The sequence below is a fragment of the Octopus sinensis genome, linkage group LG1 (assembly GCF_006345805.1).
Source record: "Octopus sinensis linkage group LG1, ASM634580v1, whole genome shotgun sequence".
Lineage (NCBI taxonomy): Eukaryota > Metazoa > Mollusca > Cephalopoda > Octopoda > Octopodidae > Octopus > Octopus sinensis.
In genome coordinates this window covers 72,836,088-72,980,266 of record NC_042997.1, presented here as the reverse complement: position 1 = coordinate 72,980,266, position 144,179 = coordinate 72,836,088, and the positions used below count along the sequence as shown (strand labels likewise).

The 144,179-nt window shown below is 37.9% G+C and overlaps 3 protein-coding genes and 1 long non-coding RNA gene across 9 annotated transcripts in view; 2 read left to right on the top strand and 2 right to left on the bottom strand.

Moving 5' to 3' along the window:
- Positions 1–29,391: 29,391 nt before the first annotated feature.
- On the bottom strand, positions 29,392–72,127 carry LOC115213149 (progesterone-induced-blocking factor 1-like). 2 transcript variants are annotated; one of them, XM_029782094.2, is made up of 4 exons: positions 71,525–72,127; positions 59,608–60,247; positions 47,388–47,392; positions 29,392–31,134 (listed from the first exon to the last, which is right to left on the bottom strand). In XM_029782094.2, exons 1-4 carry the CDS (start codon positions 71,882–71,884, stop codon positions 29,971–29,973), a joined length of 2,169 nt encoding a protein of 722 aa, XP_029637954.1. In that variant the 5' UTR covers positions 71,885–72,127; the 3' UTR covers positions 29,392–29,970. The 2 variants fall into 2 exon arrangements, with proteins under 2 accessions (XP_029637954.1, XP_029637946.1); XM_029782086.2 differs by lacking the exon at positions 47,388–47,392 and having other exon boundaries at positions 29,392–31,143; positions 59,612–60,247.
- On the top strand, positions 68,113–69,710 carry LOC118762899. Its single transcript, XR_004998649.1, has 3 exons — positions 68,113–68,123; positions 68,833–68,836; positions 69,545–69,710. It is a non-coding gene; the product is annotated as an uncharacterized LOC118762899 (long non-coding RNA).
- Positions 70,843–121,330, top strand: LOC115213138 (ribosome biogenesis protein bop1-B). Of its 2 annotated transcripts, none has more exons than XM_036501904.1 (20): positions 70,843–70,894; positions 72,374–72,477; positions 80,513–80,626; positions 83,485–83,865; positions 84,106–84,257; positions 85,813–85,930; positions 90,600–90,701; positions 91,741–91,860; positions 92,082–92,354; positions 94,343–94,426; positions 95,745–95,814; positions 98,551–98,683; positions 99,899–100,023; positions 100,373–100,455; positions 101,012–101,122; positions 101,946–102,020; positions 105,105–105,207; positions 107,663–107,747; positions 112,290–112,397; positions 121,088–121,241. In XM_036501904.1, exons 2-20 carry the CDS (start codon positions 72,412–72,414, stop codon positions 121,239–121,241), a joined length of 2,457 nt encoding a protein of 818 aa, XP_036357797.1. In that variant the 5' UTR covers positions 70,843–70,894; positions 72,374–72,411. The 2 variants fall into 2 exon arrangements, with proteins under 2 accessions (XP_036357797.1, XP_029637935.1); XM_029782075.2 differs by lacking the exon at positions 70,843–70,894 and adding an exon at positions 72,161–72,245 and having other exon boundaries at positions 121,088–121,330.
- A 19,951-nt stretch (positions 121,331–141,281) lies between these two features.
- Positions 141,282–144,179, bottom strand: part of LOC115213075 (differentially expressed in FDCP 8-like) — a 35,625-nt gene continuing 32,727 nt past the window's right edge. For all 4 annotated transcript variants that reach the window (XM_036509593.1, XM_036509599.1, XM_036509587.1 and 1 more), the window contains 3 exons: positions 143,690–143,860; positions 142,377–142,531; positions 141,282–141,355 (listed from right to left, as the gene is read on the bottom strand). In XM_036509593.1, the coding sequence (XP_036365486.1) occupies positions 141,289–141,355; positions 142,377–142,531; positions 143,690–143,860 (393 nt within the window). In that variant the 3' untranslated portion in view covers positions 141,282–141,288. The remainder of the gene's footprint in view (positions 141,356–142,376; positions 142,532–143,689; positions 143,861–144,179) is intronic.

Sequence of the window (144,179 nt, the reverse complement as noted above, 5' to 3'; positions counted from 1 at the left end):
TTCCAACCTGTTGTCTCTTGAGGTCTCTGGGTGAGACTTGGAGCCAACTTGTACAGACATAAAGCAAAAGTCAAATATAATAATAATAATAATAATAATAATAATATAATAATAATAATAATAATAATAAAAATAATAATAATAATAATAATAATAATAATAATAATAATAATAATAATAATTCTTTCTTAATTGGCCACCTGGGCAAAAAAAAATAGAGGACGATACGCAGACGAGGTACAGTGAGGGTAAACATATAAACAACCAACAAACACAACGATCAACAAAGAGATTAAATCAACAATAGGCTTCTCCAATAGGGGAGAGAGTTCCACCGTAAGGTGACCAAAGAGACCACACGCACTTTGGACCCCTTAACACCAACGGCTTTTTAGGAAGGCACCCTCCCTTCTCCCTTCCATCAGGCCTACAGGTGCACACTTAGAGCAAGCTCATTCACGTGGGTCATTCTTGCCACATTCACCCACCTTTCAACGAACTTACTGGGTGACAGTACTTCCCTCTTTAGCCTCAATTTCCTTTTCAGGTGGAACCTGAAAAAGTCAATCAGGCCTTGGCCAAAGGGGAAGATACCCGTTTTCAATCCTTTCAATCGCGTCCGCCACACAACCTCTTTTGCCATAGCCACCAGACAGAGAAAAATTATCCTCTCTTCACGGCCAAGTGAAGGAGGCGGGGCGATCTTCACAATGGACTCGGACGGTAGCTGGATCCGTCCTACACGTGACAATAACTGTTCGTCAAAGCTCCACAGGTCAGCAATGTGCGGACATTGTACAAGAACATGCCGAACAGTTTCATCGCTCCGCATGCATCTCGGACAAGCCCGACTGATTGCACACCTGTGCCTGTAGAGCTTATCTCGAACCGGCAGCGCCCCCACCTACCTCACCGGTAGCACTGCCAGGCCAGGTCTTTCTGGAAGTTAACCGGAAGAGACCAGCCACTTGATCACCCTCGACGCCCAGGATCTCTCCAGTACGTTATCGCTCTTGCCCTCCACTAATCCCCTGTAGAACTCCAAAGTAGAACTTCCACTGACTGTATTGGAGGCACTCTAAGTGCCAAATGCCCTGTCTTGGTCTGTGCCTGATCCAGGACCGTAGCTCCATTAAGAGCTGAGGAAAAGCGCGTTCAACAAGCGGCGACCACACCTGTTCACCGTTAAGGTATCACTGGAGAGTCGCAACCTCAGCACATGTCTGTGCAACCTTAGCCACGGCTTGCCCAGGTGCTGACAGAAAATGAACCGTCTGACAAGCGGTACCTGTTCCTTCCACAGGAAGCGGAAGAGCAAATGCACCATCTCGATTTCCGGGATGTCCGACACTATCACGGTGACGTCGTGCGTATACGCCGACACGAACCTTCCACATCCCAGTTCACATGGAATGCCCCTCGAAACCTCCAGCTTCCGCAGTAATGGCTCAAGTGCCAGTACGTAGAGAAGGGGTGAGAGTGGGCATCGTTGACGGACCGAACGTGCAATACTAAACGATTCCAAGAGGTGGCCATTTACTTTGACCACCGAACAGATGTTGCTGTACATTGCAGCGATCCAGCCTCTAATAATAATAATAATAATAATAATAATAATAATAATAATAATAATAATGATATTAACTGGTTGGAAGTGTTATCATCTACATTGTTTTGTCTTGGTATAAAAGATGGGCTACAGCAAATATTCTGTTCAATACCACAGATTTGCTTGTCAGTTGTTTGACCTTAACCAGTTGAGCATGTCCCTTAGTGGCTGACTATATGTGCAACTCTGTTCACGAGCAAGCCATGTGTTGAGAGGAATTCTTTGGGGTTTGAATAATTCACTTCTGGAAAATGGGTGTTTTGTTCATCATCCTTAAAACAAACCTTATTCTAGGACCTTCTGAGTGGGATGGTCAACTCAACCTGAAGAAAATTTTAAGTGCGCCCCACCTGCAAGGTGAAGCACTGTTTATCTTGATATGAGATCACCATGTCGCGCACATATGGTTGTGATGCATGTGCCTGGTGGACCCTTATTAGACGGGTAGTAATGTTGGTTATATTGAGCTTCGTATATTTGTATACCCAGTATCACTTTGATGCCATGCGCTGCTCTCTCACTGTATAGTAGTAGTAGTAGTAGTAGTAGTAGTAGTAGTAGTAGTAGTAGTAGTAGTAGTAGTAGTAGTAGTAAAAATAATAATAATAATAATAATAATTATTATTATATTATTATTATTATTATTATTATTATTATTATTATCATTATTATTATTATTATTTGCGACCAGGGTGAAGGAGCGTGACGGGACAGGGGACGGGACAATCATCTCTATGGACTCGGACGACAGACGGATCCGTCCCACACGTGACAGCAGCTGTTCGACATAACCTCATAGGTCAGCAATTACCGGACACTGAACAAGAGCATGCAGAACGGTTTATCTCGAACCGGTGGCGCCCTCACCCCTGCAGCGCTGTCAATCTAAAGGCATCTGGAAATTATCCATAATAGTCGCTGACGGAAAGACCTCCGGAATACACTAGTTAGTTCATTTTCGTCGACGCCCAGAGTCTTCCCTAGGATGTCGTCGCACTATCCCCGCCACTAACCCACTATAAATAATTAAAGTGGAACATCCACCGATCCTATTGCCCGACTGGTAGATGACAGTGAGCGCCTGACGACATTCTAAGTACCAGGTACCCAATCTTGGTCTATCCTTCACCCAGGACTGCAGTTCCGTCGAAAAGACGAGTTGTGGAAACGCGTGCCTCACAAATGGAGCCCACACACGTTCACCTAGAAATCGTTGCACGTGGCGCAATCTGAACGCATGTCTACGCATCAAAAGCCACGGCATGCCTAAGCCGCCACTCAGAGGGAGCTGACAGCAGATTGACCGCCTGACCATTAGAACGCGTCCCTTCCACAACATGAACAAGACGCGCTCCAACTTGATCAAGCAATAACTGGTGTAAGGCACGATGATCAGACGATAAATGATAACGGATGTAAGCATTCGTTGCCTCTGTCTCAGCTCATTTATGAGTAAGCCCATTTATGAGAAAGACTGGCCACCCTATTCGTCATCTCGTCTCAGTTCTTATCCACTTCAAGGTCGGGACAAAACCAGACCCCGAGCAGTTTAACTGGTCCGTCAGTCCAGCGTCCGACGACGCCGTCTGACAGCATCGACCTGCCTCTCCAGGTGCCCATTCGTAAGCTCACCGATATCTCGGTATTGATTTTAGCCCATGCAACTGACTAATATTCTTCAAGACTGGAGCCGACCATCTCCACTTCTGAGGTATCCGACACCATGACGGTGATGTCGTCCGTGTATGCAGACACTGCTCTTCCGAGTCCCAGTTTGAAAAAGATGCTCCTCAATTTTTCCAACTTCCACAGCAGTGGCTCGATAGCCAGCACATACAGAAGAGGTGACAGCGGATAGCCCTCACGGACCGAGCGTGCGACTCTAAACGGTTCCATTTACTTTGACCACCGAGCAGGTGCCGTTGAGCATTGCAGCTATGCAGCCACTGAAAACTAGTCCGAAACTGGCCACTTTACGGACGGCTTTCAGGTAGCGATGGTTGCCTCTATCGGATGCATTTTATTGATCCAAATTGATCAGGTCCCCACCGAAGGCAGCTTTAGTCCCAGCCCTCTCTATGATATATCGCATAAGGTGGAGATTGTCGTGGATAGACTTGTTAGAGACTGCGCACGTTAGTGCTTCCCCTACTTGATTACCAACGACAAGCGTCAACATTGGCTTCTCGTATTTCAGTGGCCGTTATCGGCTTTTTGCAGAACTCGCGTCCGCAGCCGAGAGCTGCGGCAGACCATCTAGGTACGAACTAAAGTCCGCTACCGTCGTTGACCCATCGCCCCCTCCAAACAGTTGCGCGAAGTATTGCTGAAAAGCTGCACACAACTGCTTAGAACCATGTAGCACGCGCCTCTCCCGATCCATTAAAGACCCGATCGTGGTTTTGTTGCCAAATCGCATCTCCACCGTTTGAGCCCATCGGACGGCTTCAGTTCCCTCATACTTTAGTACGCGGGTCTTAGCTCTGACAACGCAACTTTCGTGTTTCGCTTCAAAGAAATGCTCAAGAACCATTCTCGCTGCTAACACGTCAGTCATGATGCCTTTAGTAATCGCCTCTTCTAGTTTCAGGGCTATCCACCACCTGTTGTTAACGATTGCCCCCCATCAGCTGCCGCTTAACTAGTTCGCTAATCCGGTCCCTGTAGTCTTTGTGCGCCGAAAAGGACGTGTTCAACTTTCAGAACCAGGTCCCTGTATACGCGTCCTATCTAAATCGACCGTGTAGATCACGAATTTGTGGTCTATGTAGTCGACCACTTTGAATTGTGAACACCCAATACTATCCTTATCCGCTGACCTAACAAATACTCTATCTAGATACGATCTAGATGATCCATTGTGATTGCTCCATGTCCACACTGACACATCAGAGAAATCCAATCGATACTTGTCAGAAAACTGGAAGTTTCTGAGCAGGATTTCGAGACTTTTACACCTTTTTCTATGTACTAAACCCACACAGCCCTTCCGCGCGTCCAAAATACTGTTCCAGTCCCCCACTAGTACCAAAGAGCGAGACGTTCCCAGAAATGTTTCTAGACGTCTGAAGAAATCTCGCCTCCCAGTCCCTATCGCCGCATACATGGCCACCATTCTAAAGGTACTACCTTCACTGCCATTCACATCTAGGACCACCAACGTAGCGTCCGGGTCCAAGAAGATTGCCTTTATTTTGAGACCTAAGGATTTTCGGAATAACACTTCTACACCGCCACACGCTCCCGACAGACCACAAGATAATAATACCTCGTAGTTTTCGAAAATGTTTGCAAGAGCATGTCGTTTCCCGGCAATTCTCGTCTCACTAATTGCTGCCACATCTAAATTTAGGGACCTGATATCGTTGAGCAGGTGAGCCTGCTTCTAAGCCGAACCCAGGCCCCGAACATTTACGCAGCCAACTCTGAGTGTAGCCATTTAACTTAGAGAAAAGAAAATGGAATTACGTATCTTGATCTCCGGGGACGACTGTTGACACAGTCTTCTTTGTGGTTGAGGGGGTAATGGAGATGGATTTTTCTAGGAAATTTTTGGGGGGTACCTACTAAACTTTCCAGTGTACAGGGGGAATTTGTCTTTCAAACCAAAATACATATCTGTATCTGTTCGGATTAACATCCGATCCAGTGAGGTTTTCTTGAAGAATTCTGCAAAACCTTCGCCACTTGACTTTTTGTTATTAACCACTTTCTCAATCAATTCAATATGGCTCTTCTGAACAAGAATGAAGTCGATGAAGGAAGCACGCACCCGAGAGTGTGACTGCTGGTCATTTTATTTTTTAGGTATTTCATTTTGTTTTCGTGCTTTTTTGTGGTTGTGAATGTGTTTGTAAAAACGGGTTGTTTTGTGATGAAGATGTTGATGTTGGTGTTGATTTGTTTTGAATTGGTATTGTGGCAGATTTTGTTTTTTTTAATTGTTTTCCTAGACCCTTCAGTTTGATTCATATTCAGTCTTTCTCTTATCTCTGACAAAGGCCTTTTGGTGCGAAGTCAATGAGGACCTTGCTTTTGCGAGAGTTGAGTCGGAGGAAGGAGGCAGATGCGAGGTAATAGTTTTTCTCCACCTTGAGGAGTAGGTAGTAACGGTAGAGAGCTTCATGTTTTTTCTACCACGGGGCAAAATGCTTTGAGTTGGTTTGAATTCTCACACAAAACACTTGTTCTTTTTTTCCTTCTATAGAAACTGGCATCTGTTCGCAATCCCCGAAACAGAAAAAATCGGGAATGCGATTTAATTCTTCTGGAGAAACTAGTATCTGGAATTCCATAAGAATTTCAATCCTGTTGAGTTGTGGGGTGGACTTTACCTCCATAACTTCCCTATGCTCTTCCAGAATGGCAAAAACCCTCACCGGATCACAGTGACCCGGTACGTTCTTGACTCGAATTCCAGTCAACCTTTTATCCATGTAAAGGAGAATCATTACAAAAGCCTGGTACATGCAAGTTATAGTAGCCATTCTTCTGACTTTTTGCTCACTGCTGCATATAGCAGCAATCATCCCATATTGTTTACCTTTCTGTATGTGTAGCACACAGAGCCACGCATTTTCGAGGCACTTTTCGGGCTCTGCCGGAGTAGGAAATTTAAGTTTCCACTCCTTGTAAGAAACACATTTATAAACAATTGTTCGTCTTTCGGAGGGTTTTTTTCTCCAGGCACATAACACTTAGTTTCATAATGACACTCTTGTGCCTTATTTCTTAAGTCATCCACTGAAAACAATAGTCCAGTTGCCAACGGCTTTAGAAAAGGAAGTAGCTTTGTTGAGGATCATTGTGTTATTATTGATGCTGCTGCTGTTGCAGATGTTGTTGTTGTTGTTGTTAGTAGTGTCATTTTTATTGTCATTTTCGACACGATTATCACTGTTGGTGTTGTTTTCAACCTTGTTATTTATGTTACTTGTTTTCGATCTTGTTCATCTTATAACTGATGTGGTTGTTGTAGCTAGAGTTGCTGTTATTGTTGCTGTTTCTGCTGTTTGTGGTTGTGGTGGTGGTGGTGGTAGAGATGATGGAGGTGCTGCTGCTGCTGTACTCGTCGTCATTATCGTTGCTGCTGGTACTTTTGCACTTGTTACTGTCGCCATAGCAACAAGTTGAAATTATAATTCTCTTTGAGGAGAAAGTTATTTTACCTTCAGCTGTGTTTGCTTTCGGAGTTTCAACAGAACGTTGCTCTTGGTCGGAATCAACGGAAAACTACTCTTGGTCGATTATTATGATTTTTTCGTAACCCGACATTTTTTTAAATGGGAAAAATGAATAAAATCGTTTTCACAAAAATGCAAAAATGCAAAATGATTATTACGCCCCCAAAAATGGAGTACAATTACGCAAATTGTTACCAACACGACCAAGACAATGCAAGCAAAATACTTGTTAAATAAAATTTTGAATAAACGGGCTGCAACCAGCCGAAATACTTTATTAAACACTTACAAATTACGAGCTCCAACTTCAAAGGCTGACGGCCATAATAATAATAATAATAATAATTAATTCTTTTTATTGGCCACAAGGGCTGACGCACATGATTAGTAAACATAAAGGGACAAAACAGGACGAAAGGTTACAAAGGGTTTTGTTCGTTTGTGAAAAATCCGAGTAAAAACAGTTTAACAACGAAAGATTATAACAATGAAAATCTTCCAAAAGGAGGAGGCGTTACGAAAGGTTCTTGGTGGAAAAAACCCATAAAAGCGAACGGGAGAATTGGTCCATTTATACTGGCCATTCTCACACAATTCACCCACCTTTCAGAAAACTTGCCATCGGACAGCACTCTCCTCTCTAAACTCATCTTCCTTTTCAAGTGAAACTTGAAAAAGTTGATGAGGCCTTGACCAAAGAGGAAAGTGTCTGACTTTAGCCCTTTCAAACGGGTCCACCATACAACCTCTTTTGCCACAGCCACTAGGCACAGGAAAACGGCCTCACCCTCCTTGTTAAAGGAGGTCGGCGGGGCAATCTTCACTATGGATTCGGCTGATAGTCGGATCCGTCCTACACGTGACAGTAGCTGTTCGACATAAATCCATAGTTCAGCAATACTCGGGCACTGGACGAGTGCGTGCAGAACGGTTTCGTCGTCCTGGCAACACCTCAGCAGGCCCGGCTGACGGCACTTCCGTGCCGGTAGAGTTTATCCCGAACAGGCAGAGCCCCTCGGTAGCACTGCCAGGCAAGCATCCTCTGGAAATCGTCCATTGGCCCCAGCCCGAAAGTCCTTGCGAACAGACCGCTCAGTTCGTTATCGTCAACGCCTAGAGTTTCCCCGAGAACGTCATCGCATTTTTCCTCCACTAACCCTCTATAGAACGCTAGAGTGGAACTGAAACTGATCGCATTGCCCGCCTGGCGGAGGGCGGAGAGAGCTTGACGGCACTCGAGGTGCCAAGCGCCCTTTCTCAGTCTAAGTCTGATCCAGGTCTGCAGCACTGTCAAAGAGACGAGCTGCGGAAAATCGCGTCTGACAAAAGACGACCACACCTGTTCACCGTCTAGGAAACGCTTGAGATGTCGCAGCCTGAGCGTATGTCTGCGCATCAGTAACCACGGCATGCCAAGGCCTCCGTTCAGCGGTCGTTGACAGCAGATGGATCGCCTGACCAGTGGCATCTGACCCTTCCACAAAAAGTCGAAAAGCAGGCGTACCAGCTTGGCCAACCAGCGGTTGGGACAAGGGACGACGGTCAAGCGGTAATAGATGACGGATGCGATGTACGCATTCGCCACCTCCGCTCGACCTTTCAGGGACAGCTTCCTGTCGGCCCATTTCTGGGTGAGACGTGTCACCCTGCTCGTCACTTCTTCCCAGTTTTTATCCACCTGGAGGTCCGGACCGAACCAGACCCCGAGCAGTTTAACGGGTCCGTCTGTCCAGCGTCCTACGAAGCTGTTGGACGGCATGGGCTTGCCTCTCCAGGTGCCCAGTTGCAAGCCCACAGACTTTTCCGCGTTAATCTTTTCCCCTGTCACCGCTTCGTACTCGTTTAGTGTCTCGCCAATCAGGCCAATGTGCCTGTGGCTTGACACCATCATGGTGACGTCGTCGGCATAGGCAGACACGCTGTTTCCGCCTCCTAGATCGCGCAGGATACCCCTCAAAGCCTCCAACTTGCGCAGTAATGGCTCGAGAGTCAATATCTACAAGAGGGAGTAGAGAGGGCATCCTTGGCGGACCGAACGCGAGATGTCGAACGGTTCCTAAAGGTGACCGTTCACCCGTATCACCGAGCAGATGCTGCTGTATAAAGCAGCGATCCACTCGCGGAAGACTGGACCGAAGCCGGCTGCCTTGAGAACAGCTGCCAGGTACCGATGGTCGACCCTATCGAAGGCTTTACTCTGATCTAAGTTGATCAAAGCCCCACCCGCGCCAGCGTCGTTACCCACCCTCTCTATGATGTAGCATATGAGATGGAGGTTGTCGTGTATCGACCTGGTCGGCACGGCGCATGTCTGCGTCTTGCCGACCAACTTGTCCACGACAAGCGCCAATCTCTTGGCTAGCACCTTGGCCAAAATCTTCAACTCTGCATTGAGCAGAGTGATGGGCCGAAAATTCCCTATAACGTCCCCCTTGTTTGGGTCCTTTTTTAGCAAAGCCACCACCCGTCGACAGACAAAAGCAGGAATTCTTCCGTTTTGCTGCCAGTTGCAGTAGACGTTTGCCAACAGGCCCGCAAACAAGTCTGGCATTGAAGTGTAAAGCTCGTAGGGCAGACCATCCAAACCCGGCGATCTACCTCTCGTGCAACTCTTCATCACTTCCTCCACTTCCTAGGCAGATATCGGTCCTTCGCAGCACTCTGCCTCGTCGTTCTAGAGCCGCGGTAGGCCGTCCAGGTACACACTGAAGTCTGTACCGTTGGTGTCCGTTCCACCGTTCGTCCCAAATAGTTGAGCAAAGTGCCGCTGAAGCACCGTACACATCTGCTTCGGTTCGGTAAACTCGCGCCCGTTCTGGTCCACCAAAGACCGAATGGTTGCTTTGTTGCCTCGCTTCGCCTCCGTCACGCGGGCCCATCGAGCGGCTCTAGTCCCCTCCCCGCTTAGCGAACGTGCCTTAGCTCTGACAACGCAGCCTTCGTGTTTGGCGTCGAAGTGTTGGTCGAGGGCCAACCTTGCCGCCAACACGTCGGTCGCGATGCCAGTCTCAAGAGCCTCGTCTAGTTTCTTAACTAAATCCCGCTCTCTCTTCCTACGTTCAATAGCTAGAGTCTTACTATACCTAATTGACTCTACTCTAATTGCTCTCTTGAGGGCAAACCACCAGTTGTTGTTGATGATTGCCCCCGTGAGCGCCCGCTTAACTAGTAAACTAATCCGGTCTCTGTAAGCTTTGCACGCCGTTAACGACACGTTCAGCTTTCAGTAGCCGGGTCCCTGTCTATGTAGCCTATCTAAGTCGACCGTACAGATCACGAATTTGTGGTCCGTGTAGTCGACTAGGTGGAATTGTGGACACCCTATGCTGTCCTTATCCGCTGGCCTACAAAACACTCTATCTAAGTACAATCTAGACGACCCGATGCGATTGGTCCAAGTCCACATTGGCACATTCGGGTTGTCTAGTCGAAACCTGTCGAACAGCTGAAAGCGTCCGAGTAGGTTGGCGAGGCTCTTGCACCCTCCCCCTTTCCTATCAGACGCTCCCCTGCCCACCCGATCGAAACGTTCGTCTAAGACAGCGTTCCAATCCCCAACTAGCACTAGAGTGCGTGACGTTCCCAGGAAAACTTCCAGACGTTTGAAATAATCCGACTGCCCTGCTCCTGTCGGAGCGTAGGCAGCCAGCAGTCTGAAAGCACCGCCGTCACTACCGTCTACGTCGAGGACCACCAACTTACCTTCCGGATCCAGGAAGACTGTCCTTATTTTCAAGTCCAGGCCCTTCCGAAACAACACCGCAGTACCACCACCGCCCGCTCCCGGCCGACACGGAGATAGAAATATCTCGTATCCGTCGAAAAGGGCTGCGAGTTCCTGCGGGTCGGAGAGCCTGGTTTCACTGATGGCTGCTACATCCACATCATGAAACCTCAGGTCGTTTAACAGGTGACCCTGTTTCCAAGGTGACCCGAGGCCTCTCACATTCAAGCAACCGATTCTAAGTTTTGCCATGTTTCAAAGGTGGGGAAAAAAATAAAAGGAGAAAAAGGCTCTACTTACTGTTGTTGGTGGTGGGGTGGCTCCCTTGTGCTTTTGTACGGGTGCTTCCACGATATTTTTATATAGTTTCTTTGAGAAACTTTTCCCTAGCGATCCGACATCGTTAAGGAATATTTGTTTTATGTCACTGTATGTTGTTGCGTTGATTTTTATTGTGAGAATGTGTGCTGGTGGTGCATTGTGTGTTGGTATAACGAAATCTGTTATGTTTGTACTTGCTTTGTCTTTTAGGTATGCAACGAGTTTTTCATTTTTTGTGTCTATTGCTGTAATCGCGTCTGTTGGTGTTGGTGTGTGTGGCAGTGGCAGTAGTGGTGTCAAAAGTGTTGTTGTTGTGAGTGTGTGTTGTTGTTGTTCTTGATGTTGGGAAGCACTATTTGTTCGTGCTTCCCCTGTGTGTCCTTTTGTTTTTTTCCTCCTTTTCTTTTTTGGAGGCAGTGTGTGCCATTCCTCGTGAAGCCATTCCTGTGTGCCATTCCTCGTGGAGCATTTCATAACTCGTGAAATGGAGCTTGTCGTTGACAGATTTGTTTGGTATAGCGCATGTCTGCGCGTCACCGACCTGCTCATCGACGATAAGTGCCAACCTCTTGGCTGACATATTGACCAAAATCTTAGAATCTGCATTGAGCAAATTTATGGGCCTAAAATTGTTTATTTGGTCCCCATTTTTCGGGTCCTTTCTCAGCAGCACCACTACACCACGTTTCATAGCCCTGGGAATTCTCCCATCCTGTTACCAGTTGCAGTATACTTCCGCCAAGAGATCACCAAATAAGTCTGGCATATGAAGATAAAGCTCGAAGGGCAGACCATCCAGACCCGAAAACTTCAACTTTGTGTAGCTAGTCATCGCGTCCTGTGTTTCTTCGCTTGTTATCGGCATTTCACATGACTCCGTCTCCGTGGCCGAAAGACGTGGTATGCCGCCGAAGTAGGAGGTGAAATCCACCCTCGTCTCCAATGGCTGTCGGTCTTGTGTTTTCTTGCGAAAGCCAGCTTCCCATATTGCAGATCTTTTAGGACCTGCAGTCTGATATGCGGTGTATGCGTCCCATCCACCAGAAATGTTGTCGTTGTAGTAGGATGAAGTGACTGGGTGTCTGGGCACGAGCTTGAACTGCATTATTCTAAGTAGTAGCTTTCAGAAGGCCTTTAACTTCACTCTCGTTTGATATATTGGTTTCAAACAAATTGATACAACTTCAGGTATCAACATCAAAACTAAATATAAGTATAGAATTGTGATGATGCACATTTCCAACTTAATTAACTATACCATTTTGTTTTTTGCTTTTTTCTTTTTTCTTGTCCAAATATTTGTACACATTCAAATTTTGTTATTTGTCTTCTTTCATGAAATTCTCATCACTAGTATTTATTCCTTCGCGTCGGTTGGTAATAAATGAATAATCATAGGCTTGCTTCCTCAGTTGTAACGTAAGGCAAATTAATAATTATTGATTGCTTCACAGGCTGTGTGATACCATCTTGCTCAAAAGTAGTACTAGCTTGTAATTAGAATTTCGTTTATTTCCTCGGAAAAGAAGTAACAAATTGAACTTGTCGGATTCTGATGACTAAACTGCTTCGAACTCCCCAGACAGGGAGGACCTGCAAAGTCTATGGAAAAATCTTCTTGCAGACTAAACTACTGGAATTAAAATTATATTAAATAAATATGAAGCAGCGAACATGATATTGAATTTATAAGGCTCCCCTCAAACACCACCAGGACATCTCTAGCACCATACAGTTTATGTAAACTTGTAATTGATATATTGCCTAACTATGTTAATAATATTAAAGGGTTTTTATATATAAATATTTTCTGAAATGTCAGTACAAATTCCAGATGTCAGTATGTAGACAAAACTATAAATGCAATAAAGGCTAAAATAAAAAGTGTTAGTACAATATATATATAGATGGCAAATATACGTCACGATGTGTTACCGCTACTGTATATAACTCACTTTGATATTTATCATTGTTTGATTTCACTTTTTCAATATCAGCGACAGTGGACGCTGGAAAAAGTATAAGTATTTGTGAAGGAAATCTAATTCTCGCCGACAACTATGATTGTCACACGCTGACGAGAGGTCAATACCTCGAAACTCGAGTCCGTGTGTATCATAAGTTGAAGACGGGAAGGATGACTTCCCTTTGCAAATACTGACAGGACACAGAAAGTGTGTCTATGGGCAGCTGGAGGAGTGTGTCCTCCTGGGGCTAAAAACTACAGTAGCATCCACCCTTAGGGGTAGCCATATTGAGATGGCAAATATACGTCACGATATATATATATATATATAAAGGGTAAAGACCCCCTTCGGTCATGAATGACCATGGGATTGCATCTAGAAAGTTACCCTCCTAGACACAAGTCCGGGCAAGGTTGTTTATGGAAGACCAGCAGTCGCCCATGCATACCGGCCTCCCCTCTCCACGTCACCGATGTTGTCCAAGGGAAAGGCAAAGGGGCCGATACAGCTTGACACCAGTGACGTCGCAACTCATTTCTACAGCTGAGTGAACTGGAGCAACGTGAAATAAAGTGTCTTGCTCAAGAACACAACACGCAGCCCGGTCCGGGATTCGAGCTCACAACCTCACGACCGTAAGCTCGACGCTCTAACCACTGAGCCATGCGCCTTCATATATGTATATATATATATATATATATATATATACATACGTGTGTATGCGCGGGCTTATCTGTGTATGTGTAAGTATGAATATACAAGGCATCTCCTGCGATACGGTTACCTCAGGTTACGGGATTTCGTTCTTACAGAAACTCGTATTCCAGAGTTTGAAATTGTAAACAATTTAAAATTACAATTTCCTCTTAGCTGAATGGGTACTTGCGTTTTTGTTAAGATCAAAGTATTTTGTTAACGATTTGAACAACTTTCATCGTGTTACGCATATACATGCACACAAATCACAAATGTACACATGTATATATAATGTACATAATGTAAGTATATATATATATATATATATATATATATATATATATACTGTCTATAATATACATATATATATATATATTATATCTCTATATATATAGTATATAAAATCTGTTCTGTCTGTCTGTTTGTGCGCTTATAACTCGAGTGGTGTTTATCCGATCGCGCTGAAATTTTAAACATGGATACATGAGAGAGCGAGGCGTTCCATAATTTAAAAAAGATTTTCAAAATGATTAGTTTCAAAGTGAGAATCGCTATCTTTGTAATCTTTTTGTCCTGTTAGTTCCGCCATTAAAAGCAGCATGTTTGCTCGGACAACCGGCACATACCATTTCGCTAGCAACAAGGGGAGTACAGGATGACAGTCAGCCAAAACCGTCGCTATACTGTCTCTCTTATGATGTCCGATTCCACTTGAAGTGGTATATGTATTGTGTTAAGATTCGTTATCAATCAAGTATCCTTATTGAGAAGAAACAGTCAAAAGTAACCGCTACATACAATCACCAAACATCTCCACTACTTAACACCGTTCAAGTTTGGGGTTAATAATCTTAATCTTTAGTTAGAGTTTCTCATTCAAACTACATAATAGGCAGAATTGTGGGATTAAGACAGTAGGATATTTTGAGGGAGATTAGGCTGCGCTTTTTAGCAGGTCTAGCTACCATGTAGAGGTCTCCCTCATTGGTTCATACATACATATACACATAAAATCAAAATAAAATACTTAAAGCAATAGTCGTCAAATGCAAAAACCAAGGTCCATGCAGTGTCATGGGCCAAATAAATTTCCAACTTCTTGCCTAATGCGAGCCCGCAGCAATCTCTTAGACTATTTCATAAACTTAATTTCCATTCACATATTTGCATTTCAAAAATTTAACATCATAACCTTTTCAATAAATCAACTATCGCAAACATTTTATACGATTACGTCACATTTTCTATGTGTGTATGTATACCTTAAAATACCTCAATCAACACGACACACACCTTCGCTCACTCTATCTCTCTTTTTCTCTCTCACACACACACGCACACATACGCGCGCGCGCACACACACACATACATGGGTATCCATTTAATATAGACGTATATACATCTTTCATTTTCTTTCTCTGTCCTTTTCGCTTTCTCTTCTTTCAATTTCTGCTCTCTTCAAATAAATTTTTACAGAATGAGCGGGAGAAACACAGAAAAGACGTATAAAGCAAGGAGGATTGTAGAAAACCGAAGGCAAGAGTCTGAAGAGAGATGAGATTTTCTCAAGATCAACAAATGCATGTTGCAATACTTAATGCTGGATCATTAAATCAATGTTTTAAATTATTAGACAGAGGTCCAGTAGAATAGTTCTCAGAAACAGACTACGTACAAATTCATTCTTCACAACTCCTGAAGCTGGTTTTAGATATGATCCCTCCCATTCTTATAAAAATGATAACTGTCCAAATTGGTGTGCTAAACACAAATTGACGTTACTGTAGAGCTTTAAAATTTTCAAATGAAACAAATGGTGAGTGTTGCTCAGGCGGTCAGGTAACATTGCCAGCACAACCAGCTCCTTCTCAACCTCTTATGGATCTTCTAGAAGGCACATCCATCCAGTCAAGGGATTTTCTGAACAATATCAAACAATACAACTCAGCATTTCAAATGACATCGTTTGGTGCATCTAAGGAGATAAACATGAATTTACGACGACGTCAAAGTTCAAGGGCAAATCAATCACCTCATTGGCTCCCTATTACCCACAAATGAACAGCCACAGTTCCTCCAAATTTACTTTATGAGTGATGTAGGACAACAAACCCGAAGGAGTTGTTAAAATTTCAGATGATGGGTCGTGTTAGACACAGCGCCGACTGCTGCAAAAAAGAGTATATCCACTGACAGCTTTTCGGTGCGTTCAAAAATCCCCACATCCAATTTTCCATGACAGGTTAGGGCCTGAAATACTCCAAACGGACGAATAGCATGTTGCTTAGTTGAATTAGCCCAGCATTTACTCCACAAATGTTTTGTTGTCAATGCTGCACTTTCCCATATCACCTGTTTCAACATACTTGTAATATACTATATACAAACTATGCCATTTTAATCCCTAGCAACGCCGGGTTTCACGTTTATTCGTTCATTCCATTCTTCGTCCTTTCATTCCCCCTCTCACACATTTCTTTGCCTTCTCTTCTTACTCACTTTCAATTCACTGTTTCCCTGTCCTTTCCCGCTCCTCCTTAATTTTTCTGTCCCTCTGCTTCTACTTCTCTCTCTTCTCTTCCCACGTGACGGCCGGTCAACCTAGCCTGTTCTTTTTTTTTCTTGCTCTGACTGCCGTCCATGCAATATCGATATTCTTCCCTGTGTTTGTGAAAATTTTGTATCTCTGCCGTAAGGCTTCATTTCCACACACGCCAGCTTAATTCAATTCGTCCTTAGTCGAAAGACACTTGTTGTTATGCCCTGTTGTTAATTTATTGTATTTATTATTGTATTTATATTTGTGTAACTTTGTCCGTTTTTTCGTCCTTGTTTTTGTATACATTCGGTGCTTTCTTCCAAGGAATCTAATGCTCTTAGCTTAGTTTTTCCTTGGGGCTGGCCAGATTGGAGCAATCTCGAGTATAATCAGCCGAATTGCGAGGATAATCTGGTGCTTGACTGAGGAAAGAAAACTTTGAATGACTCGTCCTTGTTTTCTTTGTATCGTCTATCTGGATGTTTTGTTGTCCCTTTTTGTATCACCTAGCTGTCCGGATATTTTGCGTTCTTGTCCCATTTCGTATTTCATATATATATATATATAACGGGAAGCTTTATCAAAATAGACAAAAGACGAAGGCAGGTTTACGGAAATAAACAAAAGACGAAGGCAGGTGGAATACAAACAAACAATTGTATTAGTATGGCGCTCAGGAAATATAAATAAAACAAGTCTTTAACGTTTCGAGCCTACGCTCTTCAACAGAAAGACACACAGAGAAAAACACAGAAAGAAGGAGAGAAAAAAATATGTGTGCAGAAGCTAGCGAATCAACATGGCGATCTGATTTCGGCCAGAAGTCAAAGATCAAACATGAGACGCAAGAGCGAAATTAGGGGAGATAATAGGGTTAAATGACCTCGCTCCAACATAAGAGTGTGTGTGTGTGTATGAGAAGAGTGTGTGTGTATGTATGAGAGAGTATTAGTGCGTATGAGAGGTCTGGACGTGTGTATGTATATATGATGTGATGTGTAAAGTCGTATGGTGTAGGGTAGAGAGAGGAGATGAGGGAAGAGGGTGAGGGGGAGAGGGGAGAGGGGAGAGAAAGAAAGGGGAGAAGAGGGGAGAAGGAAAGGGGAGAAGAGGAGGGGGAAGGGGAAGGGGGAGAAGGAAGGAGAGGAGAAGAGGAGGGGGGAGAAGAGGAGGGGGGAGAAGAGGAGGGGGGAGAAGAGGAGGGGAGAAGAGGAGGGAGGATAGAGGGAGAGGGGGGGAGAGAGAAGGGGAGTGAGGGAGCAGAGAGAAAGAGGGAAGGGGAAGAGGGAAGAAGGAGGGAGGGAGAAAGAGGGAAGAAGGGAAGAGGAGTAGGGGTGGAAGGATGAAGGACTGAAGAGAAGTAGGGGTCGGGGGGAGGTTAGATGATGAGGGGGAGATGGGGGTTAGATGAGGAGGGGGGGGTAGTTGAGACCAAATGGCGAAGAGAGAAGATTAATTCCTGTTCACGGCGCAAACGGGAATCCGGATGGCCTCTGTGTAAGGACAAACCGAACACAGACAGATGTTGCAAGGAGTGACCGGTGGAGCGGAAATGGCATGAGACCGGTGTGTCGTTCGCAAGGCAGATGTCACGAAGGTGTTCCGCGAACCAGTCAGCCAAGCGGCGTCCCGTTTGTCCGATGTACAGGGAATGGCAGAGAGAGCAAGAGACGCAATAGATAATATTGCTGGAGGTGCAGGTGAAGGAGTTGATGATGCGATAGGGTCGATGATGGGTGCCAGTGAGGAGGGTGGTGTTGGAGAGGTAAGGGCAAGTGCGGCAACGTGGGCGGGAGCAGGGGAACGAGCCAGGTTGGGAGGTAGGGTCAGGGAAGGAGCTATGGACCAAAAGGTCTCGAAGGTTATGGGCTCGTTTGAAAGAGGGGAGGGGTCGGTTAGGGAAGAGGTGTGAAGTGGACGGGTCGGACTGGAGATGACGGAAAGCTCGAAGAATGGTGCGTTGGAGAGGTAGGGTCGTGGGGTGGTATATATATATATATATATGTGTGTGTGTGTGTGAATGTTGTATTATGTACGTGTGTGTGTGTGTTACAATCATCAACACGAAGACAACCACCAACACCAATAGTACGATAGTATGAAGTAGAGAAGCAAGTCCATTTCAAATATAAAAAAAAATATGTTGACCTAGTGCATCTATGAGGATTTACTTCAGACAAAACAGCCACATAAATACCATTTGCAAGAGCAATATTTCCACCACAACACCAACAATACCTGCACACCATCAATAGCATTTAAACCACCAATCCATGAACTTTTGAATCCAACTGGCTACAAGAGATATCAGCGTGTACATGAGTGTGTGCGTGTGCGTGCACATGCATTTCTTCGTAAGACGTACAAGGAGCGAACTGCCTATAAAATCTGGTGACCCTTTAACAAGCTGTAAGCATACAGTACTTCCTCTTCCTCTGTCCTTCAACTTTTCATCTCATTTTCATTATTGCATCAATAGGATACAACAATTTTCCGCTCTCACAGATTATCTTTCCTGGGCCAATTTTATTGTTACTACGTATTTGTTTTAGATAATTAGTCCCTGGTTTAGCTTTCAATTTAAAATGACTGGAGAGAAGTCATCAAGTAGACCTAGAAGTAGTAGTGTGAAAAGAAACCTTAAAGGGATTACACTGGGTATTAAACTAGATGTTTCTTAAAGACATAATGCGGAAGTAAAACTAAATTATGTTGACAAAACATTAAATCTTGAAATGTCTACAGTGAGAACAATACGTGACAACAGAAAATTATGTCTAGTGCTCAAGAAGCTACTCCGTTAAATGTTCAGACCTTGTTTTTCCATAGATCTATGATAAATGGAACAACTCTTGAGTGTATGAATCGAGGATCAGAATCGGCGTAATATGCCGATAAACATAATAATAATTCAACTAAGAATCATGATGATTTTCAGAAAAAGGAAGGTGAAATTTCTGATGTAAACACATTTTGGTTAGTAAAGGCTGGTTTGAAAGGTTTAAGAAGTGCATGATTTTGCACAACATAAAAATGATTGGTGAAACTGCGAGCGCTGATACAGAGGCCGATACAAATTATCCAGGGCACTTGAAGAAAATGACTGCTGAAGCGGGTAACTCACCAGTTTAAGTATACAATGTTGATGAGACTGCACTTTTCTGGAAGTGCATGTCAGCTAGAACTTTTATTTCTCTAGAAGAGAAATCAGCAGCAGAATTTAAAGCTTCCAAAACTCGCCTGACACTTCTTTGGGGAGGATATGCCACTGGTGATATGAAATTAAAGACCCTCTACGTGTATTACTCCAAAAATGTAAGGGCTTTAAAGGGTTACACAAAGTTTAATATTGACGTTCATATAAGGAGACGAATAACTAAGAGTCTTTTCAAAGTGTGGTTTGCAAGCGATTTCTGTCCTGCAGTTGAAAGATACAGTGCCTGACATATTTTCAATAAATCATTGCTTTATTTAAACAATGCCCCGAACCACTCAGCGGACTTAGATAACTTTTCTGATAATGTGAGAGTAGAATATATCCTCAAGAATACAATTTCTTTGCTCTAGGCAATGGATCCAGGTTCGACAGCTAACTTCATGGCATATCATATGAGAACTTTCGAACAACTAATGAAAGCAATTTTACACGGAAGATAACCTACAATTAGAGATTTCTGGAAGAAATTCAACATAATGGATGCTGTGGATTATATAGTTGAGCAACAAGATGAAATGAAGCCTTTAACTTTGAATAGTGCTTAGAAAAGTATGTGATCAGACTGTATCCATGATATTACAAGTTTTCCTCAAGCAGAAATTTTACATCAAATTTGGAAAGATATTGTGACACTTGCGAAAACTGTAGGATTTGAAAAAGTCACAAAGGATGACGTGACTGAGGTGCCAGTGTTCCAAAGAGAAAGTTTAGCTAACGATTAGCTGATGCTATTAGAAAAAGAACAAGCGAGAATACAGATAAGACAACAGAAGTTCCTCCTGCACCACTGAAATTGACAGCAGAAATTATTGCTAAAGGCTTGACCCTCATAGAGGAAGGTCTGCAGGTTTTGGACGATAATGATCCAAATCGTGAATGTAACTTACGAATTACAAGAGAAGTTTACAATGGGCTCAGATCCTATACCGAGCTGTACAAAGAGATAATGCGCCATAAACAAGAAACAACTTTGCTTAGTTCTTCACACTTCAAGCTGATGTTCATGTCAATGAATCCCACCAACACTCCTTCGCAGTGGTCAACATCTTTTGTGTTAAGAACGTACAATTACACAGTTACGATTCTTATTAATTCCCTAACGTATTCCTCTTGATATGTTTTATTGCTTTTATGTAGCTATATTGTACCGTGTATGTTTAGAAATAATTATTTTCATGCATGAAGGTTATCGCGTTGCTTCCTATCTGTTGTTTTCTTGTTCTTTCTTTTTTGTCTTTTTTTTTTAATGTTCGTAGGAACTCAATCCCAATTGATAATATGAAAACCAATGAGAAAACTAATTTCGTATCACAGACAGATTATCAGGAACGCATTATTTTCGGAAAACAACGGATTCCTGTATATATACATATATGTATAATATATATATATATATATATATTATACAACACACACACACACACACACATATATATATGTATAATATATAATATATATATATGCACACATACACACACACACACACATATATATATATATATATATATATATATATATATATATACGACGGGCTTCTTTCAGTTACCGTCTACCAAATCCACTCACAAGACTTTGGTTGGCCCGAGGCTTTAGTAGAAGACACTTGCCCAAGGTGTCACGTATAATATAATATATATATATTATATATATGTGTGTGTGTGTGTGTGTGTATTATATATATATATATATAAGAAATTAAAAAAGGAAAATACGCACACTTACATGGTTATAATATAATTTTTAATATATCGACCGATTTCGCAATCGCTATTCAGAATAAATACATATTCATATAAATTAAACATTATATCATGAATAGCGATTGCGAAACCGGTCAATATATTAAAAATTATATTATAACCATGTAAGCGTGTGTATTTTCCTTTTTTAATTTCTTATATACATTACAATCCAACACGTGGAGACAACCGAAATTCCTCTTTTCTGTTACTACTACTACTATATATATAATACAAATAAGAAAATGGAGAAACAAATTTAGCTTGTTCATCAACTTTCGGATATTATAATGCTGGATTATTTATTCATTTAACAAAATGAGAACATCAATAGCATACAAATATATTCTATAATTCAATACATATGAGATATAAGATAAGAATACAAATTATAAAAGTCATAATATAAATTAATGAAATCATTATAAACACTTCTGACAGCTGTTTCAGCCTATGGCTAAAAGTAGATAATTGTATTTTCATTACCTATAGTTGTCAACATGCTGAGGTTGTAGTCATATAAAAATAGAGTACTTATATTATTAACCAAAGGCCTCGTCAGAGGTTATACGGAACTTTAAAAATATCAATATTAACGCATTAAAATCGATACACGTATTATTTAATATATATAAAAAAATAAACAAATATCCAAATAGTCATATACATATATACACACATATACATACATAAGCAAAATGTATATACTGTTTACATGCGTAAACTACATAAATAAATACAATTAAACAATAGGTTCATGTAGATATACTATACGTCATATACATATATAAATACATTGTAACATATAAGCACGTCTATGCTTATGGACAGATAAATAAAAATTAATTATCAATGATAATAATAATATTATTATTATTATTCTATGTTTGACTTTTGCTTTACATTTGCACAAGCTGGCTCCAAGTCTCACCCAGAGACCTCAAGAGACAAGTTGGAAGTTCGTGTTGGTGTTATGCCTAGGGTGCCATATATTTGGTTTTGTACTTAGTGTTGTACTAGTGAATGCCTAAAAAGCCATACGAAAATTATGTTTGTTTTAAACCTTGAGATTACATAGAAAGTATTTTGCGTAGGATATGAGCAGTTTCCATGAGCACTATCTTTTGAATTTCTGCCATTTTGGGGTTTCCTGGTATTTGAGTTAGGTAGCAATCAGCCCCTTTTGCTATCATTCCCAGGGCACCTATGACAACAGGTATTGCTTTAGTCTTCAGGTTCCACATTTTGCTGATTTCTATTTCACGATCTTTATATTTGCTCAGTTTCTGGTAGGTCTTGACAGATATGTTTCTATCGATTGGGACAGTCATATCAATGAGGAAGCATGTTCTTTGTCTGAAGTCTTTTATTATGATGTCTGGTTTATTCGCGTCTATCTTTCTGACAGTTTGAATGGTGAAGTTCCAGAGGAGTGAGATGTGGTCATTTTCAAGCACTGGAGGTGGTTTGTGTTCCCACCAGATTTTATCATGGGGCAAGTCCAGGCTTTTGCAAATTACCCAGTGAATATATTGTGCAGCTCTATCATGCCTGTTGAGATACTCTGTAGGCGCTAAAAGACTGCACTTGAAGACAACATGATCAATGGTTTCATTTTGTTGTTGACATACGCGACATGTTGGGCTACTGCCATTCTTTAATATGTTGGCCTGGTAGTTCCTTGTAGGCAGGCATTGATCTTGAGCTGCTATGATAAACCCTTGTTTCAGATTTTAAGCCAGAGGCCATTAGCCATTGATGGGTCAGGGCTTAGTCAACATCTGCATTATTCGCTCTCTTTGGGTATTTGCCATTGAGAGGTATTTCTTACCATTTATCATTCAGAATATCTAAGGCAGCAGTTTTAGCACGGGTTTTCATGCGCTTAGCTTTTTCTGTGCTTGTTTCTTGTATGTCTAATTCCGAAATTTGTTGTATTCGGAATTCACTTAGATATTCCTTTGCTTGTTTTGTTACTGACTATGATGCTGTCTTGTTTTCATGTTTTGAGACAAGTTTTAACATCCAGTCCTGAGTTTTTCAGGTAGGTGTCTAGGCCAATTGTAACAACCTTCACTGTTATTGCCAGTTGTAAAAGTCCATGGCCTCCCTATTTTCGTGGCAGATAAAGTCGTTCTATATCTGCCTTAGGGTGGTGCATTCTATGCATTGTCAACAGTTTTCTTATTTTTCTGTCAAGATTACATATTTCAGTAATTGACCAGTTAACGATATTGAAACTGTAAGTCACGACTGGTATGGCTAAAGCATTGATCGCTTCGATCCTGTTTCTCGCATTCAGCTGTCTTGAGTATTGCTCTTACTCTGCGATAACATTCTCTCCCGATCCTTTCCTTCATCACTGAATGCTTTATTCCACCACCCTTCAATTACCCCTAGGTACTTATAGCTCTCCGCTGGGTCTAACTCTTTTATGATATTCTGCTGGTCGAGGTAAACGTTAGATGTTTCTGTCATTTTTTCTTTGATAAAGGTAGCTTTTGCACATTTATTGAGGCCAAATTGCAGTCTGATGTCATCGCTGAATTGTTTAACAATCGTTAGTAAGCCCTTGAGTTGTTGGTCATTTTTTGCAAAGAGCTTTAAGCCATCCATGTAAATGATATGATTTATATTTTCATCCAACATTTTATATCCGTACTGTGCATCAATGAGCAATTTTGAGAGAGGTATTACGGCTAAACAAAAGAGGAGTGGTGATAGTGAGTCGCCTTGGAAAATACCACATGAAATTTTTACATCACCAGCATTTAGAGATTCATCGTCACTGTTCAAAGTTAGTGTGGTTCTCCATGATCTCATACTTACAGACAAAAAGTTTCGCAGAGTAGGCGAAAACATGAAAACAAGAAAGCATCATAGTCAGTAACAAAACAGGCAAAGGAATATCGAAGTGAATTCCGAATACAACAAATTTCGGAATTAGACATACAAGAAACAAGCACAGAAAAAGCTAAGCGCATGAAAACCCGTGCTAAAACTGCTGCCTTAGATATTCTGAATGATAAATATTTCCAGGCTTTTCTTTATCCAGCTGTGTGGTAGGCTATCAAAAGCCTTTTTATAGTCTATTGGGAATATGCTGCTGTCTATTAAAAAACTATAGGTATATTCCGCCAGGACAGATGTTAGCGTTTTATACAGTTATTAAGCAGGTTATGGGTCTATAGTTTTTTGGTTCATTTGTTTCTTCACTTTTTGGGAGCAAGAATGTTAAACCATCAACTAGCCAAGCAGGCATCCTACTAGGGTGTTGCAAAACATCATTGTAAAGTTCTGTTAGCAGTTCATGGCTCTCTGGGAAGTCATTCAACCAGAAGTTAGGAATTTTATCCTTTCCTGGAGACTTCCATTTGCTTGACCTCCTGAGAGCAGATCTTACATCTTCTACCTTGACACCCTCCCACTTTTGCTCCTCTAAGGAGTACAAAACCGTAGCTATTCTATCAATCCACGTGGCCTTTTCGTTGTGTGATTTTTCTTCTGCCCAAATTTTATTCCAAAAACCTTGCACTTCTTTTGACTTTACAGTAACTGGTGTTTTCCCTATCTTCCTGTAAAAATTTTTGGGGTTATTTTTGAACATGTTGTCCTTGAAGGATCTAATACGCTTTTCATACCTCGCTATGCGGGCAGCTTTAGCAGATACCTTTTGCTTGATGGTTTCGATAATAGGGCTCCTCCAATGGATCCTGCTATCTACTACATATTACTAATATTTTATTTAAACAACCCAAGGGAAATAACCCATACCACCTGCAGTTTTTAGCAAAGCAATCAATATTTGATTCTCAGGATCAGCCAACCTAATTCTGCATTTCGCTACTAGGTTTTGAACTGCTAAACATTGTTATTGTACTTCCTTGATTTGAATCTTAAACCTTAAAGATTTCATTCATACATTTCTGTACATACATACTTTTTGGAATGCCCATTACCCTGATAATTCTGCATTTTTACAGTTACACTTTTTCCATGACAGTAGATAAATTTTCTATTCCACAATGTATTTATAGTGGCTTCATGTAGGCATAGCGTGGATTCAATCCTCGATTGCCAAATTTCACTTAACACTTCAACAGCACTTTTCTCACAGTAAAACAATAGTTTTTCTGTGAATGACAGCAATTATACATTTCCCAGATGCCTTTGCTAAGCAGAATAATGTCTTTGTCACGTGACCCTTCTAACCTCTTCTAGGCCACCAGGGGCTGGAATGAAGATAACAGACCTCCAACAAAATTATTTGTTCTCAACAATGTCTATCTTTCTGGCTGCTTTTCCATAGTTATAAAAACAAGAACTCCATAGGCTAAAGGTAGTTACTGAGAACAACTATCAGTGAGTGTGAATGTTATTAGTGCACTTTCTTCATTTCATTCTTAAACATTAAACACTCCATTCATATATTTATAAACATATATGCTACATTTATATATTACCTTTAATAAATTAGCCTTCATAAAGTTCACCTTTAAAATGCCATGACAAGTCAGAGTACTTTCTCGCCAACCTCCAACAATCTCTCCCTCCTCCAGCTGACAGTTTTTTGTACTATTTTGCGACAGAAAATACACCTTTTGTGGCAGTTCTAACAAAATTGCTTTCTTATATCAGAGAAATAAGGCATTTCAGTAGAACATCTTTACCTCCAGGAATTACTGGGTACACCAGCTAGTATATAAATATATAAACTACACTCTATTGATATAAAAAAGTTTCCCCAGAATTAAACATATACAAAGTATATTTATAACGCAAACACACAAACATATGCATATATATATATATATATATATATATACAATTCACCATACACTTAAATCACATACACACACAAACATTTTACCCAAACATGCCAGTAAACACTCCCAAACATTCACATACACACATGCATATATACAATTGACCCTTACACTGAAAATACAAGGAAGGCTTACCCAAGCAATTTTGGATGAATGGGTTTATATTTTGGTATCTTGTGTTGTTAAAGTATAGAAAGTATGGTTTTTTTAAACTTTAGGGAGACGACCTTCATGAAATGTCGCAGTATAGGATGTGGCCTCCTTGAGTGCAGGGCCCAACTAGGAGCAATCAGTCCAATTGGCTTAAGGCTGGCCCAGCCTACGAAAGAAATGATGGAAGAGCAAATTATGTGACACATTGCTGTTCTTAAGAAGACCTGCCCACCACAACAGAACTGAGATCCTAAAACCAAAATAACACATAAAAAGCACTGATCTGGTGCTAGTGCTATGGGAAAAGCAGATACTGGTGCAACATAAAAAAACACCTAGTACACTGTGGAGTAGTTGGCACTAAGAAGGGAATCCAGCCATAGAAACAGATTATGGAACCTGGTTCAGCCCTAGCTTTATCAGTCCTGGTCAAGCTGTCCAACCCATGCCAACATAGATGTTAAATAATGATGATGATGAATGCTAAAATTACCGTTTTGTTTCTTGCCGTCTTGTGAGAAGATCCATTATTCCTTCTTCAAAACTCTTCTAGGTGAATCATCTTCAAAGTTGGTCTGTCCATTAAATGAATTTTTAAGAGATCAAGACTGGTAAAAATCTGAATTTGCAAGGTATGGCAAATATGGAAGATGTGACAAACCTCATAACCTTCCTTCAAGAACTAGGAGTCATCACAAAACAAGCAGAATTCTGGGTGTTCATTATTTATTATGCTGGAATGTTTTACTGAATTCTATGACTGAAGATTAATTCTGAAATTGAGGGGTAAAACTCCATTATATCAAGCCGAGTGAACCTAGAATTATTTATTTTTTATAAAACTGAAGCATTTAATTACAACACAACTACTTTGCCATTGCATATTTGATCTTTAAATTCATGAAATCAAGAATGTGTTTATTATACTCTGTTCATTTTGTGAGGATTTAATCAGTCTGCATTTGTCTTTGTGAACATAGTTAGCATGGAAAAGTCGGTGTATGTTTGTATGTTTATATCTTTTATTACATATTGTTATATATTGATATAGTTACATTCAATCTAGAATAACATGTTATTCTAGATTGAACACTAATTCCTGCCGTAGATTGTAACTAAAATTCTATGAACATGTAGTGCAATACCTCATTTATTTAGCCATTTTGCTTAGTTTTTAAATGTACAGCAGTAGTGTTCGTTAACTTCCCTTTTTTTCATTGCATATGTTTAATTAACAGCTTTATATGAGTTGGGAATCACATACCAAACTTATTAGTCATACAGCATGGTTGTGAGTTTAATAAGTTTGCTCCTAGCCACACAGCTCTAAGTTTGATTCCATTGCACATTACCTTAAGCAAGAGTCTTCTACTATAGTTTTCAGCTGACAAATACCTTTTGAGTGCAGTTTCATATACAAGGTGTTTGTAGCATGATGATAGGTAATGATTTTTTGTCTTTTGGGTTTTTTTGGCAGCAATGGGTTATGATGTAAGTGTGGCTTTTGTTAATTTCATAGCAACAAGTGGATTTTCATTATCTTATATGAACTTACAGTATAGTTGCTTTAGTAATTTTAAATGTTTATAGATTTTAGGTGTATATGTTAGTTTAAATGCTATATATATATATTATATATATATATATATTATATATATATATATATATTATTCGATAAGTTTGTGTAGTTACAGTTGTTCCTATACAGCAGGGATGTTGTTGATAAAATGAATAATTTATTATTCATTGCATTAAGGCAGTGAGCTGGCAGAATCGTTAGCATGCCAGGCAAAATGCTTATTGGTATTTTGTCTATCTACCTTTCACCCCTTTTGGTGAATACTGGGGTTGATCTAATCAAGTGGTGCCTTCCCCAAAAATGTCGGGTCTTGTTCCTAGAGTAGAAAAAATTATTCAATCTCTTTGTAATTAGGGCATTTTATTGATGGTTTTTGTTTTAGGTAGTTTTTGCCAGGTCTATATTATTTTATATTGTATTTTTTATAGCTTTAATTTAATTCTAATTATATTTCAATCTATTTTACTTTTATTACAATAAATTCGGTTAATTTATTTTATAATATTGAGCACAAATATTTTACAGATATGGAGCTGTGTTTGTATTTTTCATTGTACATTGTTTGAGGACATTGGTTAAAGTATATACCATTCCACAAGTATATATTAGGTTTGTTTTGGGTGTGATTTCATGTTTATAGTATGATATAGATTTAAGTTTAAATGTTTTCATTTCTAGGTTTGCTGTTCCTTGGGTTGTCATGCTAGGCATCAGGATTGATGCATTTTTGCGAGTAAGTTCTTTGTTTTATAGATATTATTACATAACTATAAGTTAATATTTATTTATTTAATGTGGTGTTGTTTGCAGTGATAAGCAGGTGTTGGTGTAATGGACATACTACTCTAATGTTTTATTCCTGCAGTGTTTATGCTTTTAACATTGCTGACATCGCTGGATTGAGTGTCAAAATCATAGTGGTATCTATTTGTCAGTTGATGATGGGAATGTATATTTGATATGATTATTTGTGAATTTTTTAGGTCTTAAGTCCTCATTATTCTGAGTTGTCCTTCATTCTTGTAAAATTGAAAGTGCTTGTGGATTCACGGCTTAAGATGATTACAGATTCACTTTATAGATAATCCTTATAGGCTTTGATAATACCTTGATAATAGTGTCTAGTTTTGGAGGGTTCTGTGGCACACACCAACTCACACACATATGTTCTTAGTTGCTAACTCTTCTCTTTGCTCTCTCTCCAGCCAACTGGATCCCTACCTTTTTCAGGGAGATTCTTGGCTTGCTGCTTTTGAGAAAAGTAGTCCTATTTCTCACAGATCTAAAAACCTTATACACACATAGTGTGGGTGTGTACAGGCAAAGCTGTGTGAATATTGTGTTTTCTTCAAGACCACATGGCTTTGGGCTCTATCCCACTTTGTGGCACTTCAGTAAGAGGCCATTGTAATTTACACATGACACTGCTTAACCAAAGCAAAAACATGAGATGTCATGTTTACATTCTGTGTCAGCAGTGTCCTGGAGCTCTGTACTTGTGATGGGCAATGAGATACTAGAAAACAGATCAGGTGACAAGAAATTCATCCAGTTGTAAAATACTGTCTGAAAAATGTCTTTGTTGAATGCAGCCAGCATGGAAAAGTAGATGCATGAATGTTTGTTTGTGCGTAGGCACATGGTTATATCTTTTATTATATTTTGGTGAAGGATGTAAACAGTGGCCAAAAAGAAAGGGTTTCAATCAAAGTTGACTGAGTTACAGATGCTTACTTGTTGCACTCACCATCAGAAAAACTGACCCATTGGAAGTCTGTAACCAATAATGCTATTATGTGCTGTGACATAAAATAAATAAACCAAGGTGCAATTTGATCCTGGGTTGAACCATTTTACTTCTCTTGTTCCTCAAATCTGTGACATCTGACAGTAATCAATAAGCTGAAAGAAAGATAGGTTCTATCAAGCTAACTTTCAACCAAACACTTTTAAGATGACAAACTTTTAAATAGAGATCTATTTTCCTTTGTTGTTCCAAGGATTTTAGACAGCCATAATGAGTCACTTCAATTACATCAAAATTATAGCTTAGAAAATATGAACTTTACTAGGCTGATGTGCCTAGAAAGACTTCTTTCAGAGTACCCCTACCACCTCTTTTAATGCTACATTTTTTCCCGTGGGCTGAAAAAAGTAGTACGTTGTCTTAAATCTTAAATAATTGCAGTTATATGTAAATTTATATAAAATATACAAAAATATAAACATCAATAGATCTTACAGACTCTCAATATAGATATTTTAAGGATATAAATACTTCTCAACAAAACATTTTCTTAAACTGAAGTCACTAAGCAACACATTAAATGCAATAGATATTGATATCAAACTTAGAAAGAATATTATCCTCATCTGCTAGGGACGTAACAACACATGGTAGACTGATATTGCATAAGTCATGCCTGAGTGAATGAAATACCACTTTCTATCAAAGTATCAATTCCACTAGATTTACCAGAAGATATCTTCATCAGAACCTGCTTCATAAGAGAAATTTCAGCCTGGTGATGGAGCAAACGATCTAAATCTTGTGACAGTTGATTTTGTGTGGTTAAAAGTCGGTTTTGTTCAGTTTTCAGGATCTCATTCTGTTTCAATGCATTATCAAGCTCTCCTTTTTGTGTTTTTAACATATTGTCTCGATTTTTAAGAGTTTCAACAAGGTAGCTTTGTGGCTGCTGTGAAACATGAATTAGGTCTTTAGAAGATTTTAACTCTTCAGTTATTTGTTGAACACATTTCTTCTCAGCTTCAAGATCATGTTGAAGTGATGTATTGAGCCGTTCAAGATTTAGAACTCTTCGTGCCAAATCTATACTCTGTTTTAGTCGACGCTTTGCATTTGTTGGTACATTGGCACCATAGCCATAAGCAAAGAGAACCTTCTCAGCATTTTCTTGATCAGTTAACTCAGCAGCTTGCAAAACAACTTCATCCAACTCTTTTTCAAGCTTCTCATAAGAATCTAAACGAATATTCTTAGACACTAGTTCTGAATTCAGCTCAGTAATAGTCTTTTCTTTCATGTTTTCCATTGCATAGTACTCTTTCAATAAGACATCATACTTTGCTTCCATTTTTTCCAGGTCTAACTGACACTGTTTCAAATTTTTGCAAGTTTCTTCAAAGACCAAATTACCTCGTTCTGCTTCAAAACTTTTTAGTTTAACCTCACTTTGTAAATCTAACAATCTCCCATCACCAGAAGTCTGTAAGGCTCGGAATTCATTCATAAGCTGGTCATATTTATCTTGAATTTCTTGACATTTTAGTTCAAATTTGTCTTTCTCCATCACTGCAAAGTCACGGGCTTCACGTAAGTTTCGATTTTCTCGATCATACATTTCTTTAGTTGATGTTCGAAGTTTTTCAATTTCCATATTTGTCTTCAATTGAATTTTTGCTAATTCTTCCTTGAGACGAGTTTCATAGTCAGATTTGTAATGGTCGCGGGAAGAAATATATTTCTCATACAACTCCTCCCGAGATTTTTTAGCATCTTCTAACTGTAGGTTGGTCTCTTGAACTTTCTCTCCTATCAAAGTACATCGATTAGTCAGCTCACTCGCCTTAAAAATAATAGAAATAAACAATCCTGTAACAATAGTAATAATAATAACACATATCTACAGGCTTAAGTAAACAATTGTATAGTTTTGCTGCTAGTTACTGGCAGATATAAACAAATGTATATCATTCTTAAGATATGAAAACTTTAGACAAAGCTTAATTTAGGAACCATAACTACTGTCTACTCAGAGAGTACTAGAGGACAATACATCAATACTAAGTAGAATTTCACACAAAATTAAATGATTAATGATGGAAGAGTTACAATGCAGAGCAAAACTAAAATATACTCAGAAAAAATACACATATATTACATACTAAATACCAACAATCAAATTTCTTACAATTAAATTTCTGATAAGGTCTATACAGGTTCTGGTTATAAAACCTACAGAAATTACAGTTACACATACCAACAGCACATTACAAACTGAAGATGAGATGAGACTGAAATAGTTGAGAAATAGATTATTGTTTCAAATGAATTGCAAGAAACACACAAAACATGGAAAATCCTTAATAAAAATGTAACTGGGTGAAGAAAGAAGGCAATCCACTGTTTGACATTTCTATGGGGAACTACAATGTGGTTGAGATTGTTGACCTCATCAGGCTATTTATCTTGGATACCCTCAAGAAATGCACACACACACACAGGGACTATGTCCTGGAAATCTCAAGCTATATGAAAGGTCACATCAAGGAACTTGGGAAGGACCTAATTGCACACATTAGCAGAGGAATATCTAGGCTGTCAGTCGATAGGGAGATCTTCAACAAGACTGCCTTCACCCCCAACCCACCACTACAAAGATGCATTGGCGACAAGTGAATTTTCCAAGAAGTTAACATATATGGAGGACTTCCAACATCCACCCTGCACCTGAAGAGAACTAGAAAGAGAAAGATAATCTAGTTCAACACTCCATTAACCTAGAACTTAGCTAGGAGCTTCCTGTCATTGGTTAAAAAACACTTCCCTAGGGACTATAAGCACTATAAGCTTTTCAACCCCCATGTCCTGGTGAACTACTCCTGCTTAGACAACCTTACTTCTAACACTGCATGCTACAGTAGACACAAACATGCACCTGCACAATCTCCAACCCAATTTGTAATTTCCAATGCCCTACTGGCTGCTCTGTAGAAGGATCCTGCCTCTCAAGGGCCAGAATCTACAGAGCCACTCTCTCACCATGCAATAGCACCACAAGGCACAACATGGGCTGACTTCAAGGGAAGGTACATGCTGCATAGGTATTTGCTTAGATGCAGGGATAAACAGAATTCCACATCTTAGTCTCATTTCCTCTAGAGGCTTCATGACCTCAGGAATAAAACCTTCAACATCAAATGGACTATCATCAACAGGGCTCCACCTTAATCACTCAGTGCCTGCAATTGCCAGCTCTGTCTCTGCAAAAGACTGCATATTCTCCACCAACCTGCGATATCTATCAACAAAAAATATGAACTATCTTACTGCTGCCAACAAAGGTACACCCACCTGGTGAACTTCAAACCGCTGGCCACCAACAAACCAGATATACCACCTTAACATTGACTGCACCTACACACTGGCTGCCCCACAACCAAGGACAGAATTCCTAACTATCAATGCTTATGCAGAACACAGGCGGACTTTCCAAACTTATACATCGCCTGTAACACCATATACATGAGTGTGCACACACATGTCATTGTCTGTATGCTTTTCTTCTCTTTCTGCTCCCTAACACAACCAAACCTACCCCCACCTAACACCACCAAACTTCTATCCAATGATAAATTCCTTCCCAACCAACGTTATTACAACAACACTAGCATAAATTAGTCAAGCTCACACACAAAATGCCAAAAGCATGCATATATATGTACACACATGCACACACCAAATGATAACACACATGCACACATACATATTCTTTTACACAAACATGCACAGATTCATACATACTAACATTCGCCAACCATTTGTATGAACACACCTATATATGCATCTTAAACACGTATGTGCACATGCGTATACAGCAGGCACAAATGCACAGGTATTCACACACATACACACACAGTTGATACATACACAGCTGAAACATACGCCCACATATTTGTGCACATAAATACTCACACTTAGCTTATACATACCTATACCCATACATATAAATACTTGAGCAAACATTTACAAACATACCTATGAGCTGATGCCATAAACTCTCACCAACCTGCAAACTAGCATACCCCCACCAAACACACACACACATGCAAAGCAGATACACATGCATTAGCATCAGACATTCACATTTACATACTTATACATCAGGTATATACACAAACGCACACCCACCCTCACCTACAAGACCCTTCAAAGACAAGCCAGACAGTAAGGTACCACTAGCTTCCTGTTCAGTCATGCAGTCCAAGAAATTCTCCCTTTTAATGCATTTGGTGTCACTGGAATGTTGATCTCACTTCTAAATACACCATGTGAATTGACTTGACCAATGGCAGCCCACTTTCTGGTAGCCATCCTGAACTTCTTGTATCCTTCCATTTGGGAGATTGGGCCCAATGAGCTCGGTTTCTGAATGAAACTTCAAGTCACATGTAGTAAAATCAAACAGTTTTAAATAATAATTATAATATATATAAATACATACATACATGTGTGTGTATTTGTGTGTGTATATGTACAGAGTATGATAGGTAAATTGTTGCCATTTTATATTTTCAATTTTGTGCATGCGCATTGTTTATTTTTGTCGACAACACTGTATAGTAGGGTCAGTTAGTCACCGTCTGTGAGAAAAACAGCATCATGATGCAATTCACTCTGCTAGAAATATGGAAACAACATGTTCTGCTTGATATTTGGGTAACTGACCTCAGAAAGGTCAGTTATTTCTCTACAATTTTTTATAAATTCTTAAATATATCTCCTTCTGTGTATATATATATATATATATATACTACCAAACAAACATGATTTTTATTGAACTCTACTTTTTGGAGTCCCGTTCTGATTACTTTCTCGAATACTTTCTTGTAAACTGTTTTTAACATTTTCTTATTATTATCAAAGAATACATTTCTGTTTTTTTAAAACTTTTGTGATACCCAGTACTTAACAAAACGAAGCTCATACAAAGCTTTACATTTTACTTTTGATAATCTTTTTCTAAAAAAGGGAAACCGTTCAAGTGAATAAACATCTTTAAAATTGCATTTTCAAACCTTCTTTCATATATATTTCCACTTGTGTGGTACCTTACAACTTTACTGGGAGACAGCATAATAAAGAACATTGAAAAGAAGAATATTCATTTCTACTCTAGGTACAAGGCTTGAAATTTTGGGGGAGGGGGCCAGTCAATTAGATCGACACCAGTACGCAACTGGTGGTTAAGGATGAAAGGCATATTTACAGTCTTTTTATACATATGCAGAGTCAGTAGACAAGGCTTAGTAGCAATTAGCAATTTAGCAGTTCAAGGCGAAAGACAACAATGATGTTCACACATTCTTAGATGTGCATGTCTAGCAGGTCCAGCTGTTTACTAGAAAGTGAAGCCATGCAAAGCTAAGGAAGCACTGACTGCTGTGCTGAAGCAATGGAAACTACTAACTGCTATACAGAATAGAGAAAACTCAATGTATACTCAAGAACAAAGGAATATATTTCCTTTATCTCTCTTAACCTCTAAATGATCTGTCAGCTTCTGCTTAAACTAAGGAACTGAGATAAAGTTGACAGGTGACATCATAAATCTCTAACTGAGACAAAGGAAAAGATGTAAAATCTAGGTCACAGTTTTAATTCTTAACTATGAGTGCAGGAAATTATTCTTAACTATGAATTCAGGAAACCATCTCTTACATATAGCCACAGCCTTAGGGCTGAAACACATAAAAGAATACGCATACATACAAAAAATTATTTAGTAATACCTTGCTTCAAAATATCAGGTCATCCCATAAGTTCTGTCTGAATTTTGAATAAAGAAAACAATAGATCAAATGTTATATTTAATTGAAATTTAATCATCAATGTACTTTCCCTGATTATCTATGACTTCCTTCCATGTATTTACAAGCGTTTTAATCCCGTCAATGTAAAACTCTTTTGGTTTCAAAGTAAAAAACTCTGAAATGTCAGTTTCGACCTCCTCTTGGCTTGCAGAAGTTATGTCCCTCAAATGATTCTGTAAACGACGAAACAGATGGTAGTCTGAAGGAGCAAAACTGGGAGAATAAGGTGGATAAGGAATTTGTTCCCAACCAAGCTTTACGATCTTCTGTGATGTGATCATTGCAGTGTGGGGTCATGCATTGTCCTGACAAAACAACACTCCTTTTCGATTCACTAAAGTGGGTCATTTTTTCTTTAAAGCTTGGTTCAAATGCTCTAATTACTGACAGTAGACTTGAGCATTGATTGTTGCATTAAGTGGTAATAATTCAAAGTGAATTACTGCTTTGCAATCCCACCAGATAGAGAGAAGAACCTTTTTTCCATGAAGTACCCTTCTCAGTTGTGGTTGAGCTTTTTCCCTTTTACTAAAGGGATGACCTGATATTACTGTATCTTACTGAAAGAAGGAATTAGCATGCATTAGAAAGCAATAGTTTTTATCGATAGATAGAAAATAAAATGAATAAAGTCACTCAAAGAAAGCAACTGTTTGAAAATAAAACTTAAGAAAAGAAGAGACCAAAAGAACCTATTATCACTAGGACACCAGTTTCATGCAACGCAAGAATCATTTGGTGTCAATATGGGTTAAGAACTTGCACACAAACAATGTGGGGTATGAAGGAACAGCTCTTACCAAAGATTAAATGCTCAGCTCCAACTCCATAGAGGTTTGTTAAGAGCTTGAATGATAAGCATGTGCGAATGCATGATAGATGTAGAGATGGTAGGCACAGTAGATGTTAGGCAAGTGAATTGGTAGAGCTTATGAGTTTTGCTGCATAGTTGGAAGGAAAGCAATTGTAGGTTGAGCTGATTGGTGTAAAGAGCTATGGGAAGAGCGATATGTTGAGTGCAGATGAAATAGAGAAGAAAATGAAATTATTAAATGCACTGTTTGATGGCTGGGAGCTGAGAACAAATATTACAGATAGTGACATGTGAGTAGATGAGAAGAATTGATGAAAGAGAATTTAGTGGAGGAGGTAAGGAAGTCTGTGGAGTTAAAATAGAGAGAACCATGAAAAATAAGGTTGTGGTGAAATCAGTGATAAAAGTGATTATAGATAGAATATGTTTTGATGAAGATAAGAATGGAGAGACACAAAGAAGAAAAGATTGTGATGCATCTCACAGAAAAAGAGTTTAAGGTTTGGAATAGTAAAAGATTACAGAAATTGGTGTAATACAAGAAATCTTGTACCTTTATAATTTGGGTTTCATCTGCATAAGTTAACCTGTCCCACTGTTACAAAGTAACAGGCTAATTATTACATTTAAATAGCAGAAACAAATTATGTTAACTACCTGTTAACATCTAACAATGCAAAATAAGAAAAAAACAAACTTTAAATTATGTCACATTCACACGAGTGATTGTTATCTGAAACAAACATAAATGTGAAAAGAGGTTTTAATTTTATAAAACACATAATTACATTTCTGAGGATTAAATACAATTATCAACTAATGAAGTTGCTAGAGAGTGTAAGAATCTTTTTTTTTATTTGAAGAATATTCAATTCCAGACCCAGTTTGCTGAGACTTTCTCTCACTGGAGTAGGATTCTCTAGGGTTCACTATGTGATTATAAAACCAAAGATTTTCAGAGACAGAGGAATAGAAATTTGTGACATTCATGTCTTTCCTATAGTTGTTAGCATGGTAAATTAAATGAATTTGTTACATCTGAAATAAAAAGCACCTTGTACTCTGCAGCAATTGAGCTTATATTACAACTTACACAAACAAAAACTATGACAGCTGGTATATTTGATTTTGTATTATCATGCAGACTTGCAGCTAAGTGACAAAGTGTTCTGTCATCAGCATCGAGATGTTTTTGTAGCTGAATTTACCTTATTCTACACGATACCCTTTAAATAGTGCTACTCACTCATGTAAGGAGTAAGAGTATTATAGAATACACAGTTGTTAATTCATGGTGCTGTGCATAAAGAAGGCAAATGGAAATCATTCCAAGACTGCAGTCACCTTTGTTGATATTGTTATTGGATATTTTTCTAATAAATCTGAGGCTAGTGAGAAGAAGGGATTCTCAAATTGGAGACTTGGTTCAAATCTTTGCATTAAAGTAAACTCTACTAAAGGCATCCAAAGGCCAGATGGTAGTATTAAAATCAAAACAAGGTATCAAGTCTACAACACAATTAAGTCATGGATATAGGTTCCTGTTACAGGTTGAATGTGATGACTAATGCAAGACAGTCTATTGTGTATCAAATTCCTCATTCATCTAGTTTACCATGCTAACAACTATAGGAAAGACATGGTACAAATTTCTATTTCTCTCTCTCTGAAAATCTTACTCCTTACATGAGTGAGTAGCACTATTAATGGTATTATGTAGAATAAAATAAATTCAGCTACAAAAACATCTTGACACTGATGACAGAATACTTTGTCACTTGCTAGCTGCAAGTCTGCATAATAATACAAAATCAATTAAGTCAATGATTTCGAAAAATCAAATTAGATGGTCTGGCCACAATATTTGAATGGCAGATGACCACACATCCAAACAGTTGTTTTATAGCGAACTTGAAGAAGGGAAATGTGGTCATTGTAAGCCTTAAAAAAGGTTTAAGAACTGTATAAGGACTAACATGAAGACACTTGGAATGGATCCAAAGTCCATTAGAAACCCTTGCTTCAGACTGAGCTGGATGGCAAACAAAAGTGTGGAGTGGAGTGAAAGTTTTTGGAGAAACCGAGATGACCCATGTGAAACTCAAAAGAAATTTAAAGAAAAATGCTCCGATCAATGAGAAAATGAATCCCAACAACCTTTTGGTGTGTACAATTTGTGACAGGCCATGCCTTTCTTTTGCTGGGCTCAAATCTCATTTGCAGACCCAAAAAGTGAACTTCCACCAACTACTCTGCCTTTCTATCTGTGCACACCTGTCAATGCTATATATGCCATAAGGTCTGCAAATCTACAGAGGCCTCAAAAGACATTTTAAGATCCACAAAGATCAAAACTTAACTGTAGCTCTTGGTGGTCCAAATCGGATATGCAATTTATGTGAGTGTCTTTTCAAAACATTGTCTTGTTTAACAAAGACACATCAGACGCCATGATAGATCTAAGGTGTAAGTATAAGAGGTGGTCAGATTCTGCATTAGGAGTAGACAACCACTATATATATATATATATATATATATATAAACACGCACATCATCATCATCATCATTTAACATCCGTCTTTCATGCATGCATGCATGGGTAGGACAGTTGACAAGAACTGGCCAGGGAGAAGACTACCCCAGGCTACTGTGTCTGTTTTGCCAACGCTTTTACAGCTGGATGCCCTTCCTAACACCAACCACTCTGAGAGTGGACTCAGTGTTTATTATGCAGCACTAGCACAGGCAAGGTTAGTTCCGGCATGATTTTTACAGGTGGATGTCCTTCCAAATGCCAACTACTTTATTGTGTGGACTGAATGCTTTTTATGTGGCACAAGCACTGGCAGAGTTACCAAGTAACTTGCAAGACAGGGGCATTTGAGGAAGGAACTTGTGTCAGAGGATGAAAGGTTAGATTATGATAGAGAAAGAGGCAGAAACAGGTGTCTTGCTATAACGGTGGGGGCACTGGAGGTGATCTGATGTTAGGTGATGAAAGGCTAGAGAGTGACAGATAAATAGAGAGGCAAAAACAGGTGTCTTGTAATAGAAGAGGTACATGGTTACCCAGTGAAAGAGAGAGGGAGAGGAAGAAAGAGAGAAAGAGGGAGGTACAAAAAAGAGGACAGAAACAGGAGATATGTGGTTACCTAGTCAGAGGGAAAAGCAAGAGGAGAGAGAGAAAGAGTGATCAAGAATGATGGCAGAAAAAGGTGTGTTTCTACCCACGCCTTTTTTACAGATCATGCAGGGCCATCTACCCAAAGGGGTTTGTGATTTGACAGCCTCCCTACTTACTAAGACGTTGGTTTTTGCTAGGTTAACCCAAAGGCCCTTCAATTCTAGACCTTGCTTCCACACCCTAAACTTTGTCTCTAGTTCTGGCAGCAACTTGGTTATTAGAGCAAGGTCATCAGCATAGAGAAGCTCCCAGGAGCAGCTTGTCTTGAATTCCTCTGTTATTGCCTGGAGGGCTATAATGAATAAGAGGGGGCTGAGGCCTGATCCTTGGTAAACCCCTACTTCTACTCAGAAGTCTTCACTATACTCGCTGCCAACCTCACCCTACCAACAGGGCTTGTAAAGCTCTTACCAACCACTCGTCTATCCCCGGTTTCCACACTGACCACCAGATAAGGGATCAAGGGACCCTGTCAAAAGCTTTCTCCAAGTCAACAAAAGTTAAGTACAGAGGTTTATCTTTGGCTAGATATTTCTTCTGCAATTGCCTTACAAGAAATATAGCATCAGTGGTGCTTCTGCCTGGCACAAAACCAAACTGCATCTCATCTAGTCTAACTCTCTCTGTAACTTTCATCACTTGATCCAATAATTTGATACCCCAGTGGCTATATATACCTGTCTCCTAGCTTCCCTTTGGCTATCTGATACATTCTCCTGCTACCCCAACCCTTCCAGGCCTTCCAAGACAGTTTTTTTGCTCTAATGGCCTTGTCTATGGTATTGTTCCACCACCATATTACCCTAGGTCTGGAAGGGATTTTGCACCAGCCACAGATTCGGTCAGTGGCATTCAGCAAGCTGTCTTGCAGGAATTTCCAGCTGCCTTCTATGTCACTCCTCCTCCCTATCATCAAATTTCTCGGTAAGGATATCCCTAAATCTCTGACCATATGAAGGGTTCTTAAGCTTCCAAGTCCTTCTTTTCCAGATTGGTCTGCTTTTGGCCTCGAGTTTAAAGTCACTAATAACTAGTCTATGATGGCAGGTACTTCACTAGGGAGGGTATTAAATGCACAGTCTGCAATAAACTTCAGAAGAGCATGTTCTGAGATAGGTGAAAAACATATAAATAAACAAAAATGAAGGACAACCTGGTGGGGTTGCCAGTTTAGTCGCCGATGACCCGACCATATATATATATACATGCAACTTTTAACTTACAGCCTGAAATATTTTTGTTTGAAATCCTCCCATAGATTGTTTGAGTCAAGATTGATACTTTCTATAGCATTGTGGAATCTTTGCAAGTTGCTTGGTAATTTAAAGTTTGCAACATTTAGCCATTTGGGTACCTTAGGACTAGACTGTTGAGCTTTAGACATTATTGAATAATTTATTTTTCCATGCACTAGATGCTTGTCTCATGGCCCAAACACTAGAAACATCTTTCATATCATGCTTTCTGATCAAAATACAATCTATGAGATGCCAGATCTTGGGTGCATCCAGATGGTTTTATATTTATTTTTCTGCTTAAACAGAGTGTTGGTACCAACCAGATTATCTTCAGTACAAAATGTCAAAAGAGCTACTCCATTTTTATTACATTTTCCAATCCCATGTCAGCCTAAAACAGGCCATGAAATGTAGTCATTTCCAGCTCTTGTGTTGAAATCTCCTGATATGACCAGCTTGTCAGAAATTGGTACTTGCATCAATAACTGTGTTAGATTATCATAAAACTGCCCTACAGTTTCATCAGAATGAGACATTATTGGTGCATAAATACTAACAATGGTAAGACACCTACCTTTTGTAATTTATATGGTATGACATGGTTTGTTTAGATATACCACTTGGAAATTCTGCAATGGGGTATACTAATGAATTCTTGGGAGCAAACCCAACACCAGATTCTCTGCACTGACCCTCAGGTAGGTCTCTCCAGAAGATAGTATATCAATAAGTAGATTCATTTTTTTGACCCTCATCAGAGAGATGAGTTCAAGGGAATATTTTTTAAACTCACATGCAATAAGTGCAGTCAGTATGCATTTCTGGCCACTTGTTGAAATTATCAATTATCATCATATTCCAAGAGCAAAAATTCAGAGAACGTTTATTTCTACTTTTTCTTAAAGATTGTTCAACCACAGTGGCAGGATGATGACTGGGCCAGCCTATGATACACTGGGACACCTGCTGAGCCAGACCTGTTCCCCTGACATTTCCAAGCCTTTTTTGCCATTTACTGAATCTGTTAACATTTCAGAGTAAGTTACAAGCGCATTTTTAGGTTTCTGCGAACCAACCAATTTTACTAAGATTTGGTGTACAAGAAGTACTTATGCAGACGAATAATTTTCAGTGGGTGTAGCTTGCACTGCACTACCCCCACCTAGTGGCCCAAGAAGACTTTCACTGGTGTGACATGAAAATTGACAAAACCAGGAACTTCCAAGGCCTCAGGTTTTATTTTGGAGATTTCCTTCTCCTAGGTAGATTACCAACCAAGATTAAAGAGCTTCTACCTGCTCATGAGGTAAGCTATCCCATTCCAGATACCAAACCGACACCCAAACGGTCTATAAAGTGATCAAATATCATTCCTGTGTCCAATATCCGATCGTGGCCGTTTTCCATCCTCGTCTGGCACCTGTGCCAGTGGCACGTAAAAAGCACCCACTACACTCACGGAGTGGTTGGCGTTAGGAAGGGCATCCAGCCATAGAAACATTGCCAGATCAGACTGGGCCTGGTGCAGCCTTCTGGCTTCCCAGGCCCCAGTTGAACCATCCAACCCATGCTAGCATGGAAAGCGGATGCTAAATGATGATGACGATATGTATATGTAAATATAATATGTGACAATTATTCGGTAGCCAAGATAAAACTCTGAGTTTCGGATGCCGAGGTGGAAATCCACACCACCATCTCTTTAGTTTCCTTCTCCTAGGTAGATTACCAACCAAGATTAAAGAGCTTCTACCTGCTCATGAGGTAAGCTATCCCATTCCAGATACCAAACCGACACCCAAACGGTCTATAAAGTTTGGGAGAAGGAGCTTTGGTTATTGTTTAAAAATTGAATTGTGTCCCTATTTGGGGAAATTGACAATATTTTCACCGTTTACACGGAAGCATTTTTGTTAGAATGCCTTTGATAGAAGAAAGTCCAAAAATGAATTTCGCTGCAGCCGTCGGCAGGTGCAAACTCATTAAAATTAAAATGGAAGAAATAGAAACCTATTTCGGATTGATCACCGACAAAGACGGTGAATCTAAGATAACACCACCAAACGAAATAAAAAATTAAATAAAGAAAAGACTATTGTCTATAAAGTATACAATGTAGAGAAAAAAAAAAGATTTGAACACCTGAAGGAAGCACCATTGAAAAGTGTCTTGGTGTGACTATGAAAGATATCAAGTATCTAACCAGACGTGGTAAATTCGCCACAATAGAAGCAAGGTTTGAGTCAATGGAGCGTGCAAGGGAGTACTCAACTCGAACGTTGCATAGTGGAAATATTTTATATTTACCTTTATATCTGGGATGTAGGACGTCCCAGATAAAAATTTAAAATGTCACCCCAGAAGTAGAGATAGGCTGGATTGTAGCCACACTTCTATACAAGAGGGAGGACAAGATACAATTGATTGAAATTGCAAGAGACGGGCCTACAATTCCAGTCTGTTATATATTTTGAGTATTGTTATCACTAGCGATATCAAGATATAACTTTGTATTTTGTATTTTATGTGTAGATGTATATATATAGATGTACACATATATATACACATATATACATGCACCCGGCAACGATGGGTCATAATGCTAGTACATATATATATATACATATATATATAGACATATACATACATATATATATATATATATATATATATATATATATATATATATATATTACACAAACATATATATACACATATATACACATACATATATATACATATATATATATTCATACATATATATATACATATATATATACATACCTATATATATACATATATACATACATACATATATATACATACATACATATACATACATACATACATACTATTTTACTCCTTTACTTATTTCAGTCATGCTGGAGCACCGCCTTTAGTCGAGCAAATCGACCCCGGGACTTATTCTTTGTAAGCCCAGTACTTATTTTATCGGTCTCTTTTGCCGAACTGCTAAGTGACGGGGATGTAAACACACCAGCATCGGTTGTCAAGCAATGCTAGGGGGACAAACACAGACACACAAACACACATACATATATATATATATATATACATATATACAACAGGCTTCTTTCAGTTTCCGTCTACCAAATCCACTCACAAGGCATTGGTCGGCCCGGGGCTATAGCAGAAGACACTTGCCCAAGATGTCACGCAAGCTACTTACCACACAGCCACTCCTGCACCTATATATATATATATATATATATATTATATATATATATATGAAAAAACAAGTCAAAATAGAAAATGCTAATATAATTTTATAAAGAACATTTCAGTACCGGTTTCGCTCATTTTGAGACCTTTTCAACTGTAACGATTAAATAATTAAATTTAGAAAAATTAAAAGAAAGGTTTTTTTAAAGGAATATTTGTATAGTGTTCAAATATAAGTGGCATTCTGCCTTTCTCTGTCTCCCTTGTTTGCACTTGTGTGTTCCAGGCCGAAGAAGAAGGTTGATGAGGAGAGGGGGTGGAAAAATTTGGGAGTGCCTTGATGGTCATATTTTGAATGGTCAGTGATGGCTAGCAGTTGCAGTTCAATTCAGGAGAATATTTCTATTGAAAGGTTTGTTTATGGAATTTGCATAGGTGTTATACTAAAAAGCATTAGTGATAAAGTTAAGAGGTAGAAGGTGGAGCAGAAGAAGAAGAAGAAGAAGAAGAAGAAGAAGATGACGATGTTGATGATGATGATGAAGAAGAAGAAGAAGAAGAAGAAGAAGAAAGAGAAGGAGAAGAAGAAGATGATGATGACGACGATGATGATGATAATGATGATGATGAAGAAGTAGAGGAAGGAGAAGAAAAAAGTCAACTTTAGAATAACAGAAATACACACACAAATATTACATTCCAAAGAATCCATTACAAATCAGCCCCAATCACAGCTATAATCTATAACGTGCCAACTTCAAGTCATACAACACCTCACTACTTTCACCCATTCATATTCTCCCTTCTCTTTTTTCTTCTCCTTCCTCTACTTCTTCATCATCATCATCATCATTATCATCATCATCATTATCATCATCATCGTCGTCATCATCATCTTCTTCTTCTCCTTCTTCTTCCTCATCATCATCATCATCAACATCGTCATCTTCTTCTTCTTCTTCTGCTCCACCTTCTACCTCTTAACTTTATCACTATTGCTTTTTAGTATAACACCTATGCAAATTCCATAAACAAACCTTTCAATAGAAATATTCTCCTGAATTGAACTGCAACTGCTAGCCGTTACTGACCATTCAAAATATGACCATCAAGGCACTCCCAAATTTTTCCACCCCCTCTCCTCATCAACCTTCTTCTTCTACCCTACCAAGAATTCATAACGGCCTCGCCTCGCCTCGAACACACAAGTGCAAACAAGGGAGACAGAGAAAGGCAGAATGCCACTTATATTTGAACACTATACAAATATTCCTTTAAAAAAACCTTTCTTTTAATTTTTCTAAATTTAATTATTTAATTGTTACAGTTGAAAAGGTCTCAAAATGAGCAAACCCGGTACTGAAATGTTCTTTATAAAATTATATTAGCATTTTCTATTTTGACTTGTTTTTTCATATATATATATATATATATATATATATATATATATATATACGAGAAAGAAGCAACAAGAATGGATAGGTTTTTAGTACAATCGTTTCATACAAGGACAGGCTTTATTAAAAGTTGTAAAAATTACAGCATATAAACGTGTCCCGTACTCATCAGCTAAAATACATGTGAGTTCTCTAGACATCCTAGTGGTTGAGGCTATACTCATGAAGTAATGTAGATAATTAAGTAACATAAACAGATTTCCAAAGTTCATTAAAGTTCTTTAAAGATGATGTACAGTCTTATCACAGAATTTTAAAAAACTTTTTTAAAATTCTGTGATAAGACTGTACATCACCTTTAAAGAACTTTAATGAACTTTGGAAATCTGTTTATGTTACTTAATTATCTACATTACTTCATGAGTATAGCCTCAACCACTAGGATGTCTAGAGAACTCACATGTATTTTAGCTGATGAGTACGGGACACGTTTATATGCTGTAATTTTTACAACTTTTAATAAAGCCTGTCCTTGTATGAAACGATTGTACTAAAAACCTATCCATTCTTGTTGCTTCTTTCTCGCTTATAATCACCCCACATTACTGTATTGTTAAAACAGTATAGTTTTTTTTGGTGCATCTAAGTTAGGTACCACATTCAAGTAAATTCATTTAAATTAACTTGAATCTTTATTGCTTTATATATATATATATATATATAATATATATATATATATTATATATATAATAATATATATATAATATATATATATATACATATATATATATATATATATACTATATATATATATACATATATATAACATACATAATATATACATATATATATATATACATATATATACACATATATATATACATATATATATATATACATATATAATAGGTGGTCATTCAACCCTGTTATCACCCTATTATCTCCCCTTATTTCGCTCTCGCGTCTCATGTTTGATCTTTGACTTCTGGCCGAAATCAGATCGCCATGTTGATTTGTTAGTTACTGCACGCATTTTTTTTCTCTCCTTCTTTCTGTGTTTTTTTCTCTCTGTGTATCTTTCTGTTGAAGAGTGTAGGCTCGAAACGTTAAAGACTTGTTTTATTTATATTTCCTGAGCGCCATACTAATACAATTGTTTGTTTGTTTTCCACCTGCCTTCGTCTTTTGTCTATTTTCATAAAGCTTCCCGTTATATATATACATATATATATATATACATATATATATATATATACATATATATATATAATAACAAATATATATATACATATATATATATATATACATATATATATATATATACATATATATATATATATACATATAGATATATACATATATATATATACATATATATATATACATATATATAGATACATATATATATATATACATATATATATATACATATATATATATATATATAATATATATATATATGTATATATATATATATATATATATATATGTATATATATGTATATAATATGTGTATATATATATATATATATATTATATAATATATGTATATATATATGTATATATATATGTATATATATATATATATATATATATATATATATATATATATATATATATATATGTATATATATGTATGTATATATGTATGTATATATATATATATATATATACAAATATATATACATACATATATATATATATACACATACATACATATATGAAGGCTGCCTCTTCGTTATCGAGTATGGCCATTGCACGAAGCTTAACTGTTATTAGTGCTGTGATTAAATGTGACTTTTTAGCCCAGCTAAAGATCTACAATGTCTTGTACAGAATTGGCACCTAAAACCTTTACCAGCAATAGCCGGCTGTAGTTGTAACTGGCTTCATGTACTTTGCATGTTGTTTAAGTCCTCCTGCCGAATTACACTCTCTTCGACATGCCTGACAGATATGACTATTAAGGTGTGTAACACCACCACCAGTGGCCAGGTTGTCACTCATCTGTCTCGCTTTATGATTATGAAGATGACTCTTGAGTCCAGCTTTACTGAGGCAGGGTCTTGCACAGACACTGCATGTCAGCATCATAGGAAGACCCTTCCCATCTGGAAGTGTAACAGCGATGCCCTTCCTGACATTCCTCCTTACTTTCTCATGTGCAACTCGAGATTTCTCAAAGTGGCTGTCCCCTCGTGTACAATCCTTCTCTACCTGCTACGATCAATAGCTATGCCTTCCCATGTGTCAGGAGAGATGCAAGCATCTCTTAAGGAAGCCTTCAGCAAGTCCTTATACCTCTTTTTTGGTTTATGTGGAGGTCGTTCTCCTTTAGCTAACTCTTCATAAAAGAGTTGTTTTGGCATCCTTGAATCCTTCATACTGACCAGATGACCACTTCATCTGAGCCTTTGCTTTAACACAAGAGCTTCTATACTTTCACACCGAGAGCCTTCCAATATTTCAAGATCACTGATGCGGTCCTTCCACTTAATGCTATGGATCCGTCTGAGGCACATCTGATGGAAACGTTCCAGTTGTTTAAGGTGGTATTGATATGTGACCCACGTCTCACAGGCATAGAGAAGAGAAGGGAGCACACATGCCTTGTACACCTTTATCTTTGTCTTTCTGCATACTCCAAAGGCACCTTTCTAGCCTTCCGAAAGCATCACTTGTTTTTCTAATTCTGTATGGAATTTCATCATCCAAATTGCTATATCTATTAACAGTGCCTCCCAGGTAGACAAACTGATCAACTACATCAAGTTGTTTACCATACACATAGATATTTGGTACACTATACTGCTTACCAGGGGCAGGTTGATACATGACAACATTTTTCTTGAGACTGACTGTCAATCCTAAGGCAGAGCAAGCATCAGAGAATGCATTCAAAATGTGTTGCATATCAATCTCCGTGTGCGCTACCAGATCACAATCATCTGCATACAAAAGTCTCTTATGATAGAGGTAAATACCTTTGTTTTTGTAGCAAAGTGCCTGATATTAAATATGCTGCCAGAGGTTTGATAATGGATGTAAACACAATATCTGCAGTTTCTGAATGCAATACAGAAAACTATTGCAAAATATATGGCAAAGAGGGTCAGTGCTAGAATATCCCTCTGTTTTACTCCATTTTGTATTTAAATGGGCTCCGACATATTCCCCCTAATATTAACCCTACCCTTCATGTCTTCATGAAAAGACCTAACCAAAGCAAGGAACTTTTCAGGACACCCAAATTTCTGGAGGACTTTCCACAATGCTTTTCTATTACAAATCCAGACCCTGTTCCACACACTTCTGAAGCTGTCTAGCTGAAAAGATCATATCAGCAGTGCCACGTCCCACAAGAAAGCCAGATTGACTTTCTGGAAGAACACAATCTGCAACGTGTTTCAGCAGGTGATCCAGAAGTACTCTGCATAAAACCTTTCCTACGACAGAAAGCAATGATATTCCCCTATAGTTACTACAATCATTCCTGTTGCCCTTTCCCTTATACAAGACCATTACTGTATCTCTCCAGCCCTCAGGTACAGCTTTACTAGCCCATATCTTACCAAACAAAGAGTGAAGTTGCTGCAGAAGTTTCTCACCCCCAAGCTGCAACAACTCCACATGTATTCCATCCATACCCGGATATTTTCCATTATTCATCCTTGAGACAGCTACTGCAACTTCTTCCAACTTTGGTGGTTCTGCGAGTGCTGCCGTCACAGGCAATCCATGGGTGTGATTGAGAACATCCTCACTAACTATAGACTGCTGATTCAAAATTTCATCAAAGTGTTCTTGCCACCTTCACAGAATTCCTTGTGAATCACAAAGAAGTTCTTTACCATCCCTGCTTCTAAGTGGTGCCATCAGAGAAGACGTTGGTCCATAAACTTCTCGCAAAAGACCATACAACAGCTTTGTGTTATTGGAATCCAACACCACCTGTATCTCATCAGCCCTCTTATTCCACCATGTATCGCTCATCTGAGAAAGCCTTTGCCTCACACGTGATTTTACATTCTTGAGTTCCCTATGCAACACTTCCCTTTCCTGTGGCTTTGCTGACAGATAGCGTGACAAAGTACGTCTTTTATCAGCCAATAAATGATCTATATATTCATCATTTTCTTTAAACCATTCTTGATGCTTTCTTTGTATCAATCCCAGAACTTTCTTGCCAATATCATAAACTGACTTTTTAAGGGTCAGCTAATCCCCCCCAATATCTGCAGCATTCATTTCCTCTCATAAAGTTCTCTTCACACTATTACACCTAAGACAATCAACATTCAGTCTTTTAGACAGGGTAATCCCTGCAGCTCGGATTTTATGTTTTGTGACTAATTTCACTTTTGTATGTACTAGGCGGTGGTCAGTCCAACACTCAGCTCCACGAAGAACACGAACACACTGCACATCCTGTCTGTCATGCACTCTAACAAGGATGTAATCCAGAATATGCCATTCTTTAGATGCAGGGTGCATCCATGTGGTCTTAAACTTATTCTTTTGTTGAAACATGGTAATGGTAACACACAGACGCAGCTCCTCACACATCTGCAACAAAGGATGCCATTACAATTACACTTTCCCACCCCATGCTTTCCAATTACAGTCCATGTGTTAAAATCCCTACCCACTCTAGCATTAAAGTCACCCAGTACGATGACTGTCTGCCCGAGGGATATTTCTTATATTGCCCTCCAAAGCATGGTAGAAAGAAATTTTTTCTTCATCAGTATAGCACACAATTGGAGCATACACACTCACCAAGGTCACATAATTTCCTTTAACCAAAGGAATTCTCATGGACATAAGACGCTCGTTAATTCCGACAGGGAATTCTTCCAACTTGTCTACAAGAGTAGTCTTAACAGCAAACGCTACTCCAGCTTCTCCTCTAAACTCTTCATTCCTCCCTTTCCAAAAGAATGTATATTTTCCACAAGATTCTGTAAGATGACCATCTCCAGGTAATCTCGTCTCAGATAAAAGCAACGATGTCAAGATCATAGCGTTGAAGCTCCTTCGCAACAAGTGCAGTCCTTCGTTCAGGACATTCAGAGGACTTGCAGTCAAGCAGTGTCCGTACATTCCAACAGCCAATATTCAATATTTTATTTGGTTCTATCACAGTAGCATGATGATGGCCGAGTTCAAACTGTGATGCTCTGGGGCCCCTGCCGGGCCAGACTCTTTCATCTGATGTGGTTCCAGAGTCCTTACTGCTATTTATTTTTATATCATTAATTATTTGCTTTTTAAGCCATTCAGTTGAGACTCACAACACTATCAACAATCATGAATTAGTTGATCAATTTAATCAATCAATTAACGTTGTTATCGTGCAATGCCTGTGCAAGAAGATTTTTTTTCAAGTGAGGAAAGGCTGTGCAATGAGTCAATCCCACCCACTAAGCAACAGCAGCCATAATCCGAAAAGAAGAACAAGTCAACATCATCGGTAACCACAGGTTTTATGTCGGAGTTATCCCAGTTACCTGAGTTGCCTTCTCCTAGAAGGATGCCCTAACAAAGGCTAGGAGTCCTTCACTCCCAATGGTTTAACCGCGCGATCGGGTATTCAGTCCAATTATTTCTATGTCCCCGCGCATGGTACAGCCTTAAGCTGGATAAGATTGATATAATGAAAAAAATAAATAAATAAAAAAATTAAAAATAAAACATACAATATATATATAAAAAAAAACATTGATATACAAAATATACATAAAATATATGATGTGAAGTATATAAGAATTTATATAATGAATATAATGAAGTTATAAAAATATACAATATATAAAAATTAGTGAGAAAAAGGCAGATATACAGTAAATATATAATTACACAATTATTGGATGGCCGTTGACTCTCAAGAGTTCCTCTGCCCTTTGACGGGTTTTGTTTTTCCTCCAGCAGGGTGTCCAATAAACACCCTCCTCACCAAGCAAGCTTGGTGGGGTTGCCGGTTTAGTCGCCGATGGCCCGACCATGCAACAGGTTGTACTGGGTTACATGTTACCAGTAGCACTCGAAAGTGACCTGACATACATACATATATATATATATACATACATATATACATACATATATACATACACACATATATACATACATACATGCATACACACATATATACATACATACATATAAACTAGACTACCCTTGATCCATTGGATCACTAGGAAAGTATGACTTTCTTGGCAACAGAGTTTTGTTTCATGGGTCTTTTTCTTTTCCAGGTTATTTAGTATGTTTTCAATGAATCTGACATCAAAATCAGGCATAAACGGCTCCTTTCCCTAGAAAAGGAAAGATTTGGCTGCCATTTTGGGCTATTTATCAAAAATAGCAGTTACATGGTAGCAGGGTGAGCTAGGAATAGCAGCCAAATCTTTGGAGCTGAGAATGAAAAAATTTTTGCCTTGGGGCAATCTTTTGCTTTGACTCACGGAACCATCATCCATATCAGCTGGCTCTGTTTGTTAATTTCCATAATAAACTTTATTTATTCACTTTTGTTTTAAAGTGAAAGAGAGGAGAAAGTGAAAAATTTATGAATGTGTATGTGTGTGAGAAAGAGAGAGAGCGCCACTTGCACATACATGAGAATGCACATGTTCACTCACTCTCTCTCACACATACATGTGCACACGTACATAAAAAGATGTATGCAAATGTATTGATGTATGTACATATACATAACAACACACCCCCTTCACTCTCTCTCTTTCTCTCTCACTTTCACACACACACACAAGTCCATTTTATATATCCCTACATACATCTTTCACTTTGTCCTCTCTTTCAGTTTTAAACAAAAGCAAATAAATAAATAAATTTTACAGAAATTAACAACTTGAAAATAAAAAAAAACAAACTAAAATATTGTCTGTTTAAAGAAAGCTAAGATATAAATACTTACTCTACAAACAGCTTACATTTTTGAAATCACATTCAGTTAAAAACATTTGTAAACGATTAAAATATTGCGCATATCAAAAAGTCAACTTTTTTCCTTAGAGAGTGCGAAAACTGTATGTGTATATGTCACAGATAGCAGACATGTGTTTGTGTTGATTGCCCCGCCATGACATTCATTATGTGTGTGTGTATTCTGTATGTGTGTTTACAAAATTTCTGTTTACTCATTTTCATTAATAAATAAAGGTCGAAATGTCACAAAAATTTTTACTGCACTGCTGAAGGTAAGTATGAAAATAAATATGCAAAAAAATATTAAGATAAAATATACTATTTCTGAGATATTTTGGTTACATCCCTAGCATTTTAGTATTATTAAGATTATATTAGAGGCGACTCCAGGTGATCAGCGTCACTCAGGCTTATCACAAATTTTATCACTCGAGCTCATCACAGATTTTGCATAAGACACATTTTGTTGTAATATTTCTAGCCCCAAATGGCTTATTTTTTATATCTAGCACTATGTCTTTCTCCATTTCTAAGTTAAGGGAAAAATATAGCAGCCCTGCAAAACTCAACTGATCTTTACACACAGAACAACACCAATCAAATAACGAAAGTGGAGTGCATGACAAACATCAATGATCTGACTGTTGCTTGTACTCTTGATAAGAGATGCCAGTTAGCCTTTTATACCTACCAGGTTCCTTCGTATTAGCCAGAGTTGCTGGATAATTTTGCGTTCCTTTAAGAATATTGTAGAATGGAAACTTTTCATAGATTGGAATTTAAATCCTAATCTCTATGGAAATTTATTGTTTCAAGAAAACATTAAATTTGAATTACTTCTAATTTTTACGATTATAGATAACAACTCGGGCTGTAACTTCTGAGCCCGAGTCAAGCATATATGAACAATGTCAAGAGAACATCTGCTATGAATATTTTTTGACACAGGGCACCTCTAACACGACTGCTAGATGCTGAACGAAAATAAAGGAACTGTGACCAGGTTCAATAAAAGGATTTACCTTTATCATAGATAAAGGTAAATCCTTTTGTCCACTCTGTACTGAAGAACAGTATCTCATTGTTCTCAAACAATTCTCTTGTAAACACTTTTAAAGAATGTGTTTATTGTTGCAAACATTGGCAAAAACATACTTTTGGTTCCTATTGAGCTGGTGCATAATTATTGCGGCTTTTTTTTAACAAATTTTATTCAACAAAAACAATAACAATATTTAACAAAAATATCTTTAAATGATGGTCTGACCATCTGTCAAGCAAATGGAAAGCAGTAATTGAAGTAGGTGGTGAATATGCTCTGGAATAATCATTTAAAGATGTTTTTACTGCATGTTGTTATTGTTTCTGTTGAATAAAATTTGTTGAAAAAAAGCCACAATAATTATGTACCAACCCAATATAAGTAGCTTCTACCAATCTATAAAATTTGACTTTTGACTGTCCTCTTACATTTCAATTCATTCCACTACATATATCTATTTACATGCCTTTGAGCTTTATTTCCATTCGTCTATCGCACTATATTTCTCCAATCTTAATTTTCTGTCAATTTCTCTTTTACTCCTCCTTCTCTTTCTCTAAATTGCTTTGATGTTAAATCTATTAAAGGTTTTTTTTTTAAAAATAACTTGCCAGCGTTCCCTTCATCATATATGCAGAAATCACATTTGGATAAAATGGCTTATTGATGTGTTTTATTATTTTTTTTTTTCCTGACGAGATGATTACATTGTTTTACATTGTTTTATTACCTCAGGAATAATACCAATGTTTCCTTTGAAACCTATGTTGGAAGTATAAAGATTTGAATAACACATGCATTTAACTCCATTTCTTAATTTATGACTTGATCTGAGATCGTATGCTGAAACAAAAACAATTGCAGCAGGGGAGATGTTTGTAAGCCATTCAAGAATACACAAAAACCATTAGTTTCACTTCAACATTTAAATTTCATTTGTGTGAAAATATTTTCCTGACTTTGAAACTGTGACCTGTTCTCTGACAAAACTTCACTGACAGAGATCAGCATGAAGTTTTGTCAGTGAACAGGTCACGGTTTTAAAGCAATGAAAATATTTTGACACAAATGAAATTTACATGTTGAAGTGAAACTAATGGTTTTTGTGTGTTCTTGAATGGCTTACAAACATCTCCCCCGCTGCAACTCTGTGTGTGTGTGTGTGTGTGTGTGTGTGTGTGTGTGTGTATATATATATATATATATATATACACACACACACACACAGAGTTTCAGCTGATACACCGCCATTTTGCACTACACTGTTATTACTAAGAGCCTCCTCTAATATGTGGCACTTGATGAAGAATGGAGTTTGATATAGCTACCCTCATTTGCACCTCTTGCTGTGAGGTAAGCTCATCTGGGACTCTCGACAGGAAGAGGTCCAGCTTTTATTTAAAAACCCCTACATCTACTTTGTGCAAGTTCCTCAGATTCTTTGGAAGAATATTAAAAAGCTGTGGTCCTTTGAAACCCAGGCTGTTGCAGTAACTGGTCCTGAAGCATGATGGCATTGCTGGGATCTTTGGCACTATGCAGTGTCGTCCCGTTCTGGCATTGGTGTAGCTTTCAATGCCAAATTTTGGCACAATTCCTTCCAGGATCTTCAAGATGTATATTACTGCATATCTCTCCCGTCTTCTCGCCAGGGAGTAGAGTCTTAGCTGTTTCAACCTATCCCAGTAGCTGAGCTGTTATATATAAATATGTATATATGTATATATATTATTAATAAATTGAATGCCATGCATCTATTTTCAAGTAAGTTTATATATATATATATATTTCATTTTGGGATTTGGTTTGCAAGATTCTTTGAGATCATGTTGAAGCATATTCTGTTGTATCTGGGGAGAGTCATTCTCTTTTAGTGCCTTATTATTTAACACACTCACCAGTAAAGTTTCCACTCATTTATTTATTTATTTTTCTAAAATTTTTGTTGTGTCTTGCAATCTTTTCAATAGTTGTTGACTCTGTCTGTTATTGAAGCTGCATTCTTTTTGTTTGTTTGTGTGCATGTGTGTGGGTCAGTGTGTGTGCGCATACACATGAATGTATGTATGTACGTATGTATGCATGTGTATGCATGTTTGTATGTGTGTGTGTGTGTGTGCATGTATATATGTATGTGTGTATGTTCATAGGTATTCTCCCTGCATATTCATGTGTTTATGTGTGTGTATGTGTTTGCATGTGTGTGTGTGCGTACCTCTGTCTCCTTGTGTATGCATGTCTGAGTGTGTGTGTGTGTGTGTATGTGTTTTTGTGACTATGTACTGTGTCTGTCCGTATGAATGTATATCTCCATATGTGTAGACCTGTGTTTCCATATGTGAACTTGTATGAAGTGAGGTGTGTGCATATATATGACCATGTGTTTCAGTCTTCATTTGTGTGTGTGTGTGTGTGTGCTTGTCTGTTCATATAACCTATGTACATATCTGTCTGTATGTATATCCGTTTACATTCATATCCATATGCCTACATACCTGTGCATATACATATACACATATACACACATCCACACTCACACATAAACACATCTATCTACATAACAGCCCACTAACTATTCTACTCTACCTGTAGAGTAGAATATATGCACCAATGATAGCTGCATGGTATGTAGGATTAGCTCTGGCATTAACTGTAGAACTAGAAATGTAGTTGACAGCATAAAATGCATAGAAGGTGCTTGTAAAGACATGAACATGACATACATAGGGGAGACATCTAGGAACATTGCAGAACGACTAAATGAATATTTGAGACAATATGACAAAAAACAGTCCTCCATACTCTACCAACATGCCAAGGACCAATACAGATGCAACCTGGGTCAACTTGACATCTGCATTTTATCCAAGCACACAAAAGACCCAACTCTCAGACAAATACAGGAGTACGTCCTCATAAATGAAACATCCCCAGTACTAAATAGGAAATATACGTAGTAGATATCATATCCTCATACCTACATACATACATATGCATGCACACACACACTGACCCACACACATGTGCACAAACAAAAAGAACATAGCTTCAATAATAGACAGAGTCAACAACTATTGAAAAGGTTGCAAGATGCAATGAAAATTTTAGAAAAATAAATAAGTAAATGAGTGGAAATTTTACCGGTGAGTGTGTTAAATTTTATATATATATAGTGAGAATTTACAAAAAAACAAAAGATGAAGATGGGTGTGTAAACAACAAACAGAGGTATTAGTTTATCACTTGGGAAGTGAGAAAGTCTTTTACATTTTGAGCCTACACTCTTCGACACAAAGGAAGACAAAAATAAACAGGGAGAGAAAATAAAAAAAGGTTTAATAGCTAGTGATCTCTCTCTTCTCTGCTATCTACTGCCCACATGTGACCTGTGACTAATTTTCTCATCTGCCTGCTTTTTGCCATTGAACACTTAGCTTGCCAGTCAACATTTTTCTCCTCTCCTGCTATTTCTCTTTCTATATCCATTCAGGATTTCTTCTAGGCATTACCCATCATTTTTGTGTTTGGCTGAAAAGGCTGTATTTATTCCATCTTCATCTATCATTTCAAATTACATTTCTTTACTTTTGTACATCTGCTTTGTTTGCTTCAGGCCTAATTCTCTGCAAATTTTGTGGGTGCTGCCAATATACGCAGTTCTCAGTCTTATCATTAAAGGCATAGAACTGAGTATCAGTATTTTGGTTGATAACTGATGAAGAAATTATGTCCTTCTGTGTCTGTCTCGTACATTTTGTAGTATTTCATGCATTTTTCATTTATTGAGTAACTAAATGTCACGCATTCCAACTTTTGTTAACATTAAGTTTTTATATATTTTTTGTGACTATCTTCTTCCTTTCTTTCTCTCTCATCTTCATATTCCTTTTCTAGCATCCCAACTTCCCCTCTCCCTCTTTCTCAGCTTCTCACTCATAATTGTAGACTTTCTCTCTTCCTTCTTTCCTCCCTTCCTTCCTTCCCTGTTCTCTCTACTGCTGTCTATCTCCCTCTCACTCATCCTTCTTCCCTTCTATCTACTACCCATATGTGACTTGTAACTAAGTTTCTTATCTCTCAGCCTTTTCACCACCAGACACTTAGCTTGTTGATCAACATTTTTCTCCTGTCTGGCTATTTCTCTTTCTATATCCATTCAGGATTTCGTCTAGGCATTACCCATCATTCTCATGTTTGGCTGAAAGGCTGTATTTATTCCATCTTCATCTATTGTTTCAAATTACATTACTTTTGTATGTCCACCCTGTATTGTTTTGTTTGCTCGAGCCCAAACTCTCCGCAAATTATGCGGGTGCCACCAATATACTAAGTTGTTAGTCTTATTGTTAAAGGCATGAAACTGAGTATTAGAATTTTGGTCAATAACTGATGAAGAATTAGGATCCTTCGGTGTCTGCCCTATGTTTTGTAACATTTAATGCAGTTTTCATTTATATATACATACATATATATATATACACACACACACACACACACACACACATACATGATCTGATCAATAAGTATCCAGACTGTTGCCATAGTAATGAAGCTAAAGCATGCAGAGTGAAGCCGTTTGGTACAGATTGACCTTAAACTTTGCTGTGCATGCACACTAAGTTTTAACATTCTAGCTCACTTCCGCTGTTTACAGTAGTGCTTGGAAGGAAGGTGTGTAGCATGTGTACATCGCATTGACCATGACAGAGAAAGTTGAGCAGAGAATCTGCATCAAGTTTTGCCAAAAGCTTGGCGATACCTGCTCAGAAGCCCATGCAAAGTTTTCAAAAAGTTTTCAACATTCTCAACACAATCAAGAAGATCTTGTGCAACTGAAACCCGAGTGTCGTTTTGGTCAGCTGAAAGCAGTTTTGGCATAAACTTGTCATTTCTCCTTTCAACAACTTGTTCACTCGCTTTTTACTTTTAAAGATATATAAAATAAAAGATCCTCAATAATATAACCATCAAACCCACGGTAGCATGGAAAAATAGATGTAAAACCAAATGATAATTTAAAATTTTAAATGTATAACAAATAACCAGTGTTTAGAACTCCATATGTATTCTCATATGGCTAAATGAAAAGCATTACGGGGACTTTTATTGTAGTCCATGGATCATTTGGTTGGAATCTGCAGTTGAGTACTAGATACTGTTAATAATTATATGCCATCATCCATCATCATCATTTGATGTCTGTGTTTCTATGTTGGCATAGTATAGGTTGAACAGTTTGACAGGAGCTGGCTAGGCAGAAGACTAAACCAAGCTTCACTGTCTGTTTTAGCATGGTTTTTATGGCTGGATGCCCTTCCTAACACCAACCACCTTACATAGTGGACTGAACGCATTTTTATGTGACACCAGCACTGGCGAGATATGTTTTGTCAATGTGTATATATATTTATATATATATACATCATCATCATCATCATTGTTGTTTAACGCCTGCTATCTATGCTGGCATGGGTTGGATGCTTTGATTGAGGAATGGCAAGCCAGAAAGCTGCACCAGAATCCAATCTGATTTGGCGAGGCTTTTACAGCTGGATGCCCTTCCTAATGCCAACCTCTCCAAGAGTTTAGTGGATGCTTTTTATGTGCCACCAGCATGAAAGCCAGTCAGGCAGCACTGGCATCAGTCACACTCAAAGGGTGTTTTTATGTGCCACTGGCATGGGTACCAGTTAGGTGGCACTAGCATCAGTCACACTTGAATGGTGCTTTTTACATGATATATATACATATCTATATTGCTGAGGCATAACAATACTAATAACTCGGTGTTAGAACTCAATATATATGTATGCTTCAGAACAAAGCATTAGTCAGGTACTGAGCGATAATAAGAAATGGGATGACAAAGGAATATATTATATACATATAATGCTACGAACTTCATTAACTTACAGCTGTTTCTACTATGAGATGCAATGCATTTATAATTGAGTGCTTGAGCTGCAATTTAACAATACTTTATGAGTATCAAACTACAATATACATATCATATGAAGTAACTAAGGAATCTAATATTAAAAGTAGGTATTGCCTTTTCTTTCTCCACTCAGAGAAGAATTTTTACCAGGATTTGTTAATGCTGATTAAAATTGGATCACTAAACATTCAGCTACAGTATCTTGTACAAAATCAAACTTTTAAGAACTATCATGGCTGTTCGTAATGGATACTTTGTTATATAGGGGACATTCAGTGTGGATCAAAAGACTAGTTGAAGTGGGATATAAACATGAATGAATTTTAAGATAAGTAATTTAAAAATGAGAGAACGTCACACTAATTTCATTTGGATGGCGGATACTAAAATATGATTCAAAGTCCTACAAATAGTCATTGTGTTGAATTCTTTCGTAAGGGACATAACTTTGTTGATCTCGCACTGTCTGGCTAAAAAATAGAATTTACACTCAAGTGATTTGACAACTACTCAAACAATATATAAATGTGAAAATTTGTTAAAATCAATGTAACCATGCTGACATTGAATAATGATACCAACCTGTTTAACAAAATATCCAATTTTATCAAACACTTAACTATTTTGAAAGTGGAGAAGGGTTAATAGATATAAAACAAAACTGAAATTAAATTTAAATGATATAAAATAAACTAACCTGGCGAGACAGATAAGTTTTGTCTTGCTGAAGTAAAGAAATCTCTTGTTTGCAGCAACCTAGCTGTCTGTTTAAATCATCACGTTCTTTTTGGACATTAGCAAGTGATGCCTCCAACACCAGGTTATGGCGCTGTAGTTCAGTTTGGTCATGCTGCAGGTTATCTCGGTCACTCTTGATATGATCAAAATTGTTTATTTTATACAAATCAGTTTTAATTTTGGTTTGATTCTCAGAGAGCTGTAGACTAATTTTCTGATATTTTATCCTTAGTTCTCCATGGGCAATGCGTTCCCCATCTAACCTTTTTTGTAAATCAGATAATTTGTTTGTTAAAGTTTTTATCTCTCTTTCAGAACTGATAGTTTCTGACTTCAATGTTTTCACTTCATTTTGTAGAGGAAAAAGTTTTTCATAAAGTTTAATGCTAACATATTCTCGTAAAGACCAGTCTTCCTCCTTCTGGCTTTGTAGTTCATAGTATTCTTGTTCACTGAGGTCCAAATTCAGCAGACTATTTTTCACATCACATGCTTTATCTTGTAATATAGCATTTGATGATTCTAGTTGATGCTGCTTCTTGACAACATCTTCTAGCTCTTTCTTCATAGAATCTTGATAATGCTTGAATTCTTCCTGAAAAGATAAAAAAAAAAAAACCAGTTTGAATCAAAATATAATTTCAACAGTTTATTTTAACAGATGACAACTACTACCACCATCATTAACAGCCTTTGAACATTTTTCCACATGGCTGAATAAACACAACTTTATCTTTTTCATGTGTCTTGTTCTTATATGGCTTTACCTATGATGAACAATGCTCTTAGATATAACTTTCCTATACCCTCACAAGTTTCATTTATTTAGGAGCACAAAAACGATCCATCTTGGCTAAAGTCATAGTGTTTTGTGACAACAGATTTCACATCTCTCACTAATTGAGGAAAGCTGGATATCAAGACTTGATCAGCAAGGCTCTTGTCAAAGGATTTCATACCACTTTGTTCATTATTGAATTCACCCGCCATGGTTTCCTAACAAGATTGGTGCACTATTTTATGCAGAAGATTGGTTTGAAACCCAAACAACAGAAGAAAAACACCAGATAGCCATAGCAACTGAGACCAGTTCAAGGTGGCTGTGGTTAACAAGAGACTTAGTTCTTCCATTTATTTTAGCTATCATACCCAAGGTCATACTGATTATTTATATGTATTGTTCACTTGCAAAATTCATAACTTCAAAGCACTATTGTGTATGTGTGTGTGTGTGTGAGAGAGAGAGAGAGAGAGAGAGATTAAAAGAGACAGTTTAAAATATTTGTGACTTTCTAGACATTTCTATCCATCTAAAAGTTTGGAACAAAGAAAATCAGAAATACATGCTCTTCTTAGTAGAAAGTATTTAGAAAAAAATTTAGTAATTAGGATAATTTTTGCTATGATGTACCTACTGGTCACAAATTTTCTGTTGTACCTGAAAGATACTATTGCATTGTTTTCACTGCAATCTGTTGTTGGTTTCACACTATCAATACTACCTACTTGGAAATTGATATCAGCATGTTTCATCCGGACAAGTATCAACAAAGATATTCCAGAGTAGGTCAGGAAAAGCATCACATGTGAGGAAGCAAAGATACTACAGCATTTTGAGGCACTGTTAGGTATTTTTGCTTCAATAGATGCAAAATTTGAGCATATATGTTGATCTCACAGAACCACTTCCTCTTTCATATGGACACAGACCTGTTTGGTTGTATCAACAAGTATACCAGATAGTCAGATGCTATGCTACTACTTACTAGCTGATTACTAAGGATTTTATTTAGCACAGGATTTCCAAATACAGTACACCATCAACCATCACAACTGATAGAGGATGGTAGTTCAAATCTATCTAACATGATCACTAGGATGCAATCAAAATCATACTGTTGCTTACTACTTACTATCTAACAATAAAATGGAACATTTCTTTCACCAACTGAAGTCAGCACTGAAAACCTAAGCTGATCCCGAATGAGCATGCTCTCCTTATATATCTGGGTCTATGCTGCACAGTAAAGGAGAGATTTAGATATACCCCTATTTGAACTCCTATTAGATAACAACATCAAATAACTACCTGGAGAAATGGTTGCACCCACTTCTCTTTTTACTATCTACAGTAGACCTTTTAGTGATTGCTGCTTTCTCAACAATCTAAGAAGAGGCTCTGTTATGACATCATTCATCCTTTGATATATTGGTTTTACTGTGTAAGTTAGCCAATTGAAGACTAATAGTCTGTGAAGTCTTATTCTACTAACAAAATAAGTAGACATTTATTTTTCTTTTAGTATGTAGAAAATTGTGCATATTGAAGCTTCTCAGTGTTAAACTTTAATCATAACTTATTAAACTATGTTCAAAGATTATGTGAACTCACAGCAAACCAGAGCATGAGTCCTACAAGACCTCTCCAAATGTCCACATTTCTGTTTACAAAGATAATAAAAAAAAAATCACTACACACACCTAATATAGAACTATTCAAAGTGTTGCCCATGAGTTCCAAGCATATCACTCTTGATATACATGGTGAATAAGAGACTGTTAATAACAACCATCTGAAGCCAGCATATTTGGAGAGCAATCTAGCCACAGTACCTCAACCAACAAATTCTACAGTTTTTTTCTCAACCAATCATTCCTGAGCCACTATTGTTAAGTAACATCAACACATTAATTATCCAGCCTTCTACTCTAATGACCAGTAAAATCACATCATCAACCAACCGTTTTTCTATAGGTACTCTAATTCTAGTAAGAGATTTTTGTGTCAACTCTCCTTTCTCACTATCTTTTGTTGATCCTTCCTAATCTTCCAAATTACAGCTTTTTCAGAAATGTGGGAAGGGCTAATGCAGTGATACTATTTGATTTATGACATATTGGTCTTGCTGTTTGTTGAGTGCCAATAAGAAATTAGTAGTTTGTGAGCTATTATTCAACCAACAGGATAGGAAGTAGATTCTTTTTCCTGTTAGTAAGTACAAAATAGTGTACACTGAAGTTTCTCAATGTTAAACTTTCTTAACATTTATATTATCCGAATACTTAATCAAAATAAACAAAAAGGTATATTTTAGAATTTATATTTTCATCAATTTTTTAATGACCATTTACTGTTATCATCAGCAATGACATGCACTGCTGTTCAGTAATACTCTCATGTGTATGTGTGGGCATAACATCTTTATTTAATTTCTACAGGTCATTCAAATTGCCCATGTTGGTGGAGTATTTTTTCCTTTATTACAAAGGTATAGTCTCCATCATAAGCTCCTGAATATTCTTTGAAAAACTTTAGTAATGCACTGTTGTTCTCACTTCTTCACCAGTTGCACTTCATTTGTGTCATCAAATTATTCTCTCTGAAGACTGTCCTTCAATGGACAGAACAGGTGAAAGCTAGAGGATACCAGATTCAAGTTGTATGATGAATGGGGTCCAGTAACCAGTCCAATTTATCGATTACTTAATTTGTTGCCAAAGATGTGTGTGGTCACACATTGTCACAGTGAATGTAGATAGCTTTCAGATTTCTTTTTGGCCCTGCACCATCCTAATGCCTTCTCTTAGCTTCTCTCAACACATTGTTTGAAGCTTATGGTACAGCCACATTCCAGAAAGTCAAAGAGAATGATCCCCTTGTAATCCCTAACTAACAGTCACTTTGACTAATTGCTGATTCTTGAACCACTTAGGCTTTTGAGAAGTGTGATGTTATTTCACAGATTGAGCCTTCATTTCTAGATCATAAATACATGCCCATATTTCATTTCTGTCATCAGATAAAAAAAGTAACACGTCTTCATTTGCTCCAAATCCTCACAGAAGATTGCTCTTCTTCAAATTGGGTGTAAACTGGAGTACCCACTTTTCACATATCTTCTGATACCTAAAGTCTTCCACCTCTTCTGTAATACACTGTAACAACAGTTCAGTCATACAGCAACCTCACAAATTGTAAAATACCTTTCTGTATGAATCAATTTGTCCAATTGCTGGTGATTCCTGTGAGTTGTTGCAGTTGATGGCCTCTCACAGCATAGCTCATTTCTCCTTCTTTATCTATCTGTGCACTGGTTTCATCTCTGTAAACAATTTCTAATTTTCTGTATGTCAGACAACCTGCACCCCTCCAACACATTGCTTTTGCTATGAAACCATTATGTGTCTAATGAAGAAAAGCAGGGAGAAAAGTTACTATGCCTTCTTTTGCAATACGATCAAAACAACCTTTGCATAATACATACACACACACACAAATATTTCCTGAACCTTATGAAGGAAACAACAGAGGACCAAGATATGTGATGCATTGGTGTACTCGAAAAGATCAGCTCACCACATAAATAGCATTGGTTTGGGTGCTGGTTCCAGTACATTGTGGAGTGGTTGGTGTTAGAAAGGGCATCCAACCATAGAAACCAATCCAAAATAGGACTATTGAACCTAGTGCAGCCCCTGGCATTGGCAGTTCCTGTCATGGCGTCCAACACATGCCAGTGTGGAAAACGGACGTATGATGATGATGATGATCTACTGCAGCTCACTATTAGAAAAGCAGAATGTCTCATATGCATAGTTGGGTAAGGAATGCCATTATGTTCAAAATTTCATCAACAATTATGCAACTTATTTAATCCCAAGAAATGGGAACATCGACCCACTGAGTTCAAATCTTGTCCCAATTTGCCTTTCACAGAATAATTTTTTTAATTAATATATCAATATTAACACGTAGACAACAAAAAGTTGTAGGTACTCAGTTATCATTCAGATTAACAAAAAAAAAAAAAATGAATCACGATCGTTCTACGATAAATGGTAAGAAAACCTGAAGGAATGTTTTTGTAAAATTGTAAAATTGAAAATAAGTCAGTATGGGAGTTTTAAAGAAGTAAATAAAAATTAAAGGGAAATAACAAGGGGAGATAAATAAGTAACACTGTAGACACTGGATATAGCAACCAAAAAGTGAACAAATGTCTTTCTCTTCGGTATATATATATATATATATATATATATATATATAAAATATAAATTGGAGATAAAACCACTATTATGCAATTCAAACAACAATGATAGATGTCTTGCAAACAACTTGCACATGCAAGTGCTACCAGTCCAAAGCTCCATATACCGGAAGCCAGCAAGTGTATGGGGTCATCAGGAGAGAATGCACGCCATTTCGGGGCCTACCTCTCGACGGCATCAATGCGCACCAGCCCCCCTCACTGATATGAGGCCCCGATTGTTAGATCAGCTGGTTATATCCTTCTAGCCATCGCTCATCGTCTCTTTTTAACCAAATCCAGTGGCTAGCCTTCTCCACTGTAGATTGGATATCAGTCATGCTGGTATTGACTTTACGATGAGCTAGGCCTAGCGATAACAACAGTCGTCTCACGCTGTGTCCAACATAAACCAAAACATAAATAACAAATAAACTATATTTTCATAAAACTAGATCACAAAAAGTATAAAAATTAATAATCAATATATAAGTAATAAGTAAATATATAATAAGTAATATATATAATATATAATTACTTATTATATATTGATTATTCATTTTTATACTTTTTGTGATCTAGTTATATGTTTTATGAAAATATATTTTATTTGTTATTCATGTTTTGGTTTATGTCTACCATTGTTTGAATTGCATAACATTGGTTTTATCTCTAATTTATATTTTATATATTTACTAGCAGTATCGCCCGGCGTTGTGGTTTGTTTAGACCCTTTAGAATTGGAATTTTTGAAAAGTAAAAATTTGGCAGTATGTAGCTTGTTATTCTCTTTAAGTGAAATACACCGAAAAATGGCGACACAGCAGTCAAAACATCGTAAAAAAATAGGGATTTTCATAGAAAAAAGGCACCTTTTTGATGTAAATAATTTTTGGTGTTAACATGGTCCGATTTGAATTTTTTCTTCTATGGAAGGAAGAGTTAGCCTTCTTCTACCATACTCTCATATATATATCATCATCATCGTTTAGCATCCGTTTTCCATGCTAGCATGGGTTGGATGGTTCTACTGGGGTCTGTGAAGCCAGAAGGCTTCATCAGGCCCAGTCAAATCTGGCAGTGTTTCTACAGCTGGATGCCCTTCCTAACGCCAACCACTCCGTGTGTGTAGTGGATGCTTTTTACGTGCCACCCGCACAGGTGCCAGACAGAGCTGGCAAACGGCCACGAATGGATGGTGCTTTTTATGTGCCACCGGCACGGGGGCCAGGCGAGGCTGGCAACAGACACGAACGGATGGTGCTTTTTACGTGCCACCGGCACGAGGCCAGTCGGGGCGGCACTGGCAACGGTCGTGAAACGGAAGGTTCTCTTACATGCCACCGGCACTGGTAACACATCTGCAATTTCCATTGATCGATTTCAATTCTGATCCTCACTTGCCTCAACAGGTCTTCACAAGTAGAGTTTTGTGTCTCAAGAAGGGAAGGTATGCATACGTAGGCTGGCTCCATCCCATGTAGAAGGCCACGGGTTATGGACTCACTTGTCCTGCCGGGTCTTCTCGCGCACAGCACACTTCCAGAGGTCTTGGTCTCTAGTCATTTCCTCAGTGAGACCTAAAGTTCGAAGGTCGTGCTTCACCACCTCATCCCAGGTTTTCCTGGGTCTGCCTCTTCTGCAGGTTCCCTCAACCGCTAGGGTGTAGCACTTTTTCACACAACAATCTTCATCCATTCTCGCCACTTGACCATACCAGCGCAAACGTCTCTCTTGCACACCACAACTGATGCTTCTTAGGTCTAGCTTTTCTCTCAAGGTACTTACACTCTGCCGAGTATGAGTACTGACATTACACATCCATCGGAGCATACTGGCTTCATTTCTTGCGAGCTTACACATATCCTCAGCAGTCACGGCCCATGTTTCACTGCCATGTAGCATGGCTGTTCGTACACATGCATCATACAGTCTGCCTTTCACTCTGTGCGAGAGGCCTTTTGCCACCAGCAGAGGTAAGAGCTCTCTGAACTTTGCCCAAGCTATTCTTACTCTAGCAGTTACACTTTCAGCACACCCGCCCCCGCTGCTGACTTGGTCACCTAGGTAACGGAAACTATCAACTATTTCTAGTTTTTCTCCCTGGAAAGTGACGGAAGTTGGTCTCAGAGCATTTTCAGTGTTTATTGTTCCTGAGCATCTGCCACATACAAAAACCATCTTCCTAGTTAGCCTTCCTTTGACATTGCTGCACCTCTTATGTGTCCATAGCTTATACTTGGTGCATCTTATAGAGTTTCTACCTACACCTTTTCTACAGATCGAGCAGGGCCATCTACCTGAAGGCGTTTGTGATTTGTCTACCTTCCTACTGATTACGACTTTGGTTTTAGCTAGATTGACTCTGAGGCCCTTCGATTCTAATCCTTGTTTCCACACCTGAAACTTCTCTTCCAGTTCTGATAGCGACTCAGCAATTAGAGCAAGGTCATCAGCATAGAGGAGCTCCCAAGGGCATCCTGTCTTGAATTCCTCTGTTATTGCCTGGAGGACTATGATAAATAAGAGGGGGCTGAGGACAGCCTTGGTGGACCCCTACTTCTACACGGAATTCTTCACTGTACTCGTTGCCAACCCTCACCTTACTAGCAGCGTCCCTATACATGGCCCGCACAGCTCTCACTAACCATTCATCTATCCCTAGTTTCCTCATTGACCACCAGATAAGGGATTGGGGGACCCTGTCGAAGGCTTTCTCCATGTCAACAAAAGCCAGGTACAGGGGCTTATCTTTGGCTAGGTATTTCTCCTGCAGCTGCCTTACCAGGAATATAGCATCAGTAGTACTTTTCCCTGGCACAAACACAAACTGCATCTCATCTAAACTAACTCTCTCTCTAATTAGTTGGGCAATGACCCTCTCCGTAACCTTCATCACCTGATCCAACAGCTTGATACCTCTGTAGTTATTTGTATCTAGGGCGTCACCTTTACCTTTGTAGCAGTTGACTATTATGCTGCTACACCAGTCATTGGGTATGACTCCTTTGTGTATCACCTGATTAACTATACGGGTGACTAGGCTATAGCCGACACTACCAGACATTTTGAGCATCTCTGCAGTAATTCCTGATAGGCCTGGGGCTTTCCCTGTCTTCATGCTTCTAATTGCTTTAACTATCAAAGAATTGTCAACTTGGATGGCTGGACCCTCTGTTGGGTTGACATTTGGCAGACTCTCTTTATCTCATTCATTTTCTTTATTCAGCAACCTTTCATAGTGGCATCTCCAAACCTCTCTCTTTGCATCCTCATTTAGCGCAAGTGAACCATCTTCCATGCGAACACACTTCTCTCCTACCACATCACGATTCTCTCTCACACACTGTCTTGCAACGCGAAACACCTCCAGTCTTTGGTCCTCATGGCGCAGAACATTAGCAAATTTTTTCTTATCTGCTTCCCCTCTGGCTAAATAAACCTGTCTCCTAGCTTCTCTTTTGGCAGTCTGATACAATTCCCTGCTACCCCCATTTTTCCAGACCTTCCAAGCCTGTCTCTTTTCTCTAATAGCCCTGTCTACAATATTGTTCCACCACCACGTTATTCTAGGTCGAGAGGGGACTTTGCACCAGCCACAGATCTGGTCAGTGGCTCTCAGCAGGTTGTCCCTTAGAAACGTCCAGTTGTCTTCTACCCCCTGTGATGCTCTATCCCCTTCTACTTCTTCAAAGGCTTCAAGTAATACGTCCCTAAATCTCTGTCCATTTGCAGGATCTTTAAGCTTCCAGATCCTTCTTCTCCATATTGGTCGTCTTCTGGTTGTCCTCCTAGTCCTGATCCTAAAGTCACTAACTACCAGTCTATGTTGTGGGGTATATTCTTCGCCTGGGAAGGTTTTGGCATTTATAAGCAGCCATCTCTCCCTTTGCCTTGCAAGGATGTAGTCAATTTGGCTGGTATGTTGGCCCGATCGGTAAGTGACTAGGTGGCTGGTAGGTTTCCTGAAGTTAGTGTTGCAAATCATAAGATTATTTGCATCGCAGAACTCCAGCAGCCTGGTTCCCTCCTCGTTGCGGGAGCCATAGCCATAGCCTCCATGGAAGCCCCCAGCATGTCGTCCAACGTGACCATTGAAGTCACCAGCCACAAAGAGAAGGTCTCTGTCGTTCGTCAACGAGGTAGTCTGCAGTAGAGTGTCATAGAATTGGTCTTTCTGTCCATCGGGTAGCCCCGACTGAGGAGCATAGGCTGATATAATGGTTGCTAAACTATGACGAAGCACTAATCTAATCTTAAGTATTCTGTCTCTTACTCTGATTACCTCAATTACTTTATCTACCATTTCTCAGCGATAAGTATACCCATGCCACCAACCCCGTCAGTGTTCCCTGCCCAGAAAATCTTGTACCTGCGTTCCTTGCCTGTGAGGAACCTAGCTGATCCTCCTCTCCACCTTATTTCTTGCATGCAACATATATCCACACATCTCCGTTCAAGCATCTAGACTATCTCACCAGACCTACCTTTCAGTGTGCCAACGTTGAGGGTGCCAACCCTGAGGGTGTGGGAGGCATGGGCTCTAGATACCCTGGGACGGTGGACAGTAGCTTCGTGTACCTGAAAAGAAAGCTCGCATTTGGCAGAATTCATGTGCAAGTAATGAAGTAGTAAAGTAGCCCTCAGTACAACCTGCATAACACTAGCCTTTCATATTTTGCACTGTATGAACATTACCTTACATAGGTCGAGACTAGGGGTAGGGATGGTGAAAGAGCATTTGCAGTCTTCATGGGAAGCAACCCCGGGATGGCAAAGAATAGGAACTTCCGGCATGTGTGGAGGGGGTGGGAAGGCGGGTTCACCGTAACTTAGTAAGAGGTTCTGTTAATCGTATGAGCTAGAAAATAGGTTTGAAAAATCAGAGGGAATAATCATTATTGATAACTAATATAACACCGTAACTTAGTAAGAGGTTCTGTTAATCGTATGAGCTAGAAAATAGGTTTGAAAAATCAGAGGGAATAATCATTATTGATAACTAATATAACACCGTAACTTAGTAAGAGGTTCTGTTAATCGTATGAGCTAGAATATAGGTTTGAAAAATCAGAGGGAATAATCATTATTGATAACTAATATAACACCGTAACTTAGTAAGAGGTTCTGTTAATCGTGTGAGCTAGCAAATAGGTTTGAAAAATCAGAGGGAATAATCATTATTGATAACTAATATAACACTGTAACTTAGTAAGTTATATATATATATTAATACAAAAAAACCCTCCAGGCTACATACCGAAAATTAATTTCTTTGCCGAATTTCTACAATGTTTACGGCAATTCGTTTTTATATCTTGATTTTTTACTTTTCATGCAATTTACGCATGCTTGCACGCGTGGTGAACAGTTCACGTCAAACAGCTGACTGAGTAAAGTTCACTATTCAATGCATGGGATAAGGCTTAAACAAACACATTATCGATTTTTACCCTTGCGAGATGGATTTCGGAACAGAAATAGCGCAGTTCAATTTTCATTCGCCTAAACTTTAAGTGACCCATTTTTGGTGGTTCTACGCTTTGTTGGCTAGGAGGAGATGGGCCGGGAAGTTAAACACACAGACACACACACAAGGTGAGTTTTATATATATAGATATTGTGAAATTTGATTTAATATAAATTTTTCCCTGTAAGTTTGGAATTTACTCCCTAATATTATATATATATATATTCAATTAGATTGATATTGTTATATTTCGGAATGGTCATTTTGCCAGTTTAGCCAATTAGATTGAGTTATTGATTATTAAGCATTGTCTCTAAATGGCATGTAGCTTCATTTTAAAGAATATCATCTGAAATTCTTTATATTAAATTTTCGTCAAGAACAAGCCTCATGAATTTTATGCGTACTGCGACAAATTGAATGTACAAATGTTTACCTGTTTCGCTTTATGTGATAAAGTGTTAAGAATAGATGAAGTGGATGCATGTTAAAAGAAAATTTGGAACGTCAGATAATTTGTTCGTGTTATATTTATATGGAGGAATTCTGTACTGAAGAGAATGACATTTGTTCACTTTTTGGTTGTTACATTCAGTGTCATCGTTGTTTAACAGTAAGTTGATTATCTCCCCTTTAATTTTTATTTACTTTTTAAATATCTAAATTTTCTTCACTACGAGAATGCTACTCTACATGCGAACAGCACAAGTTAACATATACACAAGTATGGAAAGGTGACAAGTTGGTAAGTTCATTAGCCTGTCGGACAAAATGCTTAGAGGCATTTCTTCTGACTTCCGTCGAGCTCAATTTTGTCCTTCATTCTTTCGGGGTCAATAAAACAAAAACCAGTCAAGATGTGGGGTTGATGAGATCGACTAGACCCAAACTTCAACCAAAATTTCAAGCCTTGTGCCTAAAAAGGAGATACACAGGTATGGATGTACGTAAGGCATACATCTGTGTACCTAAATACATACATACAGTTATATGCGGTTGGTCATTATTTGAATTAAAAAGATAGTGAGAAATGTTAGTACATATGCTAACTTTAGCTGCCCACATTACATTCCTCATAGAAAAAGAAATACAGCTATACTAATATTTTCATTAGTGAATATACAACTCATTATTTTAATAGAGTAAGCTTATTCTGCAATACAGACAGTTTGTATTGCTATAATGAATCTTATATGTAAATAGAATTTTAACAAAATAACAGAAGTCAGTCGACAGGATCCGCGTAGTATAATTGAAGATTAAACTGACAGTTAAAGCAAATTGAATTACAATAACACCCATTGGAAAGGCAGAAACATAGGACTTTGTTAAACATCAAAATACGATCAATAATAAATATGAGGCAAATATTAACCTGTTGTATTCGGATTTCAGATTCCAAACGAGTTTGGAGAATTTGCTTTTGGTAAAGAGCTTCATTCAGCTTCTCTTCTAATTCTTCTGTTCGTTGCATATGTTGTATCTTTAGGTTATCAATGGCAATTCCTTTTTGCGATGACTCTATCTTGTGAAGCTGGAGGTCATGAAGTAGCTGCTTTTTCTCAAGAATATCTCTTCCAGCGGCATTAGATTTGGTATCTTTAATTCTTCGCGAACTGCGCCGGTTCACATGTTCCCTTTCTGGAGAAAATGTGTCCGTTGGAACAGAGGTCTCAAGACTAATTTCATCAGATTCTTGATCTCGGAATATCTGAGAGAATTCCATATCCATCATCTTTTTTTAATGAACTGTGCAAAGAATTGATATAATCTTTTTTTTTCATATATATATAATGTATATAATACCAGGATCTTGAAATCAAACCTTTCTCAGCTTACTCCTACTAAAATCGTTTATTTTTCATGTATAATATAACGCAACCAATCATTTTCAGTAAGGAATAACTTAAGAAAGAATCCAGAAAAGTATTGAGATACGCTTTGTTTATTGACTTGTCATGACACGTTTCGAAAGTAGCGCCGCCCTAGCACTGTTGATTTATCTCCCTTTAGTGAATATCTCTAGAAGTGACGATAATTTCTTTCTAACAGACGTAACTAATCTATTGTTAAAACTACTTTATCGAGTTTACATGGTAAAATGACGTATTTATTTACAATTTATTTTTGCCTATTACTTTTTTTTATTTTATAACGTAATACAATGAGCTTATACAGATTTTCATCTCAAATATTTAATATCTAATAACACATATATTTATAGATTAGTCAGTGCTGACCAACGCATGGCCTTTTTCAATCATGGTCACCAAAAGTGAGAAGAGAAAACGTCCTGTTGTTGAGAATGTTGAACCAATATCTAATGATGTAAGTAATATTTCTTCTATTTAACTGCATCTGATGTCTTCTCTGCTAAACTTTATAAGATGACTGACTTCACGTCTATTAGTATTACACGTGTATCTTGTATTGTAGGTATGTTACATTTTTAGCGTTTACCTCGCTATATCATCTTTTTAACAGCTTCGGCCTCCTATGTAAAACATTATGTAGCCTAACATAGGAATACCATAACAACATCTTAGAAGTGTTTTTGCTAGTTTCAAACCATGTGGCATGTACAGTTTATGAATGAGAATTTTTACCTCTTTCAACTATCAATAATGTAATCTACTTATCTATACTAGCCTTAAAGCCGTCCTTAGCGTGGCATTCACCCTAGATACTGCGGAGAGCCCCTTTGAGGCCTTCGGCCCCACTATCGGGACGCTTTGCGACCCTCTACCCTTGTGTAGTGAAACTTTTTTCTGCAAATGTGCTAAGCATTGGTGCTGATCATAGTTTGATTTATAAGCGTAGGAGCGAGGTAAAGGCATAAAAAATAGTGGGGCACCATTTAAGTGGCCCTTAAGAAATTGAACCTTCTTACCTACCTGTGAGTTCATGGTATGAAATTCATTGTCATTGCCCTAATTTGGTCGCGAATACCATGTAAAATGCTGTAAAAAGAGGGTCGTCAGTGAGGCCCCAATTAGGCGGTCCTTAGAAAAAAAATAGACCCCCTTCCTTAGGACATTCCCTGAGATTAAGGGAGTTGCTGATTTGAGTTTTGGTCTAGTAGAAGTTAACGGACAGAAACATCATTCAAATTTATATTAAAATATATGAAATGCTTTATCTGTCTGTTCCCAATGCATTCTCAAACGGCTAAAAAAATCAAATCACTTTTTACATGGTAATAGTATTAGACACTATGAGTGTCAACATGTAAATTTCTTTTCATTTGGATGAAAACAATGCATCATTGGCACCGGTTCGGTATTACATGTCAAAAGTGAAAGAATAACATCTATATTGTAATGTGATATAATATTGTTTCACTTTTAATTCTAATTATATCCTAATGTGAACAATATTACGCATCAGCAACTTTCCATCTTTACGGCCATGACAGCGGATTTGTGTATGTGTGTTGACTGACATAATGAGCGGTTGGAGGAGAAACTCTTGACAAAAAACAATGAGGTGGCTGGTCCAAGGTATATAAAAATACACATTTACCATTCAATTACCAGTTAATGATTATCGCAGTAGTTGCAAATTTACCATTTGATTAGTTTATACTGCATACAAAAATAAAAACATGCTACATACATACAACTGCTTACAATAATAGAGGTTACTGTATAATATCTTTTATGTTCATAATTTTTGGTTTACAATATTGAAAAAAATATGCCACCCAAGAAAACAAGAAACAAGTATAAAGCAAGGAGGATTGTAGAAAACCGAAGGCAAGAGTCTAAAGAGAGAATGGAGATGAGACTTTCCCAAGATGAGCAAACGCATGCTGCAGCATATCAAATGGAGCCTCAAGAGAGGAAGGAGATGACACTTTCCTAAAATCAGTAAACAATACAGAAAGGAGATGAGACTTCCCCAACATCAGCAAAGGCATGCTGCAGCACTTATTGCTGAATTGTTAAAAATGTTTTAATGATTCGACAGCAGCCCCAATAGAATAGCTCTCAAAAACAGACTACATACAAATTCGTTCTTCACAACTCCAGCAGCTGCTTTCAGATATGATCCATCCCATTCTTATAAAAATGATAATTTTCTCCAAATTGGTGTGCTAAACTCAAATTGTCATTTCTGCAAAGCTTTAAAATTTCCAAATGAAACTAATGGCATGTGCTGCTCAGGCAGTAAGGTAAGATTGCCATCACTCCCAGCTCCTCCTCAACTTCTTATAGATCTTTTGGAAGGCACTTCCAACCAGTCAAAAGATTTTCTGAACAATATCAGACAATACACCTCTATATTTCAAGTGGCATCTAAGGATATAGTTGAACAGGCAAGCGAAGTCGATATAGAACCTCATCCGACGACAGGCACCCATGCCAACCCCCTTTGCTTGCGAAGACATGGGGCAAGCGAAAGCGAAATCGAATTGAACCAGCCAGGATCCCTGGTCTGGTGGTACGTAAAAAGCACTATCCGACTCGTGGCCGATGCCAGCGCTGCCTCCACTGGCTTCCGTGCCGGTGGCACGTAAAATACACCAATCCGACCGTACGACAGGCACCCATGCCAACCCCCTTTGCTTGCAAAGACATGTTGGGGCAAGCGAAATCGAAATCGGATTGAACCAGCCAGGATCCCTGGTCTGGTGGTACGTAAAAAGCACTATCCGACTCGTGGCCGATGCCAGCACCGCCTCGACTGGCTTCCGTGCTGGTGGCACATAAAATACACCAATCCGACCGTGGCCGTTGCCAGCCTCGCCTGGCACCTGTGCAGGTGGCACGTAAAAAGCACCCACTACACTCACGGAGTGGTTGGCGTTAGGAAGGGCATCCAGCTGTAGAAACATTACCAGATAAGACTGGAGCCTGGTGCAGCCTTCTGGCTTCCCAGATCCCCGGTCGAACCGTCCAACCCATGCTAGCATGGAGAACGGACGTTAAACGATGATGATGATGATGGATTTATGTCTACATTCAAGAACAAGCCTATCACCTCATTGGTTCCTTGCTACCTACAAATGAACAACCACAGTTCCTCTAAATTTACTTTATGAGTGATGTAGGACAACAAACCCGATGGAGGTGTCAAAACTTCAAATGATGGGTTGTGTTAGACATAATGCCAACTGCCACAAAGGAGAGTATATCCACTGACAGCTTTTTAGTACATTCAAAAATCACATTGCCCCCACCCCCAATTTTCCATGACAGATTAGGGCCTGGAATAATCCAAACAGACACATGACATGTCACTTAGTTGAATTAGCCCATCATTTACTCCACGAATGTTTTGTTATCGATGCTGCACTTTCCTGTATCACCTGTTTCAACATAACTGTAATACTAGGCCATTTTAATCCTGAGCAATGCTAGATACCTCTGCTAGTCACCTCTAAAGATGTGTTATGCAATCTTGGAATATTGTAGGTACATTTTTTCAATATAAACTAGATTTATCAAGGATAGTATTGTTTGGTTCATAGTAATGACTTCATCAGATTCTTTTTGTTAGTTTACTTGCAGGACTTATTGGTTTTTCATCTATACCAGAAGAACAGTTTGATGGAGTAACTACTGTCCTTGTTAAATACTTATTTCTGTTTGTATTTCCTTTAGAGTTTACAGTCGTAATATGAAGTATCATGATGTATCTTTGGAACTATAAAAGGTGGTTTAAATTGAAATACTCCATTTCAGATATCGTATTTGAGATGGCATAAAAGATGCAGCACATATTGAGGAAAAAGAAAATCAGACAAAATTAGCTTATTGAAGGCCCACCTTGCATATAGGACTGAGGGTGATTTCTTGAGGCTTTTATGTATGGCTTAATGCATCTTGTATATCGTCAAATACATATATGGCGTTCTTAACCAACATATTGTCATTTAAAAAAAAACTTTTCCATTTATTGTATACAAATAGCTGTAAAAATGAGTCAACAAAAAGGTCACTCGATTGTTGCTTGAATTACTAGGATAAAGTAACCAGAGTGACCTCTTCATAGCACTATCATAAAAAAAAAAAAATGCCGGATGATTGAGACTGAAATGCCAATCAGAGATATGTTCAGGTTTGACTGATCTGGTGTTAAACAATGACAATGATTGTATCAAATAATCATACATAAATGTCCTCTCATTGGGTGATATAATTTGACATTAGAAACCCACCCAAAACTTTTCCAGTATTGTGGTCTATGGAATAACACTTTCGTTACTATATTTCTGACCAAAATACACCCCTCATGAGTTTCAATTAAATTCTAAAATAATCATGAATTTAGGCTTGTTTCATTAAATAACTAACTATTTTACTTAACATATTAATGTGATATTTGGAACATAATTAAAGAAAGGGTTCTTAATCAATTCTATTGCATAACTTTTGTCTCAAAGTGACTTTAATTACTCGTAAATCCAGGTAAACTGAGCAAAAGGTAAAAATATAAAAATTTTGTTTAAACATCACCATAGAAAATGAATCATCAGCTAATATTCAATTGGGTATGCAAGAAAATTTTGATAAAGAAGAATTGTGCGCATCACTAGATCATCAGTTGAATTTAATGCATAATAACAGGTGTACCATAAAGGTGAAATAAACTGAAATATTGGAATCCACCTAAATCCACAGTAAGTTTTACCGAACTAAAGAAATTGGTCAAAAAATAATATACGGCCCTGGTTATGGTATGGAAGTGATAAATTCCAGACCACATTGTACACTAACATTATTTTCCCTGTATAAAAACTAAATCCACAGCAGTACCCAGTATTTGCTTCACAAATTTTCCAAACTTTGATCCCCCATTTTGTGTTTTGTTTACATTCTGCGTAAATTTGGTTCCACAGTGATCGCTTCAAACAATAACTTCCAGACCACATCGTACCCTAAGCCATGCTGACTAATACTATTTTCCCTGAGAAAAACTAAATCCACAGCAGTACCCAGTATTTGCAGTTAAACTAAAGCGTTAAACCCAGTCAAAGAAACAAAAAAAAATTTTATAATTGGTGTAAAGCAACTTCCTCTAAACAAATATGAAAAAAAAATGCGCGCACGCAAAAGGGGAGTGGGAGAGATGCCTCGGAAAATTCACATCGGGAATTTCCGAAAGTGTCTGACCCGGGCACAAAAACAAAAAATAGTGTAATAGGTGTAAAACAACTTGCTCTAAACAAAATGAGATGGGTTGTGTTTGGAGGAAAAAATTATCTTGGGCCAGGATAAAGACTTACTGCTGCCAATAAGAATACATGTATTCTCTTGGCAGCAGGTTTAATGCTTTCCATAAATAGGAATCTAGAGAGGTATTGCTTTAAGTAACAGGCACGAATGCCTGGGCGAACAACTGACCCCCACAATCTCTCTATCGTCTGTGTGTGCACCGACGCGTTTGTAGAATCAACAAAATTTTCACTGTGGTTGATCCGAAAGTGGGTATAGCTGAGATTTCCCAGAGAATTATACACAGCCCAAGATTCGCTATATACTATGGACCCTTGGCGTATATATCGAGTAATTAAGAGGATCAGTGTGGTGGCATCTCGCTCTATCCCACCGAAAAGCCAGATAGTTTTTGTGAGTCTTCCACGATTATATTTTCTTCTTACAATAACCGTCTCATCAATTTCCACTTCAACTCCTTGTCCACTGATTTGGTCCTGGTAATTCTCTACCCAATGCTGACAAACCTCCGAACAGAAGGATCGCCAATCAATCGAGGTCGGATATGAAATCCTTAAATTCTCCATAACTAATGCATGCGACCAACAGTCTGTGAGAAAGTAGTTTACAAATAACAGGACTTTACAGGGTGATATCTGACTCCGATCCAAAAAAGTGTTGTTGTATAGGGATATAGAATATCCACATTCCGTGGGCCTTTGTCTTCAACGGTGAACAGTCCTTCGACATCGCAAGATGCTTGTGTTTTCGTGGAGTGTACATGGTAAATGACATCTAGGGCAGTCTACTGTACTGGGAATGATATTATGTTTTCGAAAGAAATCTAGTGCCTCACTGTCATTATTAAATCGGCGAATTCCATCCTGTAATGTTAATTCACATGAATTGCAAAGTGCCATTCTGTTGCTGAAGACCAAGTGTATCATACAATTTAACACTTGTGTATCCACGATTGAAATGAATAAGAACTTGTTGGTACCAAGTCCATAGGCTTGTCAAAAGGAGTGGGAAATCCTCCACACCAGAAGATGGGATGAGTAAACACTGGTCAATGAAAGGTCAGTCTTTTGTCTAAGGACAGTTGTTTATAAGACAGTGATTGTTGGTACCAAGTTCTATTCAAGTCCAGGCCTCTAAGGACAGTTGTTTCTTGTAAGAAGGCCTGTTACTTAAAGCAATACCTCTCTAGATTCCTATTTATGGAAAGCATTAAACCTGCTGCCAAGAGAATACACATATTCTTATTGGCAGCAGTAAGTCTTTATCCTGGCCCGAGATAATTTTTTCCTCCAAACGCAACCCATCTCATTTCTTTATCATCACTGTCGATGGACCACTCAAAGAGGTATGTATACATTATGTCCATAACATAATTTCTGTAGTATTTCAAGATGTTTCTGACACGCATTTTGGTTCACATATCGGAGATCCAACATTTCTTCACTTTTTCCAGAATTTCTTCTCTTTCTTTTTTTTTTTTGCGAAATACATACAAAAATACGGAGTTTATGATTCTGTGTGTGAGCGTGTGTTCTTGATGATTGTTTAGAACAAGTAGTTTTACACCAATTACACTATTTTTTTTCTTAGTTTAAAGGCCGTGGACTGAAGATGTGAAATTTCCGAGGCCTCTCCCTCACCCCCGCTTTCGCGAGCGCACATTTTTTTCATCATATTCGTTTAGAGCAAGTTGTTTTACATCTATTACACTTTTTTTTTGTTTTTGTGCCTGGGTCAGACGCTTTCGGAAATTCCCGGTGTAAATTTTCCGAGGCCTCTCTCCCACCCACCCCTTTCGCGAGTGCGCATTTTTTTGGTCATATTCGTTTAGAGCAAGTTGTTTTACACATATTACACTATTTTTTTTTTTGTTTCCAGGTCAGCCCCTCAGACGCTTTTGGAAATTCCCGATGTGAATTTTCCGAGGCCTCTCCCCCTCTCCCCTTTCGCGTGCGCGCATTTTTTTTCATATTCGTTTAGAGGAAGTTGTTTTACACCTATTACACAAATTTTTTTTGTTTTTTTTTTGACTGGGTTTAACGCTTTAGTTTAACCATATTTGCTTCACAAATTTTCCGAACTTTGATCCCCCATTTTGTGTTTGTTTACATTCTGCATAATGGTTTGTTTCCGCAGTGATCACTTCAAACAAGCATACTGAAAAAAATAAAAGTCTAACGGTTTCGCTTTCTAAGAAAGACTATGGATAGACCCCCATCTCCTCAGAAAAATTACTACTAACATTTTTACTTCATTCCGATGTAAAATCGTCTTTGCTGTTGCTATCGCCGCTTTTAGTTTCTTCAGAATCGCTGCTTTCAGTTTCGGATACTGAAATATCCTATTCATTCTCATACACCATGTGCTTTTGTACCTCATTCATTCTTTTTCTCGATATCTCCCAATTTATTCTTTTTCTTGATATCTCCCAATTTTCTGTTGAAAAAGCTTTAAATTCGGAATCAATGCTTGATAACATGAAACTCCTATCCATTTTCAAAGTTGAAGAAAAATCGATGCCGAAAAAAATGTGGAAAAAAATCTCCCAAAATTCACTGAGTTCAGATATCAGGTCAAGCAATGTCGGATACTATAACCCATCTATTTACAAAGTGAAATCACGTGTTTCAACGAATGTACCAACGAGATTTGGGTTCAAATTTACAATTAAATAACAATAGGTTCTCTCGCCCGGGTTAGTAATGAAAGGGATAATGTTGTCTTATGAAGTAAATAGAAAGATATTCATGCTCTCTGCCTGTTTACTTCTCTCTTTCATTATAAAACATTTTTGCCTAAATACTATGTAAGTTGAATAAAATGTTGAAATCAAAATGTCATATAGAAATTCATTAACTTACATTTAAATTTGCAAAATTGTGTTGTAATAGTGTTGTAATAAAATTGCTTTAACCCTTAAGCATTCTATTTGTTTACATTGTTTTAAATTAATCATGCATTATCTCATAACTTCAAGATTTTGATGATTGATTGTTTATTTTTAGAATGACATTGAAGGGTAGGTGTGGGAGGCCCAATCTGGCTGATTTGACCATAAAGCAGGTAGAATATTTCGGCTGGATATAGCCAGTTTAAATGCTAAAGGGTTAAAATAGCATGAAAAAGTTACAAGAACATTTATTTTATGTGACTATTTACTAATTATCTTTCTTCTCTTTCAGTATGATTTATGGGATAAAAATGTGAATGAAATAGATGACTCTGCTGACTTGAGTGATGGTTCAAGTGGTAGTGAAGAAAGTGTTTATTCTGGTCTAGAAGAAGAAACTTCATCTGTAAATATACTTTATGAATTTGTTTTAAAATGTCCAAGATTAGAATCATTATTGCATTATTTTCTCATTCCTATATTAATTGTTTGATCTGAAGAGAGACAATCAAGGCAACTTTATTCCATAAAAGGTTTTCCTTATTCTAATACAAGTGCATGTAAGTGATATTGAATTTGGAAACTCCATTTATTATGAGTTCAATGTCACTAAAATGTTGAGAAATAATAATGGAGTTTGTTGATGTCTGTTTTGCTAAATTTGTTGATCTTTAGTGATTAATTCAGCATTATTTCTGCCTTTCCACACTAAATTAAGCAGGAGGAGTAATTCGTGATGTTCATACTTTGAACATGAAAAATAAGGTCTGACTAGGAATTGGAGCAGCTTTCAGAATTTTCACTGAGAACTAACCTGTTTTACATTGTATGAAATTGGCAAAAATGATGATGTGACAGTGGAGGAATTATCTGAAAGTGTTTACTCTTATTTATATTTGTTCCAGTTCAAGCCTACTCAGGATAACTTTGCCTTTCTTCTCTTTGGAAGTTTATAAATACTAGTATTATGGGGAGAAAAAGGTAAATGTGGAATTGTGCCTCTTTATAGGTGCTTTCTATGTAAAATATCATTTAATGTCCATGTTCTATGCTAGCGTACACTGTTTCACAAGACCTAGTGGGCCTGGAGACTGCTTTGGTATTGTTTTTATGGCTTGATATCCTTCCTAATGCCCCACCACTTTGCAGTGTGTACTGGATGTTTTGTTCTGTTTTGTTTTTTTTGTGGCACCAGCACTAGTGAGATTGCCATAGAGCCTGCTAGAATAAGGTTCCTTTTGGTTGGATGGGACTACAGTTGAGAAGGAGGCAGCTTTATGCTAAGGGATGAGGGGTTTGAGTGAGAAAGGGCCTGAACAGAGCAGATTTGTTGCTGGTGGGGACATGTGCATCACGTTATAGAAGATGGAGTTGGAAAAATCAAAATAATGATGATGAGGTAACTGGTTGGACCCTCAAAATATGGGACACAATGGAAGTGAGTGGGGAGGGGAGAACAGGAAATATGAGTGAGTAGATGTTGGAAGAGAGAGAGATGGTTAGATGTAGGAAATGGGTGAGAGGGTGAATACTATGAACAAGTGTTGAAGGATAAGTAAGTTATTACAGTAGAATTTGGATAGGGTTGAAAGATAACCAATGATACATGAATCAGTGGGAAGGAGATGATTGACAACCAGGGAAGAGCAACAGAAATGTAATAGTAATAATAATAAAGCAGTGGACCTGGAGAAAGAGATGTGTGGTTGGGTTGGTAGTAAGAGTATCAGGCTGATGTGTATGGTGAAGAGATAATTTGGTAGTTCAGTATATGTGATATGTTGTAAGAGGGTTAAATGGTATCGGGGAATAGCAGCAGAATAGTCCCTTCCTCACATCAAATTTATCACATGACTTATATAGCCCTTACAAACTCAACACCTAGTTTCTTTATTTACTGTCAAGTTACTGAATGTGGTACCTTGCCAAATTCCTTCTAGTCAAATACTACCAGGAATTGTGGTTTATCCTTAGCCAAGTATTTCTGACATTAGTCAATTAGAGAGGTGGGGTAAAAGTGAGAGTGGGTGGGGGGTAGTGTAGCACATAAATGCACCGCACTGTCATGCAAATGGCACTCATACTGGTGGCAAGTAAAAGCATTCATTACACTCTCAGAGTGGTTGGCATTGAGAAGGGCATCCAGCTGCAGAAAACCATGCCAAATTAGACTGGAGTCTGGTGCAGCCTTTCAGAGTGCCAGCCCAGTCAAACTGTCCAACTTATGCCAGCATAGACAACGGATGTTGAATGATGTTCTGGTGGTGAGGTTAAAGAAAGGCTGATAGAAAGATGGACAGGGAAGACAGTTACATTAGAAGAGAGAGAGGTAGATAGCATAGAGATACATTGACAGGAAGAAAAAGATATAGACAAACAGCTGAACTGAAATGAGCTTTGTTACTGAAAACTATGGTGTTGATAGTGAAGAGTATTTTGTTATTGAACTAAATCTCTAATATCCTTTTACCTGTCTGGTAACACTTTACACTTTAGTTAGAGAAGAGAAGGTTAAGTCAGAGAGAGGAAGGAAGAGTGAATCTGAGAGAACAGAAATCAGCCAATGCATTATGCTGTCACTACTGTGGTTAGTGGAAGTGAGAGGTGAAGAGAAAGAGTGAACTATAAAGTGCTCAGCAGAGGGAAATTTTAAAAAGCATAGAATATATCATGACTGGAAGTGAAATAACATAGCAAAATAAAAATAAAAAATCATCCTTTTTTAAATAGCTTCTCCTAATCTTTTTCATTTTGTGGAATTTCCATGGCTCCCACTAGTTAACCTGATGAAAGAAAGGGAAAAAATTGCATAAAGAGTAATTATCATTTAATAGTGTTGAGTGAATGAATGTGGTAGTTAGAAGCTTCTACATCATCTTACTGAATATTGCAGCCATTGATGTCTTCTGTTAGGAATTGTAGTTTAACCAAAAGTTCATGTACCACTACAAGAAAAAGTTCCTAAGTTTAGTGCCTGTTTATGGATACCAAGTTACATCTACATGAATAAATCAACCCAGTCAACCTGCTGTACAGATAAAGTATATTAATGGAATGTTAAAGGTGCTCAGCTGCTTATCAGATCTTGGTAAGATACATTACTGAATTCCACAGTCTGCTTATATATAGGTGTCACTTTATTGAATTCCTTTTGCTTGCAATTCTACCCATGTCAACATATGTAAAACAATGAAACAACAGAATTATTCCTCAGTTGTTTTATTCTTGTGCAGTTATTAATTTTTTTCTTTTTCTCTTTTTTAGGAGGAAGGATCTGATAAAGATGAACATATTTTCAACGAGAGCAACAAAGACAATAGTGATGATGATGATGAGGAGGAAATAGGTGCTTTTGAGAATGTCAGCAGCGAGGAGGATGTTGCTGATGTTGAGGAAAAGGCTACTTCCAGAGTCAATAGTAGTAATACTGAAGATGGAATAAATGTCAAAGAAATTCAGCCAAACACTAGTGATGCAGGAAAGAGTAAAACGTTTGTTAAAAACCAGCCAACTTCCAAGGACCACTCCAATAAAATATCAGACAATATTAGGAAGCAAGAAAATAAAGAAAACACTGTTGTTTCACAATTATTAGATTCTTCTGCAGCTGTTGATGAATATGATGAAGATTCTTCTGATGAAGAGGTGAGTCAGTTGTGTTTTTTAAAATTTAACATGTTTGGTGTTACTGTTTGTTGGTTGAGTGATCTGCAATGTATATCTTGTTGTCAGCACTAAATTGTGTCCATATCCAAGATTCATATTTCTTCTTGGCTTTGTTCACTCTCTGTGGGTGGTTCAGCTGCAGCTCAGTGAGTTGTGCCATTCACCTCACATGCACAATCCTGTTCTTACTGATATTTCGTTTCTTTTCCACCATTTTAGGATATTCGTAACACAGTGGGCAACATTCCTATGCAGTGGTATGATGACTATGAACATATAGGCTATAATCTAGATGGACACAAGATTAAGAAACCTGTTCATGGAGATGAGCTTGATAATTTCCTTGAAAAATTGGATGACCCCAATTATTGGTGAGTTACTACTTTTTCACTTAAATTTGGTCTCCACAATATTTTTTATTATGTAACTTTTAAGTAACTGAAAAAGAGTAATTAAAACTGCCTTAGTTCTCTCTCTCACACACACAATATATATTAAACAGTATTTTTATGTTTGTGTTTATTGTATGAGTGTGCACAAAACAGAGTTTCACAGCTAGAAGTGTAAATTAAACACACTGCACTGTATCCATGGTTAACATTTAACTCTTCATAGACACAATGTTTCATTAGCTGTAGGTGAATACTGCCATAGCAGTAGAGTTCACTGTTATGACAGTGACAGACTGCACTAAAATACTAAAATTGAGAAACGGAGCAAAAATTATTACTTCGTCCTTGCACAATACAAATTCTATTGTAAAGTTTGAACTTACGAATTTAGTGTATTCTGGTTTCAAACTCTACTTTTATTTTTTATCTCTATCTTGTTTACTTCCAAGTCTGCTCTGATTGTACAACTCTGATTAATGATGTTCCAATCATGACTTCGCTGATATTCTCAATGAAGCTGTGGCTGTTACCATCAGGTTGAGCTGCAACATAGAGGCTTTCATGTTATTTGGTATATTGTAGGATTAGAATATAAGTGTTGCAGACCTGTCTAGATGAATGTACAACTGTTATTAACCCTCTTGTTACCATATTTCTGTTGAGATGCTCTGTGTTTTTTTCAATTAATTTTAAATATTATAAAGAATTTAGTAAAATAACTTAGTTATCATTAAGCTAGTATTAGGAACATAAATTGTGACTAAGGTTTGGTGGAAGATTCTAATTCAGAACTTTGAAAACAAGACATTTGCACTACAGAGCCAGGGGCAATTTCAGCCAGGTTGGTATCAAAAGGGTTAATGGTTGTGATATTGGTAGTTGTTATAATGTGTACTATAGATTGATCTGTGTTATGCTAGTCACTCTATGGATAGAGAGGGACAGTACCTAGATTTTCACATGTTTTGTGATAGAGAATTAGTACTCTACTAATTATAGAGTTTGAATTCAAATTCTGTGTCTAATATTTTTGTGTAGTCTGTATAGGTTGGTGTAGGAAAGGCATTCAACTGTAAAAACCAAAGCTTGAACTGTAGCCCAATGTAGTCCTTGTGTGTGTGGAGGGGGGGAGCTTGCTGCATTCTGTCAAACCATCTAGTCTGTGCCAGCATGGAAAATGAATGTTAATAGATGATGATGTAATGTTGTAAGTTAAAAGTTTGTGTAAGAATTTGATTGTTATTATCTTCAGATTAAGACTACTAAGATTGTACTTAATGCATGATTCTTTAAAATCTGTCATTTAAGTGAATTTAAAATCTCAGAGCTGGAAAACCACCAGTTTGCTCTTCCATTTTAATTTGGTTCAGTGTTCTGCTATCAACTAAGAAATCATAGCGATCATAACACAGTTGGTATGTTAAACAGTGTGAAAGAAGAGAAAAACAACCAGATAACTGACTGGTTAAAGTTGGACAAGGATACAAAGGTTTTACATCCATGCTTCATTTATTGTTTGAAACTTGTCTTTCAGGAGAACTGTGAGTAATAAACTAACTGGTCAGAAAGTTGTTCTTAGTGATGCTGACATAGGAATTATCAAAAGATTACAGCGAGGCAAACACCCCAACAAAGAAGTGGATCCTTTTGCTGTAAGTACTTCTAGAACTTGTTTCAAATTGTGCTATAATAAATACTTTGAGACTTCAACTTCACTGATTTTTAAGTTTTGTACTTACATAAGTTTCTTCATCATCATCATCATTTCACATCCATTATCCATGCTGGCATGGAGTGGACAGTTTGACTGGACTGCACCAGACTCCAGTCTGATTTGGCATGGTTGTCTGTGGCTAGATGCCCTTCCTAACTCCAAACACTCCGAGAGTGTAATGGGTACTTTTACATGTCACTGGCATGGGTGCCATTTGTTTAACACCAGGGTGCTTTTACATGTCACTGGCATGGGTGACAATTTGTGTGACACCGATATCTGCTACAGCTGCGATTTTGTTCTGCTTGATAGGTGTTCTTAAGCATGACATAATGCCAAAGGCCTCAGTCATTACTTCCAACACTCAAAAGGAACTCAGCTACTTTTCTTCTGTGGCGCCCAATGCTCAAAAGGAACTCAGCCACTTTGCTTCCATGAGGCCCAATGCTTTACGTGCCACCAGCATGGGTACACTTGGCTTAACAGGTCCTCTCAAGCACAGCACTTCACCAAAGGTCTCAATCATTAGTCATATGCCTCTGTGAGGCTCAAAGTTCGAAGATCATGCTTCACCACCTCATCCCATGTTTTCCTGGGTCTACCTCTACCACAGGTTCCCTCAACAGTTAGGGATTGGCACTTCTTTTTCACAACTATCCACGTCCATATGCATCACATGACCATACCAACATAGTCATCTCTCTTGCACACCACATCTTATACCTAGCTTTTCTCTCAAGATGCTTATACTCTGTCGAACATGCACACTGACACTGCACATCCAATGAAGCATACTGGCTTCATTTCTTTCAAGCCTACGCATGTTCTTGGCTGTCGCAGCCCATGTTTTACTGCCATGCAGCATAGTTGTTTGCTCGAAGGCATCAAATAATCTGCCTTTCACTCTGAGAGAGAGGCCCTTTGTTGCCAGCAGAGGTAGGTGCTTAATCTTATTCTCACAGCTTTGCTCTCAGAGCATTCACCTCCACTACTAACTTGGTCACCTAGATAACGGAAGTTATCTACTACCTCTAGCTGCCCCCACCCACCCCCGGCAGTTGATGGAGCCTGTTTTCTGAACATTTTCATCATTTATTGTACCTGTGCATCTTCCACTTGCAAAAGCTAGTTTACATGTTAACCTTCCTCTGATATTGCTGCACCTTTTATGTGTCCATAGCTTACACTGAGTGCATCTTATGGAGTTTCCACCTACACCTTTTCTAAAGATCGAGCAGGGCCATCTACCTGAAGGGATTTGTGATTTATCTGCCTTCCTACTTATTTACACTTTGGTTTTTCCTAAGTTAAATTTAAGGCCCTTTGATTCTAGACCTTGCTTCCATACCTGGTAGTAATTTAGTTATAAGAGCAAGGTCATCAGCATAGAGGAACTCCCAGGGACAGCCTGTCTTGAATTCCTCTGTTATTGCCTGGGAGACGATGATGAACAAGTTTGCATTTGTATATGCATGATGTGGTGTGTCATAACTGAGTTAGATGTGGTGTAATACTACAGTGTCAAATTCAAAACTTGAAATTAACTGATGTTCTGTGTGTTGATCTATTAAGCCACCTTGATTTGATTTATCTTATTCTCAGGTCCCAAATAACAGGTGGGGTTGGACATTTGCTTAAATTCTTATAAGCGGGTGAGTAGAATAAACAGGGTGGTGGAAAATCGGTAACTATATAAAATTTTAAAATGTTGTAGGTTGTCTCCCTTGATTTTTTTTTAACTAGTCATTTACTCTCGAGTCTCAAATAATAGGTGGAGGTGCTGGAATAAGCGGGTTGGTGGGAATCAATAACTGTATTGTGTATGTGCAAAAATTAGGGAAAAAGCATCTTAAAGCATATATAACGACACAACAAGGCAAAATAAATTAACAAGAGGCTAGTGAAATTAGCACGTGTGTGCTTCATTTTTGTTAAGATATTTGTTAATTATAGTAATTATGGGATTTTTTTTTTAATGCTATACAAGCAACATGTCTTAAAAAGAAAGAAAAGTAAATCAAACTGAAAAGAGTATAATTACTGTTTCGTAAACTTGCAGTATTTATTATTCTATACATAAAACATAGCACTCTGTAAATAGGTATAAATGATAGACTTGGGATTTTTTTGTCACTGTCCTTCTGCAGGTTTCTCGGTTTCAATATGGCAAGAAAAGTGTCTGACACCTTATAATCTTCAGAGCCATTGAAAGTGTTTGTGGCCCATGTTGACTTGAATCAGTCTTACAATCTGCATGTGCTTGATGTAGCATCATCATTATCTTGGATTGATTGGGTGTGGGTATTTTATTCAGAGTTTGAACTAACTTTTCTATATTCTTTGCTTTCTTTATTTTGCAATATTTTGCTTTCAGTTGTTTGTGCAACTGCATGTCATTAACTTGAACAAATCTGGTGATAGCACCGCCGATGACGACTAGCACATAACGCCTTTCCCACTGGGCGTCTCTCACCTCTAGCATCGAATGCACCATTTAATCACCTAGCACATAGATGGCAAAGTTTGCATTTGAAAACATTGAATCAGTTTGGAAGTTTTTCAATAGTACAGAGCAGCTGTTCTAATCTATAAGAACCTTTAGGAGACCATTGATATTTCATTGTAGGCAAGGCATTTAATAGTGGTGGTCTTTTACCAGTTCCTTTAAATACAAACTCTGAGATAAGATTGATTTTGGTATCATTGCTAACCTGGGTGAACACTGTGATATGTTCCTTAGACAAATGGTGGTTTTCTTTGATGAACGTATCTTGATTTCTGAATGATAAGGTAGCTTGTCCGCTACTTCCATTCTGTTGTAAGGGCATTTGATCTCCATTGATAATTAGGAGGATCTAGGCCAAATTTGTCGAAGAAATAAGGACACGCACTCTATATGATCTTCAAATAATCCTGAATGCACTCAACACATTGCTCTTTGGAGATTGAAATGCATTTGTTTGGAAATTTCAGTGATACCCTATACTCTTTCTGCCAACCTTTCCTCCAGCTTTTTGAAAAACAAAGCTTTTCCTCAGTTGGTATGTTGGGGTGTTGGCAAATCCTCTGCTTCTCATAAAATTTTTCAGCCTGTAATAGGAAAAGAGTTTGTGGTAATCTCGCATGCAGCGATGTTTTAACAAACCATTCAAACAAGGCATCTCTCTTAGCTGGTGCTTTTGTTTTACGACCTCCTCCAGCAACTCTGTAGTGTTTCTTTGGACTTTTTTCAGTGTTGTCAAGTTTGCCTTTCAAATATTTTTCATAGCAGCGCTTGGCTACTTTAACAGTAGAATCAAATGGACGATCAGAGTTTTTGACACTGGCCAAATTCGAGTAAAACAAATGAACTGCTTTGGTGAGATATCCTTATTTCTGGGTGCCTGCAACATGACGTTTCCTTTTAGCATCCCAATGAGTTTTCCCTTTCATTTGCTCTAATTCAGAATCATACTCCTTGCATTTGTTCACCATGATAGCAAGTGCTTGCTTTTCTATAGAATAATTTCCATACATCTCACTACGAAATACTCTTTTCTCTGACATGATCTTATGAAAAAGTTCAAAAAGAAATTACTTGAGTCGTGTTGATGTTAAATCCTTATTCTGTAAGGATAAACACTTCATCATTAAAGTTCTTAGTTTGTGTGGTATTTGTGTTGGTAATTGGTAGAGAAATTGGAAATGAAACTTTGTTGACTACAGTGTGGAGTAGCAGTACACTCACATGTATGTTACAGACAGGGGCAGCCTCAAGTCTTTATAAACTTTGGCTGGTTGTAAAGCATATTTTCTGACAGCAATTTCCTTGTTTTCTATGTGTCCTGAAGCAGGTGAGATGATTGATCTGCTTAAGATTGAAAGTTATCAATGCCCTAAAATATTGACGGCTATATTTTTCTTCCATGCATTATGAAAACAAATAGAACACTCCAGGTTTTCTTCCCATTTCTGTCATTTTCTTTTTCTTTTGCCATACTGATTTTCAATTTGTGTCAGTCAAAATAATAATGAATTCCCCAGAGTTTGTTGCTTTGTATTAGTAATGGGAGTCAGTTTAATTGACTTTCCCTTTCCCTTCAAATTGCTGGCATTGGGCAACATGCCTTGCTGCATAGAGTTATGACCCTTTACATTTTGAGTTCAATCCCACTGAGGTTAGCTTTACCTTTCATCCCTACAGGGTCAATAAAATGAAGCACCAGTAATATACTTGGCCACTTTAATCCACTTGTCCCTCCCCACAAATTGTTATCTTTGTGCCTAAATGAGAAATCATTATGTAAAATTTTCTAGGCTGTCACCTTTGATATTTTTCTGAAACCAGAATTAGTTATTTAGTTTATATATTCTATTTATTTTATAACATATAGTATTACTTGTAATGTTCTTTTTGTTAATGTTACATATATATATATGTGTTTTTAACGTAAAATAGAATTATCAGATTCTCCAGCTATTGTATCAATATGAATAGCTTACAATAAAATTCCACCGGAAATAGATTAGCAAAATTTAATAGGCAAGGGGGAATTGGAATAAAGGTGTGTGGGGGGGGGGTATTTGAGACCCCAGAGTATTCTATTTTCATCTTTTTCTCTTTACAGCCTTGGATTGATTTCTTCACTTATAAAACTATAAAGCATCCTGTTACTAATAGACCACCAGACAAACGCAGTTTTATTCCTTCCAAATGGGAAAGACTCAAAGTAAGCAATTTACGTCTTTTGTTTCTCCTTTTATTCTATTCATGTTACACATGTTGTAGAAATATTTCCTGCTTAATTTTTTTCTACTACAGACTTTGAATTCAGTTTTACACATCAATTATGAATTGTAACTCTCAGTGATATATATATTTTAGTGTGAAGAAAGAGTAGATAATGCAGAAGTATTAGTCGTTTTTGCATTAGTTTTGGCAACATCTCACATAATGAGGTGGAAGCAAGTTGTCTTGCCTGCCAGTGGCGGCTGCTGCTGTTTTTTGTACAGATTGTATTTGGTTTCATTTCAGACTAATTTTGCTGAAATCTTAAGCCCAATGACTTAGTTTTCCTTACAATCCCATAAACCCAAATGATAGAATAAGCTATCTGCTACCAAAAATATTAATTTCCCCTGCTAAAAACAATGTCTGATACTCAAGTTTAACAATATTTCTATACAATTTTCAGCAGTAATTATGGTATGTCTTATCTTTGATTTTTGTGTAGGTTTCAAAAGCTCAGTTATATTTACAACATGGTGTCATGTTTACATGTCTCTTCTTTAATTTTGTTTTCACTAAAATTCAAATATATTTGAGCCATGTTTCAACATGTAAAGGCTTTTTCACTCTATTTTATTGTGAAGAAGAAATTCTTGCTTTAGATAAAAGAGTATAAAAACACCCTCTGTGAACTGGTAAATGCATTTTTAGCATGTTAGCTGTCTTCAGTCCAGATACCAAGAGATGCAACTCTGAGCTGACAGGAAAGCTTTAGCTTTTTAAAACTTTTGTAAATTCATTACCAGGCTGTAATGAATATGTAAGTAGTTGTGCAAAGAAGTGATTAAAAGTAATCAAACTTAAAATCAGTTCACATGATTTGGACATATTTCAACTTGTAAAGACTTTTGAATGCATCTTGAGTTTGTTTCTTGTGGTGTGGAGGTTGATCTAGTGCTTTCCTATCTCTGCTAATAAACAGTTCTTACAACAGAATTATTTTACTGTTTCATGATTATATATTTGTCTTTCACTCATAGGTGGGGCAGATGGTACATGCTATCAAAATGGGTTGGCTAAAGCCTAAGCCACCTCGGAAAGATCCAGATGATGAGGAATTAAATCGAACATTTTACATGATGTGGAAGGACAATGAAGAAGTAAATACCACTATTTACATCTAATTTATATGATCTGTTATGAGGTTTTTTCTTTATTTACATGGATATCTCATCTTGCATAAAGTATTTTATGTAGTTTTGGTAGTTGTTAACGGATAACAGTGATTAATAACTGTCTTTTATATCTTTATGAAACAATGAGTGGGTGGCTAATTGCTGGAGTCTGCTGATGATTTTGTTGTTATTTTTATGTCTTTTAGCAAGAGCTAAACAAACGTTTCAGACATCACATTGCTGCCCCCAAGCTGGCATTACCTGGTCATGCAGAGTCTTATAATCCACCTCCTGAATATATCTTAACACCAGAGGAAGAGGAAGCATGGAGAGCTAAGGAACCATATGAAAGGCGAATGAAGTTTCTTCCTCAGAAGTATACTTCACTGCGTTTGTTACCTGGTTACTCTAGATTTATTGAAGAACGGTTTGAAAGATGCCTTGATCTCTATTTGTGTCCCAGGAAGAAGGTTATGAAGGTAAAATTTCTGTCAAGTAACATTATAATGTTATTCTTTTATTATATTATTCTCTCAAAGTTGTGAATTTGTAAAATCATTAAAATTACCTTGCAATTTTTTCTCAGGCATTAAGGCAGTGAACTGACAAAATCTTTAGCAAAATGCATATTGACATTTCTTCTGGCTTTATGTTCTGTCAAATTCCACCATGGTCAACTTTGCCTTTCATCCTATTGGAGTCAATAAAATGAGTTCCAGTTGAGCACTGGGATTGATGTAATTGATATCAACATACCCCCTCAAAACTGACTGTGCCAAAATTTGAAACCAATATTTCTTCAGGCTTTTACATTCTGAGCTCAAATCCTGCTGAAGCCCACTTAGCTATTCATCCTTCTTGAGTCAATAGAATAAAGTACCAGTCAAGTGCTAGGGTACAACCCTCTCTTCAGCTGTTATGTCATGAATCTGCTTCTGATATATGAGTGGCACTGATAGAACCTCTTTGTCTGCTGGCAACTACATGGCCACCTAACATCAGCAAAAGGCATTGTGCATGCTGATACAATGTCATATCTGGCTGCATGTGATGGCTACATTACTCACATTATTCTCTCTCAAAATTTTTTACACATATTTTTATTGTTACTCTTGCCATGACAGCTTTCCTGCTTCAACTTTGCCTTTGTAAGTCTTGAATTTCGCCCAATATATTACTGAAAATACAATTATAGTGTCTCTATTATTGCTTTGTCAAACTGCAAATCTCTTCATAAGGTATATTTTAGTCTGAGAAATAGTTGGTTTTTCAGAATTTTGATCACTTTGTCTGACTTTAATTGTTGATGCTTCATGAGTAAGACTAATTTCACAACCAATCTTGTTTAATTTGGTACTAATGTCACTGTGACTGGTCATTTCTTTGTTGCATGTATTTTGCCTATAAAAGATTGAAATGTAGCACTGTTAATTTTTGAGGCACTAACTACTCATGAAATCAGTTGCCCACCATAGTAAATTCTATCTCTAAGTTTTGCACAATTGGAAAAGAAAAAGGAAGACGATGATTGCTACAGCACTGGAAAGGCAGTCAGACACAGTTTTTGTTGCTTTTTATTTCTATAAAAGTCATTGCATAATTTCAGTCTTTTGTCATATTGAAATCCAAGTAACCTTGAGAGGTCTGGGCAGATTTAACTATCATTTCAATTTCATTTTATCCTCCATCGAATATTAAACCAAATTTATCTCATCAGCATTTCTGTTTGAATTGTTCCTTTTATTAGAGATGGTCTCTTCATCAGATATACTGGGTGGAGATGGAGATGAGAACATTGCAAAAACATTTAGAAAGGACCAAGATATCTGGCATCTTTGCAGAATTGATACTGATGCTCACATAAAAAGCACTCAATACACTTTATGGAGTGGTTGGTATTAGGAAGGGCATCCAGCCATAGAAACCATGCCAGAACTGACAATAGAGCCTGGTTTGGCCCCTGTCGTTACTAGCTCCAGTCAAACTATCCAACCCATGCCAGCATGGAAAATGGCTGTTAAATGATGATGATGATGAGGAGAAGCATCATTTTTCTATTGTACATTCAATGAATCTTTTCCTTGTAAGTTGATTGACACACATTTGAAGTTGTCCTTTTTTGGTCATTAACAATTTGATGCTAATGAATGACTTCCTGGCTGTCTGTCCTGTACCCTAGTTACTTAGTTATCCTTGCTTTCTATTATGAGCAAATGAGAAGAAAATGGGTTTTATCTCAGAATTTCTCACCGAGAGGTCCTTACTTAGCTGTATCTTTATGGTTCAACTTATGCCAGCATGGAAGAGTGAACATACAAATGATAATGAACATCATGTTTGAAGAATGTGTCAGAATGATTAAAAGAAACTTGACTATTCTAGTAGGTTCCTTATTCTTTAATGCCTTGTTAACATTATTAAAGCATTTATGATTATATTGGTTTATTTTTGTAATTTCTTTTCTCAGGTGAAAGATTTGGATCCACAAGATCTTCTACCAACTTTACCAAAACCCAAAGATTTACAGCCTTTTCCTACTGTTCAGTCGGTGGTGAGTTTGATGTTTAACATTGTACACGTCTTCTTATCGTTTTGTGCCTGTCTATAACAATCCTTCCTTTTTAGTATACTGGATTTTATCCTACCTGTTTTTTTTTTTTTAGGTGTTGAGATATTTCTTCTGCATAATATTTGGAAATGTATGGCAAAGTATAGTAGTTGTTAGAAAAGATAGAAAGTGTTGGGAATTCTCATCATATTGCCATGATTATCATCTTTGCATATACTTGAATGGGAAATGATACTTGTATGAAATTGATTTGTCTGTTGTGGGTATTGCAAACAAATTATTGCATCCAAACAACACAAACTAGACTTTAGTATGGTCTGCTCTGCTACAACTAACCTTAATCCACATCAAGTTGTAGGCTACATGAAATTGGTTGGTGAAATGCTTATAAGCAGTTGACCAGGTACTAGAAAAAGATCACAATTGTTTGGGTTATTTGTATTATTCATATCATTATTATTTTCCTAGTCATCTTTATCTATTTCCCTCTCCATCATCTATTGATCCTCACCTAGCACTAAGGTCTATTGGATTTACTTGTGAGTATCTATTAAAATGACATTTGGCTGTAAAAGTGAGTCTTATTCCCCAAGGGACAGAATTGACTCTTATCTTCATTTTGTGGAATAAGGCAGCTTCTCTGAGACTCTCCCACACTCAACTATACTCACTGGAGAAGTTGAACTAAAAACTTTCAGCTAATGAAATATGCAGCAATTTTAGAAGAATACCTTCTCAAATGTTAGCTGCATATTAATTTTGTAGATTGATGATTGCACTTAAAATGTAAGTTCCATGAGGTTGCAGTTCGAAGAACCCTGCTTTGTAAAGATAATGGAAAGTGGGTTTGGGTGGTCTGTAGCTTGATAGTTTGGATGGGCAGACACTGTTGTGAGAATTCTGAGTAATTGCTATTGACTTGACTGAAATGAGTCAAAAGTTTGTGCATATGCAGCCAGAAAGATGGCTAGTGTTGTTTAACCCCAGGTGTCCTTGATTGAGCAGAGTTATTATAAGCATTCCAATCATGACCATCACTTTGTATTTGTTAGTGATTGTTTCAAATGTATGCCCATGTGGTAGATTTTTGTTGACATTTTCCTTTCATACATGTTTTAGTAGCTGTTAGCTGAAAGCGAATTGTGAAATGAACATTCCTGTCATTTACCGTATAATAGTGGTCAAACTGATTACTGGAGATGATAACGTTTGTTTTTGTGTTTTTATGATCATGAAAGACTTTATTGTCATCTTATTCATTAACTGTAGGCTCATAAAATATATTTTGATCCCATTCTAGGTTTACAAAGGCCACAAGAATATGGTACGATGTATATCTGTTCATCCAAAAGGACAGTGGCTGGCATCTGGTAAGTCAAACATTTTCCATAGCCAGAACCTCTAATTTGTTTATATCATCATCATTTAACGTCTGCTTTCCATGCTGGTATGGGTTGGACGGTTTGACTGAGAATTGGTAAGCCAGATGGCTGCACCAGGCTCCAATCTGATTTGGCAGGGTTTCAACAGCTGGATGCCCTTCCTAACACCAACCACTCAGAGAATGTAGTGGGTGCTTTTTACATGTCACTGGCATGGGTGCCAGTCAAATGGCACTGGCATCAACTACCCTCAAATGGTGCTTTTTTATGTGCCACTAGTATTGGCCATGCTTGAATGGTGCTCTTTATGTGCCACCAGCTCAGGTGCCAGTCAACCCACACTGGCATCAGCCACAACTATGATTTCACTTGGTTCAATAAGTCTTCACAAGCACAGCATATCACCCGACAATTGAAGGGTGCTTTTAAACAGGCCAGTTATGCAACACCGGCATCGGCTTATCTCACTTGGCTTGCTGGGACTTCTCATGTTTCCAAAGGTCTCGACTGCTTGTCATTGCCTCTGTGAGGCCCAATGTTTGAAGTTTGTGCTTCACCACCTCATCCCATGTCTTTCTGGGTCAACCTCTTCCACAGTTTCCCTCCACTGTTAGGGTATGACACTTCTTCACATAGCTATCCTCATCCATAAGCATCACATGACCAAACCAGCGTAGTCATCTCTCTTGCACACCACATATGATTGCTTCTTATGTCCAACTTTTCTCTCAGGATGCTTACACTTTGTCATGCATGCACACTGACATTACACATCCAGCAGATCATACTAGCTTCATTTTTTTTTCAAGCCTACTCATATCCTCAGCAGCTATAGCCCATATTTCACTGCTGTCTAGTATGGCTGTTTGCACACAGGCATAATACAGTTTACTTAGGCCCTTTGTTACTAGCAGATGTAGGAGCTCTCTGAACTTTGCCAGCCCATTTTTATTCTAGCAGCTATGCTCTCAGAGCATCCACCCCCGCTACTGACTTGGTCACCTAGGTAACGGAAGCTATCAACTACTTCTAGTTTTTCCCTTGGCTTGTAATGGGATCTGTTTTCTGTACATTTTCGGTGTTTCTTGCACCTGTGCATCTTCCACACACAAAAACAATCTTCCCAGGTAACCTTCCTTTGATATTGCTCTTATGTGTTCATAGCTTACACTGGGTACATCTTATAGAGTTTCTACCTACTCCTTTTCTACAGATTGAGCAGGGCCATCTACCTGAAGGGATTTGTGATTTGTCTGCCTTCCTACTTACTAAGACTTTGGTTTCTGCTAAGGGCCTTCAATTCTAGACCTTGCTTCCACCCCCGAAACTACTTCTCTAGTTCTGGTAGTGACTCAGCTATTAGAGCAAGGTCATCAGCATAGAGGAGCTCCCAGGGGCAGCCTGTCTTGAATTCCTTTGTTATTGCCTGGAGGACTATGATGAACAAGCGTGGGCTGAGGACTGATCCTTGATGAACCCCTACTTCTATCCTGAATTCTTCGCTATACTCATTGCCAACCTTCACCTTACTGACAGCATCCCTCTACATGGCTTGTACAGCTCTCACCAACCACTCACCTATCCCTAGTTTCCGCATTGACCACCAGATAAGGGATCAGGGGACTCTGTCAAAGGCTTTCTCCATATTAACAAAAGCCAAGTACAGGGGTTTATCTTTGTCTAGGTATTTCTCCTGCAGCTGTCTTATCAGAAATATAGTATCAGTGGTGCTTCTCCCTAGCACGTACCCAAACAACATCTCATCTAAACTAACTCTCATCCTAATTAGTTGGGCTATGACCCTCTCCGCGACTTTCATCACCTGATCCAACAATTTGATAACTCTGTAATTTCTATCTAAGGTGTCACCTTTACCTTTGTAGTAGTTGACTATGGTGCGACTTCTTCGTGTATCTCCAGGTTAGCTATACAGGTGACTAGACTATAGCCTACACTGCCAGATCTTTTTAGCATCTCAGCAGTGATTCTTGATGTGCTGGGGGCTTTTCCTGTCTTCATATCCTTAATTGCTTTTATCTACCAAGATACTGTCAATTTGGATAGCTGGGTCGGCATTCAGCAGACTCTCTTTCTCCTATTCATTCTCTTCATTTAGCAACTTTTCATAGTGGCATCTCCAAGTCTCTCTCTTTGCAGCATCCTTAAATGCTAGTGAGCCGTCATCCATGCTGACACATTGCTCTCCTATGACATCACAATTTTCTCTCTCACACTGTCTTGCAAATGAAAACACGTCAAGTCTCTGGCCCTCACAACACAGAGCATTGGCAAATTTCTTCTTATCTGCTTCCCCTCTGGCTAAGTAAACCTGTCTCCTAGCTTCCCTTCTGGTAATCTGATACAGTTCTCTGCTACCACCATGCTTCCAGTCCTTTTGTGTCTGTTTCTTTCCCCTAATGGCCCTGTCAACTACATTGTTCCACTACCATGTCACCATAGGTTGAGAAGAGACTTTGCACCAGCCATATATCTGGTCAGTAGCCCTCAACAGATTGTCCAGTAGGAATCTCCAGTTGTCCTCCATGTTATATGATGCTATATCCTCCTCTTTTTTGTCAAAAGCTTCAAGTAATATATCTCTAAAGCTTTGTCCATTCAGAGGATCCTTAAGCTTCCAGATTTTACATATATACATATATATATATAAACACATACACACTCACAACCTATGCATTTATTTATTTTTTTATTTATTTATGATAGGTTCTGATGATTGCACTATCAAAATTTGGGAAGTATCAACAGGCCGCTGCTTCAAGACAATTTCTGTTGAAGGCACAGTTAAGAGTATTGCTTGGAACCCAAACCCATCACTATGTCTTTTAGTTGCTGTTGTGTAAGATTTCTTTCTTTATTTTAAAGTATTAATCCTCAGTCAATAGAAAAATAAAATCATTAGAAATAATGAAGAATAATTTCTCCTCCAACTGGAGCATCATTACTGTCAGTTTCTTCCTTTGTTAGGAATTTTGGAGTATATTTTTGGTATGGGTAGCATTTTTTTTAGTTATACTAAACTACAGTACTGGTTTATTTTTTTATTTATTAGACCCAAAGGCCCTGTAATGCAAGAAATAGAAGAGAATAGTGATTTTAATCAGAGAATGGAGTTAATTATCTGATGAGTTGTTTGAATTAGTTTAAAGGTAGAATATTTATTAATCCATATCTTAAATCAAGTGTTTTAAACAGGCAGGACCTTGTGGCTCTTCTTGAAAGTTTTCTTATACTTTACAGAGGTTTATCATAAAATGAAGAGCCAATTAATGTGCTTAGCTGTATAGTATTTCTCTAATACTATATAGAAAATCAAAAGAGCTCTGCAATAAAAAAGATACAAACTTTTTCAAGTATATACATTATAATGTGTAGGAGTTATAACCCAAGCTGTGTTCTCATGAAACACATGAGGATGCATTTATTTTAAATGAGAAAAATCATACATACTAGTTGAAAGTCCTGATGAATCCTACATACCTACAGAGTAAATTTATATTGATACAAGAACTGGAAAGTTTTGTACATTTCTAATTTCATGCTATATGTTTTTCATTTATAATTAATATTCATGTTATAAATAAATTCATAATAGATATATTCATGTAGAAAACATGCCCTCGGGCAAAGGTACTAAAATATGTAATTGCTTAGAAGGAATTGATATTGAATACTTTTTTATGTAATCTAATATAAACTTGAATATATCCAACAAATCTATGAGTACTCTTATTTTTACATCCTACACCTAAATAGGTTTTTCTCTTCTCACCCAACGTCTCTTGTATATATAAAACTGTTTCATTATCTTTTCTTCCTCTCTACCCTTTTTCTCCCTCTATATCTCTGTACTGCTGAGGAATTTTTAAAACTATAGATAGCAATTCCTTCCAAGTAAATAACATGATATTTTTGCATATTGGGAAGTCTCAGCTCACTGAAATGTCTACAGTTTTCAAATGAATAAATAACCATGTAAAATAAAGGTTTTAATCAGAAAAAAAAGAAAATGATGAGGAAGTAATTAACATAATTATTGTCTTTCATATTGCAGTAACTGGTCTGTGGTTATTCTTAATCCCGGTGTTGTAGATAAACTTATTGTATCTGGCACAGATGAGCTGTTAAAATCTTTTGTTACCACAGAAACAATCACTGAAGATGCAGAAAATGTAGAAAGTAAGGAGTCTGTTTTTGTTAACATATTTGTCAGTGATCATTTAATTCAATACTGAATGCAAGTGGCTGATTAGATGGGGTACAAAGCAGCCTGCTTAGTACCACATCTAATCATATCCTTTTGTGAGGTGTGAACTTTTCATTTAGAAGATATGCCATTAGGTATAATAGGTAGAACAGAGTACATTTGATTACATGTTAAAATGAGTATTTTGTTAGTTTACAGTCATGAAGTGGGAAGGACCGTGTAAAGCTGATTTGCTCTAAATCCAGAAATTTTATAGCTATTTCATGATTTGTTCACTTTTTTGTTTATATTAGATATTTTAATATAGTTTGTTATTTTCAGAAAACACTAAGCTTGTTATGTGGGAATCATTTGAAGGTAAAATGTATGATGCTGGACTTCGACTGAAAATTATTCATCCACAGGTTTGTTTCTGACCTCTCGTTTATTTACATATAGTTTCATATTCATTCTTGTAAGGATTTAGTTTAAGTACAATAAACTACCAAAATTAATGTCTATTTCTTGAAGATTTGGCCTCTAATTTAATGTCTTTACTTTTTCAATTGTTTTTGTTAGATAAGTAGGAAGTAAATAAAATTTAAAAGAAGCAAAAGATGATATGTACTAAATGTAACAATGTATTGCTTGAAGAAATGTTTTAATGATACTGCTTCCAAGGAAATTCTCAAATTACACAATCAAATGTGTGCTCTTAATTTGGGTTTTGGTCTCCAACAGTCCTTGAGGTCCAAGATTAATTTTGCTTAATAACAGAAAATGGATTACATCACATGCTCTGTGGTGTGATGTATAATCAAGCTAATGCATTGTTTTAAAAAGGATACATGGGAAGGAATAGTTACCTAAATTTAGGTAATCAGTGAACTAAACTATTTTGTGATAGTTTATAAGATGCAGCTGGAATAGTGAAAGAAAAAATATCTGAAACAGAATTGCTTTTGGTTTTTATTTTCATAGGAAGTAAACCATGTGTCATGGCATGCCAAAGGTGACTATTTTACATCTGTGATGCCATCAGCCCATAGCATGGCTGTTTTAATTCATCAGTTGACAAAAAGAAGGTCACAGGTCAGTAATATGCATTTACTTCCTTTTTATTTTGTCTGTTTGTTAAAGTTTAAACTTGATACCACTTTCAAGAATTGATTTGTGCTTAGTCCATGATCTGGTTTTGATTTGCCATTTCACTTCATTGTTAACAGTCATGGGAAGGTATGAATGTCTAGCAATCTCCTTTTCCTTCTATAAATATGAAGCCTTGAAACTACTTATGTAACAAAATCAACACAAATTTCCTTTGACTTAAACCAATGATAGTGAATATGTTGTTTATGTAAATTCTAAATTCTCTAAAGCAGTTTTTTTCGTCCAACTTCAAACTGCTTAACTTTTCTTAAGTTATTTTGAATTTATTTAATTGGTGACCTCACTGGTGTTGGTCACATGTAAAAAGCACTCAGTCCACTTTGCAAAGTGGTTGGCATTAGGAAAGGTATCCAAGCATAAAACCATGCCAAAGTAGACAGTGGAGATTGGTTCTGTCCTCAGGCTTACCAGCTCCTGTCAAAGTGTCCAACCTGTGCCAGAATTTAAGACAAACATTAAATGATGATGGTAAATGTGTATGTGTTCACACACAGTGTGTTTTTTATAATTTAAGGCTGTAAGTTGTTATTTGAAGGACAGGAGTAACTGTGCAGAGTCTGTCCCTTGTTGGGTCAAAATAAATATATTTGTTTAAACTTAGATCAATATTAATTGAATAGAACTATGATGAAAACCACCCTTTTTTTTGTGCATGGGTGTATCAGGAACTAAAGAGTTACATAGTTTAATTTATCATAATAAGGATTATTACTATTGTTTTCACTAATTATTTTTTCTTTAACAGAATCCATTTTCAAAGTCAAAAGGCATAGTCCAGCGTGTACTTTTCCATCCTGTAAAACCCCTGTTATTTGTTGCAGTAAGTATCACATTTAAATTCTGTTTGTAGCCCATCCAAATATTTTCAGAACCAGAAATAGTAATCATTGAGTGATCACTTCAGTTGATAATTAGATAATTATTTCTATACTCACAGGAAGTGGTCATCCCAGTACTGCAAACTGATGACGACAAGATGCTGCTATGCACTCACCCAACCTACTAAAAATAGCAAACAAATCACATCCTATTATCTTAAAAAAAAAAGAATAAAGAAAAGATACATCAAATTATGTAGTCTAAAACATCCCCTAAAAAGACAGTCTATTCACAATTAAATGGAGATGTCCATTTGTGACTGATCTCAACATAGTCTTAGTTATCTGATATGATTGTTTGTCCAGTACTGAATTGTTGTTTTATCATCCATAGTCTTTCACTGATTTTTGCATTTGAATGAGCCAGTGATTTCTGTGGCATTAATCAGAAGAGACAAGTCTTTCCTTGGATAGTATACCAGTTTTGCTAGTGGCTATGACAAGTTCAGTGTGTAGTGCCATTGGATGGTTGAGCAGGGAGATTGTCAGATGGATGTTTTATTATCCTCTTTAGCTAAACTTCATCTGACATGTACCATTTATCCAGCAAGTGAAAAAACAGAAGTGAGATGCCATTGCTGAGTGACTAACAATACTGCTATGGATAAAGGGGAATGAGTAATGAGTAAAGGAGGCTGAGAAGGATGGGATAACCTGTGCAAATATGACAAGTGTTCGAGTTGTACTTTCAGTTTTGAAATTTTGTTAAGCAAGATACTTAACCCTTTCATTTCTATATTTCTAACCAAAATGCACCCCTTTCAGTTAAATTCTATTATAGTTATGAATTTAGACTGGTTTCCTAAAACATTTCTGACTTTTATTTAGCAACATATTGTGGTTTTTGGATTACAGTAACTTAGCTAGAGGTTCTTAAATCTGTTGCATAATTTTTGTCTTAGAGTCTCTAAATTACAGGTAGATACGGGATAATTCAACTAGATATAAAATTCTTTCAATTTTGTTTAAACATCATCAAAGAAAATTAGTTATTAGCCATTTAATATTCAATTGGGTATACAACAAAATTTTAGAATCAAAGAATTGTGCACATTACTGGATTATCAGTTGAGCTTAAATGCATATAAGACAGGCATAGCAATAAAGGATAAAATTCTGGAATCTCTTTGAAGAAAACTAGAAAATGAAATACACTCAAACACATACATAAATAGTTAGAAACATATGATGATTCACAATGCAAATTGATCAAAATTTGTCTCTTACATTGCCGGTAAATTGAAATGACAGATAAATGAAAAATAAAAATGAAATTTGAAGAAACAAAATTTATAAAATCAGATCATATACATATAATTCACACAATATTTCTATCATGGTAATTTAATACAACTTTGCAGAATGTACATTGGAAATTTGTTTCAATAGCTTTTCCAATGGGAGCCTTTTTTTTTTTATGAAGGCATTCACAGCACTACCTTTTGTGACCCTCGTTTTTCTCTAATTTATGGAGATGAGCCAAAGTCATAGGGCTATCACTCTGGCAGGCTTAAGTTTTTGTTCCAACAGTTATTTTTTGGAAGGAAAACCAGCTTTCAACTGCATTGCTACATCTGGTTGGAACTGCTGATAGTCACATCACTTTCAAGCCCCTCCTGATCTGGTGTATAATTTGCATTAACAATGTTTGTATTTACTATAGACCAAACCAGGTATTGCCACCATTTATTACACATTTGGCAGACCAGATAATAGCTCATCATCTGATTCTGCCAATCTACACCACCCATGTACTTGTTTATAATTGAGGTTCACAAATGGAATGCCATTTTCATCCACTTGATTTGTATCTTATCTTTGTACAGTCGCTAGCAAGTTTTGTTTCTGCTGTTGGATTATTTCACCTCTTTTTTTATATCCAACAGCACCCCTTTCCTACTTGCAACAACTGTAGAGTATGTATATGTTGCTAAAGCTTCTAAATTCACAAGTGTGACTGAACTGAAAAACCAGTCAAAAAATAATATATGGCCCTGGTTCACTACTTGACAACATAAAACTGTTATCCTTTCTTTGCCAGTATTAAAAGTTTTTAAAACAATGATGTAGAAAAAATGTGAGGAAAATCTCCAAAAATTCACAGAAGTCAGACATCATGTTAAATAATGTCGGCTACTGTAACTCAGTTGTTTATGTAGTGAAATCACATGTTTTCATGAATGTACTAATGAGATTTGTACTGAAATTCTCATTTAAATATGAATTGGTCATTATGACTGGTTTCAGGCAGGCTGATATTATTTACCATTTTGATTCTCAGGCAGTTACAGCAGGCTTGGTATTGAAATGATTAATACTTCTAGTCTATTTATGAAATGGTTTTTAGAGATTGTACCAGTTGTAGGGAAGCATTATAGCAAGGTGTCTCACAGAATGTAGTTTAGCATACTGCTTATATTGGGGATCAATCAACTAACTATATTCCCTTCTCTTCTACAAAAGTGAAAAATCCTTATTTTCATTGTAATCAGCTGGCAGTGTATTAAATTCTTAGTGAGTGGAAACTTGATAATGCATTGTCTTAACCTCTGACAAGTCAAAAGTTTGTGCCACAATGTCAGTGCTGCTTTGTATCTACAGTAGGAGAGTATAAATGCTATGCTCTGGTTTGATGGTGTTAAATCTTCTTGATAAGATGATGTGTATGGATTTTAATACACAGCCATGTAGTACCTATTCTAATCATCCAGATGGAAATAAGTGTACTGTCCAAATACACATTGTACTGCCAGAAGTGCATTTGAACTTGAAGGCTAGTAGGCCTATTTTCTTCAGCATGAGAGGCTCTAAGTCTCCTGTTGAATCAGCAAGAGCTATGAATAAGGTTGAGTTGAAATACATTCAGAACTCAGAGTTTACCATTAAGAAGCTCTAACAAATTCAACTTGTGGTCCTATTTCAGTCCTTACTTGCAGCTGTTTCTTTTGGAGTAGTTTTCCTTCATTTGGCCTGATGCCTTACCAAATTTCTTTAGTGAATGTTGTTATTCTTCTTATCTTTTGTAGACTCAACGCTATGTGAGGATATATAACCTGTTGAAACAAGAAATGGTGAAGAAACTGATGACCAATGTTAAGTGGGTCTCTAGTATTGCACTTCATCCAGGAGGTCAGTGCCTGATTACATGTACTAAAAACAATTCCCCTTGCAAAAATTAACTCCTTTAAAATTCTAGCTTGTACCTATTTTTTTACCTTCTTTCACCATTTATATTTCAAAATTTTTCTTTCATCTTTATTTAATTTTTTTCTCTCCCTCCTCTGCACTTTCTTCATCTCTCAACGTCTGATAGGCTGGACTTGTGTTCAAACGTATTATCTTTTCTTTTATGTTTTGGTCATTATACTGCAGCCATGCTAGGGCACCACCCTTGAAGAATTTTTCATTTGAATGAATTGACCCCAGTACTAATTTTCTTTTGTAAGCCTGGTACTTATTTCAGTGGTCTCTTTTGGAGAACTGCAAGGTTATGGGGGTGTAAACACACCAACACCAGTTGTTAAGCAGTGGTGGAAGACAAACACAAAGACACACACAACATATATATATATGTGTAAAAGTGAAAAAATACAAACTGGGACACGAACGTGAAACATTTAGAAGACGACACAAAAAACACGGACGGGACATTCGAAGCCTTCAATCTTCAGTCAAGAACCGGATCATCGTCGCAATTTCGGCTGATTAATCTTGAGATTGCTCCGACCTGACCAGCCCCAAAGGAAAATCTAAGCCAAGCGCATATATATCATCATCATCATCATCGTTTAGCGTCCGTTTTCCATGCTAGCATGGGTTGGACGGTTCTACTGGGGTCTGTGAAGCCAGAAGGCTTCATCAGGCCCAGTCAAATCTGGTAGTGTTTCTACGGCTGGATGCCCTTCCTAATGCCAACCACTCCGTGAGTGTAGTGGGTGCTTTTTACGTGCCACCCGCACAGGTGCCAGACAGAGCTGGCAAACGGCCACGAACAGATGGTGCTTTTTATGTGCCACCGGCACGAGGCCAGTCGGGGCGGTGCTGGCAACGGTCGCGAAACGGAAGGTTCTCTTACATGCCACCGGCACTGGTAACACATCTGCAATTTCCATTGATCGATTTCGATTCTGATCCTCACTTGCCTCAACAGGTCTTCACAAGTAGTTTCGACATGCCACCGGCACTGGTAACACATCTGCAATTTCCATTGAACGATTTCGATTCTGATATATATATATCAGCTGTCTTTCACTTTCTGTCTGTTAAATCCACTCACATAGCTTTAGTTAGCCTGAGGTTATAGTAGAAGATACTTGCATAAGGTTCCACATAGTGGGACTGAACCCAGAACCCTGTTGGGAAGCAAATTTCTTACCACACACCCATGCCTCTACATATGTGTATATTTCTTTAATCTGGTACTTGTTCTGTTGGTCTCTTTATGGGGATGTAAACACACCAACACTGGTTATCAAGCTGTTGGTGGTGGATAAATGCTAAGATACATATACAGATAGATGGATAGGTGGGTGAGTGGTCAACTTCTCACTGGTTTTTTATGCATGACTTGTTGTAAGTTAAAGTTTGTGTACACTTGTAATTATCATACATTTTCATCTGAGACAGAATCACTTAATATATCTCTCATCACTTTTACCTCATTAATTGCAATATGATCTATGAGAGTGGCTCTGCTGAATGTTAAACTAATTTCTAAAAAATGAGAATGTGTGTGTGTTTTGAATAATTTACTTTATGCAAGCACAAGAGCAAGGTAAAATAAGTGAGACTATATTATTTCATTTGAGTTTAGAATGTGATATTTTCATTGTCTTAAATTTTCTAATGGCTTAGTTAATTACTATGTTCTGTATTGCAAGTGCTGATATCTGAGTACTGGGTAAGAGATAAATGTTCCTTTCATTAGGATGATGGTCAACTACAGAAAGTTCTTAAAAAGGGATTGAATTGACATTGCTGACCTATGAAATTTGTCAAATTTTAATCCTTTGGCTTTCAAATTACTCTGTCCTATCAAACATCATGCTTATTTATTCAAACTGGTTTGAATTAATCATATAGTGTCTCACTGCTTTGAGATTTCAATGATATGAGTATAAATTTTTAGAATGACATTGTATAGTAGGTGTAAGATGCTGAATCTAGTCAGTTTGAATATAAAACAGGTAGGGATATTTTGGCCAGATCTGGTCAATTGAAATACTAAAGGGTTAAATCTAGGTAGACTAAACCAAAAAGGAATAAGTGTCATGTCTTGACAGTTATTCTTTTTGTTTTGTTTTTTCCTTTTATCATAATGTTCTAAACATCTTTTTCTGTGTTTGGTAATGACTGAAAGTATTTCTGAGACAAAATTGTCTACTTTTATTAAGCATAGGTTACCTTTATCAAATATGCAATGATTGTTCTGTGTAATGCCATATTTGAGATTTTGCTGACACATAGGTTGTTGGGTTATAAAAGGATTAATAAGCATTTCCTACAAGCTCAATAAACAATTCTTTTTGTTAGTGTTTTCAGTGATATGAGTTTTACTTATTCTTTTATCTATTCTAAATTTCAGGTGATAATCTTATTATTGGCAGTTATGACTGTCACTTGAGTTGGTTTGATTTAGATTTATCAACAAAACCCTACAAAACACTCAGGTAAGAGGATTTTCAAGTTTTCTGTGATTTTTTTGTTTTATTTAATGATATATCTTAAGGTATGTGTAGATGTTACAACTTTTCTGTGTTTATACAATGTGAATGAGTTTTTTTTTTTTTTTTTCTATGGTAATTTATTTCAATATTATCCACTCTGTTGATGTTAGCTGACAGCAAGATAGTTAAGCTGAAACCTGTAGAGACAAAATATGCTAGAAGCAAGACATGAAAATGCCTTCAAACTAAGTTGCTTATGCAGTTGATAAAAAAGTCAAAGTTGTTTGTTATCCCTTGCTAGACAAATCATTTACTAAATTCTCTTCTTGTGATATTAGTTATATTGAGATGACGGATTAGGTATATCCTACAGCTGTAATATATATACACTTGATCATCATCATCGTCGTTTAACATCTGTTTTCCATGCTGGCATAGGCTTGACGGTTTGACTGAGAGCTAGTAAGCCAGATGGCTGCACCAGGCTTCAATCTGATCTAGCAAAGTTTCTACAGCTAGATGCCCTTCCTAACACCAACCACTCTAAGAGTGTAGTGGGTGCTTTTTACGTGCCACTGGCACGAGGGCCAGTCTGGTGGTACTGGCATCAACCATGTTTGAATGGTGCTTTTTATGTGCCATCGGCACAGGACCAGTCAGCCAGCACTGGCAACAACCACGCTCCAATAGTGCTTTTTATGTGTCACCGGCTTGGGACCAGTCAGGTGGCACTGGCATCGACCATGCTCGAATGGTGCTTTTTATGTGCCACCAGCATGGGTGCCAATCAGACAGTACTGTCTTCTTCTACAAGTTCCCTCTACTGCTAGGGTGTGATACTTTTTCACACAGCTGTCCTCATCCATACTCAACACATGACCATACTAGTGCAGTCGTCTCTCTTGCATACCACATCTGACGCTTCTTATGTCCAACTTTTCTCTCAGGGTGCTTACACTCTGTCGTGTACACACACTGACATTACACGCCCAGTGGAGCAAACTCACTTCATTCCTTGCAAGCTTACGCATATCCTCAGCAGTCACGGCCCATGTTTCACTGCTATGTAGCATGGTTGTTCGCACACATGCGTCATACAGTCTACCTTTTACTCTGACTGTGGGGCCCTTTGTCACCAGCAGAGGTGGAAGCTCTCTCAGAGGCTATTCTTATTCTAGCAGCTACACTCTCAGAGCATTCCCCCCCCCACTACTGACTTGGTCACCTAGGTAACGGAAGCTATCAACTACTTCTAGTTTCCCCTGCTAGCATGTGACGGGAGCTGTTTTCTGTACATCTTCAGTGTTTATTGCCTTTGAGCATTTGCCACACATAAAAACTATCTTCTCAGCTTCCTTTGATATTGCCACACCTTTTATGTGTCTATAGCTTACACCAGCTACATCTTATGGAGTCTTTGCCTACATCTTTTCTACAGATCGAGCAGGGCCCTCTACCTGAAGGGATTTGTGATTTGTCTGCTTTCCTACTTATCAAGACTTTGGTTTTTGCTAGATTGACTCTAAGGCCCTTCGATTCTAGGCCTTGCTAGTTCCGATAGTGACTCAGCTATTAGGGCGAGGACATCAGCGTAAAGAAGCTCTGAGAGGCAATCTCTCTTGAATTTCTCTGTTATTGCCTGGAGGACTATGATGAATAAGAGGGGGCTGAGGATTGATCCTTGGTGGATCCCTACCTGGAATTCTTCACTGTACTCATTGCCAACCCTCACCTTACTGACAGCATCCTTGTACATGACTCTCACTAATCACTCATCTATCCCTAGTTTCCGCATTGACCACCAGATAAGGGATCAAGGGACCCTGTCAAAGGCTTTCTCCATGTCAACGAAAGCCAGGTACAGAGGTTTATTCTTGGCTAGGTATTTCTCCTGCAGCTGTCTTACTAGAAATATAGTATCAGCGGTGCTTTTCCCTTGTACAAACCCAAACTGCATCTTGTCTAAACTGACTATCTTCCTAATTAGTTGGGCTATGACCCTCTCCATGACTTTCATTGTCTGATCCAACAACTTGATACCTCTGTAATTATTTGTATCTAATGCATCACCTTTACCTTTGTAGCAGTTGACTATGGTGCCACTACACCAGTCATTGGGTATGACTCCTTCATCTATCATCTATACGGGTGACTAGACTATAGCCGACACCGCCAAATATTTTAAGCATCTCTGCGGTTATTCCTGATGGGCTGGAGGCTTAGAATCACGGTTCCTACAAACCTCATAAAGTTGACTTCTTAGATGCTTCTCAGGACCTAGAGTTAAACACTTATAAAGCCCTGCCATAAACCAAGTGAAAAAGTTAGGCAACAAGCTGAATATAGATACATAAAACAAGGAGTTGAGTGGGTGAATGAATTCAGATAGAGCTTAATGAGTGGGGTAATGTGAAGTGCTAGGGAGAAAGGCTACATTTCTTAGAAGGATTTGTGAAAGTGAATAATAAACGATGTAAAATCTTGCTATCTTCAGTATTATGTTTGATACTTTTCCATTATGCTATCATTAGCCAAATACATATACACTTAATTATGAAGTGCTCAGTGTTAGCTGCAATATTTTACAACAAGGTATAGAAAAATTAGCTTTATTGATGTTATTATGAGTAAGCTTAATCATGATGAATTTGTCAATTTTGGTGGGTGAGCAGCACTCACCTAGCACACTAAGAACATACCACCCTACAACACTTGCGTCAATGACAGTCAACACTCTTGGCTTAGATTTTCACTTTATCTGCTAGCTACCTTAACAAGGATTCACTGTAAGTCATCAACTACCTGACACGTCTAGAGTATTTCCTCTACCACATGGTAGCACATACATAAATATTTGTTGTTACTATTTTATTTGTTTATTCATGTGATCTGAATAGACCAATGAAATGCCCACCATACGTTCTCATCTCTAAACCGTCTTTAGATCCTCTTTACTCTAACTTTGTGTGTCTGAAAATGTAAGGTGCATTTCTATGCCTATGAAATTTTGAGTTATCTACAGCTGATTCAGCTTATATACTGATATATTGGGTCATCTCATAAATAATGTGTTTTATTTTTCAAAATTAAGATAACAAAGTTTTATTTTAATCTAAAATATACTCTCCTTCGTTTTCTGCAGTGCTCTTCTATCTATCTGGTAGACTTGCAAGGACCATCTTCCAAAATTCATTTGTCTGTGACAAAAAGTACTCCTCCAGTACTGTTCTGACCTCGTCTACAGAATTCATATTTTATCTGCCCAAATGATTTTGAAGACTGTGGTATAAATGATTATCAGATGGGGCAATGTCCACCGAATATTGTGGGTGGGGTATCGTTTCCCATTCAAACTGCTCCAGCCTTTGAAAAGTCATTCACACTGTATGTGGTCAAGCATTATCCTGATGGAAGAACACATTTCGTCTTGAAACCAAAGATGGTCATTTTTCTTCTAGCGCTGCCTTGAATGACTAGTTCAGTGACCAAATCCTAGCTTTTCTGCTAATTCAACAGTTATAATGGAATTTTGTTCCACCAGGGTTTGCAGGGTGTCCTTGTTGAACTCTACAGATCTTCCAGGATGAGACTTGTCTTCTAGGAATTTCTGGAACCCCATATACTACATTAATATTCCTCGCACTTTCCACTATGTTTGTAGTCATTATTAAACTCATAAAGCAAAATATGCCGAATATGTTCCTGTGTCACTTCCATTATAGCTTTGAAAAACTAACTGTTAAAATCAAACTGCAGTCTTAAAAACTGGCACTAAGAATAAAGACAAGGTAAAATCACTACTTGCTTTTATAGCAAGTTGATACAGGTAGTTTATCCCATCTTCCTCTGACTTTTAGTTCATGCAGTTGAAAAAAACCTGCATTATTTATGGGATGACCCAATAGTCAATATACTGTATACTTTATATTACAGATAGTAGATATGTGTATTGTATGTAATATATGTATAAAAATAACTTTTTCTTTTAAAGTAGTTAATGTATTTTACTTTTGCACATTGTGTCATAAGTTTTTAACATTAAAGGAGAAGAGATTGAAATGTTTCCTGTATACTATATCTCCACTTCAGGGCTGCTGCTGGCATTGTTTTAAAATAGCACAATTGTTCATGGTTTGCTTTTTGTTAGCTGTTTAACTGAAACAGTAAATGCTGTGATTTTCATTTAAGAAGCATAAGAATGTTGAAAGGAATAAACCTATTTGGAATATATTAGAGTATTCATATTTTTTTTAAACTTTGATAATTTCATTTTACTGAATCAACCATAATCATTATTTGCAATATTGGCATAGGAATTCACATATGAGGAGACGACTATATCAAACCAGTACTTGACTGGTACTTTTGTTGATCAGTTTAGAAAGGATGAAAAGCGAAGTTCATCTTGGCAGGAATTGAACATGAAAACCATAACTAAATATTGCTGCCAATTTTCTCAATCCAAATGATCAATGATTGTATATGTATTTCAATAGAATTTTAGTATTTTTCTTTATTCTACTCTTTGATTTTATTCTTTAATAGACATCACAAAAAAGCAATTCGTCAAGTCTGCTACCATAACACATATCCACTATTTGCATCAGCATCAGATGATTGCTCTCTCATTGTCTGCCATGGAAGAGTTTATAAGTAAGTGACAGTTTTTCTTTTTTTTTTATTACTTTATACTTTTTAGTTTTAGTAAAAATTGCTAAAAAATTTTATTACCCTGATATTATTAATTATATGTATGTGTGTGTGTGTGTATGTATATATATATATATATATCTCACACATACCTTTATCAGTCTGAGTAAAACGTAAGCAACGTTTTGAAACATGAAATTCATCACAATATATTTCAACAATGTGGAAATTTTATTCATCAATATAAGTACCATTACAATCAACACATTTTTGCAAATGAGTTACAAGTTTGTTTATTCCAGTAACATAAAAATCTGGAATTCTTGAGCTGATGAACTCTTTGAATGCACTTTCAGCATTGGTTTGATTTTTGAACTCCTTCTCTTGCAGGAAACCACCGAGGTGCTTGAAAAAGTAGTAGTCGGTAGGAGAAAGGTCTGGGGAATAAGCTGGTTGGGGAAGAACTTCTTAGCCAAGTTCCCTGAACTTCTGGAGCATCATTAGTGAAAAGTGACATCAAGCATTGTCATGAAAAATAATTAGCCTTCTTCTGTTGACCAGTCTGGGATGGAGGAATAGCAGTTTTTTGTTCATTTTGACAGTTGTATGGCAATATGTTTCTACAGTGATGGTTTTTTTGGGGTTTTAAGAAGTTAGAGTGAATGAGCCCAGCAGTACACCACCAAGTAGTCACCATAACCTTCTTTTTGAAGAGCTCAGGTTTAGGGAATATTTTCGTTGCTTCATTTTGGTCCAATCACTGCGAAAAACATTATTTATTATTGTTCAGAATTCACTTTTCATTGCAAGTTACAATACGGTTGAGAAATGTATTGGTCTAGTTACGGAGAAGAAGCAATGAGCAAGTTTCATATCTGCACATTTAAAAAAATTTTCATTCAAATCATGTGGTACTCATTTGTTGAGCTTTTTTGATTTTCCGATTGCATGCAAATGGTTGCAGGCAGTTTTCTGGCTAACTTGAAGTTCTTTTGCTAGTTCTAGAGTGGTTTTACGTGGATCTTTCTCAATAATGATTTTTAATTGATTGTCATTGATGACAAATGTGCGTCTACTACACTCATGATCTTCAAGGCTCAGGTCTCCACTGCAAAATTGTTTACATCATTTTTGAGCTGATCACTCACTGGTCATTTCCTCACCAAACGTTTTCTTGATATTGCGAGCAGTTTCAGCTGCTTTACATCCATATTTGAAGTTGAATAGCAAAATTGCTTTAGTATTGCATTTTAACGGTTCCATTTTAGATGATTGTAACAAAGGTGAAAAAAATATCACTGTTAATTTATTGATGCATTTGGGTAAGTCTATGTGTGTATTATCAGACAATTGCAAAAAAAAATATTTAAAAAGATTCAAAACTCTGCAAAAATCTGGTACAAATTCTTCATGGTTCAAAACGTTACTTTTTATTCAACCCGATATATATACATATATATATATATCAGGTTGAGTAAAAAGTAAGTAACATTTTGAACCATTTATACATGCATACATACATAAATATATCATAGTGAAAGTAATAGAAATGAAACTAACATATATATATATATCAGGTTGAGTAAAAAGTAAGTAACATTTTGAACCATTTATACATGCATACATACATAAATATATCATAGTGAAAGTAATAGAAATGAAACTAACATATATATATATATATGGAAAGCGGACGCTAAACGATACACACACACGTAGTGAAAGTATTAATAGTTTCACTATTAAAACTGAAAGTATTATCTCACATTACAATAGAGATGTTATTGTTTCACTTTTGACACGTAATACTGAAATAGTGTAAGAGATAAGAGATTGCTCCAGGCTCACATTAGGCAAGAAGATGAAAATTTTTTTGGTCCTTGACACTGCATGGGCCCTTAGTAAGGCATGTGTAAAATTTGAATGAAATCAGTTGGGTAGTTCTTGAGTTTTAGTGATGCACACATGCAGACATACAAGTCATGTGACTGTGGCCATGCTGGAGCACCACCTACTAATTATTCTAACCATCCCTTTTTGCCGAACCGCTAAGTTATAGGTATGTAGACACACCAACATTGATTATAAAGCAATGGTGGGAGTACAAAATCACACACACACTAATAAACACATATATGACAGTGTTTTTTCAGTTTCCGTGTACGAAATCCACTTACAAGGCTTTGGTGGGCCAGAGGATATAATGTGTATATATATATATATATATATAAGAAAAGTGGTGGGGGTTGATGTGCAGGTGTACTTGCAAACATTAACCGATTTGGCTAGTATTTCTAGCACGTCCTGCTACCACTGAACAAGTACTTGGGAATAGCTGTTACGTGGTAGCAGCGCATGCTACGCTAATCCATCCCAGTGTGCGCAGTAAAAAATCTGATTAAAAACAATCAAGAATTTACAAACGTTATTGTCGGGGCCCTTCGTATCATTAATAATATCTGATGCAAGTTACCAGCCCTTGTATCTTCCAACATATTTGTTTATATTCACGAGTGCTCGTTTTCCAGGTTTTATTTTTTAGTATAAAATATTTAAAAATAGATGATCTCAGTAGCTTTTTACAGACTTGATTTATTTTGGATATATTTCCCATTTTGATAATTTTTTTAGAAATTAGGCATCATTTTCTTGGAGAGGTGTTCTTCTAAAGAAGTGCCAAAAATTGTACACATACCATTGCATAGATGTGGTGGGTTCAAATCCCAGGTGAATTAAGAGTAGTCTATGTTAGGAGTGTGGAATTTCGAGGAAAAAATTATAAGAAAACGCATCCTAAGTCAAAGAGAGCACACATGTCAAATTTGAAATTTGGTTGAAAATTGTGGGAGTAGAAGTGGTTCACACAATACACAGACGGACAACTTGTCTTTTAATATATAAGATAGACATATATTATTGTGGCCGATGCTAGTACCGCCTAACTGGCACCGATGCTGGTGGCACGTAAAAAGCACCATTTGAGTGTGGTAAATGCTAGTCCCACTGGACTGTGTCGGCAGTATGTAAAAAGCACCATTCAAGCATGGTTGTTGCCAGTGCTGCCTGTACTGGTGGCATGTAAAAAGCACCCACTACACTCAGAGTTGTTGGTGTTAGGAAGAGCATCCAGCTGTAGAGACCTTGCCAGATCAGATTGGGGCCTGGTGCAGCCTCTTGGCTTGCCAGTCAATCAAACCATCCAGTTCATGCCAGCGTGGAATGCATATGTTAAACAATGATGATGGTGATGATACATACACACACACAGACACACACACACGCGTGAATGTCATACATTTAAAATTAGAAGAACGATCTCTGCATTACTAAGGGCTTCTTCAACTTTATAAAAAAATCTCTTAAACTTCTTTGTCATTGTAAGATTTCGCTTTCATTTTGTGTGTTAATACATTGTTGACATAATGTTTTTGCTTTCATTTTGTGAGAGACAGCTGTCACATAGAAAATGCCAGCTTCCAATTCCTGTTTTCTGATTGGGTAAAACTTATCAAACTTTAAACCTCTGTATCATCTTTCTAAAATTTATATGGAACAAATGAATAACAAAATCGGATTCAGTGTGAAAAATTACATCAATATATCAAATTTGAAAAATTTCCCTTGATTTTAAAATTTAAAAATTTATGACAGCCTCAGAAAAACCTGCCTTTCCTAACACCAACCCACTTTACAGAGTGTCCTGGGTGCCTTTTTCATATCACCAGCACTAGCAAGGTTGCCAAGTAGCATGCAAGACAAAACCCTTTGATTGAGGTAGAGAGTAGTATTGAGGGAGGTGGTTTTGTGCCAGGTGATAAGTTAAAAGAAAGAAAGAAACAAGTCTCTTGTTATAGAAAAGATACATGACTTCCCCCACTGGAAAGAAGAGAAGATGGAGATTGGGTGCCAGGGCATCCCTTCAATGTACAAACAAGTGAATGTGAGGGGATGAGGACAGAAAAACAAATAAGACGTATAGGGACATAGGATCACATAAATTCGTAAGAGGGTTAGGTGAATGACATATGGTTAGAGGTAGGCAATTATCTATCTACCTCACCATCATTTAACATCTGTTTGCCATGCTGGCATTAGTTGGAGAGCTTGGCAGGAACTGCGCCGGGTTCCATAGTCTGTTTTGGCTTGCTTTCTACAGATGGATGCTCTCCCATTTGACTGAGTGTACTGGGTGCTTTTTACGTGGCAGTCAAAACACAATATCTTGTCTGTGTAAGGGTGCCTAATATAAATTTTTTTAAAAAATCAAGATGTATCATCATCGTTTAACGTCCGTTCTCCATGCTAGCATGGGTTGGACGGTTCGACTGGGGATCTGGGAAGCCAGAAGGCTGCACCAGGCTCCGGTCTTATCTGGCAATGTTTCTACAGCTGGATGCCCTTCCTAACGCCAACCACTCCGTGAGTGTAGTGGGTGCTTTTTACATGCCACCTGCACTGGTGCCAGGCGAGGCTGGCATTGGCCACGGTTGGATTGGTGCATTTTACGTGCCACCTGCACGGAAGCCAGTCGAGGCGGCACTGGCTTCGGACACGATTCGGATAGTGCTTTTTACGTATCTCCAGTCCAGGGGTCTTGGCATCTGTCGGGTGCCAGTCATAGGATTGGTTCAATTTCGATTCCAATTTCACTTGCCCCAACAGGTCTTCGCAAGCAAAGTGGGGTTGGCATAGGTGCCTGTCGTCAAATGAGGTTCGATAATGACTTCGCTTGCCTCAACAGGTCTTTGTGTGTCCAAGGGAGGAAAGGCATGCATAAGTGGGCTGGACTCACTTATCCTGCCTGGTCTTTTCACGCACAGCAAATTTCCTCAGTGCTGGTCATTTCCTCAGTGAGACCTAAAGTTCGAAGGTCGTGCTTCACCACCTCGTCCCAAGTTTTCCTGGGTCTACCTCTTCCACGGGTTCCCTCCACTGCTAGGGATTGGCACTTTTTCACACACCTACCTTCATCCATTCTCGCCACATGACCATACCAGCGCAATCGTCTCTCTTGTACACCACAACTGATGCTCCTTAGGTCCAACATTTCTCTCAGGGTACTAACGCTCTGTCGAGCATGCACACTGACATTACACATCCATCGGAGCATACTGGCTTCATTTCTCGCGAGCTTACGCATGTCCTCAGCAGTCACGGCCTATGTTTCACTGCCATGTAGCATGGCTGTTCGAACACATGCATCATATAGTCTGCCTTTTACTCTGAGCGAGAGGCCTTTTAGTCACCAGCAGAGGTAAGAGCTCCCTAAACTTTGCCCAGGCTATACTTACTCTAGCCGTTACACTTTCAGCACACCTACCCCCACTACTGACTTGGTCACCAAGATAGCGGAAGCTATCAACTACTTCTAGTTTTTTCCCCTGGAAAGTGATGGAAGTTGTTTTCTGCAGATTTTCAGAGGTTAATGCTCCCAAGCATCTTCCACATACAAAAACTATCTTCCCAGTTAGCCTTCCTTTGACATTGCTGCACCTCTTATGTGTCCATAGCTTACACTGGGTACATCTTATAGAGTTTCTACCTACACCTTTTCTACAGATCGAGCAGGACCATCTTCCTGAAGACATTTGTGGATTGTCTACCTTCCTACTTATTACTACTTTGGTTTTAGCTAGGTTGACTCTGAGGCCCCTCGATTCTAGACCCTCCTTCCACACCTGGAACTTCTCCTCCAGTTCTGATAGTGACTCAGCAATTAGAGCAAGGTCGTCAGCATATAGGAGCTCCCAGGGGCAACCTGTCTTGAATTCCTCCATAATTGCCTGGAGGACTATGATAAATAGGAGGGGGCTGAGTACTGAACCCTGGTGGACCCCTACCTCCATTTTGAATTCTTCTGTGTACATGTTGCCAACCCTAACCTTACTTACGGCATCCCTGTACATGGCTTGCACAGCCCTCACCAGCCATTCATCTATCCCTAGTTTCCTCATTGACCACCAGATAAGGGATCTGGGGACCCTGTCAAAGGTTTTCTCCATGTTAACGAAAGCCAGGTACAGCGGCTTATCTTTGGCTAGGTATTTCTCCTGCAGCTATCTCACCAGAAATATGGCATCAGTGGTGCTTTTCCCTGGCATGAAACCAAACTGCATCTCGTCCAAGTTGACTCTCTCCCTAATCAGTTGGGCTATGACCCTCTCTGTAACCTTCATTACCTGATCCAACAGCTTGATACCTCTGTAATTATTTGTATCTAGGGCGTCTCCTTTACCTTTGTAGCAGTTGACTAGTATGCTGCTACACCAGTCATTGGGTATGACTCCTTTGTGTATCACCTGGTTAACTAAAAGGGTGACTAGGTTATAGCCGACACTGCCAGATATTTTGAGCATCTCTGCAGTAATTCCTGATGGGCCTGGGGCTTTCCCTGTCTTCATGCTTCTAATTGCTTTAACTATCAAAGAATTGTCAACTTGGATGGCTGGACCCTCTGTTGGGTTGACATTTGGCAGACTCTCTTTATCTCATTCATTTTCTTTATTCAGCAACCTTTCATAGTGGCATCTCCAAACCTCTCTCTTTGCATCCTCATTTAGCGCAAGTGAACCATCATCCATGCGGACACATTTCTCTCCTACCACATCACGATTCTCTCTCACACACTGTCTTGCAGCACGAAATACCTCAAGTCTTTCATCCTCACGGCGCAGAACATTGGCAAATTTTTTCTTATCCGCTTCCCCTCTGGCTAAATAAACCTGTCTCCTAGCTTCCCTTCTGGCTGTCTGATACAATTCCCTGCTACCACCGTTCTTCCAGTCCCTCCAAGCCTGTTTCTTTTGTCTAATAGCCCTGTCAACCACATTGTTCCACCACCACGTTACTCTGGGTCGAGATGGTACTTTGCTCCATCCACAGATCTGGTCAGTGGCTGTCAGCAGATTGTCCCGTAGAAATCTCCAGTTGTCTTCCACATTAAGTGAAGCTATATCCTCTTCTATTTCGTCAAAGGCTTCGAGTAGTATGTCTCTAAATCTCTGTCCATTTGCAGGATCTTTAAGCTTCCAGACCCTTCTCCTCCAAGCTGGTCTTCTTCTGGGCAACCATTTAGCTCTGATCCTGATGTCGCTAACTACTAATCTATGTTGAGGAGTACATTCTTCGCCTGGAAAGGTTTTGGCATTTATAAGCAGCCCCCTTTCCCTCTTTCTGGCGAGGATGTAGTCAATCTGACTAGTGTGTCTGCCAGAACGGTAGGTGAGAGGTGGGTTTCCTGAAGTTGGTATTGCAAACCATAAGGTCATTTGCATCGCAGACCTCCAGCAGCCTGGTTCCCTCCTCATTTCGAGAGCCAAAACCGTAGCCTCCATGAACGCCATGGAAGCCCCCGACATGCCGTCCAACATGTCCGTTGAAATCACCTGCCACAAAGAGAAGGTCACTGTCATTTGTCAATGAGGTAGTCCGCAATAGGGTGTCGTAGAATTGGTCTTGCTGTCCTTCCGGTAGCCCTGGTTGAGGGGCATATGCCGAGATGATGGTAGCTGACCTATGGTGAAGCACTAATCTAATCTTAAGTACTCTATCACTTACTCTGACTACCTCGATTACCTTATCTACCCATTTCTCCGCAAGAAGTATACCCACGCCCCCGACCCCGTCAATGTTCCCAGCCCAGAAAATCTTGTACCTGTGTTCCTTGCCTGTAAGGAGCCTAGCGGAACCTCCTCTCCACCTTACTTCCTGGATGCAGCATAAATCCACACGTCTCCGTTCAAGCAGCTCAACAATCTCTCCAGACCTACCTTTCAATATGCCAACACTGAGGGTGTGGGAGGTGTGGGCCTCTGAGACCCTGGGATGAGAGACAGCCGTGTCATGTACCTGAAAAGAAAGCTTGCATTTGGCAGATTTCATACTGAAACACTAGACTACAACATGCATACATTTCACAGTTTTTGCGCTATATGATCAAATAAACCCTACATAGGGGTGCGGAGGGGGTAGTCAAGTAAGACAGGCGTAGAAACTTCTGGTGTTGGTGGAGGGGGTGAGACTACAACCTGCATACGTTTCACCGTTTTTGCTCTATATGATCAAATAAAACCGACATAGGGGTGCGAGTGGATGTATACACGGGGTGGGGGAGTCAAGACAGAGGTAGAAACTTCCGGTATTGGTGGAGGGGGTGGGAGGGCGGGCGCACTCGAAGGAGCAACGAGGATGAATATAATTTGTAGGGAATATTCTGCAACAAAAATTACACACCATCTAGAAACTTTGGAAATTGAGTAGAACATAATTTAAATGAGAGGGAGAGAGAGTATTTTGTAAGGAATTCTGGGGAATGGAATAACACGGGATGGCCCTGAAAGCAAAGGAGGAATTGAAAAAGACAGGAAGCCATGTTGACAATATGGCGATATAGATAATATTATAGCCCTACAGGGTTACGATCAACGCTTAAAAATATGAGGTTGAATATAATTCGTAGGGAATATTCTGCAACAAAAATTACACACCATCTAGAAACTTTGGAAATTGAGTAGAACAGTTAATATTTAATCAAGTAGCTGATGATGCTTTGTTCGTGAAAGACGTCAACGATCAAGGGTGCATAACATGAAATTAATGTTAATACTGATATTTTTATGTGGCTTTCCATTTGAAAGAAAACATTTACTAATTGTTTTATTTAATTGCATTTCTTTTTCTTTCTTTTTTTATAGTGATCTTCTACAGAATCCACTTCTTGTACCTGTTAAAGTTCTACATGGTCATGACTCAGTGAATGGCCTTGGAGTATTGGACTGCCAGTTCCACCCAACGCAACCCTGGCTCTTTTCTTCAGGTGCCGATGGCTACATTCGTTTGTACACTTAAAGAGAATTACTTTCTACATAGATATATTTTTCATCTTTACACTTATGCAGCAATCTCCATAATAAAACTACTCATAACACCCTAAATAATTCTATTGTTGTAGTTTACAAACAAGTTCATCATAAGTACAACTGTAGATGCATCACTGAAATGATGTCCATGAATTTCACTAATGGCTCACTAATAATGAGTTGATAGTGAACTGATTAACAAACTTAATGCTTAAGTTGATGCTAACATACTTTGTATAGTTTGTTTGTTTAACCCCTTAGCATTAAGACAAATGTAATGCATATTTAAAATTAGTCATGAAGTAGTAGTTTATTTGTAGAATGACATTGTAGGGTAGATGTGAGAGAGTGGATCTGGCTTTGGGCCTGGTAATGTCAGAATCAATGCTAGGGTTTTTTTTTTTTTTTTTTTTTTTTTTGCTAGCAAGATTTGATGGGGAATTGATTTTGGGACAGAATTTTCTCTTGTTGCCAGCCCTCACCTGGTTTCCAAAATCACAGAGCAACCAGTCAGAATATTAACATCAGTCCTGCTATGTCTACACCATGACAAGTGAAATGAGAAGATTCAGACAGCTGCACATGCACACATTCTCTCTCTCTCTCCCTCTCTCTCCTGAATTCACTGACAAGGCATTAGTCAGTCTAAAGTGACAGTAAAGAGTGTCATGGTGCCATGCAGTAGGACTGAAATTTTAAGCCAAAAAGTATTAATTAATCAATATTACACTTTCAACTCTGAAAATAACCATTATCTAAATCCTCATCATCACCATCTAATGTTCATTCTCCATGCTGGCATGGGTTGGACAGTCTTGAGATGAACTGGCAAACCAGAGGGTTGCACCAAGCTCCAATTGTTTGTTTTGGAATGGTTTCTACTGCTGGATGTTCTTAATTTCAACCATTTTACAGATTGTACAGGGTGCTTTTTATGTTACACTAGCACAGGTTCTTTTTTACATAGCATCAGCATGGGTGCTTTTCCAGCTCTTGCAGGGTTACCAAGTAGCTTGCAAGACATGGACCTCTCAGCAGCGAGAGTGAAAATGAGAGAAAAGCCTATGAGCCAAGCAAGATGTTGGACTATTATAGAGGAACAAGGATAGCTGTCTTACTACAGAGGAGATACTTGGCTACCCCAGTAGTATAAAGAAGGAGAGGGAAGTTAGAAAAAAAGGCATACCCAGAAGGAACAGTGGTGGAGAATATAAGTAGTAAGAGTGTGAGGAGAGATATTTAGAGATAGCAAGTGATGATGAAAGGAATTGGAGTGGCTGGGAGGTGGGCCTGGCAGATATGTAAAGACAGAGAGAGTGTGCTGATAGGTACATGAGGGAGAGTGGGTGGTTGGTTTTGTTGGGAAGATGGGTTATAGGGGAGTTTTGCCAGAGGACAATTGTATGTGTGAGGGAAATGGAAGTATGGCTGCACAGGACTTGCCTGTATGTATGGTCATGATTTTACTTAGCTTGACATGTCTTCTCTAATACAGCAAATCACCAAAAGTCTTGGTCTTTTGTCATCTCTCTGAAGTTCAACCTCTGCAGATCATTTCTCACCACTTCATTCCACATCTTCCTGGGTCTATCCCTGACACAAGTTCCCTTTACAATTAGAGATTGTCACTTTTTTTATGCTACTGTCCTTATCCATATGCATCACATGAGCATACCAGTACAGTCTTCTCCCTTGCATGCTATATCTGGTGCCCCTTATACCCAGTTCTTTTTCAGTCATTTATACTCTGTTGTACATGCACACTGACATTACCCATCCAATGGACCATGTTCGCTTCATGCTCCAGTTAATACTTATCGGAACTATAGTATGCTGTGGACTTTGAAGCATAGTGAAACTGTGACTACAAAATCTCACATTAATTGAGAAATAGTTTTATCATGAATGTTATAGTGACTTCCATGAATAACTGATTGACGAACTTCTATCTGCTAACAGTTAAATAACCATTAGAGATTTGGGTAATTACCATTGAGATGAAATTTCTAGATGTTGAGCCTTAGACAATATAGAGAATGCAAAAGACAAGCTTGAAATAAAAATATTAGAGTCTTTATCTATTGCCAGCAAGTGTGATGATGGTGATAAATGATGACAAAAAAAGGATGTAACTAAGCTTTGTCTGAGTTATTTGGATATTTCCTTTCAGAGTTAAAATGTATAAATCATCATCATCATTGTTGTTTAACGTCCGCTTTCCATGCTAGCGTAGGTTGGGCAATTTGACTGAGTACTGGTGACCCAGGTGACTACACCAGGCTCCAATCTTGATCTGGCAGAGTTTCTACAGCTGGATGCCCTTCCTAATGCTAACCACTCCGAGAGTGCAATGGGTTCTTTTACGTGCCACCGGCACGAGGACCAGTCAGGCAGTACTGGCAATGGCCACGCTCAAATGGTGTTTTTTACGTGCCACCTGCACAAGAGCCAGTCCAGTAGCATTGGCAACGACCCTGGCTGGTATTTTACTATTAGCTCATAGGTGTTTTGTTATAGACTAGACAAAAAAGAAATTATGCACATCATATTTCCTGGCATACAAGTTGAATTTTTCAGACTAAAATTTACAGCCAAAAAAGGTAGGTCAACTTATACACCAAGACAACTTTCGAGAAACAAAGATTCTATGTGAAATGCAGCAGGATTTGGAAAGCAGTGACAATGTTTGAAGTCTTTTATGATTAAAAAAGTACAAAATAAAATTAACCAAAGTGATGTGGGAGGAGAAAATGAAAATTTAGAAGTTTGGATATTAGTCCTACAAGTGCAAGAAAGGTGGAGAAAATGTGTAACTGTTGAGTAAGCAGGAGTGAAAAGAATATAGTGATATCAGAATGGAAGTTGAAGGAAAAGGATCTGGATAAGATGTTGAGAGAAAGGAGATGGTGATAGGTAGAGACATGATGGAATAGAAATAGAGAAAGCAAGGTCACAACAAATCAAGAAAATGACGATAGTTGGGAATAATGATGGTGTACATTGTAGAAATAGAGAAGGCACAAAACAAGAAAGCACTTAGGGTTGCTTTCCTTTCAACAACCATTCAGTGTAATTACGAATTGAAAGCAACACACAGTGTATGTGTTTTATTTATACTTCGAATTTGTGGGACAGCATCCTTGAAAAGCTCCCTATACACACCAAGCATTAAAAGAACCCCCCCCCCTCTCTCTCACTGTAACATTGTTTTGTCTTTTTCAAGAGTCTGGTTCACACTTCACAGCTGATACAATCAACTCATTAAAATATCTCTAAATACTTTCTTGCATTCTTAACTCAAAACACATGTGGCACATGCTAACTTTTCACTTCCTTTGAAAATGTTAGCAGCATTTAGCACATGAAAGGTCTGGACACCTAGTAAAGCAATTCCAAACTCTTGATTGCCTTTTAAAAATTTCATGCCTTACAAGAAAATATTCACATTTGTATCAGGATGATGTTTATGCGAATAAAATTCTTTGAAGAATGAGGTATTCCAGATTGGGAGACAGTGTTTTCAAAGGAAATTGTGATGTAGAATAGAAGTGTGTATGCATTTAGTGATTCTGAAAAGAAAGCTTCTACTAATGGAAACTGCTAAATGTGGAGAATGTAAGGATGAAGGTGAGTCTTCCTAATGTAGACTCAACAGGGATCAGCTATCTGGGTTGACAGCAGTATGATAGACAAAGCAATTGAAAATATGAAGACTGGGAAAGCCCTTGGTACATCAGGAATAACTGCCAAAGTCCTTAAAATATCTGGTGGAGTGGGATACAGCCTAGTCATCTGTATGGTTGATCAGGTTGTCCAGAAAAGTACTATACACAATGACTGGTGTAGCAGCATTATAGTCAGCTTCTACAAAGATAACAGAATGCCTAAGAAGTAATGGCAAAGGTATTTAATTTCTTGTCCAGGTCATGAAAGTTACAGAAAGGGTCTTACTCAACTAAATTTCTTACTATGTTCATTGTTAACGCTCATCTTAATGACAGCATCCCTGTACTAGCCAATTTATCTACTAACTTCCACAGTGGCTGCTGGATGTGAGAGTGAGTGACAGTGTCGAAGGCTTTCTCCATGTTGACAAATACAAAATTCATCAATTTACTTTTGGCTAAATGCTTTTCCTGCGGTCGCTGGACCAGGTAATGAAAGTTACAGAAAAGGTTATACCTCAACTAATTAGGAAGAGAGTTAACCTAGATGAGATGCAGTTTGGTTATGTACCAGAAAGAAACACTACTGATGCTGTCTTCCTAATAAGGCAATGGCAGAAGAAGCAAGCTTTTGACACTGTCCCTCATTCTCAAATCCAGTGGTCAGTGAAAGCTAGGAGTAAAATGGCTAGTGAGAGCCATTCAAGCCGTGTACAGGGATACTGTCAGTAAGGTGAGAATCAACAATGAAAATAGTAAGGAACTTAGTGTGCAAGCAGGTCACCAGGGCTCGGTTTTTAGCCCCCCATTTATTTATTATAGCCCTACAGGTCATGACAGAAAAGTTTAATCCTATTGCGCTGTGTTCCTGGTATAGCAGGAGTAGCCTAAATGTAATCTCTACAGGATTCCAGTTAAAGCAGTAATGAACAACACAAATAGAAAAAGAAGATAAAATGCCAAAAATAGTCAACTGATCATGTTGCAGCTTTGTAGTCATTATGTATATGACTCTTTGTTAGTAGTGTCCCCTATACCTGTTTACTTTTGTTTTTAATTGAAAGAAAATGGATTTTGTGATGGACCCAGCACTTTTCTACTCTAGGCACAAGGGCTGAAATTTGGGGAGAGAAGGCCAGTCGATTCGATCGACCCCAGTACACAGTTGGTACTTAATTTATCAACCCCCGAAAGGATGATAGGCAAAGTCGACCTCGGTGGAGTTTGAACTCAGAATGTAAGGACAGACGAAATATCTATTTCTTTACTACCCACAAGGGGACAAACAAATTAAATCGATTATATCAACCCCAGTGTGCAACTGGTATTTAATTTATCGACCCTGAAAGGATGAAAGGCAAAGTCGACCTTGGCGGAATTTAAACTCAGAACGTAACGGCAGACGAAATACTGCTAAGCATTTTGCCTGACATGCTAACGATTCTGCCAGCTCACAACCTTAAACAGACAGAGTCAACGACTATTGAAAAGGTTGCAAGATGTAACGAAAATTTTTAGAAAAAATAAAGAAGTAAATGAGTGGAAACTGAAATGGTGAGTGTGTTAAATAAGGCACAAATAGAGAATGGACCCAACACTTTCCTAGAATTGGTCTTAACTAGAATAACAACAATACCAACATCATTCACACCACTACCACCAACATCAACATTACCCACAACAATAACAACAACGGATACAACATAAGCACTACCACCACCACTAGCAACTATAAAAACAACCACAACGATAATAACACCCTACACTCTGTCTTCTACAACCCTAACAATAAATCATATGACATGACAAGGATTTACCCGATAGACTTGACCTTCAACAAAAGGGTATGTTTCCCACCTCAGATTGACAGTGTAGTAAAGATCTCCTTAGCTAGAAATAGACTCCGACACATCTTAGACCAGTACAACAAAATCACTAAAAAACATAATGAGGGGGAGATCCACCAACTCAGTTCATCTGTTGCCAAAGGCCTACAAAAACTGAAACAGCGAATTAGAAATATGGAATTACTGTGCCTCCCTACAGACAAGTCTGGCAGACTCAATTTACAGCCCACAGAATTATGTCCAGATCATGCAACAACATATCAGTAGCATGAGGGAAGTTGCACCCCAGGAACATGAAAGAGTGGAAAAACTCCTCAATGTACACATGAGAATGTGGTGCAACATACTCCAACCCAAGAAACGGGCTGCACATTATTTCCAAGTGTTCTACAATGTTCCTACGTTATACAAATTGTGTAAAGACCATAAACCCTATGTAAACCCCATTATGGGGCCCCCGACCCGACCAGTTTGTAGAGTGAATATCTCCAGCAATTATAGACTATGCTACTTCCTCTCACATGTGTTATAACCACTCAGAAATGTCCCCAGATGTCTGTGAGCATGGAGTATCTCCCCAGTAGAATCAGTAGTTGCAACCACTCCAATGACCTCACAGGTTGTTTAGTGGATAGTATGGATGTAATTTCACTCTACCCATCTATAGACATAGATTTTGCGGTGGAAAAATGCATTGAGACTATCTATGAGAGTGAAGTCAACGTGAGGGAACTGTGCCTCCTCCTTAAACTAAGCTATGACAGTAACTATCTATCAACCATGGCCTTAGTAGATTCTGCTCCACCAAGTCACAGAGGGGAAGACCACCCACCATCACCTCAGCAGTGAAGAAAAGCGCTGGAGTGGCTGGACCATGCCCACTCTAGATCCCGAGAACAACAATCAGGTGAAAAGAATGATTGCACATGCAATAGGGGCTAACATAAGAATCATCTTGAAGAATAGGCACAGGAGTGACTGTGTAGTAAGTAGCTTGCTTATGAACCACATGGGTCCAGGTTCAGTCCTACTGCGTGGCACCTTGGGCAAGTGTCTTCTACTATAGCCTTGGGCCGACCAATGCCTTGTGAGTGGATTTGGTAGACGGAAACTGAAAGAAGCTCCTCGTATATATATATATGTGTGTGTGTGTGTGTTTGTCCCCCTCCAACATTGCTTGACAACCGATGCTGGTGTGTTTACATCCCCGTAAGTTAGCAGTTAAGCAAAAGAGACCAATTTGAATAAGTACTAGGCTTACAAAGAATAAGTCCTGGGGTCAGTTTGCTCAACTAAAGGCAGTGCTCCAGCATGGCTGAAGTAAAATGACTGAAACAAGTAAAAGAGTAACCACATAGTAAAGTTTAACAGGAAACTATACATGCAGGTTCAAAGTGCAGCCATTGGTGCCAGTGTAGCTGGAGATGTGGCCAAACTCTTCATCACCTGATGGGGCAGAAAACTTAAACAATCCTTAGCAGAACAGTCCACAACTCTTTTACTTTACTGTAGGTATGTAGATGACATTAATATTCTAGTTAAGACCAACTCTAGTAATGGTAATGCAGAAACCTTGAGGAACATAATGGAGAGCCTCCAGCATGTAGCTAACTCCATCTTCCAAAGTATCAAGGTAACTATAGATTATCCCACTAGGCACCTTAACAATAGACACCCCGTCCTTGATACTGAACTTTGGTTAGAGACTTTGAACAACAGAATGCAGCTCCTCCACTCCTATAACATGAAACCCATCGCTTTGAAATACAATGTTCACAAGACCTCAGCTTTGTCACACAACATGAAAATCAAATATTGATATCAGACTTAGGATAATGAACAATGTCTCCCCACTATGCAAACCCTGTGAAACAAAGGAACATGTGCAGAACTTCATGCACCACATGCAAATCTCTGGATATGATCAGAAAGATAGGATTCGAGTATACAGGGATGCTAGAAAGAAGTTAGATAACATCATATGTAATGAAACCAGTGCTACCTGCCCTAAATGTACAAAGACTGGAATAGGATAGAAAGAACTTGTGACAAAGCAAACAGGGTGAACACATGGTACAAGACAGACAATTATCAAGGAGTGATGTTTGTAGATGCCACAGCCAATGGAGAACTAGCCCGTAGATTTAGGAGAGCTTTGAGGGAGGCCAAACTTAACGTTAAGATCGTTGAAATGCCAGGGAGCTCCATCAGATCACAACTATGTAGGATGTACTTCTTTGAGAATACCACATGCACCAATGATAACTGCATGGTATGCAGGATTAACTGTAGAACTCGAAATGTAGTCTACTGCATAAGGTGCTTGTAAAGACACAAACATGAAATATATAGGGAAGGCATCATGGAGCATTGCAGAAAGACTGAATGAACATTTGAGACAATATGACGATAAAAAACAGTCCTCCATACTCTACCAACATGGAGGCAACCTGGATTAACTTGACCTCCACATTTTATCCAAGCACCTGAAAGACCCAACTCTTAGACAAATACAGGAGTATGTCCACATAAATGAAACATCCCCAGTACTAAATTGGAAATATACATAGTAGGTAGCCATATCCCTATACCCACAGTTTATATATATATATATATATATATATATATACATATTATATTAAATTAGAGACAAAACCACTATTATGCAAATCAAACAAAGAAAGACTTAAGCCAATACATAAAATAATTTATATAATTAAATTTAATTATATAAATTATTTTATGTATTGGCTTAAGTCTTTGTTTGATTTGCATAATAGTGGTTTTGTCTCTAATTTAATATAATATAATATTTTACTATAAAATTGGATTCAATCCTAAATCTAATTTTTCCCTGTAAATTTGGATTTATTCCCTAATATTTATTATTATATATATACATATATATACAGTGGTAATTTTTCACAAATTGTTTAGATTTGGAAAATAAAGAAAAATAATGATAAAATCAATATATTCAGATGTGGTGCTTTGTGAAATAATGAACTGATGTCTAGCTTTAGCAGACTTAGCTCAATGTACATGAATCAAAGAGTAAAAATTTTATATTTGATGAAATAGGATAAATATCTTTAGAATCAAAGAGTGATAGAAAGAAGAACCATCGAAATTATTCTCTTTCAAGTGATGTAATTTGATAAAATAGAAGCCACAAAAATAATTCAAAACTAAATAGCAAAATACATTTTTTTCTCATGATATCAGTGATACTTTAATCTTGTTTTGTATCTGTTTATATTTCTAAAGTATTTTTAAAAATCATTTTATATAATATCATTTATACAAAGAGTATATATGCTGAGGATATTTGTAAGATAATTTTGCAAAAGTCTTCATTAGTAATAATAGCATATAGTTCTTTTACATTTCTTTTCTTTAATTTTCTTTTCTTTTTTTTTTTTTTGAAGTGATATGAAACAGTATATAGACATTTCAGTCTATTGGTACATTTTCATAAATTAAATGTACGGCTCTCTTTTGCAAGTTCATAGACTCATATAAGCTATCATATTTATAGTATTTAAATAAACTGACATAAGGAGCTAACTTTGCTTTACAATGGCTGAGGCCAAACCTGGACAAAAAGAAGGAAGCCATTGTGTAGAATTGTTTACAGATCTGAGGATGTGAACAGGATTAGTCAATAGTGCTTATTTACTTGGCCATTAAACCAATGAAGATAATGATGGTGATGATGATGATGGTAATAAGGATGATGATGATGATGATGCCACTGTGACTGGTAAAAGCATTTTTGGTAAGGTTAAGCATTTGATAAATGAAGATGATATAAATTAAGATAGTATATTAATTAATAGCTTTATTAGATAGATTGATGGAAACAATTCTCCTCTCAATTTCTTCAAAGAGTATTTGATAAGAAAATCATGGACAAATGAATTTCTAGGATATTGAAGTATGTTTAGTGATTTGTAGTATTTTATACCTTGAATTATATTTTATACCTTGGCATGAAAGAGAGACATCTGCACTGGTATGGTCATGTACTACGGATGGATGAGGAGAGATGTGTGAAGAAGTGCCACTCCCAAACAGTTGAAGGAATCCGGGGGAGAGGTAGACCCAGGAAGACATGGGATGAGGTGGTCAAACATGACCTTCGAATGTCGGGTCTCACAGAAGCAATGACGAAAGACCGAGACCTCTGGAGATATGCTGTGACTGTGAAGACCCGACAAATAATGTGAGTTCATGGCTGTTCCCCAGTCCTTCCAAAGTGTCTTGGATCGCAGGACGGCCTGCTGTGCTTGAGGAGGCCTATTGAGCTAAGTACATCAACATCAAAAAATCAAATAGAAATTGTAGTAGTGATACCTGTGCCAGCGGCACGTTAAAAGCACCATCTGTACGTGGCCATTGCCAGCGCCTCCTTGACTGGCTTCCATGCCAGTGGCACGTAAAAAGCACCAACCAATTGTGGCCATTACCAGCCTCGCCTGGCACCTGTGCCGGTGGCATGTAAAAGGCACCCACTACACATTAGGAAGGGCATCTAGCTGTAGAAACACTGCCAGATCATACTGGAGCCTGGTGCAGCCTCCTGGCTTCCCAGACCCCGGTCAAACCGTCCAACCCATGCTAGCATGGAAAACGGATGTTAAACGATGATGAAGATGATGATGAGGATGATGTTGAATAGTTAGTGGGCTGTTATGTAGATGTATGTATGTGTCTGTACTTGTGTGTGTGTATATATATATATATATATATATATATATATATAATGTATAAAGGATCATGGGTTAGGCCAAAACAGTGCGTGGTAAATGCAAGGTGAATCACAAGAAAACAAATATGTGAATTAATGTAGACTTACCTTGTATTCAATATTTCGGGGTTATGACCCTATTTTCAAGAAAAACACAAATGTTGCCAATGTGCACACATCAGCAACATTGTGATTTACTTCATATTGTTTTGACCTTGCCCACAATCCTTTATACAATATATTCTACACAATGTTTCATAGTAATTATTCCATTATAATATATATATACATGTATATATATATTATATATATATATATTATATATATATATATAATGTATAAAGGATCATGGGTTAGGCCAAAACAGTGCGTGGTAAATGCAAGGTGAATCACAAGAAAACAAATATGTGAATTAATGTAGACTTACCTTGTATTCAATATTTCGGGGTTATGACCCTATTTTCAAGAAAAACACAAATGTTGCCAATGTGCACACATCAGCAACATTGTGATTTACTTCATATTGTTTTGACCTTGCCCACAATCCTTTATACAATATATTCTACACAATGTTTCATAGTAATTATTCCATTATAATATATATATACATGTATATATATATATGTATATATATATATATATATATATATATGTATATATGTATATGCATATATATGTAGGTAAATGGATATGAATATAAACAGATAGATAGGTAATATGAACAGACAAGCACACATACATATGCAAATGAAAACTGAAATACATGACCATATACTCACATTCACACATCACGCAAGGACATATATGGAGACACACATCCAAACATAACAGACACACATACATAGTCACAAAAATCCATACACAGACACACTCAAACATGCACACACTAGGAGACAGAGGTATGCACACACACATATGCAAACACACATAAGACACACAAACACATGAATATGCAGAATACATACATACACACATACATACATGCACACACACATGCATACACGTGCACAAATAAACAAAAAGAATGCAGCTTGGATAACGGACAGAATCAATGCAAGATGCAATGAAAATTTTTGTAAAAATAAAGAAGTAAATGAGTGGAAACTGAACCAGTGAGTGTGTTGAATAATAAGGCACAAAAAGAGAATGACCCTCCCCAGACACAACAAAATATACTTCAACACACAAACTCACATAAAGAATCTTGCAAACCAAAACCTATTATTGTCATTCTCCTGAATTTTTTTGTGATTCTGTCCATTAGCTTACCTGCAATCATTACTCTGAGCTCTGTATACAACTATTTACATTTTTGCCCAGGTAGAGGGTAAAGTTAGACATAAGGATTCAGGTCTGAGAGGGTTACTGATTACGCATGGAAGCTCCTCTGATGTCCTTGTTCTTACAGCTGATTCTATAGAGAAATTAAAGGACAAAGTTAACTTAGCAAAAACCTAAGTCTGAGTAAGCAGGAAAGCAGATAAATTACTAATCCCTTTCAGGAAATGTCCCTGCTTGATAGGTAGAAATTCCATACTGTTTACCCAATGCAAGCTGTGGACATAAAAGAGGTGCAATGGAAGCACAGGAAGGTCAACAGAGAAAGTAGACTCTGTGTGTGGTAGATATGCAGCAACAATAAACACTAAGAACATCCAGGAAATAGATTTCCTCAAATGCTCAGGTGGACCCTTAGAGGTAGTAGATAGTTTTTTTGACCTAAGACACAGGTGTATTGGAAGTTGCTTGCTTCAACCTCATGGTTTTGGGTTCAGTCCCACTGCATGGTACCTTAGGCAATTGTCTTCTACTATAGCCTCAGGCCAACCAAAGCCTTGTGAGTGGATTTGGTAGATGGAAACTGAAAGAAGCTCATTGTATATATATATATATATATTTATGTGTGTGTGCCTTTGTGTCTGTATTTGTCACCCAACCATCACTTGACAACTGATGTTGGTGTGTTCACCTTCTTCATAACTTAACAGTTTGGCAAAGAGACCAATAAAATAAGTACTAGGCTTACAAAGAATGTCCTGGAGTTGATTTCTTCAGTTAAAAAACCCTTCAAGTTAAAAAACCCTAGAATAGGAATCAGCTGGGGAAATTTGGTGTGAAATTATCTTTGTTGATAACAAAGAGCTTCTCCCTTAGAGTGAAAGGCAGATTATATGTAGCTATGCTACATGGTAGTGAAACCTGATCTATCAATGCAGAGGACATGGGAAAGCTTGAAAATAATGAAGCCAGCATGCTCTGCTGGGTGTGCAATGTCAGTGTATATGTATGACAATGTGTAAATGTGCTGAGAGAAATATTGGGCAAAAGAGGCATCTGATATAGTGCACAAGAGAGGGGACTACACTGGTGTGGTCATGTGATGAGTATGGATGAAAACCGCTGCATAATGAAAGGCCCATCACAAAATGCGGCTGGAACTTGTGGAAGAGGAAGACATGAAACAAAGTGATGAAAAATGGCCTTCAGATGTTGAGCATCATAGGAAGTGACAACGGATTGGGATGATTGGCAATTTACTGTGCTTAAGAAAACCCATCAATCTAAGTAAATATGAGGCCCTAAAGGAACATTGTTTATATCTATGCCCCTACACACAATCTGTTCCTGATAATACTCTCCCCTACAACTCACTTTCCTAATACCTCCTCCCTCAACCCATGTTTACCATTTACTGCATTCCCCACCCCTTCATCTCAGTTTCCTTTCATTCCAGTAAACTTACTTGCCGACTCATCCTATTCAATCTTCTGTACTCCTTATGTACACCTCAATGTAACTCGAGGGTATGCCCCTACACATTCTTCTTCACCATCTCCTCTACACCTATTTCTATCCCTCTATCATACTCTATATTCTCATCACCTGGTATAAAGCCACCTCCTTCAATACTAGCCGTTCTTCAGTTGAAGTAACTTGTCTTGCAAGTTACCTGGTTACCTTGCTGGTGCTGTACTACATAAAAGGCACCCGGTACATTCTGTAAAGTAATTGACATTAGGGAGGACATCTAACTGTAGAAAACATGCCTAAGCACAACCATAAGCACAGCCTGCTAGTTCAGCTCCTATCAAATCATCCAGTCATTGCCAGCATGGAAATGGACATTAAATTATGACAATGATGATGATGATGAATGTCACATTTGCCCTTGTATTTTTATTTTGTATGCAAATATTATTGAACTTGTCGGTGATTAGCTTCAACCCATTTTCCTGTTCACAAAGATAATGTGGATGACAATAAATGATGAACTATGACAGTGAATCAGAAAGTAATCCAATTTTTATTTACATTATTTTAGGACTCAGCTTTATACATTGTACTGCATGTAAAATTTTTATTTTCTTTGTTGCAGATATAAAACTGTTGAATAAAGCTTATATAAATGCAGACAAATGTTTCATCAAACCAGTTTTGTCTAGTATTCTTTTAGAAGTAAAATGTAAATAAAAATTATTGAATATGATTTTTTTTTTTTAATCTAGAAATATTGCAGATTGATAGTTATAAAAATAATTTTACAAATAAGTGCAGGTAGCACATAAAAACACCTTTTGAGCATGGTTGTTGCCAGAACCACCTGACTGGTCCTCATGCCGGTGGCACGTAAAAAGCACCCACTACACTCTCGGAGTGGTTGGCATTAGGAAGGGCATCCTGTTGTAGAAACTTTGCCTGATCAGATTGGGCCTGGTGCAGCCTCTAGCTCACCAGTTCTCAATCAAACCGTCCAACCCATGCCAGCATGGAAAGCGGACGTTAAGCGATGATGATGACGATGATGATGAAACAATAGCATGATAAACCCTTTTATTACCATATTTCTGTTGAAATATGCAACTTTCAACAATTAATTTTTAAAATGATAAAGAATTTAGTAAAAAAAGAAACAACTTATTATCAAGCTGGTATTTGGAACATAGTAAACTTTGATATGATCAATTCAAATATGAATTAGAAGCAGTTCTAGTGTTGCAAACATTATCAAACATACAGACTCAATGTATGTGCTTTGCTTGTTCTCCACCACACTAAATTGCAGCCTACTGGTGACCAAGTAAAGCACACACATTGAGTATGTGTGTTTGATAGGATGTTTTTAGATCATTTTAAAACAGTCAGCTTGTCTCATAGAACCAGGAATGGTTTTAGGTGGGTTGGTACCAAAAGGGTTAAACTAGCCATTTTAAAATTATAGATATACCAGTTATAAAAGAAATGTGAACTGCATATAATATTACATGCACAATACGTTGAAATAGATAAAATTACTTATCAATCTCAAAATGAATTCTATCATAATTTCATTTTTAGAAGATAGTAACTTTTTAGAAATCTTATCTCAACTTAATAGACTATTAATACTTACAGAAAAAGTCCCTGGGTTAAATTATTCAGAAAAACCAACAACATAATTATTTCTAATGTTAAAGTGTTGGTCAGCTGAAATCTAGATGAAAAATGTTGTTTTCCCTCTAATTTGCTCCTCTCTTAAAGAGAAATAACTTAGAAAGAATTGTTCTTTATCTTTAATGGAAGATTTGGTATTTGATAAAACTATTTCTCTCTTTTATTTCTAAATTTACTTATGTATTTATTTTATATTTTTAATCAATCATTAGTCTTTGGCATTTATTATAAGCGAAGTATCATCAAGATTTGTGTCAGTCTGTCCTTGTTTGTCCCCTCTGTGTTTAGCCCCTTGTGGTAGTAAAGAAATAGGTTATATAACTAAATGTTATATTATGTGAATATGTGTATGTATCAACATATATCATGTCCTTTTATATTGGGTGCATCAAATAGTGAATGTAACTTTAACAGGGCCATCAGTGGATGATGATAACTTTGATACTGTGGCATGAACCAAACTGAATGTGACTGCTGTTATTTCTTTGGGGAATGGGGTATATTGTGGTTTTGTCTGTTTAGAGTGTTTGCTTTTCCTTGTGATATGATTTATTTTCAGTTTCCATGTGTGTGTGTATGTGTGTGTATGTACATGTGTGTGTGTATGTACATGTGTGTGTGTGATTGTGTGAGTGAGTGAGTGTGTGTGTGTGTGTGTGTGTGTGTGTGTGTGTGTATTGAAGAGTAACTTTTCATGAAATTTGATTTTGTGACTTGGTCTTGATCACCACTTGTTTCATATAACAAAGAAAAAAATATGAATGCAACAGCCTATTATCTATAATTTTGCTTTCTATCTAACCAAGAAATCATTTTCATAATTATCATTACCAATATTGTTATTAACATATTAGAAGGAGTGATTATATGGTCATAGCTTGAGGTATTCTGTCTCATTCCTTTACATTCTGAGTTACAATTTTAATAGTGTCAGCTTATTTCATCCCTCTTTGTTCAATACAGTTAGGATCAGTGAAGTACTGGTTGGATATAACTGTCTATGATGCTGCCATCAGGGATTGTCACTTTTTGTGTATGTTAGGAAACATTATCATTGGAAATGTGGCTGAGTTATGAGTGAAATGTTGATTTAAATCAGTATTAATAAGTTGTGCAATTGGATACTATTTGGATACTATCATGGTTGATTTAACTCATAGGCGCAGGAGTGGCTGTGTGGTAAGTAGCTTGCTTACCAACCACATGGTTCCGGGTTCAGTCCCACTGCATGACACCTTGGGCAAGTGTCTTCTACTATTGCCTCAGGCCGACCAAAGTCTTGTGAGTGGATTTGGTAGGCAAAAACTCAAAGAAACCCATCGTATATATGTATATATATATATGTGTGTGTGTGTATGTTTGTGTGTCTGTGTTTGTCCCCCTAGCATTGCTTGACAACCGATGCTGGTGTGTTTATGTCTCCATCACTTAGCAGTTCGGCAAAAGAACCAATAGAATAAGTACTGGGCTTACAAAGAATAAGTCCCAGGGTCAATTTGCTCAATTAGAGGTGGTGCTCTAGCATGGCTACAGTCAAATGACTGAAACAAGTAAAAGAGTATAGTTATTAATATAGATAATCAAAATTCTCTTGAAATACAAGAGGTGTGTGGATAAGGCATGAAACTAATTGGTCAAATGTTCACATTTTGCTACAAGAACTGTACTGAGAATCCAGACAGTGATAAAAACATCTGATCATTACAATGTTGTTTTTAAAAAAAGTTTATGCTTTATTAGAAAAAAAGAAATAGAATGTTTAATCGGAGATGTGTAGATTTGTGCTACATCCAAGAAGTAAGGTGGAGTGGAAGTTCTACTAGGTTCCTCACAGGCAAAGAACATAGGTATAAGATTTTCTGAGCAGGGGCGTAGCTATACTTCTTGTGGAGATATGGGCTGATAAGGTAATCGAGGTAGTTAGAGTCTGTGATAGAAAAGTTAAGATTAATGCTACAACATGGGTTAGCAATCATTATCTTGGCTTATGCCCCTCAGCCAGGGCTACCTGATGAACAGAAAGACCAATTTTATGACACCCTCTTGCAGACTACTACCTTGTCAATGAATGACAGGGACTTTCTCTTTGTGGCTGGCGACTTCAATAGGCATGTTGGAGAACATGCAGGGGTTTCCGTGGCGTACATGGAGACTTTTTGGTTCCTGCAATGAGGAGGGAACCAGGCTGCTGGAGTTCTGCAATGCAAATAATCCTATGGTTTCAGTCACCTATTCACCTACCAATCTGGTGGACACACTAGTCAAATTGATTACATCCTCACCAGGAAATGGGAAAGATGGCTACTTATAAATGCCAAAACATTCCCAGGTGAAGAATGTACTCCACAACATAGATTAGTAGTTAGCGATTTCAGAAATTCAAGGCTAAATGGATGCCCAGAAGATAACTAGCATGGAGAAGAAGGATCTGGAAGCCTTAAGGGTCCTGCAAATGGACAGAGATTTAGAGACGTATTACTTGAACTTTTGATGAAATAGAGGGGTATATAGCATCATATGATGTGGAAGATAACTGGAGGTTCCTACAGGACAACCTGTTGAAGGCTACTGACCAGATCTATGGATGGTGCAAAGTCCCCTCTCGACCCAAGGTAACATGGTGGTGGAACAATGTAGGGCCGTTAGGGAAAAGAAACAGACATGGGAAGACTGGAAGAACGGTGGTAGCAGGGAGTTGTACCATATTGCCTGAAAGGAAGCTAGGAGACAGATTTACTTAGCCAGAGGGGAAGCAGATAAGAAAAAATTTGCCAATGTTCTGTGTCGTGAGGACCAAAGACTTGAAGTGTTTTGTGTTGCAAGACAATGTGTGAAAGAGAATCATGATGTTATTGAAGAGAAATGTGTCCACATGGATGATGGCTCACTTGCAGTTAATGAGGCTGCAAAGTGAGAGACTTGGAGATGCCAGTATGTAAGGTTGCTAAATGAAGAGAATGAATGGGAAAAAGAGAGTCTGCCGAATGTTGACCCAACAGAGGGACCAGCTATCCGAATTGACGGTACCTTGATAGATATAGCAATTAAGGGGATGAAGACTGGGAAAGCCCCCGGCCCATCAGGAATCACCACAGAGATGCTTCAAATATCTGGCAGTGTTGACTATAGTCTAGTCTTCCATATAGTCAATCAGTTGATACATGCAGGTGTCATACCCAATGACTGATGTAGTAGCACCATACTCAACTGCTACAAAGGTAAAGGTGATGCATTAGATACAAATAATTACAGAGATATCAAGTTGTTGGATCAGGTAATGAAAGTCAAAGCCCAACTAATTAGGGACCAAGTCAGTTTAGACGAGATGCAGTTTGGGTTTGTGCCAGGGAGAAGTGCCACTGATGCTATATTCCTGGTAAGACAGCTGCAGGAGTAATACCTAGCTAAATATAAACCTCTCTACCTGGCTTTTGTTGATATGGAGAAAGTCTTTGACTGGGTCCCCTGATCCATTATCTGGTGGTCAATGCGGAAATTAGGGATAGATGAGTGGTTAGTGAAAGCTGTACAAGTCATGTACCAGGAGGCTGTCAGTAAGTTGAGGGTTGGCAACGAGTACAGTGAAGAATTCTGGGTAGGGGTAGGGGTCCATCAAGGATCAGTCCTCAGCCCCCTCTTATTCATTATAGTCCTCCAGGCAATAACAGAGGAATTCAAGACAAGATGTCCCTGGGAGCCTCTCTATGCTGATGACCTTGCTCTAATTGCTGAGTCACTGTCAGAACTACAGAAGTTTCAGGTGTGGAAACAAGGTCTAAGATCGAAGGGCTAGCAAAACCCAAAGTCTTAATAAGTAGGAAGGCAGACAAATCACAAATCCCTCCAGGCAGATGGCCCTGCTAAATCTGTAGAAAAGGTGTAGTTAAAAACTCCATAAGATGTAACTGGTGTAAGCTATACATACATATGAGGTGCAGCAATATCAAAGGAAGCTAACTGAGAAGATAGTTTTTATGTGTGGCAAATGCTCAGAGGCAATAAACACTGAAGATGCACAGAAAACAGCTCCTGCACATGTCAGGGGGAAAAATAGTAGTAGTTGATAGCTTCCGTTACCTAGGTGACCAAGTCAGTAGTGGGGGTGGATACTCTTAGAGTATAAGTGCTAGAATAAGAATAGCCTGGGCAAAGTTCAGAGAGCTCCCACCTCTGCTGGTGACAAAGGGCCTCTCACTCAGAGTAAAATGTAGACTTTGTGATGCATGTGTGTGAACAGCCATACTATATGGCAATGAAACATGGGCTGTGACTGCTGAGGACATGCATAAACTTGTAAGGAATGAAGCTAGTACACTCTGCTGGATGTGTAATGTCAGTGTGCATACATGACAGAGGGTAAGCACCCTGAGAGAAAAGTTGGACATAAGAAGAATCAGATGTGGTGTGCAAGAGAGACGACTGCACTGGTATGGTCATGTGTTGCATATGGATGAGGACAGCTGTGTGAAAAAGTGTCACACCCTAGCAGTAGAAGGGAACTTGTGGAAGAGGTAAGACACAGGAAGACCTGGGATGAGGTGTGAAGCATGACTTCCGAACAGAGGTGATGACAAGTTACCAAGACCTTTGGAGATATACTGTGCTTGAGAAGACCCAGCAAGCCAAGTAAGGCTGTAACTGTGCCCTATGCCAGTGCAGCATAACCAGCCCATTTAAGAGTACCCTTCAATCATTGGGCAATAAACTGCACTTGCGAAGACCTTTTGAGTGAAATCATTGTCATAGCCAATGACAGTACCATCCGATTGGCACCGGTACCCGTGGTACATAAAAAGCACCATTTGAGCATGATCAATGCCAGTTCCACGTGACTGGTCCTGTGCTGGTGGCACATAAAAAGCAACATTCAAGCATGGTCAATGCCAGTGCCACCTGACTGGTCCTGTGCTAGTGACATGTAGAAAGCACCATTCAAGTGTGGTTGATGCCAGTACCACCTGATTGGCCCTCATGCTGGTGGCACATAAAAAGCACCCACTATACTCTCAGAGTGGTTGGCATTAGATCAGATTGGAACATGGTGCAGCCCGTGTCAGCATGGAAAATGAATGTTAAATGACGACAACGATGATGATGATGTTACACATCTCATCATTATTATTATTAATACTTCAGACATCAACTGAAGATTTTTTTCTCAGCAGCTGTCCCTTAAAAAGTGTCTACCATAATGGTTTATTTAATTATTTTCCTCTTTCATTGTTTTGTTATTTACTTACTAGAAAAATTCAAAAAGAAACATATAATGGTATCAAATAAACTCAGAAGCATGCAGGAAAATGTTGAATTGAAATTCTAGTAATATTTTTATTGATGTCTGGTTTACTTGTCTTCAATCTTTGATTTACAGTTTGGACAAACAAAGTCTGGATTCTTCTTGAGACATCTCCTGGAAGAAGTAAACATTAGAATTAATAAGTTGTATATGGTTCTTTAGCATGTAATTATATTTCATATTCATTTCAATTTTCATCTGTTTCCTCCTTTGAACTCTGTTATAGTACAATAACAGTTTAGAGTAGGAAGTTTAGACATTTTATGTAGTGACTCTGGGTATCTTACCTCAGTTCTCCTGTCCTCTCATAATATGGCTGTGGATACTTGCTTCAATAGTATCTAAATGGCTTAATTACAAAACTATACAATTCTACCTATGCTAGAATAGGAAAATGGATGTAAAATACTTAGAAAATCATGAATTATTTAGCCAAAGAAATGAATTGATAAAGGAAAGTAAAATAGAAAATCAAGAACACAAAATATTTGTATCTTGTCTTCATTAATAGACCCTAATAAAAACAACAAATAAATTTCATTACAAAAGTATTTCTTTTTACCTACAGAAACACTGAAGTCTTGTAACTATGTAAGAAATTAATACAACTTATTTTGTAAAATGCAAAATTTCATTGTTATATTTCAGGATGGTAATTTTATTTTTTTGCCCAATAACCACATGCACTACATACTTGTTCTTCACTTCAGCTTTGATATTATCCTTATTTTAGTGTGCTTTGTCTGAAATCTTTCATCACACATCCTGTGACCTCTTCAGCAACTCCCCATCCTGTTTAGTCCATTTTGTCTTTCAGAAAGATTTCAGACAAAGAACACTAAAAAAACAAATAATGATAATGATAATGATAATAATAATAATAATAATAATAATAATAATAATAATAATAATAATAATGATGATGATGATGATGATGATGATGATAAAGCTGAAGTGAAGATCAAATATATAGTGCAAAATATGACCATCCCCAATTATAATAATATCTGTTTCAACATACAATTTCACACCAAGTATCTTGCAAAACAAGTACGTAAATGTAACAATATTTCATTCTCTTGCTAAAAGTAAGACAATTCTCTTCTTCTTCAAAATAAAAATGAAAACTGCTAACCTATGAACACAAACTGGGAATGTACATTCTTCATCTGGACATTTAATGACACTATTTTCAAAAGGATAGAGAACATCTTCAAACTCTTTATTTATTTCACTGTCTGGTGAAACTGGGCAACAGATGGCACAACTGTAAGATTTACTAATGCAAGTCTGAAATGCAGAAATGAAATTTAGTATAGATTTAGATTATTATACAATATTAACATTTTTGAACAATCTGATCAGTTGATTGGATAAACAATGCTTTTATGAGATCTCCCACACTTTTTTGTTAGTAAATAAAACACTAAATGTATTTTAACAGTAAATAGTTACTAACGTTTCACAACTGCTCCTTGGATTCCATCTACATTCAAATAGAACCTTTGCACATACCTTCCAACTTCTCAACACTTGTGAATAAACTCATTTCCAAGATTCAATCAAAGCAGCCTTGTGAGGACTGACTCATTTCCCCCAATTAGTTTTCCCATTACTTAAACTTTCTAACTTTTGATTGGGAAAATTCTCCTTGTCTTTGTTTCTATAATCATGGGAGATCCCTATTGGCTATAAGCAATATTCTTTTTTAGATACAACAACAATAAAGTGAATTTGGCCCATCAGGTCTGGAAATAACTAAGCAAAGAGTATTGCACCTTACTCCACTCCTAACAAGAATAATATGCTGCAAGAACCCTCAGAATTATTTCAAATGTGTTTCACTACCACCGAGGGTTTTCCCCTGACAAATTTTCAAACAAAGCAAACACTGCACCTCAAAGACTAGAATTTAGAGCCAGTAAATATTTCAGTTCCCAACAACTAGTGAACTTGTAAAATACCCAAAGGAAGTACTGCTCTCTTATTTGGAATGGTGTGGTTACTACATACACAGAAGTCCTAGATCGCATACAAAGGGACATTGTTAGGCTGACTGACATGACCTCTTTCACTATTACACTTCAAATTCTATCCCCAAAATGTACTCTCTCTTCTATCATCATTTTCTACTTCTGTTCTTCAGAGATTGCTGCCACCTCCACTTAGGGACCCCCAGCTCACTTGTCTCTCGCAATCCCTTCACTCTTATTTATTCTACCATGCCCCATACTAACTACAACATACAATCCTTTCTCCATAGACTACCAGCTTTCTAAAATTGCCTCCTGTTTATGTGTTTTCTTGTAGCCATCAACCGGCAACTGTTCAAGAGAACATTAATCAGTCTTACCAATCTCAGGTGATCTGAAGAAAGCTCCTTCCTTCAGAATAAATCAAAAAGAAATATTCTTCTTTTAACATTGTGATCCAGTTTTGATTACTAACCTTACAGTTATGGCGAACATGTTGAATTATCTTCTCATGTGACTCAATTACAATCGGGCAAAATAAGTCTTTAGATGGGTTTTCACAGTTGAAACACTTATAAATATCTTCAAAATTTGAAAGAGAAAAATGGAGGGGTGTCTCAAGTAAATTAGGCCAGCAATTCTTGATCTGGAAAGAACAAAAATAAAATGAATAATTAAAAAAAGGAAAGAAAACAATGATGATTGATACAAAGTCCTGTTGTTGCACAGAAGAGGTTCAGTGATTTATGCCAATATCAACACATAATTGGATATGTACTTTATACCAATATGGAGAGATGAAAAGCTGACCTTTTTCTGATTGAAACCAAAAGTATAAAATAATAGAAGAGCATTTCGTCCCATGCTTTACCATCTCTGTTACTTCACCTCTCTGTATTAGTTCGTATCTTCTCTTACTTGCATATCTGAATTGATCCTTATCTCAAAACCCAACCTTTATTCCT

Bases quoted from the DNA above. Each gene is read 5' to 3' on its own strand.
- LOC115213138 (XM_029782075.2), top strand. From the start codon at position 72,412: ATGGTCACCAAAAGTGAGAAGAGAAAACGTCCTGTTGTTGAGAATGTT. The intron at 72,478-80,512 runs GTAAGTAATATT...CTTCTCTTTCAG, and splicing joins TTGAACCAATATCTAATGAT to TATGATTTATGGGATAAAAA. The intron at 90,702-91,740 runs GTAAGCAATTTA...TTTCACTCATAG, and splicing joins CCAAATGGGAAAGACTCAAA to GTGGGGCAGATGGTACATGC.
- LOC115213149 (XM_029782094.2), bottom strand. From the start codon at position 71,884: ATGATGGATATGGAATTCTCTCAGATATTCCGAGATCAAGAATCTGAT. The intron at 60,248-71,524 runs GTTAATATTTGC...TTATCTTTTCAG, and splicing joins CTGAAATCCGAATACAACAG to GAAGAATTCAAGCATTATCA.